A 144179-nucleotide genomic window follows, 5' to 3' on the forward strand; every position below is an offset into this window, starting at 1 on the left:
ACAAAGTAACAGGAAAGAGAGGTCAGAAAATAAATCTATACATTTATGGTCCACTGAACTTTGACAAAAGTGCCAAGAACACTCAGTGGAAACAGGATGAATGGTATTATGAAACTGGATATCCACATGCAAAAGAATGAAAGTAGACACTTTTCTCATTCCATATACAGAAATCAACTCAAAGTGGACTAAAGATTTAAATGTAAGAGTCAAGACTGTAAAACTCCTAGAAAACATCATAAGAGAAAAATATGAATTTTTGTATTTGACCCCAGAAAAACAGGCAACAAAAGTGAAAATAGACAAGCGAGATTGCATCAAACTAAAAACTTCTACACAACACTGGAAATAATCAACAGAGTAAAGTAAAATGTCTAAGGAACTCAACTCCATAGCAAAATAACAGCAATAATAATAACCCACTTTTTAAATGGGTAAAGGACCTGAATAGACATTTGCCAGTTTTCCAATTTTCCTCCAGTTATTGATTTCTGGTTTCAAATCATTATGGTTGGAAAAGATACAAGATATGATTTCAATCTTAAATTTGTTGACCTGTTTTGTGGTCTAACATATGATCTACTGCAAAATGTGCATATTTTAGAAGAGTGTATATTATACCGATATTGGACAGAATGTTCTGCCCAAGAAGCTCAGAGAATACCAAGCAGGACAAATGCCAAGCAAACAAACAAAAACATCCATAGAAACATATCATATTCAAACTAGTGAAGACAAAGCAAGAGAAAATCTTGAAGGCAGCCAGACCAAAAAAACAAAAACAGACCAAAAAAAAACCTACAGAACATAAAAATTCCAGCAGAATTCTCATCAGAAATCCTGCAAACAAGAAGAAAATGGAGTGACCTCTTTAAATTACTGAAAGAAAGAAACTGTCAATGCAGAATTCTATATAAAGTTTTAAAAAATATTTCAAAAGTGAAAAGAAACACTTCTTAGACAAATAAAAACTGAAGAACTTTATTGCCAACATACCTACACTACAAAAATATATTTCTTAAGTTTTTCAAGCAGAAGGAATATGATATGTCAAAATTTTCCACCTACAAAAAGAAGTGGAAGCATAGGAAATAGAATAAATGAGGGTAAAATACTTTATTACTTTTAATTGCTCTAAGTATAACTATAATGCAAAAGTATTAACAATGTATTAGATACTTATAGATTACGTAAAGTGAAATATATGACAACAATCGTACAAGGGAGAGAAGGAGGAACTGGAAATATATTCTTAAAATGTCTTCACATTACACATGAAGCAGTGAAATATTATTCAAAGGTGTACTTAGATTATTTCAAATGCATATTGTAAACCCAAGGTAGAACACTAAAACATTTTTACAAAGAGATATAAATAATAAATAAAAGAGATAAAATGGAAAAATAAAAATGCTCAATTAAAGTAGAGAAAGCAGATAAAGAGGGGAAAATGGATAAGAAATGCATAAAACAGGCTGTGACAACAGCATGGTGGCAGAGTGAGATGCTCTCTTTGTCTCCACCTTCCAATATACAGCCAGTAAAACATCCACAACTCAACAAAGGTGCCTCTGCCCACCAACACAACAGGATGATAAAGAGTTTCACACATCTGTATGTCTAAAGGTGGATGGACTAGAATACATAGAGGAGACAGAAATGAAGAAAGAGTAGAGGTGGTGCCTGAGATCCTGTCCCTCAGCCATGGCAGCCCAGAGCCCAGAGAACCCCATAGAAGCAGGGGAGGCAGAGCACATGACTCCAATACTCACATCCACAAGTAACTAGGCAGCAGTAGCAGCAGGCCCTGTAACCCCATCTCTTCAGACAGGGAGGTGACCACGATTCTGGCCCTCTGCCCTTCACAGGTGGCACCTGTGACTCCAACAACACCCAACATGGTTAGAGGCACCTGTGACCCTGGTTGCCCCCTGCAATGGTAGAGTCTGTGACTCAGGAGATACTGAAAGCAGTGGAACTGCCTGTCATCTCATGGCCTCAGGCAACGACACCAGCAACAGCGAGGCACCAATAACCCTGGAGGCATGAGCAGCAATAACAAGGATGCTTGGCAACACCTCTGACAGGGTAGAAAATGCCCACTATTAAATATAATCAGAGGCAGCGCAGGTTAAGAGAAACCAAAAACTTGTACTATATTGCCACCTACTGGAAAGTAAAAGAAAGGTCTTTAATTTCTAACCTGATAAATTATTAGAATCAAGTTTTAACATAAATAAATAAAAGCTTTACATAATGAAGAAACGTGTTTGATACTTCAAATGTCAGGCTAAGGAACAACTAACTCATCAGCACCATGAAGAACCACAGTAAGAGTTATAATAAAAAGAAAATGACAATTCTCCAGAAACAAAAGATAAAGTCGTGGAATACTGTGATCTAACTGATAGAGAATTTAAAATAGCTGTCATGAAGAGACTCAACAAGATATAAGAAAATTCAGAAAGGCAATTTGATGATCTCAGGAATAAAATTAATGAACAGACTTAATGTCCTACCAAAGAGATTGAAATGTTGAAATAGAAACACAGATATTCTGGAGCTGAGTAACACAATAATTGAGAGGAAGAATGCATTAGAAAGCATTGGAAATAGAGCATACCATAAAGAAGAGAGCATTAGTGAGCTCAAAGTTACAAATCTTGAAATGATAACAGGTAGAAGAGGAAAGAGAATTAAGACCGTTTTGAAAAATGAAATCCTATGAGAACTACCCTTTGAGGAAGGGTAACATTATGGTAATGAGTATCCCAGAATAAGAAGAGAAGAAGGGAGCAGAGAGTTTATTTAAAGAAATAATAGCTGAGAACTTCCCAAACCTGGGAAAGGAAATGAATATACAAGTCCAAGAAGATAAGAAAACACCTAATATTGTCTCAACACATAAATATATTCTTGAAGACACATTATATTAAAACTGTCAAAATCCACAACAAAGAAAGAATGTTAAAAGCAGCCAGAGAAAAAAGAGATGGGAACCTACAAAGGAACCCCTGTTGGGCTATCAGCAGATTTCTGACCAGAAATTTTACAGGCCAGGAGGGAGTGGAAGGACATTCTCAAAATACTGAAAGATAAAACGTGTCAGCCAAGAATACTCTATTCAGAAAAGGCATCATTGAGATATGAAGGAGAAATAAAGGCATTCCCAGAACAACAAAAGCTGAGAGAGTTCATCAACACTAGACCTGCCTTACAAGAAACGTTGAAAGGAGCTATTCTACCAGAGACAAAAAGGCAAAAGTACACAAAAGTTGTAGTAAGGTGATAAGTATACAGAGAGAGTCAGAAAATTGCAACTCTACATCAGAATAGGTTTTTAGACCAGGGAGATCAAGATGGTGGAGTAAGAGGACACGGAGCTCACATTCCACCATGAACACATCAAAAATATGTATACATGTGGAACAACACTCATGGAAAACTAACTGGAAACTGGCAGAAGGACTCCTGTGCAACCAAGGTTGTAAGAAAGATACACACGTAATCAGGTAGGAAGAGAAGAAGAGCGATTGGGTTGGGACCTGTGCCCCAGATAGGGGACTCAGAGGAAAAGGGATATCACAAGGGTGGACACTCTCCCTGGGGAGTGAGCAGATCAAGCCACAGTCTGGGCATCCCAGTCCTGGGGTCTTACACATAAGAGACAAGCCCCTTAGCTACTTGGAGAACCACTGAAATGGATAGAAGGGATGGAGAAGCCTACACTGAACTCATGAGGAATGCGAGAGTATTGGCTTGCCTCCAGGCAGGGCAGAGAGAGGTCTGACTCACTGGCTGCCACCTAGACATGCAGCCCAACCTGAACTGAGCAAACGCCCCAGCACTGCTCACCCCATGCCACAACTTGGCACTGGATCTAGGGCATCCAGAACCTGGGAAAGGTTTATCTACCAAATAAAGAATTCAAAACATTGGTAATAAAAATGCTAACTAAAATAGGGAAAATAATTGATCTAAACACAGATCAATTTTATAAGGAACTAGAAAATATAAAGAAGACTCAATCAAAAATAAATAATTCAATATCTGAGATTTTAAAAACACTCTAAAAGCAATAAATAGCAGACTAAATGACACAGAAGAATGCATAAGTGATCTGGAAGATAGAATAATGGAAATCACCCAATCCAAACAACAGACAGAAGGACAAATGGAAAAAAAGGAAAGTAACATAAAGATCTATGGGATAACATTAAACATGTCAACAGTCACATTATAGGGGTTACAGAGGGAGAAGAGAGAGAGAAGGGGATTGAAAATGTATTTGAAGAAATTATGGCAGAAAACATCCCAAACCTAAAGAAGTAAACAGATCTCCAGGTACAGGTAGCACAGAGGGTCCCAAGCAAGATGAATACAAACAGACCCACACACACCAAGACATATAATCAAAACAGCAAAAGTTGAAATTAAATAAATAAATAGAAAATTCTAAAGGCAGAAAGAGAAAAACAAAGAGTCATATACAAGGGAACCCCCATAATGCTATCAGTTGATTTCTCTGCACAAAGTTTGCAGGTCAGAAGAGAGTGGAATGATATATTCAAAGTGCTGAAAGGGGAAAATCAGCAATCAAGGATAATTTACCCAGCAAGATTATCACTTAGAATAGGAAAGAGAAAGAAACTCAGACAAGCAAAAACTAAAAGAATTCATCAGTACTAAATCTACCCTAAAATATATGTTGAAGGGTCTTGTCTAAATGAAAAAGAAGTGAGAAACTACAGCAAAGAGAAAATCCCAGTAGGAAAAGCAAATATATAGTAAGAAATGAAAATCACTTAAATAAGACAGCACACAGATTAAAAGACAAAAAAAAAATTGTAAAGGCAACTAAAACTATTGGGTTGGCCAAAAAGTTCATTTGGTTAGTGAATACATTGTTCAATAAAGTTCTTAGTGAAAATGAAAAATGTGTCTTTTATTTTTACTTAAAACTGAATGAACTTTTTGGCCAACTTAATACAATAAATAGTAAAATAATAAGCAGAAAGATATAAAGTATGACATCAAAAACAAAAATGTGGGGAAAGGGAGTAAAAAATGTAGACCTTTTGGAGTGTGTTTGAACTTAAATGACTATCAGTTTAAATCAAGTAGATATAACTAAAATAATAGCAAGGGACTTTAACACCCCACTTACATCAATAGACAGATCACACTGACAGAAAATCAAGAAAGCAATTGTGGTCTTAAATGACACAATAGATCAGTTGGACAAATAGCTATCTCCAAGAGATTATATCCAAAAACAGAAGAATACACATTCTTTTCAACTACACATGGAACTTTATCCAGGATAGATCCCATACTAGACCACAAAACAAGCCACACAAACTTAAGAGGATAAAAATTATGTCAGGCATTTTTTTCTGACCACAATGACGTGAAACAGGAAATCAACTACAGAAAGAAAAATGAGAAAAGAACAAACACATGAAGACTAAACAACATACTATTGAAAAATCAATGGGGCAATCATGAAATCAAAGAGGAATTCAGAAAATACCTAGAGACAAATGAAAATAGAAACACAACTTTCCAAAATCTATGGGATGCAGCAAAAACGTTTCTTAGAGGGATGTTCATAGTGATACAGGCCTACCTCAAGAAACAAGAAAAATCTCAAGTAAACAACCTAACTTACCACCTAAAAGAATCAGAAAAAGAAGAATAAACAATGCCCAAACTAGCAGAAGGAAGGAAATAATAAAGATTGGAGAGGAAATAAATAAAATAGAGATTTAAAAAAACAATAGAAAAGATCAAGGAAACCAAGAGCTGTTTATTGAAAAGATAAACACAATTGATAAACCTTTAGCCAGGCTCATGAAGAAGAAAAATGAGAGGATCCAAAATAAAAAAAGAAAGAGGAGAAATACCAACTGGTATCACAAAGATACAAAATAAACATAAGAGAATACTGTCTATGCATATACTATATATGCAAGAATAAAGTTATATGCAAACAAATTTGACAACCTAAAAGAAATGGACAAATTTCTAGAAACATACAGCCTGCTCAGACTGAATCAAGAGGAAACAATTTGGGGCTTCCCTGGTGGCACAGTGGTTGAGAGTCCACCTGCCGATGCAGGGGACACGGGTTCGTGCCCCGGTCCGGGAAGATACCACATGCTGCATAGCGGCTGGGCCTGTGAGCCATGGCCACTGAGCCTGCGTGTCCAGAGCCTGTCCAGGAGAGGCCACAACAGTGAGAGGCCCACATACCGCCAAAAAAAAAAAAAAAAAAAGAGGAAACAATTTCAATAAACTGATGACTAGAAGTGAAACTGAATTTTTAATGAAAACACACCCAGCAAACAAAATTCCAAAACTGGATGGCATCACATGAAATTCTACTGAACATATAAAGAATACCTATCCTTCTCAAACTATTCCAAAACGTGAAGAGTAGGGAAAACTCCCAAATTCATTCTATTAGGGCACCACTACCCTAATACCAAAGCCAGACAAAGACACTATAGAAAAAGAAAATTACAGGCCAGTATCTTTGATGAATATATATGGAAAAATCTTCAATAAAATATTAGCAAACTGAATCCAAAAATATATAAAAAGGATTATACACTATGATCAACTTGGATTTGTTCCAGTGTCACAGGATGGTGCAACATTCACAAATCAATCAATGTGATATACCACATTAACAAAAGAAAAGGTAAAAATCACTTTATTATCTCAATAGATGCAGAAAAATCTTGTGACAACATTCAACATCCATTCATGATAAAAACTCTCGTCAAAGTGGGTATAGAGGGAACATACCTCAACATAATAAAGGCCATGTATGACAAACCCACAGTGAACATCATACTCAATGGTGAAAAGCTGAAAGCCTATCTGCTCAATTCAGGAACAAGACAAGGATGCCCACTTTTGTCACTTCAATTTAACATAGTATTGAAAATGCAAGTCACAGAAATGAGACAAGTAAAAGAAATAAAAGGTATCCAAATTGTTAGGGAAGTGGTAAAACTGTCACTATTTGCAGATGACATGATACTTTATATAGAGAACACTAAAGTCTCCACCCAAAACTATTAGACCTGTTAAACGAATTCTGCAAGTTTGCTAAATTAATATACAGAAATCTGTTGGATTTCTATACACTAATAATGAAATATCAGAAAAGGAAGTAAAAACATAATCCCATTTAAAATCGCATCCAAAAAAATAGATAAAATACCTAGGAATAACCCAAGGAGGTGAAAGACCTATACCCTGAAAACCATAAAACACTGATGAATGAAATTGCAGATGACACAAAAAATTGAAAGATATCCTCTGCTCTTGTATTGAATTAATACTGTTAAAATGGTTATACTACCCAAAGCAATCTACATATATAATGCAATTACTATTAAAATACCCATGACATTTTTCACAGAACTAGAACAAATAATTCTAAAGTTCATATGGAACCACAAAAGACCCTGAATTGCCAAAGCATTCTCGAGAAAAAGGAACAAAGCTGCATGTAAAACCCTCTCAAGACTTTAGATTATACTACAAAGCTACAGTAATCAAAACAGCATGGTACTGGCACAAAAGTAGTCACATAGCCCTATGGAACAGAATAGAGAGCCCAGAAATAAATGCATGCACCTATGGTCAATTAATCTATAACAAAGGAGGTAAGAATATACAATGCAGAAAAGACAGTCCCTTCAACAAGTGATGCTGAGAAAGGGGGACAGCTACATGAAAAACAATGAGATTAGAAAATTCCCTCATACCATATAAAAACTCAAAATGGTTTAAAGACCTGAATATAAGAATGGAAACCATAAAACTCATAGAGGAGAACATAAGTAGAACACATGTTGACATATACCAATATTTTTTGGATAAGTTTCCTAAGGCAAAAGAAATAAAAGAGAAAATAAACAAATGGAACCTAATAACTTTAAAGCTTTTGCACAGTAAAGGGAATCATCGATAAAAACAAAAGACAACCTATGGAATGGAGAAAATATTATAAATGATGTGATCGATGAGAGGTTAATATCCAAGATACACAAACAACCCATACAACTCAATATCAAAAAAACAAAAAAAAAACAATCAACAAATGGGCAGAAGACCTCAACAGACATTTTTCCAAAGAAGACATACAGATGGCCAATGGGCACATGAAAAGATGCTCAACATCATTACTCATTAGAGAAATGCAAATTACAACCACAATGAAATATCACCTCACACATGTCAGAATGGCTGTCATCAAAAAGAACACAGATAACAAATATTAGTGAGGATGTAGAGAAAAGGGAACCCCCATACACTGCTGGTAAGAATGTAAATTGGTGGGCTTCCCTGGTGGCGCAGTGGTTGAGAGTCCGCCTGCCGATGCAGGGGACACGGGTTCGTGCCCCGGTCCGGGAAGATCCCACATGCCGCGGAGCGGCTGGGCCCGTGAGCCATGGCCGCTGAGCCTGCGAGTCCGGAGCCTGTGCTCCGCAATGGGAGAGGCCACAACAGTGAGAGGCCCGCGTACCGCAAAAAAAAAAAAAAAAAAAAAAAAAAAAAGAATGTAAATTGGTGCAGTCACTGTGGAAAACAGTACGGAGGTTTCTCAAAAGCCTAAAAATAGTACTGCCATATGACCCAGCAATTCCCCTCCTGGGTATATAAATCTAAAAAAACAAAAACACTAATTCAAACACATACATGTTCCCCAATATTCACAGCAGCATTATTTACAATAGCAAAGATATGGAAGCAACATTAATGTCCATCAACAGATGAACAGATAAAGAAGATGTGATATATATGTGTGTGTGTATATATATATATATATATATATATATATATATACACACACAATGGAATACTGCTCAGCCATAAAAAAAATGAAATTTTGCCATTTGCAACAACATGGATGGACTTGAAGGGTATTATGCTAAGTGAAATAAGTCAGACAGAGAAAGACAAATACTGTATGATATCACTTATATGTTTTAATCTAAAAAATAAAACAAACTAGTGAATATAATAAGAAAGAAACAGACTCACAGATATAAGGAACAATTAATGGTTACCAGTGGGGAAAGGGAAGGGGAGGGGACAAGATAAGAGTACTGGGTTAAGAGGTGCAAACTACTATGTATTAAATAAATAAGCTACAAGGATATTTTGTACAGCATAGGGAATACAGTACATTTTATAATAACTATAAATGAAGTATAACCTTTAAATATTGTGAATCACCATGCTGTACAGTGGAAATTTATATAATATTGTATATCAGGTATACCTTAATAAATTTTTTTAAAAAATGAAAACATAGGGAAGAATCTCTTCAACACTGGTGTTGTCAAGGATTTTTTAGATTTGATACCAAAAGAACAAACAACAAAAGAAAAAATCAACAAGTGTAAGTACATCAAACTTAAAAACTTTAGGACTCCCTTTCAATCCCACCATATACAGATTACCTTCTTTGGATGAAGACCAGACTATAGTGTGGTTGTTGGTGGTTCATTTCACTTGCCCCATGATCTCTTCCATTCCACATTATTGTACAGTACCGACTTTTCATCGCCTGTCACAATTTGTTTTAAAAATGGAATGTTTTCGTTACGTTTCAGTAGAGAATTGCATGTGGAAATATGGTCAAGAAGGGCTTTATCGTTTGACTTATGTGGAAACCAAACATCAAAGCAATGAACATAACCAAGGTGGTGCAAATGATTTTCAGTGCTTGATTTGGATATTTAGAGTATGTTGGCTATCTCCCCCGTGGTATAATGTTGATTGTTTTCAGTTAATGTCTCGATTTGATCACTATCAACTTCAACTGGTCTATCTGACCATCATCCAGCAAGAAATCTCCAGCACGAAACTTTGCAAACCACTTTTTAAAAAATTAATTAATTGGGGCTTCCCTGGTGGCGCAGTGGTTGAGAATCTGCCTGCCAATGCAGGGGACACGGGTTCGAGCCCTGGTCTGGGAAGATCCCACATGCCGCGGAGCAGCTAGGACCGTGAGCCACAACTACTGAGCCTGCGCGTCTGGAGCCTGTGCTCCGCAACAAGAGAGGCCGCAATAGTGAGAGGCCCGTGCACCGCGATGAAGAGTGGCCCCCACTTGCCACAACTAGAGAAAGCCCTCGCAAAGAAATCAAGACCCAACACAGCCAAAAATAAATAAATACATAAATATTGTTTTAAAAGATTAATTAATTAATTTTTGGCTACATTGGTTCTTCATTGCTGTGGGAAGGCTTTCTCTGTTGGTGTCAAGCGGGAGCTACTCTTCATTGCAGTGTGCAGGCTTCTCATTGCGGTGGCTTCTCTTGTTTCAGAGCATGGGCTCTAGGCATGCAAGCTTCAGTAGTTGTGGCACGCAGGCTCAGTAGTTGTGGCTCGTGGGCTCTAGCGCAGACTTAGTAGTTGTGGTGCATGGGCTTAGTTGCTCCACAGCATGTGGGATCCTCCTGGACCAGGGCTCGAACCCATGTTCCCTGCATTGGCAGGTGGATTCTTAACCACTGCACCACCAGGGAAGTCCCCACAAACCACTTTTGATGCATTTGACCAGTCACAGAACCTTCTCCATACACTGCACAAATCTTTTTTTGTGTTTCAGTTGCATTTTTACCTTTCTTGAAATAATAAAGCATAATATGCTGAAAAAAAACTTTAAAACTTTGCACCACATAAAAGAATCAACAAAATGAAAAATACGGAATAAGAAAAAAATATTTGCAAAGCATGTATTGAATAAGGGGTTAATATCCAAAATTTATAAAGAACTCATACAACTCAATCTAATTAAAAATGGGCAGAGGAACTACATAGAAATTCTTCTAAAGAATCCAACAGGTATGTCCAACAGGCCAAGAAGTACATGAAAAGGTATTCAACATTACTATTGATCAGGGAAATACAAATCAAAGCCACAATGAGATATCACCTCTCACCTGTAAGAATGGCAGTTATCAAGAAGGCAAGAGATAACAAGTGTTGGTGAGGATGTGGAGAAAAGGGAACCCTTGTACACTGTTGGTAGGATTGTAAACTGGTTCAGCCACTATGGAGAACAGTATGGAGGTTCTGAAAAAAAATTAAAACTAGTACTACCATATGATCCAGCAAGCCCACTTCTGGGTATATATTCAAAGGAAATGAAAACAAGTTATTGAAAAGATATATGCACTCCCAGGTTTTTTGTAGCATTATTCGAAATAGCAAAGACATGAAAACAACCTAAGTGTCCATCAGTGATTGAATGGATAAAGGTTTGGTGTACATATACAAATACTATTCAGCTTTGAGAAAAAAGGAAATTCTGCCTTTTGCAACAACATGGATGGACCTTGAATACATTTTCCTGAGATCAAACAGAGTAAAACAAATACTGTATGATATCTCTTATATGTGGAATCTTAAAAAAAAAAACTGAACTCAAAAGAATAGAGAGTGGAATAATGATTACCAGGGGCTGGGGAGTCAGAATTGGAGAGATGTTGTTTAAGTGTACATACTTGAAAGTAGTAAATAAGTAAATCTTGGAGATCTAATATACAGTACAGTGATAACAAAACTGTATTATAAACATTAAACTTACTAAGAGAGTACATCTTAATTGTTCCCACCCCCTAGAAGAAATGATAATTATGTGGCACAACAGAGGTGTTACCTGATGTTACAATGGCAATATTATTGCAATATAAATTTATGAAGTCAATATGTTGTACACCTTAAACTTACACGATGCTTTATGTCAATGATATTTCAATAAAAATGTTAATTAGAAAAATAAAAGAATGTGCAATATGATGCACACAGTATGATGCAAACAGTAACAATAAGAGAGTTGGAGTTTCTATATCAATACAAAAAATAAACTAAAATTTTTACTTGAAATATAAAGGGATATTATATAATTATTAAGGATCAATTTAAAATAGAGTATGTAAACATAGTTACACCTAACAGAGGAGCCCCATAGTACATGAAGCAAAACCTAACAAAAATGAATAAGAAGTGGAAAATTTAACAATAATATTTGGAGACTTCAGTGACCCACCTCTAAGTAATGAACAGCAAAATGAGACAGAAAATCAAGGAGGATATAGAAGACATGAACAGCACTATAATGTAGACCTAACTGACATTTTTAGAACAATCCAATCAGCAAGAGCATAATATACATGGAAATTTCTCAAAAATAAATGATATGATAAGCCATGAAACAAGTCTCAGTAAATTTAAAAGGATTGATATCACACAATTTGTGTTCTCAAACAACAGTGGAATTAAATTAGAAATCAACAACAACAAAAAAAAGAAATCAACAACAGACAAAAATTTTGGAAATCCTCAAATATATGGAATTGAAACAACACACTTCATAATAACAAATGGGTCAAATAAAAATCACCAGGGAAAGTAGAAAGTATTTTGAGCTGGATGCAAACAAAAACACAACACAGAAAAATTTCTCAGATACAACTAAAGCAGTCCCTAGAAGGAAATTTGTAGGAGTTAATATCTATAATGTACATGAAGGATCTCAAATCAATCACCTATGTTTCTGTCTTAATAAATTAGAATAAAAGAGCAAATTAAATCCAAAGAAATCAGAAGGAAATAATAAAAATTACTACACAAATCAATGGACTGGATAATAGAAAAAAGTAGTTTAAAATCAGTGAAATCAACAGTTGGTTCTGTGAAAAGATAAACAAAATTGAAAAACCTGTAGCTAGACTGACCAAGAAAAATGAGAGGGAACATATAAATTACTAAAGCCATAATGAATGAGGAGATATCACTACTAATCTTACAGAAATTAAAAGGATTACAATAGAATGCTCTGGAAAATTTTAGGCCAACAAAGTAGACAACTTATATGAAATGGATAAATTCCTAGAAAGACAAAACGTACTGAAACTGACTTAAGCAGAAATATAAAATCTGAATAGATCTGTAACAAAGAGATTGAATTAGTAATTAAAAACTACCAATGAAAAAAGCCTAGGCCTGGTGAATTCCTTCAAACATTTAAAGAAGAAAAATAAAAATTCTTCACAAATTCTCCCAGAAAATAGAGGAAAAGGGAAAAATCTCCAAATGATTCTAAGAGGCTATCATTACCATAATACCAAATCCAAACCGATATCACAAGGAAAGAAATAGAGACCAATATCCCTCATGAATATAAATGCAAAAACTTAAATATTAAGAAACTGAATCCACCTACATATATAAGTGATTATACACTAAGACCAAGGGGAATTATCCCAGGAATGAAAGGTTGGTTTAAGAACTGAAAATCGGGGAATTCCCTGTTGGTCCAGTGGTTAGGACTCTGCACTTCCACTGCAGGGAGCACGGGTTCAATCCCTGGTCAGGGAACTAAGATTCCACATGACACAAGACATGGCAAAAAAAAAAAAAAAAACTGAACTGAACTGAAAATCATATTATGTAATAAAACATATAAGAGAATAATGAACAAAAACTCCATGATCATTTCAATTGACATGGCATTTGACAAAAATCAAAGACCCATTCCTGATTTAAAAAAAGAAACAAAACTCAACAATCTAGGAATAGAAGGAAAATTGCTCAACCTAAATAAGGACATTTACAAAAGAATAAAACTACAGCTAACATCATACTTAATGGTGAAAGACTGAATCATTTTTTTCCCGAGATTGGGAACAAGTCAAGGAATTCTGCTCTCAACCCTTCTGTTCAATATTGTACTGTAAATTCAAGGCCATGTAATCAGGCAGGAAAGGGAGGGAGGGAGGGAGGGAGGAAGGAAGGGAGGGAGGAGAGAGAGAAGGAGGAGGAGGAGGAGGAGGAAGAGAAGAAGAAGGAGAGAAGAAAGAAAGGGAAGGAAAAGAAAAGGAACAGGTAAAACTATGCTTATTTACAGATTACATGAATTTATACGTAGAAATCCTAAGGTTTTCACACACACACAGATACACACACACACCTATTAGAACTAGTGAATGTGTTCAGTAAGGTCACAGGCTACACATCAATATACAAAAATAAATTGTATTACCATAAACTAATCAATTAACAATTCCATTCACAATAGTATCAAAAAGAACAAAATCATTTAGCAATAAATTTAACAAAAGAATTACAATTTTTTTACACTGAAAGCTACAAAACATTGAAGGAAATTAAGGATCTAAATAAATGAAGAGGTATGTTCATGGATCAAAAGAGTTAATATTGTTAAGTTGGCAATATTCCCAAATCCATATACAGATTCAATGTGATTCCTATCAAAATTCCAGCTGGTTTTTCTAGAAGAAATTGATGAGACGATCCTAAAATTTTCCTGGAAATGTGAATGACCCCGGGGCAGGGGCAAAATAGTATTGAAAAAGAGCAAATTTGGTGGACTTACATGCTCCAATTTTAAAACTTACTACAAAACTATAGTATTCAAGATGGTGTGGTACTGGCATAAAGACAGACATACAGATCAACTGAATAGAATTAAGGGTCCAGGAATAAACCCATACATTTATGGCTAATTCATTTTCAACAAAGGTATCAAGGTAATTCAACAGAAAAAAAGATAGTCTTCAGCAAATTGTTCTGGGACAATTCAATAGCCACATGCAAAAATATGAATTTAAACCCTTACTACATACCATACACAAAAATGAACTCAAAATGGATAACAGACATTTAAAAAAACCTTTAGAAGTAAACAAAAAGCAATTTTTGACATTATGTTAGACAAAAATTTCTTAGATATATCATCAAAGGCACAAGTGATAAAAGAAAAATTGATTAACTGTAGTTCATCCAGATTGAAAACTTTTTCAGTTCAAAAGACACCATTAACAACACGAAAAGGCAAGCCACAGACTGGGAGAAAATATGTGTACACCATATATCTGATAAATAACTTTTATCTGGAATATAGAAAAGGCACCTTATAACTCAATAATAAGTAAACAAACAACCAAATTCTTTTTTTTTTTTTTTTTGTGGTATGTGGGCCTCTCACTGCTGTGGCCTCTCCCGCCGCGGAGCACAGGCTCCGGACGCGCAGGCCCAGTGGCCATGGCTCACGGGCCCAGCCGCTCCGCGGCATGTGGGGTCCTCCCGGACCGGGGCACGAACCCGCGTCCCCTGCATCGGCAGGCGGACTCTCAACCACTGCGCCCCCAGGGAAGCCCAATAACCAAATTCTTAAAAGGGCAAAAGGCCATACACGAATGTTCATAGCAATTTTACTTATAACAGTTAAAATCTGGGGCAAAAACCAGATGTCTTTCAGTAGGTGAATAGCTAAACAAACTGTGGTACATCTGTACTGTGGAATATTATACAGCGATAAAAAGGAATGAACCATTGATACACCCAATAACCTAGATGATTCTTGGAAGCATACTGAGTGAAAAAGGCCAAACCCCAAAGGCTACATACTGTATGATAAAATTTACATAATATTCTTGAAATTATAACAATTATAGCTGGTAGAAAATTTAATGGTTTTGAGGAGGGGGTTGGTGGTAATGAAAGGATAACAAGAGGGATCCTTGTGGTGATGTAACTCTTCTCTATCTTGACTATGGTTGTTATTACCAACCTACATCTGTGATAAAACTGTATAGAAATAAATACACATACACAAATGAGTACATGTATGACTGGAAACCTAAGATGGGTGGATTGTATCAATGTCAGTTTCATGGTTGTGATAGTGTACTATAGTTATGGAAGATGTTATCATGAAGGGATACTGAGTAAAGGGCTAAATGGGACTTCTCTGTATTATTTTTTACAACTATATATGAATCTCCAATTATCTTAAAATAAAGCTTAATTTTTAAAATGGAGCAAAAGATTTGAATAGACATTTTATCAAAGAAGGTATACAAGCACATGGACAACAAGCACATGAAAAGATGCTCAACATCATTAGTCATTAGGGAAATGCAAAGTAAAACTACAATGTAATAGCACTTCATACCCACAAGAATAGCTATAATCAAAAAGATAGACAATAACAAATGCTGGAGAGGATGTGGAGAGAATGGACTCCTCATACATTGCTGGTGGGAATGTAAACTGATTGAGAAACTTTGGAAAACAGTTTGGCAGTTCTCTTAAATTCAACAGTCTTACCATATGTCTCAGAAATCCCACTAATACGTACCTAACCTAGAGAAATTAAAATATATGTTCACACAAGGACTTGTAAGTGAATTTTCATAGCAGCATTTTCATAATATCTAAAAAGTAGAAGCAACCCAAATGTCATCATTTGGTGAATGGATAAACAAAATGTGATATATCCTTACAATGGCATGCTATTCATCAATTAAAAGGAATGAAGTACTCATACAAGACACAACATGGCTGAACCTCAAAAACACTATGGTAAGCGAAAGAAGCTAGACACAAAAGCACACATGTTGTACAATCTAATTTATTTGAAAGGTCTGGAAAAGAAATCTTAGGGGCAGAAAGTAGATTAATTATTTCCTGGGGCTATGGGTAAAGAGTGGTGAATAACTGAAAATGGGACAGTGATTTCTTTTGAATGTGACAGAAATGTTCCAAAATTAGTTTGTGGTGATAGCTGCACAACACTGTAAATTCACTATAATCACTGAATCATATGTTTAAATAAATAGATATCTAAATAGAGAGAAAGCAAGCAAGGAAGGAAGGAAGGAAGGAAGAGAGGGAGGGAGAAAAGAAGGAAGGAGGGAGGGAGGGAGGGAGGAGGGAGGAAGGAAGCTGTCTTTTAAAACTTGCAATTCTTAGGAGCCCCAGAAGAAGAAGAGAAAAAGAAAGGGACTAAGAAAATATTTGAAGAGATTACATGTGAAAACATCCCTAATATGGGAAAGGAAATAGATAACCAAGTCCAGGAAGCACAGAGAGTCCCATACAGGATAAATCCAAGGAGAAACACACCAAGACACATATTAATCACACTGTCAAAAATTAAATACAAAGAAAACATATTAAAAGCAGCAAGGGAAAAACAACAAATAACACACAAGGGAATCCCCATAAGGTTAACAGCTGAACTTTCAGCAGAAACTCTGCAAGCCAGAAGGGACTGGCAGGACATACTTAAATTGATAAAGGAGGAAAACCTGCAAACAAATTGCGGTACCCAGCAAGGATCTCATTCAGATTTGATGGAGAAATTAAAAGCTTTACAGACAAGCAAAAGCTGAGAGAGTTCAGCACCACCAAACCAGTTTTACAACAAATGCTAAAGAATCTTCTCTAGGCAAGAAACACAAGAGAAGGAAAAGACCTACAATAACAAACTCAAAATAATTAGGAAAATGGGAATAGGAACATACATATCGATAATTACCTTAAATGTAAATGGATTGAATGCTCCCACAAAAAGACACAGACTGGCTGAATGGACAAAAAAACAGGACCCTTATATATGCTGTCTACAAGAAACCCACTTCAGACCTAGGGACACATACAGACTGAGAGTAAGGGGATGGAAAAAGATATTCCATGCAAATGGAAAACAAAAGAAAGCTGGAGTGGCAATTCCCATATCAGACAAAATAGACATTAAAATACAGACTATGAGAAGAGACAAAAAAGGACCCAAAATTGATAAACCATTAGCCAGACTCATCAAGAAAAGAAGGGATAAGACTCAAATCAGTGTAATTAGAAATGAAAAAGGAGAAGTAACAACTGACACTGCAGAAATAAAAAAGATCATGAGAGATTACTACAAGCAACACTATGCCAATAAAATGGACAACCTGGAAGAAATGGAGAAATTCTTAGAAATGCACAACCTGCCAAGACTGAATCAGGAAGAAATAGAAAATATGAACAGACCAATCACAAGCACTGAAATTGAAACTGTGATTAAAAATCCTCCAACAAACAAAAGCCCAGGACCAGATGGCTTCACAGGCGAATTCTATCAAACATTTAGAGAAGAGCTAACACCTATCCTTCTCAAACTCTTCCGAAATATAGCAGAGGGAGGAACACTCCCAAACTCATTCTAAGAGGCCACCATCACCCTGATACCAAAACCAGACAAGGATGTCACAAAGAAAGAAAACTACAGGCCAATATCACTGATGAACGTAGATGCAAAAATCCTCAACAAAATACTAGCAAACAGAATCCAACAGCACAATAAAAGGATCATATACCATGATCAAGTGGGGTCTATTCCAGGAATGCAAGGATTCTTCAATATACGCAAATCAATCAACGTGATACACCACATTAACAAATTGAAGGAGAAAAACCATATGATCATCTCAATAGATGCAGAGAAAGCCTTCGACAAAATTCAACACACATTTGTGTTAGAAACCCTGCAGAAAGTAGGCATAGAGGCAACTTTCCTCAACATAATAAAGGCCATATATGACAAACCCACAGCCAACATCACCCTCAGTGGTGAAAAACTGAAAGCATTTCCACTAAGATCAGGAACAAGAAAAGGTTGCCCACTCTCACCACTCTTATTCAACATAGTTTTAGAAGTTTTAGCCACAGCAAACAGAGAAGAAAAGGAAATAAAGGAATCCAAATCAGAAAAGAAGAAGTAAAGCTGTCACTGTTTGCAGATGACATGATACTCTACATAGAGAATACTAAAGATGCTACCAGAAAACTACTAGAGCTAATCAATGTATTTGCTAAAGTAGCAGGATACAAAAATTAATTCACAGAAATCTCTGGCATTCCTATACACTAATGATGAAAAATCTGAAAGTGAAATTAAGCAAACACTCCCATTTACCATTGCAACAAAAAGAATAAAATATCTAGGAATAAACCTACCTAAGGAGACAAAAGACCTGTATGCAGAAACTTATAAGACACTGATGAAAGAAATTAAAGATGATACAAATAGATGCAGAAATATACCATGTTCTTGGATTGGAAGAATCAACATTGTGAAAATGACTCTACTACCCAAAGCAATCTACAGATTCAACACAATCCCTATCAAACTACCACTAGCATTTTTCATAGAACTAAAACAAAAAATCTCACAATTTGTATGGAAACACAAAAGACCCCAAATAGCCAAAGGAATCTTGAGAATGAAAAATGGAGCTGGAGGAATCAGGCTTCCTGACTTCAGACTATACTACAAAGCTACAGTAATCAAGACAGTATGGTACTGGCACAAAAACAGAAAGATAGATCAATGGAACAGGATAGAAAGCCCAGAGATAAACCCACCCACATGAGGTCACCTTATCTTTGATAAAGGAGGCAGGAATGTAGAGTGGAGACAGGACAGCCTCTTTAATATGTGGTGCTGGGAAAGCTGGACAGGTACATGTAAAAGTATGAGATTAGAACACTCCCTAACACCATACACAAAAAATAAGCTCAAAATGGATTAAACACCTAAATATAAGGCCAGAAACTATCAAACTCTTATAGGAAAACATACGCAGAACACTATGACATAAATCACAGCAAGATCCTTTTTGACCCACCTCCAGAAATGGAAATAAAAACAAACAAATGGGTCCTAATGAAACTTCAAAGCTTTTGCACAGCAAAGGAAACCATAAACAAGACCAAAAGACAACCCTCAGAATGGGAGAAAATATTTGCAAATGAAGCAACTGACAAAGGATTAATTTCCAAAATTTACAAGCAGCTCATGCAGCTCAATAACAAATAAACAAACAACCCAATCCAAAAATGGGCAGAAGACCTAAATAGACATTTCTCCAAAGAAGATATACAGACTGCCAACAAATACATGAAAGAATGCTCAACATCATTAATCATTAGAGAAATGCAAATCAAAGCTACAATGATTTATCATCTCACACCATTCAGAATGGCCATCATCAAAAAATCTAGAAACAATAAATGCTGGAAAGGGTGTGGAGAAAAGGGAACCCTCTTGCACTGCTGGTGGGAATGTGAATTGGTACAGCCACTATGGAGGACAGTATGGAGGTTCCTTAAAAGACTACAATAGAACTACCATATGACCCAGCAATCCCACTACTGGGCATATACCCTGAGAAAACCATAATTCAAAAAGAGTCATTTACCAAAATGTTCATTGCAGCTCTATTTACAATAGCCAGGAGATGGAACCAACCTAAGTGTCCATCATCAGATGAATGGATAAAGAAGATATGGCACATATATACAATGGAATATTACTCAGCCAAAAAAGAAACGAAATTGAGTTATTTGTAGTGAGGTGGATGGACCTAGAGTCTGTCATACAGAGTGAAGTAAGTCAGGAAGAGAAAGACAAATACCATACGCTAACACATGTATATGGAATTTAAGAAAAAAAATATCATGAAAAACCTAGGGGTAAGACAGGAATAAAGACACAGATCTACTAGAGAATGGACTTGAGGATATGGGGAGGGGGAAGGGTAAGCTGCGACAAAGTGAGAGAGTGGCATGGACATATATACACCAACAAACGTAAAATAGATAGCTAGTGGGAAGCAGCCGCATAGCACAGGGAGATCCGCTCGGTGCTTTGTGACCACCTAGAGGGGTGGCATAGGGAGGGTTGGACGGAGGGAGACGCAAGAAGGAAGAGATATGGGAACATATGTATATGTATAACTGAGTCACTTTGTTATGAAGCAGAAACTAACACACCATTGTAAAGCTATTATACTCCAATAAAAAAGTTGCAATTCTTTTCGGCTGTTTTAAGTTGAAATTTCCCGCCTCAAATGGTTAAATCTGTGACCTTTTGCCTCATGGGAGAATTACCTCCATTCCCTGCTTAGCACATCAGACAGAAAGTTACATGGTGTGCTTTCTGTTTCATTCACTCCTAGCTTTACTATCCTTGATGGTTGCTAAAGTATCATTTAAAAATCATGTTGTCTCTTGCGTTGCTGACAAATTATGTTTTTCTCAGCTTTTCCAATTCCAAATTCTCCTATAGTTTAGCAAAACAAATTACCTTTGGAATCATATATACCTTTTTAGCCCACTGTATATGCAGGAGAACAGATAAGCAGATTTGACTATACTCGTGAGTTTCTCCAAGCATAGCACTTCTCTTAACTCTTTCATCCTTTTGACATCTAAGTGTCAGGGGCCTCTTTCCATTTTGATTATGGAATTTCACCCTCCCTCTCCTTCCCTCCCATCTCCTACAACCATCATTTCTTCACTTTTACCATAGTTCCAATATCTCATTTACACTTATCACAAGTCCACTCCTTATACTCTCCCTTCAAATATCCCTACCTAGGCTAATCCTGAGTGGTGAACTACCACTTAAGCAGTAATAGCACAATACTTCCCTCTAGAGATTGACTTAGTGGAACTTTACAGATAATATAAGATATTTGAAACATTTTTAGTATTGCCTATGGCTTTTTTGCTTTTTGAAAGAGAAGAACTGATGCAGAATATTGATTTGATCTTAAGTCTAAGGTATTTTGCTCTGATAAATGACATGACATTATTTATTAATGCCCAAGAAAAGACATACCAGAAGGCTATTATAAAATACTTTAAGGTTCTATCTTTAATTATAATTTCTGGCTAGTAGATAAAGTTCTCTCTGCTATAAAATACTAGATTTTGTTGCTCACTGATAGTGCTGCAACTTACTTTTAAAGTTCCTAAATAATCAAACTTTTGAGTACAACAAATTTTTTTCCATTTTAATAATGCAACCTCCTTGATAATGATGATGGTTTGATCAGTGCCTTTCACAGAACTAATTTCTTCCTCCCTCATACATCCTAGATGCTTTGTTTTTACTGCTATACTGTTAATAAAATGCTCACCCTAAATTCAAGTGTGGCTATATCTGTTTCCTGTCTCATCAACTAACTGGGATGCAGCTAGTGTAGCAGAAAGAGCAGTGAAGCTAACATTAGAATACCTGGATTACAGTATTTGTTTTATTACTTAGCAGCTGTGTGAATTTATTGTCTTAATGATCCCTGAATTATGGCATTGATTTTTGTGCTGCTGCCAAGTACGAAATAGTTTGAGACATGGATTGGAAACTCAAAATATGTGATCTCTGTAACATTTTAGTGGGTGTGGGGAAGATAGAATATTTGAAATGGAAAATCTTGGACAAAAGGTCACCAGAGACCTTAATAAATTACTTAAACTTCCCGAGACTGCTTTGCTATCTATAAAATAGATAATGATGATGCTTACCTCACAGGATTGTTTAAGGGTTAACTGAGATATTGTATGTGAAAGAGTCTAGCCCAGTGTCTGGAAAATGGATGATGTTAATTAATGTTTCCTAGGGTTGGAGTCCTCCCCCGCTCCCGAAAACTCCAAAATTCAAACACCTTTCAAGATGCCCAAAAGGCACCACTCTACGAAGCCCTTCCAAACAACTTCAGGCAGTATAGCCCTTTGGTTAAGAGTGCTGGGCTTCTGGAATTAGAAAAGACCCCCCAAGTTTAAAACCAGGTCTGCCATTTAGTAACTTCATGACCTTGGGCAAGTTATTTACCCTTTCTGCATCTAGGTTTCCCACCGGTAAAATGAGATCATCATGGTACATATCTCATAGGGTTGTGAAGTATTAAATGAGATACGCACATAGAGCACTTAGCACAGTCCCTGACACTTAGTAAGTCCTCCGTAAGTATCGCATAGTAGAAGTAGTAGAAAGTTTCCTCTTCAGTAAAATGTTAATAAAAATGCCTCCCAGGGTGTGGCAAAGTTCTGCTGTAAAAGTCTTTTAAACTGTAATGCAGAACAAACGTAAGGGATTGGTGTATACCTTAAGATATATGGGGCAAAGTTCTAACCTCACTTTTATAGACTATCCCTTCCCTGCACTGGAGGGAAGGGGGTAATAATACCCATTATTAATTAATAGGAAATAAAACCAGAAGATACGTCCGCGGGAAACAAGCAGCAGAAGCCCAAACAGCAGTATTAAGAGCAGCACCCGCATACCGTACCTCGACAATTCCCAGTAGTTCACCTCTAACGCCCCCCTTCCCTTGGAGCCGCGCAAGCGTACACTGATTTTGCTCCTCTCTCCCTCATGCCCCCGCCTCCAACACCCTCCGCCCCCCCCCGCCCCCCGGTCTACCCCACCACGCAGGCGCATCTCCTTAAATCCTGTCCCTACACCCCTCATCTTTCTCTGCATTTCGTTCCCCCTCCTCTTCCAGCACCTCAGCAGGTTCAAACTCTTCTGCGTGAGGGTGGCAGTGATCGAGAGGTCACGTGATGAGCATCCTGCTGCCCAACATGGCGGAGTTCGACACGATCTCGGAACTGGAGGAGGAGGAAGAAGAAGCGGCAACGTCGTCGTCGTCGCCGTCGTCGTCGTCGTCGGTATCGGGGCCTGACGATGACGAGGAAGATGAGGAGGAGGAGGAAGAAGAGGAGGAGGAGGAAGAAGAAGAGGAGCAGGTGGAGGATACGCCGCCCCCGCCTCGGGTAGTGAGCGAAGAGCATCTGCGGAGATATGCCCCCGACCCAGTATTGGTGCGGGGCGCCGGCCACATCACTGTGTAAGCGAGAGGGAGCCGTGGGGTTTGAAAAGGCTGAGATTTGGCGACAGAGGAATAAGGCAGTCGAGGGGCCTGTGGAGTGGGGGAGGGCTGACTGAGGCATATAGTTAGGAAAGGACACCTGGTCTAAATGGGGAAACTGAGGGAGACAAGTGTAAAGGAAGTGAGGAGAAAGCAAATGTGATGCACCAACACCGGGTAAAAAGTGAGTATATATAGGACAGGGAAGTTAGGGGGTTGGGAGCCAGAGGGATTGGAGTAGGGGTGAGTCTCCTTGCTTCTGTGTATGCTGGCGATGAACAGTCTTTAAACTGCAGGATGTACCAGCGGACTCTTTGCCGCCAAGATTGATGTCTGGTGGAACACGGTGACAGCTGTAACAAGTGACGAGACCTAGGCTTGGACTCTTCAAAACAGAAACATAATATATTTTGTGAATAACATTATAGAATATCCACCCATCCATGTATTCATCCATCCATTCTTCCTATCTAATCCCTTTGTAAATGAATTCAATAATCCTTTCTGTGTCTTGATCACTCCTCATTCTGACGTTTCTTAAATATCACACAATTAGAGGTTCAGGGCGAGAAGTAGCTATGAAACGTAGAAAGAGCAATGGATTGAGAGTGAGGGCTCTTGTATGTTAGTCCCAGCCCTGCTTCTTACTGGCCCTGTGACCTTGGTCAGGTTACTTCCCATTTCTGGGCCTTGATTTCTCCATTGGTAAAATGAGGGGTTTGGAGTAGATGGTTTTTAAAGCCTTTCAGCTCTGAAATAATTTAACATACCTGCAGGAGATTTTGTATTCCCAAATATTAAATATGCAAACATTAAATATATATGGAAATTAGTCCCCTAGGAGCTGAGAATGATTTTTTGAAAACTCATACAGAGTTTTTTTTAAAATTGACATCTTGGATCATATTTGAGAAAATAAAAAGGGGGAGGGACCTCATAGAGTAGTAGTTGTCAAAGCACAAGAAAAATTTAATGGTTCTCTGGTCTTTGAAGAGTGCTTTCTCGTTTTTATGTGCTTGGACAGTAAATACTTGGAAGTTTGAATAGTGTCATGTTCATCCTCTTAATTATGCTATCATTTACTGAGTTTTCAAAATAGGACTATTTTTTCCTATCAAGTCATGCTGCCTGTAATTTTGATAATGGCTCACCTACCCCTCTGGCTTTCAGTTGAGTTCATAGTATCTGAAATCATATATTATGCACCACCTCCCCCCGTCATGTTAGCTTTTAATTTTAACATGCTGAGTATTTTAATTGTAATATACTTTTGTGATCTTTGCATGAAAAGTATTAAGGAAGATTTCAAAATTGTGGAAGAGTGTGGGGAGATTTTTAGACCTGCCTTTTGGTTAGGCAATTTTAACACAATTTTTCTTGGTCCAAGAATTTTGCAGATAGCCTACAATGTTCAGATGCCAGCTTACTGCGCTGTTTTATTTCCATTCCTTTCATCACTAGGGAAACAATTTATTACTCAAATTAATTATGATTCTGGTACCAAAGGTTACTTTCATGCAGATTATTTCATATGATCAAACAGAAAAAGGCTTTTTATTCCAGTCTATAATTTTATATTCCAGCATTCCTCCCCTTCATTTTTTTCCTAAAATTCAGAAAACAAGGAACAGGCAAGAAAACAGAGTTTAAGTTCCCTGAAACTTATTTGTGGTTCCATTCTACTCCTCACACAACCATGGTGAAGTACTTAACAACCTATTTTCAATTAAAAGCAAAGCACTGACACTTGCCATGCCCAGGCCCTTATGATAGGTGTAATGACCTTCTCAGCTTAAAAATTCTGGAATAAGGAGTGTGAAATAATGGTGCTCATAGTAACTGCTGGTATTAATTGAAGCCAAAACCTGAAAAGCAGCAAACCAGTACTTGAATTGCTAACCAGTGTACATAGTTTGGAAAATTACTTAGTTGTATTGTACACATTCTCTGACCTAGAAAGCATGTTTGATGTTAAATGAGAAACTGGTCTTTCTATGATAGGAAAACCTTCCTTACAACAGGTAAAGTAAGATCCTTAGGAAATAGTTAATCTAATTCTGAGACGTCTAAAATATCAGCCTCTTTAATTTTTTCCTGGCATGGGAGTGTTAGTTGCCCTATCTGAATGAAATATTTCTTATTCTCTCCCATTCTTATTTTTTTCATTCTTCGTGCAGTCATCTGTTCTTTAGAGGATGTTGTTTCTTTACAAAGTTTAAAATTTGAGAACCATCACCTCAAACTCAGTATATCTTAAACCCAATTTATTTTCCCTCCCCAGATTGTGCATTCCAGTTTCCCCATTTCTGACCCTGATACTGCCATTCCAATCTTCCAGGGTAATATTTCAAGTCCTTGAGTCATTTTTAACTCTTCCTTCTCCTTGAATTGCCCTTTGCCAGTCTGTCCCAGAATTATGTCATCATGACATAATTCTTCCTTTAAAAGGTCTATTAGATCATTCATTTTCTCCATTTCTACTGGCACCTCTCTAGTTTGGGTTGCCATCATCTCCTGCTTGAATTGCGGCCACAGTCTGCCACCTCTCCCCACCCCAATCCATCTGCATGCTTGTGCCAAACTAATTTTCGTAAAACACGGTTTAATCATGTCACTTTCCTGCTGAAACACCTGTACTGTATCTTAATTAGGTTTGAATTCCTGTGCTCTCTTCCTCCACCCTCAGAGATCATGGAGTCCCTCTGCTTGTTCAAAACTCACCCCTCCATTTGTGCTTTCCATACCCTTCTCTTCCAGCCTCCTCCCAGGCAGCACCTCTCTCTATATTACCTCACTCAGCCTCTCTGTTGGCTCAGCCTGTAAACATATTCAGTCTCTCTAATTCTTTAAAAATAAAAGCCTTCCTAGACCTACATTCCCCATTAGCTATTGTCTAATCTCTCTTCCTTCTTTCTCCAAATTTCTTAAGAGTAGCTACGTTCACCATATCTATTTCCTCTTCACCCTTCTGTAATCTGGATTCTGCCACCATGACCACAGACAAACTGGTATCATTAAGATCACCATGACCCTCCTGTTGCTAAATTAGTGGGCATCTTCAATTTCCTATCTTTCTGGTCCTCTCTGCTGCATATAATGACTCCCTCTTTCTCAGAGGCTTTTACTCCAGGGGTCATAAACACACTGGCCTTCAGAGGTGAGACAGGTCACAGAAAATAGTGCAGCATGAGTAATGATGGGGCCTTAGTTGAACTGGAAGGTATATGTTTTGCCTAAAGGTATTCAAATTCTGATTTTAAAAAAACCATTTTGCCAGCTAAACAAATCTAGGAATTCCTTGGCCATTTCACTCTTCCTGGTTCTCCTTATATTTTTCTGGTTATTCCTTAACTGCCTCGTTCATGGGTTTCTTTTCCTTTCTTGCTCCTTAAATACTAGTGATCTCCAGGGTTTTGTTCTCAGCCCACTATTCTCATTCCCTGCTCTATCAAGATGGTCTCATCTTGACTCTCATGGTTTCAATTCTCTGATGTCTCCCAAATATGTATCAGTATCTCTATACCAGACTCTGCTCTGACTCTTATCTGGACTTCCTCACGTAATGGCTCACTGACATCTTAAATTCAACGTACTCAAAACAAAACTCATCCTCCCCCTCTCACATCCCCTCACACCCCCATCCCAACCCCTCAAAAAATTCCTCCTATTTCTGAGTTCTCCAACTCAGTTAAATGGACCTCCTCCTATCCCATTATTTATCAGTGGTTCCTCTTTCCCACTCAGTCTTCTCACAGCTAAGCAATCAGTGGGTATTAGTAATGTATGACCTAAAAATTTCTTCTTTTCCTCCCTACCACCACTTCCCTGATTCATGCCCCTTTCACCACCCTACTAGTCATATTGTCTTCATCCTTGTCACCTCCAAATCTATCCCTCGGCCTGCTGCTCAATGGAGACACCACTTTCCTGTTTAAGACTTCTGTGGTTTCCCCTTCATCCACAGGATAGAGTCTAAGCCCTATAACATGGAATATAGAACTGGACCCTGCCTATCTATCAGCCTAATCTTTTGACATTTCCCTTTACTGCTTGTATTTTCTTATTCACAGCATGCTGTTTATCTCTTTGCCTCTGCTCAAGCTGGGGCCTTCATCTAGAATCCCAGTACCTACCACCTTTACCTCATAAGTCACCACCTCCTGCAAGTCTTCTCTGCCCTGAATAAATTGGAAGCAGAAATGGTAGGACAATCACTGGTTCCCTCTGAATTCTCAGTGCCTAACACAGTGCCTGCCCTGAAGTAGACACTCAGTAAAAGTGAGTTGAATAAATACTGGTTCACTTTAGTAAAAATATGCCCACCATAGTGTGTGCTGTATTATAGGCCCTCAACAAATGCTAGTTAGTTGAATCATCCTTTGGAGAGTATTTGTGTTTCTGAGCATAGATACAATACTACCAGATTTGGGGTGGGGGTTATGGCATGTCCTTACCTCTGAAAGGTTTGTTGAGCAAGACTTTATGTGTCAGAATACCCCTGTGTACTTATATTATCTTTACACATTGGTTTTCTCGTTACTTATCAAGATATCATTTAATGTCTTATCAATCAATTATAATTTTTTGAGAAGTTGAATGACCTAAACAGAATAATTGTAATTCCAAATCTGAGATGATGATGATCATAAATGGATATTTGGGTATCTTCTTTCAAATTAAAAAATTTTTAAAGTGTCATTAGGGCAGATATATTTGATGTGTTACTCATTGCTGTATATATACCCAGCACAAAGAACAGTAACTGCCATCTTCTGTGTGTCAGTATGCCAGTATGATGGGCACTACCATTTAAATATTGTATAACACACCTAAAATATTTTATTAAAAGATACAAGAATGCCTTTAATATATATATAAATGGCTAAATTGACTCCCACAGATTTGAGGTTTTAGAAACAGAAATAATGAAATGTCTCTTGTAAGTATTGTTTCAGAAATACTATACATTTGAGTGATGTAGCTTAGTGTCTATCATTTTTCATCTTGATATTTTTAGGATGAATATTTGGATCTTACATCTCATGAGATTTTTTTTCTTATTTATAGGTATTACCACACTCTTTATATTACTTAAAATAAATAGATATTTACCCTTGATAATACAGCTGTATAGAAGTTAGTAGAGATAAGAGGTTACCAATTCTCAGAAATATATAAAATTCTCATTAAAATTAATCTAAAAGAGCTGAAGTGATTATATACAGAATTGAAAAAAGATGGCCAAATTTGCCAAACAGTGCATTTCTGCAGAAAGTTAGAGAGCACTACAAATATTGATACTTCTCTAATCAGTGAATGGAATGCCTTTTCTGTAAACAGCTGTCTTTGAGGAATTACAGTGAAGCATTGTTAATTTGTGTTTGTATAAAGTAAGTATTTTATAAGATTTTAGGCTTTGAGAATACTGAAGCTATGGTAACTTGTCATTTTACAGGGCAGCAAGACATGATTATTTCCATATGGAAGATAAAAAATTAACTAATTTTTGGGCTTCCCTGGTGGCGCAGTGGTTGGGAGTCCGCCTGCCGATGCAGGGGACACGGGTTCGTGCCCCGGTCCGGGAAGATCCCACATGCCGCGGGGCGGCTGGTCCCGTGAGCCATGGCCGCTGAGCCTGTGCGTCCAGAGCCTGTGCTCTGCAATGGGAGAGGCCACAACAGTGAGAGGCCCGCATACAGAAAACAAACAAACAAAAAAAAAAAACAAAACAAAACAAAAAAAATTAACTAATTTTTAAAAATCTCTTTTAATTGAAGGGCATAGACTTTCCTTTTTCTTGTTATAGTAAATAGAGATCAGTGCACGTTCTTCAGAATCAGTGTTACTATAGTTTTCTAGTGAAATGGTTTTTGTTGGCAGAATTTTACTACACTTTGATGTGTTTTCTTAAACAACCTGAACACATAAACTTAAGTTTGAGCAAGGTTTTCAAAGGCTGATGTATAGTCATTTTCAAAAGAATTAAAAACAGTAAGGGGTATAGGGAGGGAGAAAAGAGGGAAGAGCAACTAGAGGACCCATCCTTCTTTACCTCAGTTTCCTTTACTCCAAAGAATTGTCCAAGAAATTAAAATTTGGGGCATTGGAGACACTTAACAAATAAAATACAATCATTAAGAACCACCAGCTGGGTCAGCTTCAAACACATAATAGGCTCTATATTTAATGAATCCGATAAAATGACAGTGTGAGCAGTTCCTAAGTGCCTTTGTCTAATGCTGAAGAACCCCACATGTTGACTCATGTCTGTCACTGATCAGTAATGGGTAGATGAGCTTGTCTAACCTCTGTGGACTCACAGTTCTTAACTTAATAGTTTACTTATGAAACAAAGCTGAGGTGTTCATTTAGCAGGAGCCATTTCAACATTTTCCTAGTAGCTACTAAGTAAAATGTTGTGCCTAAGATTATTTAAGTACTCATTTTAGGTGCTGAATATCTAATGGAGAAGTTAAAGAAAGAAATCCCTGGTAGGCAAGAACAGAATTGCTACTACCTTTTAGCCCAAATTATGAGAATATATTGGGCCTAGTTTGCCTATCTTTATACCTTTTGAAGTAGATAAATGTAGGCCATAATGGAGTGTTTTAAGAAGTAAAATGACACTTTCCTTAGCATTTCTTTTTTTTTTTGATTTTTGTCCACCCTGCATAGTTTGTGGGCTCTTCATTCCCCGACCAGGGATTGAACTTGGGCCCTTGGCAGTGAGAGCACAGAGTGCTAACCACTAGACTGCCAGGGTATTCCCTCCTTACCATTTCTAATATACTTTTTATATTTTAGAAAATACAATCCATTTTTATATTAGAGAAGAAAATTTGTAATGTGAATTTAGCAAGCGTTTTTTGAGAACCTGAGCACTGGGCTAAGCACTATGAAGAATACAGAAAAAAGAAAGTACAGGTCTTGGTTTACAAAGCTAGCAGGAAGATCTCCTTTAAGGAATTGGTGTGGAGCAGCGAAGAATAAAAGAAAATATTTTATTAAATTTTGAATTGTGTAGTACAGATTAAAGTTGGCTATGAGTGTTCAGAGAAAGGGAAATCCATGAAGGCTTGCAGCAGGGGTTGACTTGAGTTTTGAGGACTGCATTGGATTGAAACTAGGGAGTGGAAGCAAGAGAAACCACATGAGCAAAGACGAGCCAACACAGCAGTGGCAATGGAAAGGAAGGAAATGATATGAGAATCATTTCAGAGGAACAAATAATAGGACTTGGGACCACCTGGATATAAGCAAGGTGCAAAAAATAGGAGAGGGAAGGTCCAAAAAATACCAGGGTCTAGGTTAAAGAGAGTCAATGTGCCATTGATAGAGATGAGGAATTTGAAAGGGGGGAGCCAGTTTCCAATAAAAGGTAACTTTTAATTTTAGACATGTTCACTTGAGGTGTATTATTTTGTAGCAAGATATCCAAATGGAAATTGTTATTTTTGTTGTTTTTTTAAATTTATTTTATTGAAGTATAGTTATTTACAATGTTGTGTTAATTTCTGCTGTACAGCAAAGTGATTCATTTATATATATGTATACATTCTTTTCCATATTCTTTTCCATTATGGTTTATCACAGGATATTGAATATAATTCCCTGTGCTATACAGTAGGACCTTGTTGTTAATCCATTCTATATATGCTAGTTTACATCTGCTAACCCCGAACTCCCACTCCATCCCTCCCTCACCCACCCTCCCCCTTGGCAGCCACAAGTCTGTTCTCTATGTCTGTGAGTCTGTTTCTGTTTCATAGATAAATTCATTTGTGTCATATTTTAGATTCCACATATAAGTGATATCATATGGCATTTCTCTTTCTCTTTCTGACTTACTTCACTTTGTATAATAATCTCTAGGGCCATCCATGTTGCTACAAATGGCATTATTTCCAAATGGAAATTTTTAGTATGCAATTAGAGATGAGGGACTAGAGCATGTTGGGAAATATAGAACTAGAGATATAGATTTGGCATAGAAGTGATTGTCAAGGCTATTAAAAATAGATGAACTGTTGTAATTCCTTTAGAAAGAGGAGCAGATGACTAACAGCTAAACTTTGGGAAAAGACAAGAGTGTTAGGAGAGAGTGAATGAATCGGAGAATGTTAGGAAGGAGTGGTGAACAGCATCACAGGCTGCAAAGTCGGGGGGAAAGTTCTGAGAAGAGGACATTGAATTTGGCACTAAATAAGATGAACTTGTCTTTCTAAATAAATTTACCAAATAAGGGATTATTTTCAGTATAGTAACAGCATCAAAAGAGAAATTTCAGAAGGTTAGGGACTTCCCTGGTGGTCCAGTGGTTAAGAGTCCATGCTCCCAACACAGGGGCACGGGTTCGATCCCTGGTGGGGGAACTAAGATCCCACATGCCACACGGCACAGCCAAAAAAAAAAAAAAAGCCAGCATGTTCATTCAAAAGGTTAAGAAAGGAAGGGATAATATTAAGGAAATGGAAACAGTGGCAACGAAAGTTCATTTGTCTGGTGATAAATGCAAAGAGAATAGCAAAGCTAAATTTTTTTTAAATAATAGATATATTCCATGCATTTTGAGGAATACATCTGTCTATATCCTCTATGTATTTGATATGTAGTAAAAGAATGGCAACTGGGAAAAGCTATAATGGCAGCAGTCTCTAATGGAGGTAGGAACATATTATTAACATTGTATCTAAAAGGCAAAAGGGGAATTCCTTGGTGGTCCAGTGGTTAGGACTCAGTGCTTCCACTGAAGGGGACACAGGTTTGATCCCTGGTCAGGGAACTAAAACCCCACATGCTGCACTGCACAGCCAAAAATAAATAAATAAATAAATTGGATTTTTTTTTTTTTTTTTTTTGCGGTACACGGGCTTCTCACTGTTGTGGCTTCTCCCGTTGCGGAGCACAGGCTCTAGACGCGCAGGCTCAGCGACCATGGCTCACGGGCCCAGCCGCTTTGCGGCATGTGGGATCTTCCCGGACCAGGGCACGAACCCGTGTCCCCTGCATCAGCAGGCGGACTCCCAACCACTGTGCCACCAGGGAAGCCCTAATTTTAAAAAATAAAAGACAAGCTGTACGAATGGAAATAGAGCTCTGCTTTCAAATGTATCATGTCTACTTTCTATAAATGAAACCTGTATATATTTCTTTGTTACGCAATAAGAATTAACTGTGGAATAATGAATTCAATTACATCTTCTTGACTAGTGATAAGGTCACTATTTACCTAAATATGATTTGAATTAAATATGTTTCTTGCTCTATTAAATATTTGTCATGTTACTGATTGCTTAGCTAGTACATAATTACAAATATATATTTAACACTAGAGTATCAGTTTCTCAAACAGCACATGAAAGTTGCCATAAAAATTCATGTACAAGAGTACCATTTTATTTTTAAGTTAGGTTATACTCTATGAATAGTTTTAAGGGGAATGTTATGAGAATGTTATTATAAAAATGTTATGCTCTCATTATGTGTTGTACTGACACCTAGAGAATGAAGTTTTTTAATGAAGTTAAGTTCTTTTTATAATTGCTAATTAATTTGCTCAACTCTTAAAATATAGAATTTGTTGTTTTAAAATACATTTTAAACATGCAAGGTAAAATATATTTATGTACAGATATGTACCTTGCTGCTAGCTGCTAAATGTAGTCTTGCACAAAAAGAGCACAAGGATTGGCTTGTGTCCTTGAAGAGGAGCTGTTAGCATAAATGATACAAGGAGACTGTGATTCTCACAGAGAGTTTTAATAGGACGTTGGATTCTTAAGATGTCTTTAAAGTGACCCTAAGACCAAAGTGCAATAAATCAGTAGAATCAAACAGGACATACAGTAGCTTATTATTCAACAAACTTTTATTAAGCACCTACTAGATTCCATTGTGCTACTAAGCATAGTGGAAGATAGCAAAGGAAATAAGCCATAGTTTCTGTTCTCAAGGAGCTTAATATAGGACAGAAAGAATTTAGGGATTAGCATTTGAATTTTGGTTGCCTCCTCTTACTATGTGACTTTGGGCAAGTCATTTGATTACTTTTTGAAAAAATTTTTTCTGAGTGTCAGCTTCCTTCTCTGTAAAACAGAGATAACAATACCTCTCTTGAAGGCTTGTGAATTTTAGAGGTAATGTATTTACCTAACACAGTGTCTAACCCATGGTAAGTAGATAGTTACTGGTAACTGTTACTATTATTGTCTACCTCAAAAGGAGTTCTTATTAAATGTTAGTGTTTTTTGCTTACACTAACATAAAATTGTAGTCACTCTGATATATCATCTAACATGCAGGAAGTGACCTTTGTTATTCCTACCGAAATCAATCACCAAGTAGGTGAAGGAAGGCTTATAAAAAATCATTTTGACTTAGTACAGATTTCAGTGAGTGTACTTGAAAAAAGTCAGAGCTTTTGAGGCTGGGATCTGTTTTCTCAAAATTGGTTGAACATATACATAAAAGCCATTCATAAGGATCAACCTTTGAGTATCTGAATAGTAACTGATCATAAGTTGTCAAGCTCTATAGTTCCAAAGGTTACATTAGTTTTTATTAGGAATTTTCATATATCCACAGAAGTAGAAAGAATAATATAATCCACTCCCATATATAACCCATCAGCCAGTTCCAACAGTTATCAATTAAAATGGGTTTTAACAGAGATGTTTCAATCAAAAGTTGTGATATTTCCAGCTGTATGTCAGTGTTTCTCTATTATTTTTTAATCTCATATCATGGTTCTAGTTAGAATCCTACTTTAACATTGGCTCCTTAAGTTTCTTTTACTATTAATTTGGATTAATAGTCAAAGGTGTATTTTCTATAAATATCAAATTATTTTTAGGACGTGCTTTTAGGTCCCAACATCAAAAGAAAAATGCATGGCTTTGTAACTTTTTTTAAGGCAAAGAGTTAAATATGCTGGGTAGAATATATTTTGTTCTGTCTTTGTTTTTAAGGTTTGGCTTGAGCAACAAGTTTGATACTGAATTTCCCTCAGTTCTAACAGGGAAGGTAAGTGAGAGTTTGCATTGAACTTTTCAATTCTAAAAGCATTGTTTTATGGCTGATTTAGTGTTATGACAAGTGCTTTGACTCACTGTAATGAAGTCTGATAATAAGAGGTCAGGGTAATTGGAGCCTATGTCATTAGTGACTGAAAGCTGTCTCCATGACTACTAGCATATGACCAGTTATTTTGTTCATGTCCATTAATGCCAGCCATTACTTGCTTATCTGTTCAGTTTTTCCAGTTTTGCCTTTTTTCTCAGCACTGGTAGCTATAATTGTTTTCATTTAGGTCAGTAATTTCCAATGATTTTAGAGTTAACGAAGTTATCAGTGTTCAAATTTGTATCACTCTATGAATTTTAGTGTCCTGTGATGTGATTTGTTATACATCAAAAAATCAAATTTTTGGTTGGACATTTTTCTGTCATTTAGATAGCTTGAGCTTCTACAATTGTATTCACTGCAATAAATTGTTATTACCTTTTTGTTTCCTGGTTCCTCTACACCCAGTAGTATCTTCTAGCATCGAGGCTCAATATTCAAAGACTTCCTAGGATTCAAAACTGTTTGGAAAATCCTCTTACAACAGTAATGCTAACTTCTAAACCCAAAGGAAAAAGCTCTGACTAAGGCAAAAAGAATATATAAAACTCCTAGCGTATTGTGAGGTACTTATTAGCTTCACAATGTAAGTTTGTGGTTGTTATTGATAATTTTTCATCAGTATATCCCAGTTTCACCCTGATTGTTTTTCCACTTTACTCACCAGCTTTCAATTTTAATTGCTTTTGCTACTTTAACCTTCTTCATCTGAGTAATTGTTTGTTCTCGGTCCCATCGATAATTTGTTCTCTTTGACTGTTGACCTTTTCTGTCTCTCCTGATATATAATGTCAAATCATTCCATATAGTACTAAACAAGTGGTGATAGTCCCTAGGTAAGTGAACATTAGAAAATATGTGGCCATTTATCTTTTTAGGATACAAAGAGCCCTTTGGTTTGAGATTTTGGCCTCACTCTCTAGTATGTTCTACCTTCCTATCCTGATCATTTAGAATTATTCACCAATTTAAGCAGCAGTTCAGACTTAGATTTGTGTATATGAATTAATCATAAATGTTTTTTCCAAGGGAAAAAATAGCTATGGGAAAAAATCTCTTGAATAGTAATTTGTCTGTGGAAAGATGGCAAATTCAATATTAAAGAGAATGTGAATTAAAGCATCTCCAGTGGAAAACTTGTTCTTTATGTTTCCCTTGATGCTGCTGCATGTGTTGTCTGGGCAGTTACATCCAGCTTTATTATTGGTTTAGTTTTAAAAAGTTTGAATTACAAATACAAGTAACTCTAGAAAATGAATAATCAAAAAATATGTCAGAGAATAGAGTTCCCAGGTGTAAGAATTATCCATCTTTGAAATTGGCCACTTTTATGTGCACGAGGAATCTTCAGAATATTTCTTCACACCTCTTCATTTCTTTCCAAGCCTTCTAAAACTAGAAATTCCACCAGCACAAAAGATAGTCATTTTTTAAACTAGGGAAGTAGGAATATTAAGCTGCCTTTGGTATGCATTCACACAACCTAAATGATCTGGATATGAACTGTTCTTAAAGATATCCATTCTTTTCAGGTGACCGTTTTCGTAACACATAATGATTGGATATTTATTCTAGTGTGCATTATTTAAATGCACAAAATTTCTCATAAATTGAATGAGGCATAAATTATACAGTGATGTTTTTCCTAGTTTAGTGTTTGGTGATGAAAAAAACTAAAAGGAATTCTGAAAATCTGATTTTTTTTCAAAGTCACATGATAACTTTATTTATTTTCTCTTTAATGAGATGATTTTTCTCCGTTAGGCACTATTTCATTTGTATAGGTTATTTTGGATTATCAAAATGCATCTCTGATAACTGTGGGGTCTTGAGAGGCAAAAAAGAATTTGCGTGTTTCAGAAAAAATCTAAAAGAAAAAAAAGGTTTGAATTCCAGACTTAGCAGCAGTGTAAGTATATTTCAAAATGAATAAATGCAGTAGGTAAAATAGAAAAATAAATCTGCACTTTACAAAACCAGTATTCCAGCATGAGTGGAATTCTATATAGCATTTATGCCTAAACTAAGCAAAATTGTGGAGTGAATTCTGAAAACCTCAAAAGCCATTTTGTTAAGTTCTGTGGCTCAGTATTAATTTTGTGCTTCTTATGTATTAATGCTTTTAATATAAATAAAAAGATAATCTTTTATATTAAGTTAAGGAAAGATTGTTTCCTCCTTTCACTGAAGATAAGTCCTCCTGTCGTGATAGGACATATCAAACAGGTGTCTACATACAGATTCTGGTGACCAGAAAATGAAGAACCACAAAACTTCAGAAAAGAAATAAAAGCTTCCGGCCCTCAGCTTGGAACAATTAAATGGTGTTACAGGGAGATTAGTGTGCAGTGTTGGGAACCATAAACCATAAAATCCACCTTTACTATTGCGATCCAGTATGACAAGTGATTGATTGGGTTGTGTTCCCCATGATTGAAGGAGGCAAATCAGTCCTGCTGGGTTTTGCTTAGATTTTCTTCTGTTTGCAAAGTCTCTTGCATCCTGTTATAAAATATTATGACCCTTTCCCCCACCTTTATGATGTGGCTTTCTTTTATCTTTCTAAGAAAGTCAAAAGGAATTAAATGTTTCTTTACAACCTGCCATTCAGCTACAAAGTAAAGGGCTTCCATCTAACCTTCATTACTAGAAATACTCAATTATATGGAAGTAAATGAGTAAAATGTTATTAACTCTGATTCCACACAGTTAACTAAACATTTCTTTCACATTGTTTAAAATCGGGAGTTAACCAATTCTCATTTCCTATGCCTTTATCTCTGTTTTATGACTTTTACTGTTATTCAAATACAGATTTTTTTTTCAAAGACAATTCTGGCTTCCTTTTAAAGTCAAAATGAAGATTTCAGTTTATTCTTTGAAATTCTAGTAAAAGTTTTCTTTTCAATATGTTTCTGTTATGACTTCAAAAAATTTGAATTCTCACTTTTAGTAACTTGAATGTTTTAGTTTTTAATTTGTCCATAGTAAGAGAGTACAAACTGTGAATATTATATGTTAAAAGTGGAAAGTATTGGTGGAGAAGAAGGAAAATTGCCACATTTTAGAAATGCTTTTGTTAATTCATTTCCAGAAGCATGTAATGAAAGATAAATCTTATAACAAATTTTATATACCTTGGCATATAATTTACTTCATTCACAGTGTTTTAAACAAAAATCAAATTTTACATTTTGGATTGATTCATTTCTGACTTTAGCCTCATTCTTTACTTTTTCTCGTCTGTGCTTACATGCTTTTAAATAAAAGTTTTAAATAAAAATTTTACTTTTTAAACATAAATTTAAATTCTACTTACAAGCACTTAAATTTGTAAATGGACAGATTTAATAATTTTATGAGTTTATATCAAAATTTGCCATATTTAAAAAATGTATTAGTGTTTCTGGATACACAGTTTAAAGAAAATTGATAATAATGTTATATTACAGATTACAGCTAAATATATAAATATATTTTCCTTATTTTAACTTCCATTTGCTTGCTCAGTGGTTCACTAGGAAAAAAGAAGTTGAATATCACTCTTTGAGAGGTAAATTTTAAGATAGCAACTTAGTACCTTGATTTTACAAAGAACTTCTTTTCTCTTAAGAATTGAAAAGCATTAAATTTGCATTCAAAATGTAGCAGTTTATCCTTTTGTTTATAATAGACTGTGTAGCAAAGCTGTGGAGTATTAAGTTACCTGATAAAAACCTTCAGGTGATACTCGATGCAAAAAAGAGCTTTGCTTTTCTTTCTCCAAATCTAGTCAGATACGATTCACTGACTTCCTTTCTCAAAGCATTCTAGTTAGGAGGTCCTTTCTAAGGTATAATTTCCATTCCCTGTGAGGTATGTAATAGAAAAATTATTTATTTCATTTTATAGATGGGAGACTAAAACTCACAAAAATTAAATGAACTTACCTAGGATTTTTTATAACTAATAAGAGACTAGAATCTAGATCTTGACTTGTTGTCTTAATGTGCTTAGCCTGTTGGTGTTTTCTATTTTCAATTATAAGCCATGGTTCTCTGAATTTACTTTCATATTTACTCCAGATATTTAGTCATTTATTTGGAATTCTTTTCACTCAGTGATTGTCTTTAGGTCATATTGGAGAATGAAATCAGTTTAGTTTCCTCCTGTAAATACAGTTTTGAGCCTTACAATTTCACAACTTGTTAACATATTAGGAAGAAAATCTAATTTATAGGTTAAGCGATTAACATTATTGGGTGGCATGAACAATTCTAATAAAGCTAGTATAATTATTTAATGTTTAAATCATGATGGTACTGAATTCTGTGGTCATGTGTCTTTCTAACATCTGCTAATAGGTATGTATTGTAGTATTGATTCTAAGACATGTTTATTAAAAGACAAAAATGTAATAAATTGATTCCTGTAATACAGTTTTTACTTGGAAGAGTTATAAAGCTCTGTATTTTTGATACCAAACGTGCTAGTGAGGTTTTTATTTTACAGCAGCTTATTCTTCCTAGTAATTTCATAATTTTTGCTTGCACAACCAGATGGCAGAATTTTTTTCCCATAGATTTTACAGTGTGACGGCTTTCTAAATGAAAGGGAATCATTTTTGTGATCCAGAAATGTGATTTCACTGAAAGCAAACTATTTTTAGTATACCTTTGAATTGTATAACCTTCAAGCAGAGTTTTTTGTATAAATCTAATTATGCCTGTCATGCTCTTGCCTTTGAACTGACTTTGTCATTGTTTACAGAGAGGCACAAGCAGCCACTTCCAGGAATGGAGGTAGTAATTAAAAATATTAAATTTGTATATTTAAGGATCTCTGAACTTCTAAAATTTATAGCAGCTATGAGTCCATTTTATGCTAATATTAAGACTGTTTTTTGAATGTGATCACTCCTCACTGTCTTTTGTTAGTGTAGCTTTTCCCTACAAACAATGGCAAGTGTTAAAATTGTTATCTTGCAAATTTGCCAGGGAGAAAAGTTTTGAGAGCTGCCTTTTTAAAGATAATCCAGCAATATTGCCGAGGTCTAAATTTAATTCTATTTACTCTGGTAGTATTTAGGTTTTATTGTTGTATTATGCTTCTAGTCTTACTCAACCTTTGGTCTGAGTGACTGTAGACTATAAATAATATTGCTTTAATAATGAGAATATTTGTAAGAAAACTGCTTAACAGGTATCCTTTACCACCAATGTTACTGTTCTCATTTTATTGTTGATAATTTCAAAAGACTGTTTTCGAACATGAGAATAAGTTCTGTAAACATGAAATTATATTGTTTTGCTTTCTAATGTCATCCAGGAGTATGTAATACATATTTTTTGGTATTTTATTTTATTTTTTTAACATCTTTATTGGAGTATAATTGCTTTACAATGGTGTGTTAGTTTCTGCTTTATAACAAAGTGAATCAGTTATACATATACATATGTTCCCATATCTCTTCCCTCTTGCGTCTCCCTCCCTCCCACCCTCCCTATCCCACCCCTCCAGGCGGTCACAAAGCACCGAGGGAAAGATAGGGAGGAAATATATTTAGACATGTAATTCCTTAAAGTACTTGTAATAAGACAAACATTTTCTTTAGATTTAGAGACAAATAGTAGAAAGCTGCCCACAGACTGTTAAAGATTGCACCCTTGTTGTAGGTGGCCCCAGAAGAATTTAAGACCAGCATTGGCCGTGTGAATGCATGTTTGAAAAAGGCTCTCCCAGTCAATGTGAAATGGCTGCTGTGTGGTTGTCTCTGCTGCTGTTGCACACTGGGTTGCAGCCTGTGGCCCGTTATTTGTCTCAACAAAAGAGTGAGTAACCATTTTATTGTGTAATAATAATGAGCTAACGTTTATTGAACACTTGCTGTGTGCCAAGTACTTTACAGAATTTATTAAATTGTCATAACAATGCTGTCCTCATTCTAGATATAAAGAAACTCGGGGTCAGAGAGATTAAGTCATTTGTCCAACCTTTATCAATGCTTTATCACTTAATATGGGTTCAATCATTATTTTAAATAAGTGCAAAGTAAGTGGAGTACTTAAGTAAATATAAATGTGACTGGGCTACTTATTCTGTTTACAAAACCTGAAGCTATGATTTAAAGTATTTCCAAGCCACAGGTATATGGGAGAGTTTCTTCTGATCTGAAGAAAGGCAGAAGTGAGAGTAATCTACAAAGTTGGTAGGGGAAATGCTTGTTAGTTTTGAACATGTTGAAATAACATTCTGACATGACATTACCAGTTATGTCATGGATTTAAGACTACTACATTTATCTCGTCTTCTTTAAAATTTTATTTTGATCTTTAGAATGATTTTTCCTCCTGTGGGAAGATATTTTTAAACTTTTTAATTGAAGCCAATGAGGAAAATTAATTCATTTTACCTACAGTTATTTTCCCTGTACCACACTGATGATTTCATTTAAACTTCTAAATAATAATTAGCCTACTGAACCATATTCAACATCACAGCACCTTGTGGGGGTATAATTAGTGATGCAGTTGTTTCATAAACCAAAAAGATTCCCAACAAGTACTCATTACATTTTCCTCTCCATCTTTCTCTTGCCCTCCTTAATGTCTACTTCAAAAAAACAAATAATAAAATACTGTCACCCCTATAACTTTTTGAATGGAAAATTAGACATTTTATTAATTCTCTTGGTCACTACCAGTAGATCAGTGCTTTATTTTAAATAGAGCTTAGTTTATTGTTTGTCAAAGCATGAGCAATGTTCTCAAATGGCTTTGTGTAAGTTAAAAAAAATGACAGCATAAATTTCTTTCTTTAATTATCATATCTTTTAAAAGTTACAAATCAATAACTCCTACCCATCCTCATTATTTTTAAAGCCTCAATGTGAATTAATTATGGGATTTTTTCATCACACAAATATAGGCAATTTCAATTACTTAAGAAGAGTTTTTGGTTTTAATATTATCCAGGATCTTTTTTTCTGATGACCTGTTTACGTATTTGCCTCTTTATTAATACCTCCGCCACAAGGCCTGAAATAGAAACAATTTATTCAGTCATGTATTTTACTATGATTACTACTGATATGAAATTAATACTGATGCTGTGATTTCTTCCCATCTCCCACTACTTTGGTTAGGAATTCATATTGAAATTGAGGCATCAGTGTATTCTTAGATCACTAATCTGTCAGTTTTAAAAAGTTTATTTAGTACAGATATGCAAACAGTTGTCCTGTGGGCTAAATCCAGCCCACTCTGTTTTTTAAACATTTAAATCAGTTGCCAGCATTTAAAAATTAGAATATTTAAAGTAAAATTTGAAACAGCCAGCATCTCTTGTAAAATCTAAAGCTCTGACAGTATTGGACCCAACATGCCTATCACCTATAAAATCCAGATAATATTAGTTACTTTTATGGTGATTGTGATGATGAAGAGATTTAAGGCCCGTCACTGCTTTTTTTTGTCCACATGGAGAAATAAAAAATAAAATACAACAATTTTAAAATGGCTCTGGCCATTTCTAATGGGGTATCTAGCTTCATAGAAGTCACATCTGTGTCTATCCACAAAATAAAATGGAAATAATATGATTAATCTGCCCTGTGTCACAAGGTTGCTGTATAAATGAATGATGGTAAAATGTTTCCAAGAAAAGAACCTCTTTGTAAACAGTCTGCCTTGTGAACTTTTTTTTGGCCAGTATACGTCATGGACATTTTTTTCCAGCAATTTAGTTGAAAGAAAAGAAATACAGACCAGAATGCCCTGAGCTGCTCCTAGTCTCTCTTGGCTCTGGTAGGATTCTAAGCTTACATGACATATGAAATGAAGGTCTTTGTTTACCCATTCTTACATTTACCACTGTGTTATTACAGTCAATTTTCAGGCCTAATCCTGCCACCATCCTTAAATTTGATATTACTTTTAACATTTACCTTTTTTGCTATAATATTTGCTAAACTGAGAGGGATGTTCAGAGGGAAGGGACTGTTATCTCAGTCTTACAACATGAACATAATGTTGTTTTCCTTATGATTTCTAATTTCATTCCATTGTTATTGGAGAAGATACTTTGTATGGTTTTAATCTTTTTTTATTTATTGAGGCTTGTTTAGTGGCATAGCATATGGCCTATCCTGGAGAATACTCCATGTATACTTGAGAAGAAATTTGTATCATATTGTTGTGGGGTGGAGGGTTCTGTATATGTCTGTTAGATCTAGTTGGTTGACAGTGTTGTTCAAGTCCTGCCTTTCTTTACTGCTCTGCAAAGTTGTTCTATCCATTATTGAAAGTGGAGTATTGAAGTCCTATTATTGTAGAAATATCTATTTCTCCCTTCAGATGTGTCAGTTTCTGCTTCATGTATTTTGCAGGTCTGCTGCTAGTTGTGTATATATTTATCATTGTCATTTCTTCTTGAAAGATTTATATTTTCATCAATATATATTGTTAGGGAATTAATGTTTGTGTTCCCTCAAAAGTCATATGTTGCAGCCCTCCCCTCTAATATGATGGTATTTGGGGGTGGTTGGTATTTTGGCCTTTGGGAGGTACTTAGGTTTAGATGAAGTCATGAGGGTGGGGTCCTCATGGTGGAATTAGTGCCCTTATAAGAAAAAAATAGAGAGCTTGCTCTCTATCTCTCTACCATGTGAGCAACAAGGAAGTTGTCTATAAGGAACTTATAGACAACTATAAGTCGTTCTTCTATGAGGAAAAGGACTTCCACCAGAACTCAACAAACCATGCTGACACACTGATCTAAGACTTCGATACTCCAGAACTGTTGTTTAAGCCACCTAGAATATGGTCTTTTGTCATAGTAGCCTGAGCATATTAAGACATATAGTGTCCATCTTTTTCTCTTGTAACATTTTTTCTTACTTAAAATCTATTTTGTCTGATATCATCTATCCCAGCTCTTTTTCTGGTTACTATTTACATGGAAAATCTTTTTCTGTCCTCTCACTTTCAACCTACTTGTCTTTGAATCTAAACTGAGTCTCATGTAGACTCAGTTTATTTTTTTGTGTTTGTTTTTTTGTTTTTGTGTTACCATGTTATGTTAAGATATTTTTTCTTTTTTTATTGGGATGTAGTTGTTTTACAACGTTGTGTTAGTTTCTACTGTATAGCAAAGTGAAGTAGATAGAGTTCTCTGTGCTATACAGCAGGTTCTCATTAGTTATCTATTTTATACATATTAGTGTAAATATGTCAATCCCAATCTCCCAATTCATCCCATCCCCCCTTCCCTATCTTGATGTCCATACGTTTGTTCTCTACATCTGTGTCTGTATTTCTGCCTTGCAAACTGGTTCATCTGTACTATTTTTCTAGATTCCACATATATGTGTTAGCATACGGTATTCATTTTTCTCTTTCTGACTTACTTCACTCTGTATGACACTCTCTAAGTCCATCCACATCTCTACAAGTGACCCAATTTCATTCCTTTATATGGCTGAGTAATATTCCATTGTATACATGTACCACATCTTCTTTACCCATTCCTCTGTTGATGGACATTTAGGTTGCTTCCATGACCTGGCTATTGTAAATAGTGCTGCAGTGAGCATTGCAGTGCATGTGTCTTTTTGAATTATGGTTTTCTCTGGGTATATGCCCAGTAGTGGGATTGCTGGGTCATATGGTAATTCTATGTTTAGTTTTTTAAGGATCTCCCTACTGTTCTCCATAGTGGCTGTATCAATTTACATTCCAGTCAAGAGTGTGAAAGGGTTCCCTTTTCTTCACACCCTCTCCAGCACTTATTGTTTGTAGATTTTCTGATGATGCCCATTCTGACTGGTGTGAGGTGATACCTCATTGTAGTTTTGATTTGCATTTCTCTAATAATTAGTGATGTTGAGCATCTTTTCATATTCCTCTTGGCCATCTGTATGTCTTCTTTGGAGAAACGTCTATTTAGGTCTTCTGCCCATTTTTTGATTGGGTTGTTTGATATTGAACTGCATGAGCTGTTTGTATATTTTGGAGATTAATCCTTTGTCCATAGATTGGTTTGCAACTATTTTCTCCCATTCTGAGGGTTGTCTTTTCATATTGTTCATGGTTTCCTTTGCTGTGCAAAAGCTTTTAAGTTTCATTAGGTCCCATTTGTTTATTTCTGTTTTTATTTCCATTACTGTAGGAGGTGGGTCAGAAAAGGTCTTGCTGTGATTTATGTCAAAGAGTGTTCTTCCTATGTTTTCCTCTAAAGAGTTTTATAGTGTCCGGGTCTTACATTTAGGTCTTTAAATGGATCGTGTTTTTAAATCCATTCTGCAAATCTCTCCCTTTTAATTGAGAGTTTAATCTATTTGCCTTTAAAGTGATTGATGATAATATATTAGTTTGCCAGGGCTGCCTTAATTAAGTACTACAGACTAGGTGGTTTAGCCAACAGAAATGTATTTTCTCACATTTCTAGAGGCTGTAAGTCTGAGGTCAAGGTGTTGGGAAAGTTGATGTATTTTTTCTGAGGCTTCTCCCATTGGCTTGTAGATGGCCGTTTTTCTCCCTGGGTCTTCACCTGGCCTTCCCTCTATATATGTCTGTGTCCTAATCTCTTCTTACTAAGACACTAGTCATACTGGATTAGGGCATACTCTGATCATCTCATTTTAGCTTAATTACCACTTTAAAAACCATATCTCCAAATAAGGTCACATTCTCAGGTACTGGTGGTTGTGACACTTGAATATATGAATTTTAGGAGAACATAATTCAGTCTGTAACAGATAAGGGAGGACTTTTGCCATTTTGTCTTTTGGCATTTCTGATAATGGAGCTGGAAAACAACTCCATTACTTCCCTATTTTATATTTAATTGATTTTTGTAGTGCACCACGTGCCTTTTCATTTCTTTTGTATATATTTTTAGCTATTTTCTTAGTTGTTACCCTTGGGATTATAATTAATATCTTAAACTTGTAACACACTAGTTTGAATTAATAATACCACTTTAACTTCAGTAATATACAGATTCTGCTCCTGTGCATCTACATGCCTCCCCATATATGTTTTATCACAAATTACATCTTATATATTGTGTGTCCATTAACATAGATTTATAATTATCATTTTATACATTTGTCTTTTAGATCATAAAGGAAGAAAATAGAAGTTCCAAAACAAAAAGAGAACAATTTTGGCTTTTATATTTATTTATGCAGTTACTTTTACTAGTGTTCTTTACTTTATCATGTTGCTTGAGTTATTGTACAGTGTTCTTTCATTTCAGCCTGAAGGACTCTTTTCAGCATTTCTTACAGGCAATTCTAATAGCAGTGAACTCCCTCAGTGCTTACCTGGGAATGTCTTAATTTCTCCTTTTTTTGAAAGGATAGTTTTGCCAAGTATAGAAATCTTGGATGACAGGTATTTTTTTTCTTTTTAGCACTTTAAATATGTCATCCCACTGCTTCTGAACCTTATGGTTGCTGATATGAAATTAGCTGTTAATCCTATTGAGTATCTCTTTGTACATAACAAGTTGCTTCTCTGTTGCGGCTTTCAAGAGTTTTCTTCTTGTTTTTGGCTTTCAAAGGTTTGAATATAGCTTCTCTCAGTATGGGTCTCTTTCAGTTTATCCTACTTGGAGTTCATTGAGCTTCTCAGTTTATCTTTTCCTGTGTGTGGACTCAAAATAATACCTGACGTACCTTGGTTTCAGCCTGAAGAACTTCCCATAATATTTCTTATATGGTAGGTCTGCAGGGGATGGATCCTCTCAGTTTTTATCTAAGAGTATCTTCATTTCATCTTTACTTTTTATTTATAATATTTTAATTAATAGCCTATTTTTTGAACAATTTTAGGTTTACAGAAAAAAATTGAGAAAAAAAAGAGTTCCCATATATCTCCCTCAGTCAACCCCCAATTTTCCCTATTATCAACATCTTGCTCTATCGAAGTACAATTGTTAAAACAGATGAGCCAATATTGACACATTATTATTAACTGAAGTCCTTAGTTTACATTAGAGTTCACTCTTTATGTTGTACATTCTATGGATTTTGGCAAATGTATAATGACATGTATCCATCATGTATACCAATCTATCATCATATATACCAATATACTTTGTATCCTGCAACCTTTCTATAATTGCTTGTTAATTCAAGGAGTTCTTTTGATTTTTCAGGATTTTCTACATAGACAATCATGTCATCTATGAAGTAAGATAATTTTGTTTCTTTTTTCTTGGTATATACACCTCTTATTTTCTTTTTCTTGTCTTATTGCATTATCTAGGACTTTCAGAATGATGTTGAAAAGTAATGGTGAGAGGGAATATCCTTGTCTTGTTCCTGATCTTATCTTGTTCCTGATCTTAGTGGGAAACTGAGTTTCTCACCATCAAGTATGATGTTAACTGTAGGGATTTTGTAAGATATTCTTTATCAACTTGAAGAAGTTCCCCCATCCTAGTTTGCTGAGAGTTTTTATCATGAATGAGTGTTGGATTTTGTCAGATGTTTTTTCTGCATCTATTAATATGATTATGTGATTTTTTTTTTAGCCTGTTGATGTGATGGCTTACATATTAATTGATGTTTGAATGATGAACCAGATTTGCATACCTGAGATAAACCCTACTTATTGTAGTATATACATTGTTGTATTTCTTTGCTAATGTTTTATACAGGTTTTTGCATCTATGTTCACGAAAAATATTGATCTGCAGTTTTCTTTTCATATAATACCTATGTCTGATTCTGGTATTAGGGTAATACTGGCCTCATAGAATGAATTAGGAAATACTCCCTCTGCTTCTGTTTTCTGGAGTAGATTGTAGAGAACTGGTATAATGTCTTCCTTAAATGTTTGAACCCATCTGGTCATGGTACTTTCTACTTGGGGAGGTTATTAATTATTGACTCAATTTCTTTAATAGATATAGGCCTATCCAGATTGTCTATTTCTCCTTGTGTGGGTTTTAGTAGACTGTGTCTTTCACATAATCAGTCCTTTTCATCTAGCTTATCAAATTCATGGGCATAGAGTTGTTAATAATATTCCTGTATTATCCTTTTAATGTCCATAGCATCAGTAGTGATAACCCCTATTTCATTTCTGAAACTTTGTAACATTTTTGTCTCCTCTCTTTTTTTCTTAATTAACCTGACTAGAGGTATATTAATTTTACTGAACTTTTCAAAGAACCAGTTATTTTGTTGATTTCCTCTATTGAAGTCCCATTATCAGTTTCATTGACTTCTCTAATTTTTATTATTTCTTTTCTTCTTACTTTAGATTTAATTTGCTCACTTTTTACCTAAAGTGCAAGCATATATGATTGATTTAAGGTATTTCTTCTTTCCTACTATATGCATTCAATGCTACTGCTTTAACTGTATCCCACAAATTTTGATAAGTTTTGCTTTCATTTACATTTAGTTCAAAATATTTTTAAATTTCTCTTGAGATTTCTTCTTGAGTCATGTGTTATAGAAGTATGCTGTTTAATCTCCAAGTGTTTTGGGGATTTTCCAGCTATCTTTCTGTTGTTGATTTCTGGTTTAATTCCATTGTGGTCTGAGAGCATACACTGTATGATTTCTGTTCTTTGAAATTTGTTAAGATGTGTTTTATGACCCAGAATGTGGTCTGTCTTGGTATATGTTCCACATCAACTTGAGGATAATCTGTCATTTGCTGTTGTAAGATGAAGTCGTCTGTAGATGTCAGTTATATCCAGTAGATCACTGGTGCTGTTGAGTTCACCAGTGTCTTTACCAACTTTCTGCCTACTTGATCTATTTCTGATAGAGGGCTGTTGAGGTTGCCAACTATATAGTCAACTCCTCTATTTCTCCTTGAAGTTCTGTCAGTTTTTGCCTCACATAGTTTGATGCTCTTTTGTTAGGCATATACACATTAAGAATTGTTATGTCTTGGAAAATTGACCCTTTATCATTATGTAATACCTCTCTTTATGTCTGATAATTTTCCTTACTCTGAAGTCTGCTTTGTCTAAAATTACTAAAGTGGGGCTTCCCTGGTGGTGCAGTGGTTGAGAGTCCACCTGCCGATGCAGGGGACACGGGTTCGTGCCCCGGTCTGGGAAGATCCCACATGCCGCAGAGTGGCTGGGCCCATGAGCCATGGCTGCTGAGCCTGCACTTCTGGAGCCTGTGCTCTGCAATGGGAGAGGCCACAACAGTGAGAGGCCCGCGTACTGCAAAAAAATAAATAAATAAATAAAATTACTAAAGTGACTCTGGCTTTCCTTTGATTATTGTTACTATGGTATATCTTTCTCCATTCTTTTACTTTTAGTCTGTGTATGTCTTTATATTTAAAGTAGGTTACTTGTAGACAGCATGTAGTTGTCTTATTTTTTGATCCATTCTGACAATCTGTTTTTTAACTGATGTATTTATACCTTTGATGTTTAAAGTAATTATTGATATAATTTTATTAATATTTACCATGTTGGTTACTGTTTTATATTCATTACTCTTGTTCTTTATTCCTATTTTTATCTTACAGTCTTTTTCTGTCTTCTCTGGTTTTAATTAAGTATTTTTATATGACACCATTTTTTATATTCCCTTAGTATATCAATAATCCTACTTTTTAATATTTTTAGTAGTTGCCCACTAAAGAGAGTTTGCACTATATATACATACACAACTAATCCAGGTCCACTTTCTTTTTTTTTTTTTTTAACATCTTTATTGGGGTATAATTGCTTTACAATAGTGTGCTAGTTTCTGCTTTATAACAAAGTGAATCAGTTATACATATACATATGTTCCCATATGTCTTCCCTCTTGCCTCTCCCTCCCTCCCACTCTCCCTATCCCACCCCTCCAGGCTGTCACAAAGCACCAAGCTAATATCCCTGTGCCATGCGGCTGCTTCCCACTAGCTATCTACCTTACTACGTTTGTTAGTGTGTATATGTCCATGACTCTCTATCGCCCTGTCAAAGCTCACCCTTCCCCCTCCCCATATCCTCAAGTCCATTCTCCAGTAGGTCTGAGTCTTTATTCCTGTCTTACCCCTAGGTTCTTCATGAAATTTTTTTTCTTAAATTCCATATATATGTGTTAGCATACGGTATTTGTCTCTTTATTTCTGACTTACTTCACTCTGTATGACAGACTCTAGGTCTATCCATCTCATTACAAATAGCTCAATTTCGTTTCTTTTTAAGGCTGAGTAATATTCCATTGTATATATGTACCACATCTTTTTTATCCATTCATCCAATGATGGACACTTAGGTTGTTTCCATCTCCTGGATATTGTAAATAGAGCTGCAGTGAATATTTTGGTACATGACTCTTTTTGAATTTTGGTTTTCTCAGGGTATATGCCCAGTACTGGGATTGCAGGGTCATATGGTAATTCTATTTGTAGTTTTTTAAGGAACCTCCATACTGTTCTCCATAGTGGCTGAACCAATTCACATTCCCACCAGCAGTGCAAGAGTGTTCCCTTTTCTCCACACCCTCTCCAGCATTTATTGTTTCTAGATTTTTTGATGATGGCCATTCTGACTGGTGTGAGATGATATCTCATTGTAGTTTTGAGTTGCATTTCTCTAATGATAAATGATGTTGAGCATTCTTTCATGTGTTTGTTGGCATTCTGTATATCTTCTTTGGAGAAATGTCTATTTAGGTCTTCTGCCCATTTTTGGATTGGGTTGTTTTTTTGTTATGGAGCTGCATGAGCTACTTGTAAATCTTGGAGATTAATCCTTTGTCAGTTGCTTCATTTGCAAATATTTTCTCCCATTCTGAGGGTTGTCTTTTGGTCTTGTTTATGGTTTCCTTTGCTGTGCAAAAGCTTTGAAGTTTCATTAGGTCCAATTTGTTTATTTTTATTTCTATTACTCTAGGAGGTGGGTCAGAAAGGACCTTGCTGTGATTTATGTCATAAAGTGTTCTGCCTATGTTTTCCTATAAGAGTTTGATAGTTTCTGGCCTTACATTTAGGTCTTTAATCCATTTTGAGCTTATTTTTGTGTATGGTGTTAGGGAGTGATCTAATCTCATACTTTTACATGTACCTGTCCAGTTTTCCCAGCACCATTTATTGAAGAGGTTATCCTTTCTCCACTGTACATTCCTGCCACCTTTATCAAAGATAAGGTGTCCATATGTGCGTGGGTTTATCTCTGGGCTTTCTATCCTGTTCCATTGATCTATCTTTCTGTTTTTGTGCCAGTACCATACTGTCTTGATTACTGTAGCTTTGTAGTATAGTCTGAAGTCAGGGAGCCTGATTCCTCCAGCTCCTTTTCTCGTTCTCAAGATTGCTTTGGCTGTTCGGGGTCTTTTGTGTTTCCATACAAATTGCGAAATTTTTTGTTCTATTTCTGTGAAAAATGCCACTGGTAGTTTGATAGGGATTGCATTGAATCTGTAGATTGCTTTGGGTAGTAGAGTCATTTTCACAATGTTGATTCTTCCCATCCAAGAACATGGTATATCTTTCCATCTATTTGTATCATCTTTAATTTCTTTCATCGGTGTCTTATAATTTTCTGCATACAGGTCTTTTTCTCCTTAGGTAGGTTTATTCCTAGATATTTTATTCTTTTTGTTGCAGTGGTAAATGGGAGTGTTTTCTTGATTTCACTTTCAGATTTTTCATCATTAGTATATAGTAATGCCAGAGATTTCTGTGCATTAATTTTGTATCCTGCTACTTTACCAAATTCATTGATTAGCTCTAGTAGTTTTCTGGTAGCATCTTTAGGATTCTCTATGTATAGTATCATGTCATCTGCAAACAGTGACAGCTTTACTTCTTCTTTTCCGATTTGGATTCCTTTTATTTCCTTTTCTTCTCTGATTGCTGTGGCTAAAACTTCCAAAACTATGTTGAATAAGAGTGGTGAGAGTGGGCAACCTTGTCTTGTTCCTGATCTTAGTGGAAATGCTTTCAGTTTTTCACCATTGAGGATGATGTTGGCTGTGGGCTTGTCATATATGGCCTTTATTATGTTGAGGAAAGTTCCCTCTATGCCTACTTTCTGCAAGGTTTTTATCATAAATGGGTGTTGAATTTTGTCGAAAGCTTTCTCTGCATCTATTGAGATAATCATATGGTTTTTCACCTTCAATTTGTTAATATGGTTTATCACATTGATAGATTTGCGTATATTGAAGAATCCTTGCATTCCTGGAATAAACCCCACTTGATCATGGTGTATGATCCTTTTATTGTGCTGTTGGATTCTGTTTGCTAGTATTTTGTTGAGGATTTTTACATCTATGTTCATCAGTAATATTGGACTGTAGTTTTCTTTCTTTGTGACATCCTTGTCTGGTTTTGGCATCAAGGTGATGGTGGCCTCGTAGAAGGAATTTGGGAGTGTTCCTCCCTCTGCTATATTTTGGAAGAGTTTGAGAAGGACAGGTGTTATCTCTCCTGTAAACGTTTGATAGAATTCACCTGTGAAGCCATCTGGTCCTGGGCTTTTGTTTGTTGGAAGATTTTTAATCACAGTTTAAATTTCAGTGCTTGTGATTGGTCTGTTCATATTTTCTATTTCTTCCTGATTTAGTCTTGGCAGATTGTGCATTTCTAAGAATTTCTCCATTTCTTCCAGATTGTCCATTTTATTGGCATAGAGTTGCTTGTAGTAATCTCTCGTGATTTTTTTTATTTCTGCAGTGTCAGTTGTTACTTCTCCTTTTTCATTTCTAATTCTATTGATCTGAGTCTTCTCCCTTTTTCTCTTGATGAGTCTGGCTAGTGGTTTATCTATTTTGTTTGTCTTCTCAAAGAACCAGCTTTTAGTTTTATTGATCTTTGCTATCGTTTCCTTCATTTCTTTTTCATTTATTTCTGATCTGATTTTTATGATTTCTTTCCTTCTGCTTGCTTTGGGGTTTTTTTGTTCTTCTTTCTCTAATTGCTTGAGGTGCAAGGTTAGGTTGTTTATTCGAGATGTTTCCTGCTTCTTAAGGTGGGCTTGTATTGCTATAAACTTCCCCCTTAGAACTGCTTTTGCTGCATCCCATAGGTTCTGGGTCATTGTGTCTCCACTGTCATTTGTTTCTAGGTATTTTTTGATTTCCTCTTTGATTTCTTCAGTGATCACTTCGTTATTAAATAGTGTATTGTTTAGCCTCCATGTGTTTGTATTTTTTACAGATCTTTTCCTGTAATTGATATCTAGGCTCATGGCGTTGTGGTCAGAAAAGATACTTGATACAATTTCAATTTTCTTAAATTTACAAAGGCTTGATTTGTGACCCAAGATATGATCTATCCTGGAGAATGTTCCATGAGCACTTGAGAATAATGTGTATTCTGTTGCTTTTGGATGAAGTGTCCTATAAATATCAATTAAGTCCATCTTGTTTAATGTATCATTTAAAGCTTGTGTTTCCTTATTTATTTTCATTTTGGATGAAAATGGGTGAAAGTGGGGTGTTAAAGTCCCCTACTATGAATCTGTTACTGTCGATCTCCCCTTTAATGGCTGTTAGTATTTGCCTTATGTATTGAGGTGCTCCTATGTTGCGTGCATAAATATTTACAATTGTTATATCTTCCTCTTGGATCGATCCCTTGATCATTATGTAGTGTCCTTCTTTGTCTCTTTTAATAGTCCTTATTTTAAAGTCTATTTTGTCTGATATGAGAATTGCTACTCCAGCTTTCTTTTGGTTTCCATTTACATGGAATATCTTTTTCCATCCCCTTACCTTCAGTCTGTATGTGTCTCTAGGTCTGAAGTGGGTTTCTTGTAGACAGCATATATAAGGGTCTTGTTTTTGTATCCATTTAGCCAATCTGTGTCTTTTGGTGGGAGCATTTAATCCATTTACATTTAAGGTAATTATCGATATGTATGTTCCTATTCCCATTTTCTAAATTGTTTTGGGTTCGTTATTATAGGTCTTTTCCTTCTCTTGTGTTTCTTGTCTAGAGAAGTTCCTTTAGCATTTGTTGTAAAGCTGGTTTGGTGGTGCTGAACTCTCTCAGCTTTTGCTTGTCTGTAAAGGTTTTAATATCTCCATCAAATCTGAATGAGATCCTTGCTGGGTACCGCAATTTGGTTGCAGGTTTTTCTCCTTCATCACTTTCAGTATGTCCTGCCACTCCCTTCTGGCTTGTAGGGTTTCTGCTGAGAGATCAGCTGTTAACCTTATGGGGATTCCCTTGTGTGTTATTTGTTGTTTTTCCCTTGCTGCTTTTAATATGTTTTCTCTGTGTTTAATTTTTGACAGTTTGATTAATATGTGTCTTGGCGTATTTCTCCTTGTATTTATCCTGTATGGGACTCTCTGTGCTTCCTGGACTTGATTAACTATTTCCTTTCCCATATTAGGGAAGTTTTCAACTATAATCTCTTCAAATATTTTCTCAGTCCCTTTCTTTTTCTCTTCTTTTTCTGGAACCCCTATAATTCGAATGTTGGTGCGTTTAATGTTGTCCCAGAAGTCTCTGAGACTGTCCTCAGTTCTTTTCATTCTGTTTTCTTTATTCTGCTCTGCAGTAATTATTTCCACTACTTTATCTTCCAGGTCACCTATCCATTCTTCTGCCTCAGTTATTCTGCTATTGATCCCTTCTAGAGTATTTTTAATTTCATTTATTGCATTGTTCATCATTGCTTGTTTCATCTTTATTTCTTCTAGGTCCTTGTTAACTGTTTCTTGAATTTTGTCCATTCTATTTCCAAGATTTCAGATCATCCTTACTATCATTATTCTGAATTGTTTTTCAGGTAGACTGCCTATTTCCTCTTCATGTTTTAGGTCTGGTGCATTTTTATATTGCTCCTTCATCTGCTGCATGTTTTTCTGTCTTCTCATTTTGCTTATCTTACTGTGTTTGGGGTCTCCTTTTTGCAGGCTGCAGGTTTGTAGTTCCCATTGTTTTTGATGTCTGTCTCCAGTGGCTAAGGTTGTTTCAGTGGGTTGTGTAGGCTTCCTGGTGGAGGGGACTAGTGCCTGTGTTCTGGTGGATGAGGCTGGATCTTGTCTCTCTAGTGGGCAGGTTCACGTCTGGTGGTGTGTTTTGGGGTGTCTGTGGCCTTATTATGATTTTAGGCAGCCTCTCTGCTAATGGGTGGGGTTGTGTTCCTGTTTTGCTAGTTGTTTGGCATAGGTTGTCCAGCACTGTGGCTTGCTGGTCGTTGAATGAAGCTGGGTGCTGGTGTTAAGATGGAGGTCTCTGGGAGATTTCCGCCGTTTAATATTATGTGGAACTGGGAGGTCTCTTGTTGACCAGTGACCTGTAGTTGGCTCTCCTACCTCAGAGGCAGAGCCCTGACTCCTGGCTGGAGCACCAAGAGCCTTTCATCCACACGGCTTAGAATAAAAGGGAGAAAAAGTAGAGAGAATTAGTAGAAGTATGAGGAAAGAAAGAAGGAGGAAAGGAAGGAAGGAAGAACGAAGCAAAGAAGGAAAGAAAGGAGGGAGGGAGGGAGGGAGGGAGGAAGGAAGGAGGGAGAGAAGGAAAAAAGAAAGAAAGAAGATACAGTAAAAATAAAATAAAGTATAATATAGTTATTGAATTAAAAAATATTTAGAAAAAAAAAAGGGACAGATTCAACCTTAGGACCAATGTTGGAAGCAAAGCTATACAGATAAAGTCTTACACAGAAGCATACACATACACCCTCACAAAAACTGGTAAAGGGGGGAAAATCATAAATCTTGCTCTCAGAGACCACCTCCTCAATTTGGGGTGATTCGTTGTCTAAAGGAGGGAAGGAAGGAAGGAAAGAAAGAAAGAACAAAGGTAAAGTATAATAAAGTTATTACAATTAAAATTAATTATTAAGAAAAAAAGTTTTTTAAAAAAAACCATGGACGGAAAAAACCCTAGGACAAATGGTGGAAGCAAGATTATACAGACAAGATCTCACACAGAAGCATACACGTACACATTCACAAAAAGAGGAAAAGGGAAAAAAATCATAGATCTCGCTCCTAAAGTCCACCTCTTTAATTTGGGATCCTTCCTTGTCTATTCAGGTATTCCACAGATGCAGGGTACATCAAGTTGATTGTGGAGCTTTAATCCGCTGTTTCTGAGGCTGCTGGGAGAGATTTCCCTTTCTCTTCTTTGTTCTCACAGCTCAGAGGAGCTCAGGTTTGGATTTGGCCCTGCCTCTGCGTGTAGGTCGCTGGAGGGCGTCTGTTTTTTTGCTCAGACAGGACGGGGTTAAAGGAGCCACTGATTCGGGGGCTCCGGATCACTCAGGCCGGGGATGGGGTGGGGAGGGGCACTGCGTGCGGGGCGGGCTTGCAGCGGCAGAGGCCAGCGTGACGTTGCACCAGCCTGAGGCGCACCGTGCGTTCTCCCGGGGAAGTTGTCCCTGGATCCCGGGAACCTGGCAGTGGCGGGCTGCACAGGCTCCGTGGAAGAGGGGTGTGGAGAGTGACCTGTGCTCGCACACAGGCCCCTTGGTGGCGGCAGCAGCAGCCTTAGCGTCTCCTGCCTGTCTCTGGGGTTCGTGCTTTTAGCCGCGGCTCGCACCCGTCTCTGGGGTTCGCGGTTTTAGCCGCGGCTCGTGCCCGTCTCCGGAGTTCCTTTAAGCAGCGCTCTTAAACCCCTCCCCTCGCGCACCAGGAAACAAAGAGGGAAGAAAAAGTCTCTTGCCTCTTCGGCAGGTCCAGACTTTTCCCCGGACTCCCTCCCAGCTAGCCATGGTGCACTAACCCCTTCAGGCTATGTTCAAGCCGCCAACCCCAGTCCTCTCCCTGCGCTCAGTCCGAAACCGAAACCCGAGCCTCAGCTCGCAGACACGCCCGCCCCGGCGGGTGAGCAGACAAGCCTCTCGGGCTGGTGAGTGCCGGTCAGCATCTATCCTCTGTGCGGGAATCTCCCTGCTTTGCCCTCCGCACCCGTTGCTGTGCACTCCTCCGCGGTCCCGAAGCTCCCCCCTCCGCCTCCCGCAGTCTCCGCCCGCGAAGGGGCTTCCTAGTGTGTGGAAACTTTTCCTCCTTCACAACTCCCTCCCACTCGTTCTGGTGCCGTCCTTATTCTTTTGTCTCTGTTTTTTCTTTTTTTCTTTTGCCCTACCCAGGTACGTGAGGAGTTTCTTGCCTTTTGGGAGGTCTGAGATCTTCTGCCAGCCTTCAGTAGGTGTTCTGTAGGAGTTGTTACACGTGTAGATGTATTTCTGGTGTATCCGTGGGGAGGAAGGCGATCTCCGCGTCTTACTCTTCCGCCATCTTCAAGCCCCCCCCAGGTCCACTTTCAAATAACACAATACCACTTCCCAGGTAGAATAATGACATTATTACAGAATATTTATAATTCCTACCCCCATCCCTTCCTTATAACATTGTTGCCATTCATATTACTTATCCATAAACCGTAATCATGGAATACATTACTTTTATTAACAAACTGTTACCTGTTAGATCAGTTGAGAATAGAAGAAATAAAAGATTTTATTTTGCCTTCATTTATTCCTTCTCAAACACTCTTCCTTTATATAGATCCAGGTTTCTTATCTGTAGCATTATACTTCTTTCTAAAGAACTTATTTTAACATTTCTTGCAAGGTGGGTCTACTGGTGACAAATTCCCTCAATTTTTCATCTAAGAAAGTCTTTATTTCTCCTTCATTTTTGAAGGACAATTTTGCTGGGTACGGATGGAATTGCGGGTTGGTAGTCCTTTTCTTTTAACATTTTAAATATTTCATTCCATTCTTTTCTTGGCTTGCATAGTTTCTAAGGAGATGTCTGATACAACTCTTATCCTTGCTCCTTTATATGTAAGGTATTTTTCCCCTCTGGCTTCTTTCAAGATTTTTCCTTGATCTTCTACAGTTTGAATATGAGATGACTAAGTGTAGATTTGTGGGTATTTATCCAGTATTGTATTCTCTGAGCTTTTTCAGTCTATGAGTTTGATGCCTTTCATTAATTTGGGGGGATTCTGTTGTCATTATTGCTTTAAATATTTCCTCGGCTCCTTTCTCTCTTTACCTTCTGATATTTCTATTATGGGTCTATTGCCCCTTTTGTAATTGTCCCATAGTTCTTGGATATTCTGTTCTTTTTTCTTTTTTTCTTTTAGTTTTGGAAGTTTCTACTGATATTTCTTCAATCTTCATTGATGGTTTCCTCAGCCATGTCCAGTCATTGATGAGCCCATCAAAGGCATTCTTCATTTCTGTTATGATATTTTGGCTTTCTACCATTTCCTTTTGATATTTTTCTTACAGTTTCCATTTCTCTGCTAACATTATCCATCTATTCTTTCATGTTGTCCACTTTTTTCATAAGAGCAAGTAGTATATTTATCATAGTTTATTTATATTCCCAGTCTGATCATTTCTACATCTCTGCCATTTCTGAGTCTGGTCCTGATGCTTGCTCTGCCTTTTCAAACTTTTTTTGTCTTTTAGTATGACTTCTAATTTTTGTTTGAAAACTACACATGATGCACTAGTGAAAGGAACTGAGGTAAATAGGCCTTTAAAGTGAGATTTTATTTTCATTTGGCTGTGTTTACTGTTTGCTGTAGCTGTTGGAAATTGAAGGCTAAACGTTCCTTGGCGTCCTTGATTTTGTCTGGCCTATTTTCCTTGAATTTCCCTATAGACTTCTTAGATATCACCTGAGGTGCACAGTTCTTTCAGTTGTATTCCTCATATTATAATACAGAAGCCTTATTGATGTAGTGGCAAGGTGCTGGGGGACTAGAAGTGTTCTATAGTATTGTGATTAGGCTTAAGGTTTTTATTTAGCCTGTGTTCCTGGGCTGTGCTCTACACAAGTGCTTCTCAATTTTGTTTTGTTTTGTTTTCCACTTTACATGGGACAGGAAAGCTAGAGGGTTCTAGAATTGTGTATTTCCCTTCTCCAAGATTGGTTGGCCTCTGGTAATACCCCAGTAGGTTAGGCTCTGGTACAATAGTTTCTCTTGAGAGAAGGCTTTGTTAAGAAGAACAGAATGTTCTGGGCATATTTAAATGTGACTCTTCTTCCCTTTCTCCTGCCAGAAAATGAGGGGATTTTTCTGAAATCACTGTGAGAACCTGATAGGGCTTCTGGTAATAAAAGTCATAAAAGTGTGGGAGTCTCTGCCAAGACTGGGCCCCTTTGGAATTTTGAACTCTCAAACTTGTCCCACTGAGCTTCCAACAGTTCATCAGTTTAAGTTCAGGTATTGCTATCCTAGTCCTAGTTCCCACAAAGTTTTCCTCTCCTGCATTTCTACTCTGGTAAATTGTACACAAGGTTTCCAGTTTCTCTAGATCCTCACCAACATTCATTATTTTCCATTTTATTCATAATAGCCACCCTAATGAGTGTGAAGTGATATCTCATTGTGGTTTTGATTTGTATTTCTGTAATGACTAGTGGTGTTGAGCATTTTTACATTTGCTTATTGGCCCTTTGTATATTAGGTTAGGGTATTTGTATATTACTTTGCCCATTTTGTAACTAGCTTGTTTATTTATTGTTGAGTTGTGGGTGTTTTATATATATTCTCGTTATTAATTCCTTATCAGATATGTGATTTGCAAATATTTTCTGCCATCCTCTAGATTTTCTTCACACTCTATTGACAGTGTCATTTGATGCATAAAAGATGTTAATTTTGATGAAGTTCAGTTAAACTATTCTCCCCTTTTTGCCTGGGCTTTCATTGTCATATGTAAGAAATAACTGCAAAATCCAGTGTCATGAAGACTGTCTCCTATGTTTTCTTCTAAGACTTTTATGGTCATCGCTCCTATGTTTAGTTCTTTGATCCATTTTGAGTTAATTTTTGCATATGGCATAAATTTAGGATCCAACTTAATTCTTTTGCATATGGATATCCAGTTTTCCTTGCAATATTTATTGAAAAGTCCTTTTTCCCCATTGAATGGTTGGTACTCTTGTCAAAAATCTGTCATGGAGGACTTCCGTGGTGGTGCAGTGGTTGGTAGTCCGCCTGCCAATGCAGGCGACCCGGGTTCGAGCCCTGGTCTGGGAGGATTCCACATGCCATGGAGCAACTAAGCCTGTGTGCCACAACTACTGAGCCTGTGCTCTAGAGCCCGTGAGCCACAACTACTGAGACCACGTGCTGCAACTACTGAAGCCTGTGTGCCTAGGGCCTGTGCTCTGCAACAAGAGAAGCCACAGCAATGAGAAGCCCACACACCGCAACAAAGAGTAGCCCCTGCTCTCCACAACTAGAGAAAGCCTGCGTGCAGCAACGAAGACCCAACCCAGCCCAAAATAAATAAAGTAAATTTTTTTAAAAAAAGAATATTTTATTTAAAAAAATCTGTTGTGGATATTCGAGGGTTTATTTCTGGGCTCTCTGTTCTATTCCATTGGTCTATATGTCTTTATGCAAGTACCATATTCTTTTTGGTTATTGTTGCTTTTTAGTAAGTTTTGAAATCAGGAAATGTGAGTCCTTCATATTTGTTTCTCATTTTCAAGATTTTTTTGGCTAATAGGAGTCTCTTGGGATTCCATATGAATTTTAAGATGGATTTTTCTATTTCTATAGAAAAAGTCACTGGGATTCTGATAAGGATTGCATTGAATCTGTGATCATTTTGGATGATATTGTCATCTTAACAATATTAAGTCTTCCAGTCCATGAACATAGGATTCTTTGCATTTATTTAGGTCTTTAATTTCTTGTAGCATCATTTTGTAACTTTATGTGTACAAGTCTTTTGCCTTCTTGCTTAAATTTATTAAGTATTTTATTCTTTTTGAAACTATTGGAAATGTAATTGTTTTCTTAATTTCTCTTTTGAATTGTTTGCTGTTCTTGTATAGAAATGCAACTGAATTTTGCATGTTGATTTCATATCCTGAAATATTCCTGAATTTGTTCATCAACTCTAACAGGATTTTTTGTGGATTCTTTAAGGTTTTCTGCACATAAGATATTGTCACCTGCAAAGAGAGATAATTCTTCCTTTTTATTTGGATACCTTTTATTTCTTTTCTTGCTTAATTGCTCTGTCTAGAATTTCCAGTAATATGTTGAATAGAAGTGGCAAGCATGGGCATCATTGCCTTCCTTCTGTCTTAGAGGAAAAGCTTACAGTCTTTCACCATTTAGTATGATGTTAGTTGTGGATACTTTTTTAACCTAAAACCAGGGAGAGTGGGGTCTGCTAATATTCCCCATCGGTCAAATCAACCAAGAATATATCTGCCCTAGGAAGCTGGAAAGGTAAGAACTGCCACTCAGTTGTCAAACCAACTATAACAGCTCTCCCACGATATAGATGTGTGCCAGAAAGGGGGGCTGCACTCTTCACCAACTGTGCTGCCTATTTTGCAGAAGTTGTAGGTAGGGAAATGGGTGCTGCCCTGCTGCCACCACCCACTTGATATAGGCATTCTATAACACAGAGCTGTGGAAAATGGGATCTGCCTATTTTCACCATCTGCCAAAACTACCCAGAAGAGCCGTTCCACTCTAAGTATCTGGAAGATATGGGAACTGCCTGACACTCAGCTCCCAAGCTTGCTTAAACAGTTCTTCCACAAGGCAGAGCTGTGGATATGAGTATAGTGCCTAGCTCTAATACCAAGGCTTCCCACTGTTCTTACTTATTTTCAATAGATTTTGTTGAATGAATACTTCTCAGTCTGTTGTAAACCCTTTGATCAATCTCTAGAACATTTGAATGATTGTACTTACTAATACTGACAAATTTAATAGTTGTCTCTCCAGGGAAGAGACTTTCATAAGGTCCTCACATTGGCATTCTGGATGGGTTCTTACTATCTTGATGGTATCTTTGACACACAAAACTTTTAATTTGATTAAGTCAAACTTATCTCTTAAAATTTTCTTTCTTGTGCCTTTTATATCATATCTAAGAGGGCTTTGCCTAACTCAAGATTATAGAGGTGTACTCCTGTGCTTTCTTCTAGTTGTTTTAAAGTTTAATTTCTTATGATTCAGTCTTTGATCCGTTTTGAGTTAGTTTTTGTGTATGGTGTGAGATAGGGGTCCAAATTTATCATTTTTCTTTTGGATATCCAATTTTCCCATCACCATATGTTGTAAATGCTATTACATGAGTCTTATAACTCATGAATACATATGGGATATTTTCCATTTATTTACCTCTTCTTTAATTTATTTTAGCAATGACCAGGGATTAAGCCCGGACCCCCGGCAGTGGAAGCACAGAGTCCTAACCACTGGACCACCAAGGAATTCCCTTTAGCAGTGTTTCTTAGTTTTCAGTTTACACATCTCATACTTCTCTTGTTAAAGTTATTCCTAAATATTTTATTCTTAAATCTGTGTGAATAGGAATAAATTAGGAGGATGGGATTAACATATAAAAAGAAAAAATCTATTGTGAATGGAATTGATCTTTTACTTTCATTTTCAGATTGTTCCTTGCTTATACATAGAAATAAAATTTATTTTTATATGTTGAACCTTGTATTACTTTTCTATCTAGCATAACAAATTTCCACAAACTTAATGGCTTAAAACAACACCCTTTTATTTCACAGTCAGAAGTCTCAGTACAGTGTGGCTGGCTCAATTGTGTTCTCTTATTAGGATCTCACAAGGCCAAAATCAAGGTGCTGGCAGGGCTGCATTCCTTTCTGGAGATTCTGGGAAATAATTTACTGCCAAGCTCATTCAGGTTTTGGCAGAAATCATTTCTTCCTTAGACTTTCTATGTGACCTTTCCACCTTAAAGCCAACAATGGTGGTTTGAGTACTTCTTGTGTTTCAAACCCCTCTGACTATTCTTCCATCAGCCAGAAAAAATTCTCTGCTTTTAAGGGCTTATGAGATTACACTGGGTCTGCCAAAATAATCTAAAATAATCTCCCTATTTTAAAGCCAAATGACTAGTAACTTTAATTATATCAGCAATGTCCCTTTTGCAATGTAATGTAACATTCACAGGTGTAATTCCAGGAGGTGAAGATCATGGAGGCCAGAATTCTACCTACCACAATCTTGTTTCTTGCAAATTTGCTGAACTTATTTATTAGTTCTAGTAGTGCTTTAGAGTTTTCTCTATATAAGATCATGTTGTCTGCAAATGGAGATGGTTTCACTTTTCCTTTTCCAATTTGGATGCCTTTTATTTATTATTTTGTCTAATTGCCCTGGCTATAACATCTAGGACAATGTTGAATAAAAGTAGTGGGAGAAGACATCCTTGTCTTGTTCCTAATCTTAGGAAGAAAATATTTAGTCTCTCTCCATTTAGTGTGATGTTAGCTGGAGGTTTTTCATAGGTGCCCTTTATTAGGTTGTGGAAGTTCCCTTTTATTCCTAGTTTTTTTTTAGGATATTTATCATGAATGAGTACTGTATTTTGTCCATTGCCTTTTCTAAATTTATGAAGATGATCATGTGGGTTTTGTTCTTTATTCTATTAATATAATGTATTACATCATTTTGTTTTTGTGTTCCTAGGATAAATTCCACTTGGTCATGATATAATGATTGCTAGTGTTTTGTTGAGAATTTTGCATTTATATTCATAGTATTATTTCTTCTTTAACTGTTTGGTAGAATTCATCATTGAAGCCATCCGGGCCTGGGGTTTTCTTTGTGTAAAGATTTATAACTACTCATCCAATTTACTTATTTGTTACCCATCTGATTTTGTTTAGAGAGATTGTATCAAGTACAGTGGCCCAGTAGTATACTTTAACTGGCATTGTTGCTGATCTGGCCCACTGTAGATGAGCTGAATACAATTGTCATTGTTAACTTACATGGTTGAACAGTTAGAATAGTTTCTTATGTTGGTGCTTTGGAAATCATGTCAGATATAGTCTGTTTGTAAATCATTTAATTTTAACGAGTAGTTTTAAAATTTAACAATGCCTACTAGCCTTTTTTATCAGAAACCTTATAAACCCTTTCTTAAAAATCAAAAATGCCTAACAATCCTTAATTTTAATGTTTTTGAAGATTTTGCAAACTTTTCTTATTCCTTGCAAAATATATGCACTCCAGATGGAGAAACTTGTCCTCTGTCCTCCTGTTTACTACAGTGCTGCTTCTGTTGTTTATATTTTTTCCTCTAAATACATGTTTTCCTACTGGCTGTTTTTATATTTCTTTTCAGTGGAAATTCTGATATATGTTGGCTTGTTTTATTCAACCTGTAGACGTTGACTGACTGCTATTTGCCAGGTGTTGTGCTAAGAGCTCTGATAGGAAAATTTTCTATGAGTAATCAGATTAGCTTGGCATATTACATGTATATTAAAAAAGTAACCCTGTGAAAATGTATATGAAAATCTAGATTTAGGTTCATAAATGGACTACTAGGAGTACTGGTAATGTTTGTTTTGTTTTTTGGGTTTTTTTGTGGTACGCGGGCCTCTCACCATCGCGGCCTCTCCCGTTGCAGAGCCCAGGCTCCGGACACACAGGCTCAGCAGCCATGGCTCACAGGCCTAGCCGCTCTGCGGCATGTGGGATCCTCCCAGACCAGGGTACAAACCCATGTCCCCTGATCGGCAGGCGGACTCTCAACCACTGTGCCACCAGGGAAGCCCCTGGTAATGTTTTTATAATAGCCCAGTGAATGGACTCACAACACAGAGTAATTTGTACATATTTCATTTTGAAAAGAAAAAGAGGAGAGAATAATGGGATCTTACAAGTAAGCAGAAGAATATAGATACACATAGTTTACAAAGCTCTTCAATTCATCTTGTAACAAAGTCTTGATTCTTTCTCTTAGACCAGAAGATCAATTCAGAAGTTGTTAGAGTGGGAAAATAACAGATTATATCACAAGGTAAGAAAGTTTAAGCAAGTAAGTGTCCCATTCATACTTCCATTAATAAATTGAAAAAATGGGAATTTTTCAGGCCACAAATGCATGGATTAGAGAACTAATACTCAATTTTTAATATATACCCTTTACAAAGTATTTTTAAATGCAATGTTTTGTATCTTATTCCTGGATTATTGTTCGGCGATTTATTCAAATGTGTAGGTAATAATTAGTGTAAATTGCTATCAAAATTCTTAACAAACTTTACTTTCTTAGCTTGCTTTGCACTGGAAGTTGACTAAAAGGAAATGTGAAACTAGCAATATGATGGAGTATGTAAGTATGCAGTTACCTTTAATTACATTTTTTGGATTCCATCCTGAATGTTACATTGTGATTTATCATTTGTCAAATCTTTCTACCTTTTTTCTCCTCAGCTTGAACTTTTGTCATTTGGAACATAGAGGTTTCCTTTCACCTTTTTTAGATTTGTAGCCAACATAAAATATCTTGAAAGCTGACAATTATTTAGATCTTAGAAAAATCTTAGCTAGTATGCTCAGATGAAAACACTGCATAACCTTAATCTTCTTTTTAACATACATGCAAACCATCGCATATGGTGATGGGCACAGCTGCTGCTGAACAAAATATTTCTAAATGTAATCTTGTCAAAACTTACATAAAATAGGAATTGACTTCTGAATTCTGGATTCCTTTCCCTGGCTTTTTTTCTTAGCTGATATTTAACTTTCAGTGAAGAAACTATAGATCCTAATTTTTTTTTTTTAATAAAAGCTATGCAATCTTAGTCATAAAGCATAAATCCACATATAACCAAAGTGACAAATTCAGCATCATTAACATTCAAAAGAATATGAAATTCATCCAAGCTTTAAATACATGTAGTATTTACATGTACAAGCTTTTATATACATATAGTATATATTTAATAATAAACATTCCATTTCTATTTCATAAATAAGGATTATTATGTATCTTTCTCTACTTTGAATAGTTTTGGGGAAAATGTGCAAATGACCACAAATCTAAAATTCTCTATAGGTAAAATCTTATATAAACTATTGTAAGTTTATATAAATTTATAAACATCTTAAGTTTTTATTATTATATTTCCAAACCTGTTTTAAATTAAAATGTTTTAATCCACTTGAACACTTTATTATTTTTTACAAAAAACTTCTAAAAGATAGTAATACTCAACCGATATTAGCTGCTTTAATTGAAAAAATAGAGGGACGTAATATATATAAAGGTATTTCTTCTAATCCATGTAACAAAATTTTAATCCCTTCGACTTTGCTAAAAAAGAAAGGGGGGGATTGAGGGAAGATGGGAAAGACATTAAAATGTAATAGGGTTTGCTTTTCTGCACCTAAACAGTTACTGTAAATCAGGTGATAAAGCTATTAGCTACAGTAATTATGTTTTCCAGTTTAATTGCCAGTCTAATGATAATTTGTGGTAAGTTCCTTTTATAACTGTTTTCTATATTTCACTTGCTTTATAGTACAGGATCAAAATATAGGCCTGTGAAAAATGATTATAGACTCTCTGGGTTATATATAATTTATAGTAAATGAAAATTATTTTGTCAATATATTCTTGTTTATTTTTATTTTACAGGTAATACTAATAGAATTCTTACCAAAATATCCCATATTCCGACCTGACTGAGGGATTTTATTCAGTCACTTCTGTATTACCTGTCATTTCCTACCCTTAGTGCCTTGTAGATGATTTTGGAATGAAGATGGTCTCCTTTGCTGTGTTCAACTTATTCTTTATAATGGTAGAATATTCTCCTCACACTTTCATTTGTGTTGGTTTAAGAAGAAATTTTGCACATCTTTTTTGTTGTTAAATGAGGCTTGTGTTTTGCACTGTCAATTTTTAAATAAATACACACACACACATACATATATGTGTATATATATATATATATATATATATATATATATATAGCCACTAAAAATAAACATCAGTGCTGGTGTTTAAAAAACAAAAACATGTTCTGAGCATGCTGCCTTATAATTTTCATACTCACTGTTTCTAAATATGCATCATTTTTCTAGGCTACTTAATGCTCTGTAATCCCTTACTGGACATACATAAATAAGCTTTTGGTAGCTTCTAGAAATGGTTTTACTCTTACCTGCTTTTAAAGGACATGTAATTAATAGCACTGGTTTTGTCCTGCACTTTGCTAAATTATCACTTATGTTAGTGGATAAAATATTTAAACTCCTTAAGACTTGTAAATATTGTCTCTTTGCGTAATGTAAAATGTGATATGCCATGGTTTACAGAATGTAATGTAACTCTTAATGTATTGCCAACGATTCTGCGTAGATTTTAATATGAATGAAGTTTGCAAGCATCCTTTTGAATGTAGAGACTGTTAACATGCTGTTTTATGGCAAAGCCATAATAAGTATGTTAAAAATTTCAGGTGTGGGCAGGGTTGCCCTTTGTAATGAGTGGATTAAAATTGAAATCATTGTCTGAGATCTGCATTGCACCTGAAACCAAGAACCTTATTTTTTCCATTTAATTCAGTAAATCCCATTTTGTCCTCTACTCCCACCCCCAAAAGAATTCATTTGACATCTGACACATTTCATAGCCTCAAGTCTCCTCATTTATTTCCCTTTATGTATCCTTTCCTTCATTTGGAAATACACACAATTATGACCTTTAAGGAATGTTTCAAGATTTCAGACATCTTAGGAGGTGTCTAGACCCGCCCCCCATGAAAGCCACTGCTAACCCCTTTCTGGAGTTATGATAATCTACTTTGAGAAAGAGAGAGAGCTAATCGAAAAGCTGTACCTAAAGTGGCTGATTCATAATTGATTAAATACTCTTAATCCTCTTTTTGAGGATCCTTTGTAAACATTTGGATATTATTAATGAGGAAAGATAAGTATTTAGACAAAAGTATTTTAGTTTATAAATTAGCCATACATTGCCTTTTCATTGGTACGTGCATATTTCTCTATTTCTCTTCACGTTATTGTGAGAGTACCACCCTCTAATTCTTCTAGATTTGAATTTTTAACATAATGAAAGCTTTACATTGCATTAATTCAACTTCAAATTTGTGCCTGTATATAGGCATTATTTGTAATTCTTAGTGCTAAAAATAAAGTATCTGGGACTGAATATTTTATTTATCATATTAGTCTTAATTGCTTTTAGTTAACTTTTTAAGGCAAACATTCATCCCAGTAAAGAGAACAATCATTTCTTCATACAAGGTCAAGCCTTTTAAAGCCACTTTTAAAATTTGTGCCTAATTTGAAATCCACAGTCCTAGACCAGTAAAAGAAGAGGGGGAAAAAAAGATACTATTTGATATGTGACTGTAATTTTTTGCGCAAACACTTTTCCACCTCCCTCTGTAGGACCCCATTATTACCCCCATACCCAGAATCTCTAACTTTTAATATATTGTGTGTGCCTGCAAAAATCATTTGTCTGCTGCAAAACTGAAGGTATATTTTTATAGACAAAGTGGAAACCTCTGAAAATGCATACCAAATGTCTTGTTTTCTAGATAAGGTCAGGGAAAAATTGTATCTATGGTTTATGTTCCAGCTAGTATCATCAGGTTTATGCTTCAAACTGTGACAGTTTAATACCAAAATTGATTTCTAGCATAGTACAGAATTTCTAATTATCACTGATAGAATAATTACTTTTAAGTGTCAACCCTTATAATCTCATTTTTTCCTGTAAACTTAGAATTTGGCCATATGATGGTCATAGTAACTTTTTCTGCCATGTATAAATCACACTTGTTTTGCTCAAAGAATAGCAGGAAGTAGTGAATTGTTTCCATAAAACAAATAATGAGACAGAAATAGAGTACATCTGGAGGTGACAGAGTATATAATTCAAGTTACAGTAGTATTTATCATAAAAAGCATTTACCAGCATGTGTAAACTTAATTTTAGAACCTCCTGTAGGGTACTTCCCTGGCGGTCCAGTGGTTAAGAGTTCGCCTTTCAATACAGGGGGTGTGGGTTCGATCCCTGGTTGCAGAGCTAAGATCCCACATGCCTCGCAGCCAAAAAACTAAAACATAAAACAGAAGCAATATTGTAACAAATTCAATAAAGATTTTAAAAAATAGTCCACATCAAAAAAAATCTTTAAAAAAAATAAAACCTACTCTAATAGCTCTTAAATTTATTATCTTACTGTTCATTATGCTGGTCAACTCATATTCTTGAACTACTCAGAAAATACGCAATTTCCTTTTTTTCTTTCTTATATGACTGCTTTTTCAAACTCTTTTCCTTTGGAGGGGACTGATTAGCAGTTGAGTATTTTGGAGTCCTTTAAGGGATTTGTTTTCGTTTCAGTGGTATTGGCAGCAGTGAATGCTAAAATGACAGAGTACACTGTGGACATTAACTTCTCCCCCATTGACCTTTTTTTCTTACATCCTCAGGATACAACATGTCAAGTTAATAAAGTATTTTTGTGACAGTTGTTTTTAGATTGAAGAAACTAATTTTGAATTTCTTTGTTGCATAATATTTCTTTATGAAACCTGCGTAGATGTTTCCAGAGAAAATAACATGTACCTTACAAAGCTTTGAGGTTACAAGTTAAAACTGTTCCTTCTCTGACTTTCCATTATGCATCTCCACCTCCGTAAATTGTGTATAAAATGAAATAAGCTTTAACATTTTTCAGCTACTTTTTGTTCCCTTCTACCTGCTATGTTAATTTAGGAAAGAGACCATTGTAGTTAAATGTTAGAAGTAGATGGAGAAGTGCCTTGTCTTCTTTGAATAAAGATAACATTTTATGCTGAAGGAAGCAGAATGAATGAATTGGTAAATCCTTATATTTAAAGCCATCCTTTTCAGCTAAGTGTTAAGAATATTTTGATAGTACATTATATTTCTTCTATTTATTATTTAAAGCTTGTTTCCTTGGTTTCCTCCAATCATGAGATATATTAGTGAGAAAATATTACAGAACAGGACTGTCAGTCACTTACATAACTAGTATAATTCTAATGCTAGTAAACATGTAATTTAACATGGTTCTGGAAAAACAATGGTCTTTGAAGCTCTACCAAAACCTGCTTAAGTATTTAACACACATGCAATTCATATTATTATGACCTGTAAACACTAATGTCTGATCAGCTAATCAAACTGTGTTACTGTTTAGCACTCTACCATCTTAATGAATTTTTTTCTTGTTTTTTCATAATTTGAGTGAAATTCCATGACATTTGTAAGCCTTCAAACAAATAGGGATTTTTTTTAATGTAAGAGAGCTTTAAAAAAATCATTAGAATTTTATTTTGTTTACATATAAATTGCCACTTAAAAAATCAAACCCCACTTCTTAAACATAAAGCCTCCAAATAGTATTTTATTAGAATTGACTATATTGACCTGAGGGGATATAGAAATTGTATACACCCATTTAATTGGAGCAATTTCACATAGTGGAAATACTTTCTGCTAATTTGATAAGATGCTCAAATTCATTGAAATTAGGTCCTCTTATACCTATAAAATTCTGCTTTAATCCATTTTGCAACAATTGTCAAATTGTTTGGGTTACTTTAAATGGTGAACTATTGGAAAATTTTCCACAAAAAAATGAATAGATTTTATTAATAATACCTGTTGATGTAATATGTGGACTGAATATAAGGAGATACATATATATGTATGTATATGTATACATCTCCATATCTTGCCCCCAGTTTCTCTTTCCTGATTCTGAGCCAGCCTTTTCATGTTTATGATGGCAGCCTGAGAATATGTTCCATTTTTTGTGGACTTTGTCAGATTCATACTATATGAGGAAATGATTTAATGGGCTCCAGGCAAGTCACTTACATTACATGTCAGTCTCTTCATCTGTAAAATCATGGGATTGAACCTAGAGCTGGACAGAAAATTAGAGGTCACCTGACATTCTGTGATTCTAGGAATCCTTAGGGAATGTTTACAGGATCTCAGAATGATTTTTCACAAATCTACTACCCTTGGTGGAAATTCTCAGTGCCCTGCACACAGTAAACTTTTGATTTGCCAACTGGCTCCTAGCTGATGTGTGTTCATATCACACAGACTCAACCTGATGCCTGCTAGACCTCAGCCCCTCCATAGTGATATGAATGATTGCAGTTTCCCTAGGAACTGAGGAATGAGGTCTATGGGCTTTACCTACATGGAATCTGACTATATGCAGTTGGTACCTGGGCAAGAATTATGGCTGTGAGAACAATGGAGATATGATAGGACCCACTTTGACATTAATGTGAAAAAGAGTTTCATATCCTATCCAATATCTGCTTCAGTGTCTTATTTAGTTCCATATCCTCAAAAACATCTGTTGGAACAAATTGGTAATATTAGCTGGAAAGGAAAGTGGTATAGAAGTCAAACCCAAGTCACTTCTGGTTTAATTCGTAGCTCTGCTGCTTAATTCCTCTGTACCTCATGTCCTCATTGTGGAAGTGGGGACAATAATCTGGACCTACCTCACAGGGGAATTGAGGATTTTTTCATATATTAATGTGCTTTTGAAATTGACTGAAGGATATATTGTACATCATAATTTGGTAATTTCTAAATAGAGTCCTTTAAGTCTATGTTGTTATGTTTTCTTTCTCAGTCACACCTTACAGAATGAGTATTGCAGTTAATCTATTCTTTTTGTAATTTTTGTTATTAATCCCTTATATGTTAACATGGGTAACTGTGTTATATTAATACTTGATTTAGAGAGGAAAAGCATGTGGATATAAACCAATGGTTCTCAACTTGGGGCAGATGAAAATAGCAGTGGGGTCTTTCTTGAACCTTTTTCAGTATTTCAAAAAGTTATACTAGAAACCATACATTTACCCAAAATATTCCTACTGCACAAGCCAACTAAGACATTGAATTACACACATTTGCTTATATTTCTTTGATTCTAACACTGGTTATCATACACTGATCAGAAACTGTGAATGGTGGTTATGCTTTTGATTAATTTTTTAAATGAGAAAGCCTATTGTTACATGCAATTTAATAAATAAAATACTTGAAAATATGGGGAAGGAATAATAAAGGGATCCTTATGGTAAAAATGTTGGGAGCCACTTTTATAAAGGAACAAAGATTATTTGACCTCTACAGGTTGCTTACCTAGTCCCTAAATAATGAAATGCTAGAGTGTGTGTGTGTGTTTTGGCTAGATTGGGCTATATAACTTCAGGTTAGAATTTGTCTTCATTTTTTTCTGTTTCAGGATGATATAACTGAGCTAATTTATCTGGGTGTGTATGTGTAAATCATACATACACACACATATAGGATCGCAGATGTGGAAAGTGTTATAATGTCATGTTCTAGCATTGGAGTAAATATCAATATCTGAGTCTCAAAGTAGTTCTGTTTATAAAGTCAACATGATGAGTCAAGGCAATAATTTCTCAAATGTTCTTTTTATTCCTGCTTATTTTGTTTGCTTTGATCTTTGCTTAAGTTTTTAATTTTTCATTTTTATAGTAAGCAAATAGTGTAAAATTGATTTAATACCTGGACTTTGAAACAAGTTACAAATGTTTGAAATTATATAATCTACAAGCTAGTTTGCCATCCTTGGACTAGCCACGTACAAATATGAGTCTCAGCTACAAAAAAGGAAATCCTGGTAGCTAGAAGGTGGGCATTGATAGAAATATTTGTTTGAAAAGCCTAGGATTTCTACTTTTTGGCAGAGGATTCCTGTTGGGACAGTTTTACCAGAAAAGGATAAAAATGAATATGTCCATTTAAGCTGAGAACGTTCATGCATCTTGTATTGTTATATAGCCTGTGGAATGAATCATTTTTCTCCCTTGAGTTCGGGAGTGACTCCCCTGGAAGAACTCAACCTATATACAGCTGTGCCAAAATGAAGGATACCTGCCTCTCTGAAACTTTCACTGCTGCTTCTGTCGTTGTTCACTTGTCAGATATTAAATTTTATTATCTCAGGATGCAAAATTACAATAAAGTGCAAATCTGTATTAATGAATTGTGTGTTCTTTGGTGCATCTTCCTTTCTTCCTTCCATTTCCTGCTTTCATCATTATAAAGTAATTAAGGATTCCTTTTAAAATGTTTGTTTTGCATATTGCCCCTTCCCACATTTGCTAGTGTTATGTCTAACCCTGTAAGTAATTCATGCTATCTGTTGGCTTTGGGGGCCTTGGTTGTGCCCAGCGTTTGGCATTTGGCTAAGTAGGAATTTGTTTCTAAACAACTTTGCATTCACCCTGCATGCCTAATTGTGAACTGTAAAAATAAAAGTACAGGGCTTCCCTGGTGGCGCAGTGGTTGAGAGTCCGCCTGCCGATGCAGGGAACACGGGTTCGTGACCCGGTCCGGGAAGATCCCACATGCCACGGAGCGGCTAGGCCCGTGGGCCATGGCCACTGAGCCTGCGCGTCCGGAGCCTGTGCTCCGCAACGGGAGAGGCCACAACACTGACAGGCCCGTGTACCGCCAAAAAAAAAAAATAATAAAAGTACAAGTGGAGTTCCACCTTACCAAGCATAATGTTTTAGTGCAAGAAATGTTGAAATGTGAAGCTACTCAGGGCAAAAGTTTTGACTCTTGTTAGCAGACTATATAAGACACTCAAGTGTTAACATTCTACTTGAGTTATTATTACTCAAGGTGATTAACATGCAATAATATTAGATTTTTTAAAAACATGCAAATTTAGCAAAACAGCAAATGTAACATAATAAGAAAAACTGTATGATGTTTCCCAGTATCTCTGGTAATTGTACTGAATATTTCAAAAAGACTATAAATTTTAAAATGTTAAAGCAGAGATGACACACTTAAACCTACAGAGAGGTTTCATGTTTTGTTTTAAAATTCTTTTTTGAAGCTTTACTATGTGGATGGATAAAAATCTATACTTTTCATTGATAACTTCTTGGATGTGGAGTAGGATATGCTATGTAGGAAATACTTTTACATTGCATTTAATGTTATTGAGGGCAGAAGCCACATGCCTTTAAATCTGTCATTAAATAACATTTACCACTTTATGGGATGCTTCACTTACCTAAATGTAAGAAATTCTCTGGGAGATAGAGAATTCTTCAGTTGTAATTACCATAAATCTGAGTTGTAATCCCTGTTCTATCACCTGAGTGACCTCTAGCAAAAATCAGGACACTCAGTGAGCCTGATTTTATCCATCATCTCCAAGGTAAGAGGTTGGGTTAGATCAAGGTTGCAAACTAAGCTATAACCAGTCCTCAGATACACGTGTCTTTTTGACCTGCAGAATTTTTTTTCACACATTTTGAATTAGTTGCCAGCATTTAAGAGACTTCACATAGAAATCCAGATTTCTGGCTTCCCTTGAGAAATTCCACATGTGAACAATCAGCAAGAGCTGAATAGCAACCTGCCCCTTTTTGATGGAGCATTCATTTTCTTTTTTTGTGGGGGGGTTGCCGGGGGAAATGATTGATAAACTTGACCACGTAGAGTTGAAGCAAAATTGATCTTTACACATGCCACAAACAAAGACAATGCCAACAAATGGGTATGGAGAACATTTGTGCAAATACATGTGTATTAAGAATATTGACATCAGCATTACTCATTATAATAACAGAACATTTGGAAAATATAGCCATTAAGAGGTACCAGGTAAGTAAATTTCTGTACATTCACACAATGCAATGCTATCAATTTGTGTTTTGGTTTATTTTTTTCTTTTTTTTAGATTAAAGTGTAGTTGATTTACAATGTGGTATTAGTTTCTGGTGTAAGCAAAGTGAGTCAGTTATATATATATATATTCTTTTTATTTTATTATATATATATTCTTTTTCTGATTCTTTTCCATTATAGGTTATTACAAGATATTGAATATAGTTCCCTGTGCTATACAGTAGGACCTTGGTGTTTTTCTATTTTATATATATTGTGTGTGTATCTGTTAATCCCAAGCTCCTAATTTATCCCTTTCCCGTTTTCCCCTTCGGTAACCATAAGTTTGTTTTCTATGTCTGTGAGTCTTTCTGTTTTATAAGTAAGTTCATTTATATCTTTTTTTTAGATTCCACATATAAGTGATATATTTGTCTGACTTCATTTAGTGTGATAATCTCTAGGTCCATCCATGTTGCTGCAAATGGCATTATTTCATTCATTTTATGGCTAATATTCCACTGTATATATATATATATATATATATATATATATATATATATATACCACATCTTTATCCATTCATCTGTCGATGGACACTTAAATTTCTTCCGTGTCTTGTCTATTGTAAATAGTGCTGCAATGAACACTGGAGTGCATGTTTCTTTTCGAATTAGAGTTTTTTCTGGATATATCCCCAGATGTGGGATTGATGGATCATATGGTAAGTCTATTTTTAGTTTTTTAAGGAACCTCCATACTGTTTTCCATAGTGGCTGCACCAATTTACATTCCTGCCAACAGTGTAGGAGGGTTCCCTTTTCTCCACACCCTCTCCAGCATCTGTTCTTTTTTTTTTTTTTTTTTTTTTTTTGCGGTATGTGGGCCTCTCACTGTTGTGGCCTCTCCCATTGCGGAGCACAGGCTCCAGACGCGCAGGCTCAGCAGCCACGGCTAACGGGCCCAGCCACTCTGCGGCAAGTGAGATATTCCCGGACCGGGGCACGAACCCGTGTCCCCTGCATCAGCAGGCAGACTCTCAACCACTGCACCACCAGGGAAGCCCAGCATCTATTCTTTTTGATGATGGCCATTCTGACTTGTGTGAAGTTGGAGCATTTATTTTCTGTTTTTCCAATATCATTACTATTCCCTCTTGTCTCCCTGAAACTCAGGTTGTTTTATTTGTCTTATGGTATAGTTAGAAAGGAAGCAATATATTTCCTGAACCCATATCTCTTTCAAAATTATGGGAAAAATACAGACTATGATAGCTACGTGATTATTTTTTAATATTTGGTGGGATGGGGGATGGAGAGAGTGCCTTTTTTGTGGAAAGGAAGTGTTTCCTTACAAATGACCTATGCGGTTGAAAACTGTTGCCTGCCATATCAGTAAACAGAGGATGTTGCAGTCATCAAACCAGCAACCACTGCAACCACCCCCAACTGTGCACCCTGAGGGGATTCAAGATGGAGAAAAGCAGGATACTGCTTATCAAAAGAATGATTTCAATGAGCCAAGCATCTACCCATATAGAAAAAAAGCTAAATTCATTAACTTGAGATGTCCAGCTTTCTTTAATTAACTGTAATTTTTTGATGTTCTGACTACCTGGTTTTTATTGCAAAATTCCTATATATCCTGGCTCCTCCCTTATCTCTTCAGATCAGTCCCTCAGAGCTCTCTAAGAGGCTGTCTTCTGGGTTTAAGACCTCAGTTTTGTCCACCAAATAAAACATAATTCTCAACTTTTAGGTTGTGCATTTTTTTCCATTGACACCTACTGCATTCATTGATGTTACCTGGTGCTAATGGACACTTGATTTAATGATTCCATAAACTAGACAATCTGTAAAGCCTCATTTAATTCTGACATTCTGAGTGTCCATGAGGTGATTTTGTAACATTGGTATATTTCAAATTATTTGCCTTTTAAGGTCTGTATATGATGATGAGTTGCTGGTATTAATAAAACTGGTCACACTTCCAAGTACAATAGTGACATCAAAGACCCCATCTAGTGAAACAGCCACAAGCAGGGAGGACCAACATGTTATTCTAGAACTGACCTTTACTTCATAACTTTCAACAAAATTTGGTCATCCATCCAAAGCAGCACCTGCCTTGTTATCTCACAAGAGTAATATTGCCCAAGGTGATAACACCATGTTAAGAACTCTAGGTAGGAATCTATAAAACCTGTCCTAGGTATTGTTATTTAGATAGGACTCCTGATTGTTTTTTTCTCACACTATGTTGAACCAAAATGATATTAATTTTTTTTGAAAAAGACATTTCAAACATAATTTAGACTCAATATGTTTAGATAATGCAACCAGAACTGTCAGTTTATGATTTAATAAGGATCTGTATTAGGGTCTGATGGATGGAAAGTACGGCCATTAAGATAACCTTTTCTTTATTATAAAAATACTTGCGGGAGCGCTGGGAGAGGACTGGGGTTGGCGGCATGAACACAGACTGCAGGGCGTTAGTGCACCGCGGCTAGCCAGGAGGGAGTCCAGGGAAAAGTCTGGACCTGCCGAAGAGGCAAGAGACTTTTTCTTCCCTCTTTATTTCCTGGTGTGCGCGGAGAGGGGATTAAGAATGCTGCTTAAAGGAGCTCCAGAGACGGGGGCGAGCCGCGGCTAAAATGCGGACCCCAGAGACAGACATGAGACGCGAAGGCTGCTGCTGCTGCCACCCAGAAGCCTGTGTGCGAGCACAGGTCAATATCCACACCCCCCTTCCGGGGAGCCTGTGCAGCCCGACACGGCCAGGGTCACTGGATCCAGGGTCAACTCCTCCGGGAGAACACACGGCGCGCCTCAGGCTGGTGCAAGGTAACGCCGGCCTCTGCCGCCGCAGGCCCGACCCGCACTCCGTGACCCTCCCTACCCGCGGCCTGAGTGAGCCAGAGCCTCCGAATCAGCGGCTCCTTTAACCCCGTCCTGTCTGAGCAAAGAACAGACGCCCTCCAGTGACCTACACGCACAGGTGGGGCCAAATCCAAAGCTGAGCCCCTGGGAGCTGTGAGAACAAAGAAAAGAAAGGAAAATCTCTCCCAGCAGCCTCAGAAGCAGCGGATTAAAGCTCCACAATCAACTTGATGTACCCTGCATCTGTGCAATACATGAATGGACAATGAATCATCCCAAATTAAGGAGCCGTGTGGATGAAAGGCTCTTGGTGCTGCAGCCAGAGGTTAGTGCTGTGCCTCTGAGGTGGGAGAGCCAACTTCAGGACAATGGTCCACAAGAGGCCTCCCAGCTGCACATAATATCAAATGGCGAAAATCTCCCAGAGATCTCAATCTCAACGCCAGCACCCAGCTTCGCTCAACAACCAGCAAGCTACAGTGCTGGACAACCTATGCCAAACAACTAGCAAGACAGGAACACAACCCCACCCATTAGCAGAGAGCCTGCCCAAAAATCATAATAAGTCTACAGACACCCCAAAACACACCACCAGACATGGACTTGCCCGCCAGAAAGACAAGATCTAGCCTCATACAGCAGAACACAGGCACTAGTCTCCTCCACCAGGAAGCCTAGAGAACCCACTAAACCAACCTTAGCCACTGGGGACAGACACTAAAACAACAGGAACGACGAACCTTCAGCCTTCAAAAAGGAGACGCCAAACACAGTAAGATAAGCAAAATGAAAAGACAGAAAAACACACAGCAGATGAAGGAGCAAGATGAAAACCCACCAGACCTAACAAATAAAAAAGAAATAGGCAGTCTACCTGAAAAAGAATTCAGAATAATGATACTAAAGATGATCCAAAATCTTGGAAATAGAATAGACAAAATGCAAGAAACATTTAACAAGGACCTAGAAGAACTAAAGATGAAACAAACAATGATGAACAACACAATAAATGAAATGAAAAATACTCTAGATGGGATCAATAGCAGAATAACTGAGGCAGAAAAACGGATACGTGACCTGGAAGATAAAATAGTGGAAATAACTACTGCAGAGCAGAATAAAGAAAAAAGAATGAAAAGAACTGAGGACAGTCTCATAGACCTCTGGGACAACATTAAACGCACCAACATTCGAATTATAGGGGTTCCAGAAAAAGAAGAGAAAAAGAAAGGGACTGAGAAAATATTTGAAGAGATTATAGTTGAAAACTTCCCTAATATGGGAAAGGAAATAGTTAATCAAGTCCAGGAAGCACAGAGAGTCCCATACAGGATAAATACAAGGAGAAATACGCCAAGACACATATTAATCAAACTGTCAAAAATTAAATACAAAGAAAGCATATTAAAAGCAGCAAGGGAAAAACAACAAATACCACACAAGGGAATGCCCATAAGGTTAACAGCTGATCTTTCAGCAGAAACTCTGCAAGCCAGAAGGGAGTGGCAGGACATATTGAAAGTGATGAAGGAGAAAAACCTGCAACCAAGATTACTCTACCCAGCAAAGATCTCATTCAGATTTGATGGAGAAATTAAAACCTTTACAGACAAGCAAAAGCTGAGAGAGTTCAGCACCACCAAACCAGCTCTACAAAAACTGCTAAAGGAACTTCTCTAGGCAAGAAACACAAAAGAAGGAAAAGACCTACAATAACGAGCCCAAAACAATTAACAAAATGGGAATGGGAACATACATATCGATAATTACCTTAAATGTAAATGGACTAAATGCTCCCACCAAAAGACACAGATTGGCTGAATGGATACAAAAACAAGACCCATATATATTACGTCTACAAGAGACCCACTTCAGACCTAGAGACACATACAGACTGAAAGTAAGGGGATGGAAAAAGATATTTCATGCAAATGGAATCCAAAAGAAAGCTGGATTAGCAATTCTCATATCAGACAAAATAGATTTTAAAATAAAGACTATTAGAAGAGACAAAGAAGGACACTACATAATGATCAAGGGATCGATCCAAGAAGAAGATTAACAATTGTAAATATTTATGCACCCAATATAGGAGCACCTCAATACATAAGGCAAATACTAACAGCCATAAAAGGGGAAATCAACAGTAACACAATCATAGTAGGGGACTTTAACACCCCACTTTCACCAATGGACAGATCATTCAAAATGAAAATAAACAAGGAAACACAAGCCCTAAATGATACGTTAAACAAGATGGAGTTAATTGATATTTATAGGACATTCCATCCAAAAACAACAGAATACACATTTTTCTCAAGTGCTCATGGAACATTCTCCAGGATAGATCATATTTTGGGTCACAAATCAAGCCTTCGTAAATTTAAGAAAACTGAAGTTGTATCAAATATCTTTTCCGACCACAACACTATGAGACTAGATATCAATTACAGGAAAAGATCTGTAAAAAATACAAACACATGGAGGCTAAACAATACACTACTTAATAACGAAGTGATCACTGAAGAAATCAAAGAGGAAATTTAAAAATACCTAGAAAGGGATGACAATGGAGATACAATGACCCAAAACCTATGGGATGCAGCAAAAGCAGTTCTAAGAGGGAAGTTTATAGCAATACAAGACCACCTTAAGAACCAGGAAACATCTCGAATAAACAACCTAACCTTGCACCTAAAGCAATTAGAGAAAGAAGAACAAAAAAACCCAAACGTTAGCAGAAGGAAAGAAATCATAAAAATAAGATCAGAAATAAATGAAAAAGAAATGAAGGAAACAATAGCAAAGATCAATAAAACTAAAAGCTGGTTCTTTGAGAAGATAAACAAAATAGATAAACCATTAGCCAGACTCATCAAGAAAAAAAGGCAGAAGACTCAAATCAATAGAATTAGAAATGAAAAAGGAGAAGTAACAACTGACACTGCAGAAATAAAAAAGATCATGAGAGATTACTACAAGCAACTCTATGTCAATAACATGGACAACCTGGAAGAAATGGAAAATTCTTAGAAATGCACAGCCTGCCAAGACTGAATCAGGAAGAAATAGAAAATATGAACAGACCAATCACAAGCACTGAAATTGAGACTGTGATTAAAAATCTTCCAACAAACAAAAGCCCAGGACCAGATGGCTTCACAGGCGAATTCTATCAAACATTTAGAGGAGAGTTATCACGTATCCTTCTCAAACTCTTCCAAAATATAGCAGAAGGAGGAACAATCCCCAACTCATTCTACGAGGTCACCATCACCCTGATACCAAAACCAGACAAGGATGTCACAAAGAAAGAAAACTACAGGCCAATATCACTGATGAACATAGATGCAAAAATCCTCAACAAAATACTAGCAAACAGAATCCAACAGCACATTAAACAGATCATACACCATGATCAAGTGGGGTTTATTCCAGGAATGCAAGGATTCCTCAATATACGCAAATCAATCAACGTGATACACTATATTAACAAATTGAAGGAGAAAAACCATATGATCATCTCAATAGATGCAGAGAAAGCTTTTGACAAAATTCAACACCCGTTTATGATAAAAACCCTGCAGAAAGTAGGCATAGAGGGAACTTTCCTCAACATAATAAAGGCCATATATGACAAACCCAGAGCCAACATCGTCCTCAATGGTGAAAAACTGAAAGCATTTCCACTAAGATCAGGAACAAGACAAGGTTGCCCACTCTCACCACTCTTATTCAACATAGTCTTGGAAGTTTTAGCCACAGCAATCAGAGAAGAAAAGGAAATAAAAGGAATCCAAATCGGAAAAGAAAAAGTAGAGATGTCACTCTTTGCAGATGACATGATACTATACATAGAGAATCCTAAAGATGCTACCAGAAAACTACTAGAGCTAATCAATGAATTTGGTAAAGTAGCAGGATACAAAATTAATGCACAGAAATCTCTGGCATTCCTATACACTAAGGATGAAAACTCTGAAAGTGAAATCAAGAAAACACTCCCAATTACCACTGCAGCAAAAAGAATAAAATATCTAAGAATAAACCTACCTAAGGAGAAAAAAGACGTGTATGCAGAAAATTATAAGACACTGATGAAAGAAATTAAAGATGATACAAATATATGGAGCGATATACCATGTTCTTGGATTGGAAGAATCAACATTGTGAAAATGACTCTACTACCCAAAGCAATCTACAGGTTCAATGCAATCCCTATCAAACTACCACTGACATTTTTCATAGAACTAGAACAAAAAATCTCACAATTTGAATGGAAACACAAAAGACCCCGAATAGCCAAAGCAATCTTGAGAATGAAAAACGGAACTGGAGGAATCAGGCTTCCTGACTTCAGACTATACTACAAAGGTACAGTAATCAAGACAGTATGATACTGGCACAAAAACAGAAAGATAGATCAATGGAACAGGATAGAAAGCCCAGAGATAAACCCACGCACATATGGTCACCTTATTTTTGATAAAGGAGACAGGAATGTACAGTGGAGAAAGAACAGCCTCTTCAATAAGTGGTGCTGGGAAAAGTGGACAGCTACATGTGAAAGTATGAGATTAGATCACTCCCTAACACCATACACAAAAATAAGCTAAAAATGGATTAAAGACCTATCAAACTCTTAGAGGAAACCATAGGCAGGACACTCTTTGACATAAATCACAGCAACGTCCTTTTTGACCCACCTCCTAGAGAAATGGAAATAAAAACAGAAATAAACAAATGGGACCTAATGAAACTTAAAAGCTTTTGCACAGCAAAGGAAACCATAAACAAGACCAAAAGACAACCCTCGGAATGGGAGAAAATATTTGAAAATGAAGCAACTGACAAAGGATTAATCTCCAAAATTTATAAGCAGCTCATGCAGCTTAATAACACAAAAGCAAACAACCCAATTCAAAAATGGGCAGAAGACCTAAATAGACATTTCTCCAAAGAAGATATACAGACTGCCAACAAGCACATGAAAGAATGCTCAACATCACTAATCATTAGAGAAATGCAAATCAAAACTACAACGAGAAATCATCTCACACCAGTCAGAATGGCCATCATCAAAAAATCTAGAAACAATAAACGCTGGAGAGGGTGTGGAGAAAAGGGAACACTCTTGCACTGCTGGTGGGAATGTGAATTGGTTCAGCCACTGTGGAAAACAGTATGGAGGTTCCTTAAAAAACTACATATAGAACTACCATATGACCCAGCAATCCCACTACTGGGCATATACCCTGAGAAAACCATAATTCAAAAAGAGTCATGTACCAAAATGTTCATTGCAGCTCTATTTACAATAGCCCAGAGATGGAAACAACCTAAGTGTCCATCATTGGTGAATGGATAAAGAAAATGTGGCACGTATATACAATGGAATATTACTCAGCCATAAAAAGAAACGAAATTGAGCTATTTGTAATGAGGTGGATAGACCTAGAGTCTGTCATACAGAGTGAAGTAAGTCAGAAAGAGAGAGACAAATACCATATGCTAACACATATATATGAAATTTAAGGGAAAAAATGTCATGAAAAACCTAGGGGTGAAACAGGAATAAAGATACAGTCTTACTAGAGAATGGGCTTGAGGCTATGGGGAGGGGGAAGGGTAAACTGTGACAAAGCGAGAGAGAGGCATGGACATATATACACTACCAAACGTAAGGTAGATATCTAGTGGGAAACAGCCGCATAGCACAGGGAGATCCGCTCGGTGCTTTGTGACCCCCTGGAGGGGTGGGATAAGGAGGGTGGGAGGGAGGGAGACGCAAGCGGGAAGAGATATGGGAACATATGTATATATATAACTGATTCATTTTGTTGTGAAGCTGAAACTAACATACCGTTGTAAAGCAATTATACTCCAATAAAGATGTTAAAATGGGGGAAAAAAAAAGGAGAGGCCTCAGAAAAAAAAAAAAAAACTTGCTTCCACTAGAAAATATATGAAATAGAAGTATGAAGAATAAAATTAAAATCTCCCATAATTTTACCATATGCTTCCATTTTAATATATTTAAATTGTATGACATTTTTATATGTGTGTATAGTGAATTTTTTACAGTTTTAATTATATTGTATGCTGCTTTTACACTTTCATATTTTCCCATGTCAGTACATAATCTTTGAAACTAACAGCAGAACAATGTTTGAATATGCCATAATTTAGTCATTTTGCTTTGGTATTTAGTCTGTTTTCAGTGTTTTGCTATTATAAATAATGACTTCATCAGCATCTTTATACATAAATCCTTACCCGAATCTGATCATTTCCTTTGGATATATTTTTACAAATTGATTATTGGGTGAAAGGGTTGAAGTCTTTATAGCTCTTGGTATATATTTTAAAATTGCTTTAGGAAAGGCATGAGAGATATGACACACAGAAACTGAGTATTTCTGTCTTCCTCTGGATAGATGGGGAGAATTAAGAGCAGGAATTAATATAGACACGCTACTTATTAATACACACACACTTAGAGGTGCTAATTGAGGTGGGATACTGGCGAAAATTGGAAGGATCAAACTGGCATCCCCAGCAGCTACAAATAGAACAGAGGATCCTTGCTCCTCCAATCGAGGGCACGTGGAACACCATCCTCAGCCCTGCAGAGCTGTCCCTAAAAGTCAGTGCTAGTGGCCTTATCCCTTGAAGGAAGTCACCAGCTCTCAAATTCTATGATTTACAGACCTCTGATAGCTCAATGAAAAGCATCAGCAAATACAATTTGTGACAGTCTAGAATTATCTCCCCTCCCTTCTTTCAGCAGTCAGATGGGAAAGCAAGCTGCCTAATTCCCTCTCAAACATCGACCACAGGCTTCGACCGCCATGTTTGCCTACTGCTTCCCTTAACACCTTTTTAAATTTGACTTTATAAAAGAGGCTTTAGTCACAAATTATTCGCCATATTCTGTGTTCCTATAGCATTTTCACTCCCTTGAAATTGCTGTCTCTTAACACTTTACCAATTGTAGGAAGGCTGTCATGATTCAGAGAAAGAAGCATTAGATTTATATTATATTTATTGTAGACCTGGCCTTATGCTTCCTGCCTGCCATTTCCATCTAGACAATCTTGGGAAAGTAGTTTAACTCTTTTAGCCTTGGTGTGACAGGAATAATTACACCTAAGATAATTGTTAGGACTAACAATTATGCGAAAGAGCTGGGAAGATACCAAATCACAATATTTTTGTTTCTAGTGAAGAGTAATTTCACAATCTATGCCTTCTGATCGGTACGTTAATCCAATTCTTTCATCAGGATTGTCTACACTACTTATATTAAACATGTTGACCATTCAAAACTCCACCAAGGTAGTGGGTCTTAGTTCTTTTTACTTAGGGGCTCTCCTCAGGTTCTTTTGCCATTCTTTGTACACCTGTCATGTGCATGGCCCCTGCCATGTCTACACAGCATGTGATCTCTACCTTCTGGGAGCTAACTTCTAAGGTGGCACACTTCGTTATTTCATTCTTTCATTTATTCAGTCGGTATTTAGTAAGCATTTAATATGTGCCAGGTTCAGCATTAAGCATTCTTCCTACACTGTTTTGTTTAAGCCTATGTTCTTAATCACCATGCTATTCTGACATCATGTACTGCTTATGAGTATACACATGTACACATTTCTATATTTTATATATATGCACAATAAAGTAGATTAAATAGCAAAAATATTATTCCTGAGATCAACTTTGCATTCTCCTTTTGTTGTGATTTTTTTTAATGTTTTAAGCAGTTTGGACTAGAACTGAGTCATTTGGTAAGAGGCAGAGGGCAGGAGTGAAGCCAATCAACAAGCAGAACTCTGAGATAGCTGGGAATCCAGTCTTTATTTCTCTCGTCTGGGAAATGCTTATGGTTTGGCGAGGGGTTTCACAGATGAAATGTGGGCAGGAATGCAGATGTTCAGAGTGGCATAGATGATGATCAGAATGATAGGCAGAAGGAGATCAAAGGAAACCTTGAAATGCTTTCAATGATTAGTGAATTTTCAATGAACTAAGATAGGATGTACACAATGGGGGCCAGACAGCAAGAGTGATGAATTACAAACAAGGGCTGTTAATCTTGGGTCTTGGAGAAATTTTCAGTGACCCATTTTCTTCTGGCTGAAGGGGAAAATTCAAATATATGAACCTTTCAACTAGATTCTCTTAACATCCATATTTGAAAGGAAACCTACCTACAGTCTGAGCCCCAATTTCCATGATATTTTTAATACCAGTAAAAGAGCTTAATGAGTAATAAATTATAACATTGTATTATAAAATCTTTAATTGTATTTGTCTTCCTGTTTGCTTTTATCTCTGTCTCAACTTTGGCTTTTATTCATCTCTGTCTCAACATTTTTTTCGCTCAAAGTGCTGGAAACAGTCAACAAATAAATCTGTGCTAGCAAAGGAGAATGGGAATTCTCCTGGTACCTCCCTTAGTTATCTATTTTATACATACTATCAATAGTGTATATATGTCAATCCCAATCCCCCGATTCCTCCCACCCCCCCTTTCCCCCTTGGTATCCATACATTTGTTCTCTACATCTTTGTCTCTATTTCTGCTTTGCAAATAAGGTCATCTGTACCATTTTTCTAGATTCCACATATATGCATTAATATACGACATTTGGTTTTCTCTTTCTGACTTACTTCACTCTGCATGACAGTCTCTAGGTCCATCCACATCTCTACAAATGATCCAATTCCGTTCCTTTTTATGGCTGAGTAATATTCCATTGTATATATATACCACATCTTTTTTATCCATCCTTCTGTTGATGGACATTTAGGTTGCTTCCATGTCCTGACTACTGTAAATAGTGCTGCAATAAACACTGGGGTGCATGTGTCTTGAATTATGGTTTTCTCTGGGTATATGGCCTGGAGTGGGATTGCTGGGTCATATGATAGTTCTATTTTTAGTTTTTTAAGGAAGTTCCATACTTGCTACACCAATTTACATTCCCACAATAGTGTACCAAGTTTCCCTTTTCTCCACACCTCTATGAGGTGTCCCAAAATCTGCTAAATAGTCTATCATTTTTCATTCCTCATATGCCTCCAGCCATAAAGAGAAAAGCTGGTAAGGTTGGCGAATGACATGTCTCTATCAACTGCAAAGATCCTTTTGCTTTACCTCTAATATTATAAGTTCTGACCCTGAATGTGAAAAAACTTGACATCACTACACATAGTATGATTTAAGAATGATTGCAGGGCGCATCATCCCTAAACATCCCTCTAGCTTACCTGCCACAGTGCCTAAAGTTTATACTATTAATCATTCTTCTAGGTTAGGGTAGTCTTGCCTGAAGGTCAATTATATAGCAAGGAATAGAGAGTGAGCTATTAACACACCTGCTGTCACCTGGGAAAGCAGCAGACAGAGCTCTGAAGAACTGAGCTCAGGGTAAAGATATATTAATAAATTATGGGGGGAAGCCCAGAATATAGGATAATCTCCCAGTGAGAGCCCCTGGGTACAGCAATGCCAAAGACTAGATTTTCCTTTTTCAAAATGGCAGTCAGATTCTTGCCATGCATATATTTGATAAATTTAAGAAATATATTTATAAGCAATATATAATTAAAAGAGCACTGGGTTGGGAGGCAGAAGACCTGAGTTCTATTAGTAGTCCAGAGTGGTCTGGGAGAGAACCCCTTTTTCCCTTCTATTTCCTGTAAGTCAAATGTGAAAATTAAATTAGACGATATCATAGATCCTAATGGGTGCTAAATGTTTGATTCCCATAGTGGGTCAGTTCAATTGCCTTGATGTCTAGTGTAGATATGGCATAAACTAATGCTTTCATTACTCCTTATTTACACTGTGGCTGGTAATGTTAAAACAACCAAGAACTCCTTGGCCTAGTAAGAACCCAAGCAGTTGGAACTGTCATACTTTGAAGAGAGACATGAAGAAAAAACCTAGGACCAGAGAAAGTCCATCAAAGTAATTTGAAGGGAAAGAAGTGGGAGTGATGACAGGGAGATGGCTGAATAAGATGTGGTATATATATATACAATGGATTATTACTCGTCATAAAAAAGAATGAAACCTTGCTATTTGCAATGACATGGATGGACCTAGAGGGTATTATACTAAGTGAAATAAGTCAGACAGAGGAAGACAAATACTGTATGATCTCACTTGTATGTGGACTTTAAACAAAACAAAAGAAAACATAACAAAACAGAAACAGAGCCATAGATACAGAGAACAAACAGGTAGTAGACAGAGGGGAGGAGCATGGGGAGAAGAAAGAAATAGGTAAGGGAAATTAAGAGGTACAAATTTCCAGTTGCAAAATAAATGATTCACAGCTATGAAATGTACAGTATGGGGAATATAGTCAATAACTATGTAATATCTTTGTATGGTGACATATCATAACTAGACTTATCATAGTGATCACTTTGAAATACCAAATCACTATGTTGTGTAACAGGAACTAACACAGTGTTGTAGGTCAATTGTACTTCAAAAACAAACTAATTCATAGAAAAAGAGATCAGCTTTGTGGTTACCAAAGGAGGGGGTGGAGGGAGGGGGAATTGGATAAAGGCATTCAAAATGTACAAACTTCCAGTTATAAGATAAATAAGTACAACAGATGTAATACACAACATGATAAATACAATTAACACTGCTGTGTGTTATATATGAAAGTTGTTAAGAGAGTAAATCCTAAGAGTTCTCATCATAAGAAAAATTTTTTAATTTATTTAACTTTGCATCTATATCAGATGATGGATATTTACTAAAGTTATTGTGTTAATCATTTCATGATATATATAAGTCAAATCATTATGCTGTACTCCTTATACAATGCTTTATGTCAATTATATCTCAATAAAACTGGAAGGAAAAAACATGTCCTTCACTTGTATACCTCCCTCAGCAACAGCAATTTGGCATCCATCTATGCACAAAAGTACCTTTGTGGGAGCTGTGGGATCCAGCACCCGATGCCTAAGAGCCCAGGAGGAATATTGCCCACCCATATGTCCGATAATAGACATACAGTACTTGGTCCCAGCTGTGAACCCTGAAATGCACCATGAACCAACTCCAGCCCCTCTAGGCCATTGTCTGAGAGCCCCTGGAGAACAAACACACTTAGATAATCACCCACAAATGAGAGAGCCTTTGTGGAAGTCCATTGGAGAAGTCCCAGCACACTTGTGGAGAAAAAAATCAGAGATTATATGCATTGGAGAGGGTGAGGAACACATTGACTTTACCAGTGTTCAATGCCAAGAGAGTCCTTGGCTCATGATTTCTCCTGCAGGGAAAAGTGAGAGTGTGTGAGTGCGTGACTTCTCCAGTTGTGCAGAACACTGCCAAAGAGATCCATTTCTCTCTCATTCCATCTAGAGTCCTGAGTTGTGAGCTGGACAACTAAGGGGCAGTGAGCAGCTGGGAGAACAGCAGCCAGTGTTTGGAAAGTATCAAAGGAACAAAATCCTAATAATGACATCATGGACTACACTGGGAGACCCTCAAATGAGCCCCTGAGACTTCTTCTGTGTAGATCTCCCCAGATAGCTGAAGGTCATCCCAGTGTTTTATATACCTCACCCACATCACCCTCCACCTCATGACTGACCCCCTCTGAGTGCTCCCAGTGGCAGCAAGAGTGAATTTTCGCAGATGGCTAGTGAACATGTACAGAAATCCGGTCCAAATCTGCAGGCTAGGGAGAGACCACAATCTGGGCATTTAGTACCACCCTTGGGAAAGCAAAAGGGAGGCTGCCAGAACTTGGACTGGTACATTGCAGGATTGAGAGAAAGCATACAAGCTTAAGAATTCTTCCACAAGAGGGAGCAAGAGGCACAAAGCAGCTGTATTCATAGAAGGTCTGAGAAAGCCTTAGAATCTCTAATAAGACGACAGAAGGTATTTCTCTCCTGAAGTCAGTTAGTAAAGACTGGAGGAGGTGGCTTCTACTTTAAATGCAAAGATAGCAATGCAAGACTTCAAGGAACACATAAAATCAAGGAAACATGACACCACTAAAGGATCACAATAGTTTTCCAGTAATCAACCCCAAAGACATAGAGTTAGTCAATTTACCTCATAAAGAATTCAAAATAGCTGTTTTAAGGAAACTCAATGAGCTACAAGAAAGCACAGACAATTCAACAAAATCAGGAAAATAACACACAAACAAAATAAGAAATATAACAAAGAGATAGAAATCATTTTAAAAAGAAAGAACCAAATAGAAATTCTGGAGCTGACAAATATGGTGAATAAAATGAAAAATGCAATAGAGAGCATCAACATCAGAACGGATCAAGAAGAAAAAGAAATCTGTGAAGTAGCAGACAGACTGTTCAAATAACCCAGCCAGAGAAGAAAAAAAAAAGGAATGAAAAAAAAAAGTAAAGAAAGCCTATGTAAACCATGCACTATAATGAAAATAAGCAATGAGAAAATTATTGAAATCCCAGAAGGAAAAGAGAAGGAAAAAGAACAGACAGCTTATTTAAAGAAATAATGGCTGAAAACATCCAAAATTTGGGGAGAAATTTGGACACCCAAGTTTGAGAAGCTAATAGGTCCCCAAACAAACACAACTCAAGAAGATCTTCTCCAAGACACTTTGCGATAAAACTGTCAAAAATCAAACAAAAGGGGCTTCCCTGGTGGCAAAGTGGTTGAGAGTCTGCCTTCCGATGCAGGGGACACGGGTTCATGCCCTGGTCCGGGAAGATCCCACATGCTGCGGAGCGGCTGGGTCCGTGAGCTATGGCCGCTGAGCCTGCGCATCCGGAGCCTGTGCTCTGCAACAGGAGAGGCCACAATGGGGAGAAGCCCGCATACCGCAACAAAAAAAAAAAAAAAAAAAAATCAAACACAAGGAGAATCTTAAAATCATCAAAGGAAAAGAAGCTTGTCACTTACACAGGAAACCCCATAAAGCTATCATCAGATTTCTCAAGCCAGGAGAAAATAAGATGCTATATTCAAAGTGCTAAAAGAAAAAAATGTCTAAAAAAAATTCTTTAACTGGCAAAGTTGTCCTTCAGAAATGAAGAAGAGATAAAGATATTTCCAGGTAAACAAAAGCTAAGGGAGTTCATGACAACTAGAACTTTTTTATAAGAAATGCTGAAAGGGGTTCTTCTAGCTCAAATTAAAGTATGCTAATTAGTAACATGAAAACATATAAAAAATATAAAATGCACTGGTAAATGTAAGTATATAGTCAAATTCAGAATATCTTAATACTGTAATATAGAAGTGTGTTAACCACTTAAATATTACTAATAAGATTAAGGGATGAAGTATTAAAAATAGCTATACCTATAATTATTTGTCAATAAATACACAATAGAAAAAGAGATAAATTGTGACATGAAAAACACAAAAGGAGGCAAAATTTTATTCTTTTTTATGGCCGAGTGGTATTCCATTCCATATATACCAATCTTCTTTATCCATTCATCTGTTGGTGTATGCTTAGGTTTCTTTCATCTCTTGCCAATTGTAAATAATGCAGCTGTGAACATTGAAGTGTATGTATCTTTTCAAATTAGTGTTTTTGTTTTTTTCAGATATGTACCCAGGAATGGAATTGCTGGGTCATATGGTAGTTCTATTTTAGTGTTTTGAGAAACCTCCATACTGTTTTCCATAATGGCTGCACCAATTTACATTCCCACAAACAGTGTACAACGGTTCCATTTTCTCCACATCCTCACCATTTGTTATTTGTGTTTTGATGATAGCCATTCTGATAGGTGTGAGGTGATATCTCACTGTGGTTTTGATCTACATTTCCCTGATGATTATAGATGTTGAGCATCCTTTCATGTGTCTGTTGGCCTTCTGCATGTCCTCTTTGGAAAAATGTCTATTTGGGTCTTCTGCTCATTTTTTAATAGGGTTTCATGTTTTTTATGATGTTGAGTTGTATGAACTCTTTATATATGTTGGATAGTAATCCTTTATCATTCATATCATTTACAAATATTTTCTCCCATTCAGTAGGTCATCTTCATTTTGTTTGTGGTTTCCTTTACTGTGCAGAAGCTTTTAACGTTAATTAGGTCCCATTTGTATATTTTTGCTTTTATTTCCTTTACTTTGGGAGACAGATCCAAAAAAAAAAATAATACTGCTGCGATTTATGTCAAAGAGCATTCTGCCTATGCTTTTCTCTAGGAGTTTTATAGTATCAGTCTTACATTTAGGTCTTTAATCCATTTTGACTCTATTTTTGTGTAGAGTGTTAGAGAATGTTCTAATTTCATTCTTTTACATCTAGCTGTCCATTTTTCCCAGCACCACTTATTGAAGAGACTGTCTTTTCTCCATTGTATATTCTTGCTTTCTTTGTTGTAGATTAATTGACCATAAGTGCATGGGTTTATTTCTGGGCTTTCTATTCTGTTCCAATGATCTATGTGTCTGTTTTTGTGCCTGTACCATACTGTTTTGATGGCTGTAGCTTTGTAGTATAGTCTGAAATCATGGAGCATGATTCCTTCTACTCTGTTCTTTTTTCTCAAGATAGTTTTGGCTATTTGGGGTCTTTTCTGTTTCCATACAAATTTAAATTTTTTTCATTCTAGGTGTGTGAAAAATACCATTGGTACTTTGATAGGGATTGCATTGAATCTATAGATTGCCTTGGGTAGTATGGTCATTTTAACAACATTAATCTTTCCAGTTCAAGAACACATTATATCTTTCCACTTGTTTGTGTCATATTCAATTTATTTCATCAGCCTCTTATAGTTTTCTGAGTTCAGGTATTTTACCTCCTTAGGTAGATTTATCCCTAAGTGTTTTATTCTTTTTGATGCAATGGTAAATGAGACTGTTTCTTTACTTTCTCTTTCTGATAGTTCATTGTTAGTGTATAGAAATGCAACAGTTTTTTGTATATTTTGTATCCTGCAACTTTACTGAATTTATTAATGAGCTCTACTAGTTTTCTGGTGGCATCTTTAGGATTTTCTATGCATAGTGTCATGTCACCTGCAAACAGTGAAAGTTTTGCTTCTTCCTTTCCAATTTGGATACCTTTACTTCATTTTCTTCTCTGATTTCTATGGATAGGACTTCCAATATTATATTGAATAAAAGTGGCAAGAGTGGGCATCCTTGTCTTGTTCTTGATCATAGAAGAAAAGCTTTAAGCTTTTCACCATTGAGTATGATGTTAGCTGTGGGTTTGTCATATTTGGCCTTTATTATGTTGAGTTATGTGTCTTCTGCACCCACTTTGTTTAGAGTTTTTATCATAAATGGATGTTGAATTTTGTCAAAAGTTTTTTCTGCATCTGTTGAAATGATCACATAGTTTTTATTCTTCAATATGTTAATGTGTTTTATCACATTGATTTACAGATATTGAAAAATCCTTGTGTCCCTGGGATAAATCCCACTTGGTCATGGTGTATGATCCTTGTAATGTATTGTTGGATTCAATTTGCTAATATTTTGTTGAGGATTTTTGCATCTATGTTCATCAGCAATATTGGCCTGTAATTTTCTTTTTTTGCAGCAGCATGGATGGACTTGGAGGGCATTATGCTAAGTGAAATGTCATACAGAGAAAGAAAAATATGGTGTAATATTTATATGTGGAATCTACAAACTACAACAAACTAGTGAATATAACAAAAACGAAGCAGACTCACAGATATAGAGAACAAACTAATTACCAGTGGAGGGGGAAGGGCAACATAGGGGTGAAGAATGGACAGGTATAAACTGTTAGGTGTAAGATAGGCTACAAAGATGTATTGTAGGGCTTCTGTGGTGGTGCAGTTGTTAAGAATCCGCCTGTCAATGCAGGGGACACAGGTTCGAGCCGTGGTCTGGGAAGATCCCACATACCATGAAGCAACTAAGCACTCAAACCAAAACTGCTGAGGTCACACGCCACAACTACTGAAGCCTGTGTGCCTAGAGCCTGTGCTCTGCAACAAGAGAAGCCACCACAGTGAGAAGCCCATGCAACACAATGAAGAGTAGCCCGTGTGCAGCACCGAAGACCCAACGCAGCCAAAAATTAATTAATTAATTAAAAAAAAAAGATGTACAACACGCGGAATATAACCAATATTTTGTAATAATTGTAAATGGAGTGTAACCTTTAAAAATTGTATTAAAAAATTTTAAACATAAAAGGAGGGAGAGAAAGGGTAGAATTTTTATGCAATTGAAGTTAAGTTGTTGTCAGCTTAAAATATACAGTTATATATATATAAAGTAAACCTCATAGTAACCACAAGCAAAACACTTGTGTAGATACACAAAAGATGAAGGGACTCAAAGCACACAACTACACAAAATCATCAATTCACAAAGGAATACAGCACAAGAGGAAGAAAGGAACAATAGAACTATAAAACAACCAGAAAACTATTAGTAAGATGAGATTAGTAAGTCCTTATCTATCAATAATTATTCTACATATAAATAGCTTATATCCTCCAATCCAAAGACATACAGTGGCTTAGTGGATAGAAACAATTTTAAACTACATGCTGCCTATAGGAGGTCCACTTTGCTTTAAGAACACTCATATGCTCAAGGTGAAGAGATGACAAAAAGATATTCCATACTATATATGCCTGCAGTAAGTGCAACAATTCTTTAATTCACAGTTATGGCTGGATAGTCAACAATCTTTACTGCATAGGTCTGTAGTGTAGTTGTTCATACTCTAAGTCGTCCAAGTACCATACTTAAAACTTTTGCCATATACTCAGAACTCCAATGTTACTTATAACTCATATAAGATTTTTAAGACAATTCACTGTCTTGTTTTAAATTTCATTTTGAATATTACTTTTAGAGTTTTACATTCAAAGCAAAATTAGGAGGAAAGAACAGAGATTTCCCATATACACTCTACTCCAACACATGCATAGTCTCCCTCATTATCAACATCACCCACAAAATGATACATTAGTTATCACTGATGAACCTATATTGACACATCATAATCATCCAAAGTCCATACTTTAAGATTCACTGTTGGTGTACATTCTGTGGGGTTATACATATTTATAATGACATGTATCAATCATTATAGTATCATACAGAATATTTTCACTGCCCTGAAAGACCTCTGTGCTCAGCCTATTTATCCCTTCCTCTCCCAACTCCAGCAACTGCTGATTTTTCTGCTGTCTCCATGGTTTTGCCTTTTCCAGAATGGCATAAACTTAGAATCATACAGTATGTGGGATTTTTCAGATTAACTTCTTTCACTTAGTAATGTACATTTAAGTTTCCTCCATGTCATTTCATGGCTTGATAGCTCATTTCTTTTTAGTACTGAATAACAATCCATCATCTGGATGTACCATGGTTTATTTATCAATTCAACTACTAAAGGATATCTTGGTTGTTTCCAACTTTTGGCTGTTATGAATAAAGCTGCTATAAATATCCACATGTGGATTTTTTAGTGGACATTACTTTTCAACTTATTTGAGTAAATACCAAGGAACGAAATTGCTAGATTACATTGGTAAGACTGCTTAGTTTTGTAAGAAATTGGCAAACTATCTTCCAACTGGCTATATGATTTTGCATTCCCACCAGCAATGAATGAGAGTTACTTTGGTTCCTTATGCCCACCAGCATTTTGTGTTGTCAGCATTCCATTCTAATAAGTGTATACTGGTATCTCGTTTTCTTAATTCATATTTCTCTGATGATATATGATGTGGAACATCCTTTCATATGCTTCCTTGCCATCTGTATATATTCTTGGGTGAGCTTGGGTGATTCTTGGGTCTTTTGCCAATTTTTACTGAGGGCTGTTCATTTTCTTATTATTGAGTTTCAAGAGTTCTTTGTATATTTTGGATAATAGTCCTTTATCAGATAATTCTTTTATAAATATTTTCTCTAAATCTGTGGCTTGATAGCCGAGGAAGCACTACGTGGAGACCAGACTGAGTGGATGCGGAGCCCTGGAGCTGGGGAACTAGAGGGCGAACCTTGAATGGGAAGCTAGATATTGCTCATAAGAAACCTGAGGAGGATACTAAAAAGACAGCTACAGTTTTCCTGATGCCTGCCACCACGTTTCTTGAGGGCCCAGCTGTTCGGGGTCTGTGGTTGAGTTCTTAAGCAGGATCAAGTTACAAACTGGCACACAACAATCCACAGGGGCTCTGATATGCCGTGTGGATGAAAGGCCCTTGGTGCTGCAGCCAAAAGTCAGTGCTGTGCCTCTGAAGTGGGAGAACCAACTTCAGGACACTGGTCCACAAGAGAACTTCCAGCTCCACAAAATATCAAAAGGCAAAAATCTCCCAGAGATCTCCATCTCAAAACCAGCACCGAGCTGCACTCAACGACCAGCAAGGTACACTGCTGGACACGAAACAACTAGCAAGACAGGAACACAACCCCACCCATTAGAAAAGAGGCTGCCTAAAATCATAATAAGTCCACAGACACCCCAAAACACAGCACCAGACGTGGACCTGCTCACCAGAAAGACAAGATCCAGCCTCATCCACAAGAACACAGGCACTAGTCCCCTCCACCAGGAAGCCTACACAACCCACTGAACCAACCTTAGTCACTGGGGACAGACATCAAAAACAACGGGAACTACGAATGTGCAGCTGGCATAAAGGAGACCCAAACACAGTAAGATAAGCAAAGTGAGAAGACAGAAAAACACACAGCAGATGAAGGAGCAAGATAAAAATGCACCAGACCTAACAAACGAAGAGGAAATAGGCAGTCTACCTGAAAAAGAATTCAGAGTAATGATAGTAAAGGTAATCCAAAATCCTGGAAATAGAATAGACAAAATGCAAGAAACATTTAACAAGGACCTAGAAAAACTAAAGATGAAACAAACAATGATGAACAACACAAAATATAAAATGAAAAACACTCTAGATGGGATCAATAGCAGAATAACTGAGGCAGAAGAACGGATACATGACCTGGAAGATAAAATAGTGGAAATAACTACAGCAGAGCAGAATAAAGAAAAAAGAATTAAAAGAACAGAGGACAGTTGCAGAGACCTCGTGGACAATAATAAATGCACCAACATTCGAATTATAGAGGTTCCAGAAGAAGAAGAGAAAAAGAAAAGGACTGAGAAAATATTTGAAGAGATTATAGTTGAAAATTTCCCTAATATGGGAAAGGAAATAGTTAATCAAGTCCAAGAAGCACAGAGTCCCATACAGGATAAATACAAGGAGAAATATGCCAAGACACATATTAATCAAACTGTCAAAAATTAAATACAAAGAAAACATATTAAAAGCAGCAAGGGATAAACAACAAAAAACACACAAGGGAATCTCCATAAGGTTAACAGCTGATCTCTCAGAAGAAACTCTGCAAGCCAGAAGGGAGTGGCAGGACATACTGAAAGTGATGAAAGAGAAAAACCTGCAACCAAGATTACTCTACCCAGCAAAGATCTCATTCAGATTTGATGGAGAAATTAAAAGCTTTACAGACAAGCAAAAGCTGAGAGAGTTCAGCACCACCAAACCAGTTTTATAACAAATGCTAAAGGAACTTCTCTAGGCAAGAACGACAAGAGAAGGAAAAGACCTACAATAAAGAACTCAAAGCAAAATGGGAATAGGAATATACGTATAGATAATTAACTTAAATGTAAATGGACTAAATGCTCCCAGCAAAAGACACAGATTGGCTGAATGGATACAAAAACAAGACCCATATATATTATGTCTACAAGAGACCCACTTCAGACCTAGAGAAACATACAGACTGAAAGTAAGGGGATGGGAAAAGATATTCCATGCAAATGGAAACCAAAACAAAGCTGCAGTAGCAATTCTCATATCAGACAAAATAGACTTTAAAATAAAGACTATTGGAAGAGACAAAGAAGGACACTACATAATGATCAAGGTATAAATCCAAGAAGAAGATATAACAATTGTAAATATTTATGCACCTAACATAGGAGCACCTCAATACATAGGGCAAATACTAACTGCCATAAAAGGGGAAATTGACAGTAACACATTCACAGTAGGAGACTTTAACACCCCACTTTCACCAAGAGATAGATCATCCAAAATGAAAATAAATAAGAAAACACAAGCTTTAAATGATACATTAAACAAGATAGACTTAATTGATATTTATAGTGCATTCCATCCAAAACCACAGAATAAATATTTTTCCCAGGTGCTCATGGAACATTCTCCAGGATAGATCATATCTTGGGTCACAAATCAAGCCTTGGTAAATTTAAGAAAATTGAAATTGTATCAAGTATCTTTTCCAAACACAACGCCATAAGACTAGATATCAATTACAGGAAAAATCTGTACAAAATACAAACACATGGAGGCTAAACAATACACTACTTAATAACAAAGTGATCACTGAAGAAATCAAAGAGGAAATAAAAAAATACCTAGGAACAAATGACAATGGAGATACAACGACCCACAACCTATGGGATGCAGCAAAAGCAGCTTTAAGAGGGAAGTTTATAGCAATACAAGCCCACCTTAAGAAACAGGAAGCGTCTCGAGTAAACAACCTAAACTTTCACCTAATGCAATTAGAGAAACAAGAACAAGAAAACCCTAAAGATAGCAGAAGGAAAGAAATCATAAAAATCAGATCAGAAATAAATGAAAAAGAAATGAAGGAAACAATAACAAAGATCAATAAAACTAAGAGCTGTTTCTTTGAGAAGATAAACAAAATAGATAAACCATTAGCCAGACTCATCGAGAAAAAAAGGCAGAAGACTCAAATCAATAGAATTAGAAATGAAAGAGGAGAAGTAACAAGTGACACTGCAGAAATACAAAAGATCATGAGAGATTACTACAAGCAACTCTATGCCAATATAATGGACAACCGGGAAGAAATGGACAAATTCTTAGAAATGCACAATGTGCCAAGACTGAATCAGGAAGAAATCGAAAATATGAACAGACCAATCACAAGCACTGAAATTGAAACTGTGATTAAAATTCTTCCAAAAAGCAAAAGCCCAGGACCAGATGACTTCACAGGCGAATTCTATCAAACATTTAGAGAAGAGCTGTCACCTATCCTTCTCAAACTCTTCCAAAATATAGCAGAGGGAGGAACACTCCCAAATTCATTCTAAGAGGCCACCATCACCTTGATACCAAAACCAGACAAGGATGTCACAAAGAAAGAAAACTACAGGCCAATATCACTGATGAACATAGATGTAAAAATCCTCAACAAAATACTAGCAAACAGAATCCAATAGCACATTAAAAGGATCATACACCATGATCAAGTGGGGTTTATTCCAGGAATGCAAGGATTCTTCAATATACGCAAATCAATCAATGGGATAAGCCATATTAAAAAACTGAAGGAGAAAAACCATATGATCATCTCAATAGATGCAGAGAAAGCTTTTGACAAAATTCAAAACCCATTTATAATAAAAACACTGCAGAAAGTAGGCATAGAGGGAACTTTCCTCAACATATAAAGGCCATATATGAAAAACCCACAGCCAACATCATCCTCAATGGTGAAGAACTGAATGCGTTTCCACTAAGATCAGGAACAAGACAAGGTTGTCCACTCTCACCACTCTTATTCAATATGGTTTTGGAAGTTTTAGCCACAGCAATCAGAGTAGAAAAGGAAATAAAAGGAATCCAAATCGGAAAAGAAGAAGTAAAGCTGTCACTGTTTGCAGATGACATGATACTATACATAGAGAATCCTAAAGATGCTACCAGAAAACTACTAGAGCTAATCAATGAATTTGGTAAAGTTGCAGGATACAAAATTAATACACAGAAATCTCTTGCATTCCTATACACTAATGATGAAATATCTGAAAGTGAAATCAAGAAAACACTCCCATTTACCATTGCAACAAAAAGAATAAAATATCTAGGAATAAACCTACCTAAGGAGACAAAAGACCTGTATGCAGAAAATTATAAGACACTGATGAAAGAAATTAAAGATGATACAAATAGATGGAGAGATATATCATGTTCTTGGATTGGAAGAATCAATATTGTGAAAATGACTCTACTACCCAAATCAATCTACAGATTCAATGCAATCTCTATCAAACAACCACTGGCATTTTTCACAGAATTAGAAACAAAAATTTCACAATTTGTATGGAAACACAAAAGACCCCGAATAGCCAAAGCAATCTTGAGAAAGAAACATGGAGCTGGAGGAATCAGGCTCCCTGACTTCAGACTATACTACAAAGCTACAGTAATCAAGACAGTATGGTACTGGCACAAAAACAGAAAGATAGATCAATGGAACAGGATAGAAAGCCCAGAGATAAACCCACGCACATATGGTCACCTTATCTTTGATAAAGGAGACAGGAATGTAGAGTGGAGACAGGACAGCCTCCTTAATAAGTGGTGCTGGGAAAACTCGACAGGTACATGTAAAAGTATGAGATTAGATCACTCCCTAACATCATATACAAAAATAAGCTCAAAATGCATTAAAGACCTAAATGTAAGGCCAGATGCTATCAAACTCTTAGAGGAAAACATAGGCAGAACACTCTATGGCATAAATAACAGCAAGATCCTTTTTGACCCACCTTCTAGAGAAATGGAAATAAAAACAAAAATGAACAAATGGGACCTAATGAAACTTCAAAGCTTTTGCACAGCAAAGGAAACCATAAACAAAACCAAAAGACAACCCTCAGAAAAGGAGAAAATATTTGCAAATGAAGCAACTGACAAAGAATTAATTTCCAAAATTTACAAGCAGCTCATGCAGCTCAATAACAAAAAATCAAACAACCCAATCCAAAAATGGGCAGAAGACCTGAATAGATATTTCTCCAAAGAAGATATACAGACTGCCAACAAACACATGAAAGAATGCTCAACATCATTAATCATTAGGGAAATGCAAATCAAAACTACAATGAGATATCATCTCACACTGGTCAGCATGGCAATCATCAAAAAATCTAGAAACAATAAATTCTGGAGAGGGTGTGGAGAAAAGGGCACCCTCCTGCACTGCTGGTGGCAATATGAATTGGTACAGCTACTATGGAGAACAGTATGGAGGTTCCTTTAAAAACTACAAATAGAACTATCATATGACCCAGCGATCCCACTACTGGGCATATACCCTGAGAAAACCATAATTCAAAAAGAGTCATGTACCAAAATGTTCATTGCAGCTCTATTTTCAATAGCCCAGAGATGGAAACAACCTAAGTGCCCATCATCGGATGAATGGATAAAGAAGATGTGGCACATATATACAATGGAATATTACTCAGCCATAAAAAGAAATGAATTGAGGTATTTGTAATGAGGTCTATGGACCTAGAGTCTGTCATACACAGTGAAGTAAGTCAGAAAGGGAAAGACAAATACCGTATGCTAACACATATATATGGAATGTAAGAAAAAAATGTCATGAAGAGCCTAGGGGTAAGACAGGAATAAAGACACAGACCTACTAGAGAATGGACTTGAGGATATGGGGAGGGGGAAGGGTAAGCTGTGACAAAGTGAGAGAGTGGCATGGACATATACACCCTACCAAACGTAAAATAGATAGCTAGTGGGAAGCAGCCGCATAGCACAGGGAGGTCAGCTCGGTGCTTTGTGACCGCCTGGAAGGGTGGGATAGGGAGGGTGGGAGGGAGGGAGACGCAAGAGGGAAGAGATATGGGAACATATGTATATGTTTAACTGATTCACTTTGTTATAAAGCAGAAACTAGCACACCATTGTAAAGCAATTATAGTCCAATAAAGATGTAAAAAAAAAAGTTCAAAACCAATACTGCATTAGGGAGATTTACACATGTAGGAAGGACATTAAGAAAAACAAGAGATTTTGTTTAAGGCTGTGACATTTATTGTAAACACCTTTGAATTCAGTGAGTGGAGTGTAGAATTTTGAAGTGGAGTGGAGTAGATTTGTGAAGTGGAGTGTAGATTTTGTATCCTTCATGTTTATTTCAAAAGCATGTGTTTTGATTGCTTGGTTTACAGTTGGAGTAAAAACACATAACATACAATGTACCATCTTAAACATTTTTTTTCAGTGTACCATTCCGTAATAAATATATCCACATTGTTGTTAAAAATAAAAAATAAAAAGAACCCTGGAACTGAAGATTAACTGTACTTAAAACAATCAAGGGGTGGAGTCAAGATGGTGGAGTAAGAGGATGTGGAGTTCATGTCTCCTCACAGGTACAACAGGGGAGCGTCAGCAGTTCTCATGGAGCACCTGCTGGGTGCTAGTTGTGGACCTCAGACACTTAAGTGGACAGGAGGGGTCCCTGTGCAACTGGGTGGGACATGGGAAGGAAGGAGGGTGTGAAGAGGGGTAAAATGGCACAGGACTGGTGTCCCTGGAAAGGGGCTAAGGGAGAGGAGTGGCTCCTGTACTCGGGGGGGGGTCACTCGCAGCAGTGGGGGGATTGGCGGTGACAGAGGGGAACTCTCTGGGGATTGGAAGGGAATGGGGCTACTGGTCTGTAGGGGGCAGGATGGAGAGGGGCCAGTGGTCCATGCCGCAGCCCTGCACATCCTAGGCTAGGTCGTGTGTCTCCTGGTGGGGAGGAAGGCCTGAGGCAGCATGGAGGAAGGGCTCCACAGCCAGGAAGGTTGGCGGAGGAGGCTGGGGCCACCAGGGAAGTGGAGTGCCATTGTTCAGTGATGTGCAAAGGGCGGAGCCACTATTGTGGTCCCCTTCCCTGCCCTCCAGCCTGGCCTCCTTGTGCAGTGGGAGAGGCATGCACCTGAGTAGGTTCACCTGCCCCTGAAGCCCCAGTGAAGCCTGCTAGGGTTCTGGGCCTGGGCCCTGCCCCCACCAAAACCTCCGAGAGCCACGCAGGTCTTGGATGCCCACCTGCCACCCCTGACAAAGCCTCTTCCAGCCACATGGGTCCTGGACCTCAGCCCCACCCCCACCGAGGCCTCCTCTAGCTGCACAGGTCCAAGTGGACATGAGAACTGCATCCCCCAAAGCCTCTGTAGGCTGCACAGATCCTAGTGTCCTGCATGCCACCACTGACAAAGTCTCCTCTGCCCACATGGGTCCAGGCAGGCCAAGCACCGCCCCCCTCCAAAGCCTCCTCCACCTATGCCAGCTGCTGTGGACACTCCTGTGGAAGCCTGTGCCCCAGCCAGCCTGCATGGGTATGTGTGCTTCAGGCCAGTTTCAGCAGCAGATGTTGGTGAAAGGAACATATGCAGAGGTGGGGATGACAAAGCAGGGCCAGAGACCTACCTACAGGTCTTGGAGGCCCTCCTGGGGAGGTGGAGGTTGGAAGTAGCTCACTTTGGGTTCAAGGACACTGATAGTGGATGCACCAAGGAATTGTTATTTTTTTTTATTTCTTCATTTTTGTTTATTTATGTTTTTTCAATTTTTTCTTTTTCTGTTGCTGTTGTTTTGTTCTGTTTTTGTTGTTTCAGTTTTATTTTTCTAATATATTTTTATTTTTCTAATTTTATTATTTTTTTTATTTGTTATTGTTCTGCTCTTTTGTTGTAGTTGTCGGATTTTTGGTTTTGTTTGTTTGTTTCTTTGCCACACCATGCAGCTTGTGGGGTCTTTGTTCCCAGGCCCAGGGTTGGGCCTGAGCCCATGTGGTGGGAGCACTGAGTCCAAGTTGCTGGACTAACAGAGAACGTCAGGTCCCAGGGAATATTAATTGTTGTGAGCTCTCCTGGGGTTCCTCATCTCAGCACCAAGGCCCAGCTGCACCCAACTGCCTGCAAATCCAGTGTTAGATTCCTCAGGCCAAACAACCAGCAACACAGGAACACAGCCCCACCCATCAATAAAAGGAGATGACAGAGAAATATGGTATAGACAAAGGAACAAGGTAAAACCCCACAAGACCAAATAAATGAAGAGGAAATAGGCAACCTACCTGAAAAAGAATTCACAGAAATGATACTAAAGATGATTCAAACTCTCAGAAATAGAATGGAGGCAGGGATTGTGAAAATACAAGAAACGTTTAACATGGAGGTAGAAGAAGTAAAGAACAAACAGTGATGAACAACACAATAATGGAATGAAAACTACACTAGAAGGAATCAATAACAGAATAACTGACGCAGAAGAAAGAATAAGTGAGCTGGAAGATAGAATGGTGGAAATAATTGCAGAGGAGCAGAATAAAGAAAAAAGAATGGAAAGAAATGAGAACAGTTTCAGAGAACTCTAGGACAACATCAAACACAACAATACTTGAATTATAGGGGTCCCAGAAAGAGAAAGAGAAAGAGTCTGAGAAAATATGTGAGTAAATTATAGTCAAAAACTTCCATAACATGGGAAAGGAAATAGTCATCCAAATCCAGGAAGTGCAGAGACTCCCATACAGGATAAACCCAAGGATAAACACACCAAGACACATATTAATCAAACTAACAAAAATAAAATTCAAAGAAAAGAATATTAAAAGCAGCAAGGGAAAAGCAACAAATAACATACAAGGGAATCCCCATAAGGTTATCATGTGGTTTTTCAGCAGAAACTCTGCAGGCCAGAAGAAAGTGGCAGAATATAGTTGAAGTGATGAAAAGGGAAAACCTACAACCAAGTTCACTCTACCCAGCAGAGATATGATTCAGATGGAATGGAGAAATCAAAAGATTTACAGACAAGCAAAAGCTAAGAGAATTCAGCACTACCAAACCAGCTTTACAACAAATGCTAAAGGAACTTTTCTAAGGGGGAAACACAAGAGAAGAAAAAGACCTACCAAAACAAACATGAAACAATTAAGAAAATGGTGATAGGAACATACATATCAATAATTACCTTAAATGTAAATGGATTAAATGCTCCAACCAAAAGACACAGACTGGCTGAATGGATACAAAAACAAGACCCACATATATGCTGTCTACAAGAGACCCACTTCAGACCTAGGGACACATATAGAATGAAAGTGAGGGGATGGAAAAATATATTCCATACAAATAGAAATCAAAAGAAAGCTGGAGTAGCAATACTCATATCAGACAAACTAGACTTTAAAATAAAGACTGTTACAAGAGACAAGGAAGGACACTACATAATGATCAAGGAAGCAATCGAAGAAGAAGACATAACAAATAACTATTTATGTACCCAACATAGGAGCACTTAAATACATAAGGCAAATGCTAACAGCAATAAAAGTGAAATCAACAGTAACACAATAATTATGGGGAAATTAAACACATCACTTACACAAATGGACAGATCATCCAGACAGAAAATTAATAAGGAAACACAAGCCTTAAATGACACATTAGACCAGAAAGACTTAATTGATATTAATAGGACATTCCATCCAAAAACAGCAGAATACACTTTGTTCTCAAGTGCACATGGAACAGACTCCAGGATAGATCACATCTTGGGTCACAAATCCAGCCTCAGTAAATTTAAGAAAATTGAAATTGTATCAAGCACCTTTTCCAACCACAATGCTATAAAATTAGAAATCAATTACAAGAAAAACAAAACTGTGAAAACAAACACATGAAGGCTAAACAATATGCTACTAAATAACCAAGAGATAACTAAAGAAATAAAGAGGAAATCAAAAAATACTTAGAAACAAATGACAATGAAAACTCAATGACCCAAAACCTATGGATGCAGCAAAAACAGTTCTAAGAGGGAAGTTCGTAACAATACAATCCTATCTCAAGAAACAAGAAAAATCTCAAGTACACAACTTAACTTTACACCTAAAGCAACTAGAGAAAGAAAAGCCAAAACAACCCAAAGTGAGTAGAAGGAAGGAAATCATAAATATCAGAGCAGAAATAAATGAAATAGAGCAGAAAAAAACAATACAAAAGATCAATGAAACTACAAGCTGGATCTTTCAGAAGATAAACAAAATTGATAAACCTTTAGCCAGACCAATCAAGAAAAAAAGGGAGAGGACTCAAATCACTAAAACTAAAAATGAAAAAGGAGAAGTTACAACTGACACCACAGAAATACAGAGGATCAAAAGAGATTACTACTAGCAACTATATGCCGAAAAAATTGACAACCTAGCAGAAATGGACAAATTGTTAGAAAGGTATAACCTTTCAAGACTGAACAAGGAAGAAATAGAAAATATGAATAGACCAATCACAAGTAATGAAATTGAAACTGTGCTTATATATCTTCCAACAAACAAAAGTCCAGGACCAGATGGCTTCACAGGCCAATTCTATCAAAGAAGAGCTAACACCCATCCTTCTCAAACTCTTCCAAAAACGTGCAGAGAAGGAACACCGCAAGCTCATTCTATGAGGCCACCATTACCCTGATACCAAAACCACAGATACCACAGAAAAAGAAAATTACAGGTCAATATCACTGATGAACATAGATGCAAAAATCCTCAACAAAATACTAGCAAACCTAATCCAACCACACATTAAAATTATAATATACCATGATCAAGTGGGATTTATCCCAGGGATGCAAGGATTCTTCAAAATATGCAAATCAATCAATGTAACACACCATATTAACAAACTGAAGAATAAAAAACATATGATCATCTCAATAGGTGCAGAAAAAGCTTTTGACAAAATTCAACACACATTTTTGATTACAACTCTCCAGAAAGTGAGAATAGAGGGAAACTACCTCAACATGATAAAGGCCATATCTGACAAACCCACAGCAAATATCATTCTCAATGGTGAAAAACTGAAAGCATTTCCTCTGAGATCAGGAACAAGACAAGGATGTCCACTCTCACCACTATTATTCAATATAGTTTTGGAAGTCCTAGCCAAGGCAATCAGAGAAGGAAAAGAAATAAAAGGAATCTATATTGGAAAAGAAGTAAAACTGTCACTGTTTGCAGATGACATGATACTACATACATAGAAAATCCTAAAGATGGTATCAGAAAACTACCGGTGCTAATCAACTAATTTGGTAAATTTGCAGGATACAAAATTAATGCACTCTTGCATTCCTATACACTAGCAATGAAAGATCAGAAAGAGAAATTAAGGAAACACTCCCCATTTACCACTTCAACGAAAAGAATAAAATACCGAGGAATAAACCTACCTAGGGAGACAAAAGACCTGTATGCAGAAAATTATAAGACACTGATGAAAGAAATTAAAGATGATACAAACAGATCGAGAGACATGCCATGTTCTTGGATTGGAAGAATCAATACTGTGAAAACAACTATACTACCCAAGGCAATCTACCAATTCAATGCAATCCCTATCAAATTACCAATAGCATTTTTCACAGAATTAGAACAAAAAATATTTACAATATGTATGTAAACAGAAAAGACCCTGAATAGCCAAAACAATCTTGAGAAGAAGAACAGAGTTGAAGGAATCAGGCTCCCTGACTTCAGAGTGTACTACAAAGCTACAGTAATCAAGACAGTATGGTACTGGCACAAAGACAGAAATATAGATCAGTAGAACAGGATAGGAAGCCCAGGTATAAACCCACGCACCTATGGTCACCTCATCTATGACAAAGGAGGCAAGAATATACAATGGAGAAAAGACAGTCTCTTCAATAAGTGGTGCTGGGGAAACTGGACAGTTACATGTAAAAGAATGAATTTAGAACACTTCCTAACATCATTCACAAAAATAAACTCAAAATAGACTAAAGACCTAAATGTAGGTCCAGACACTATAAAACTCTTAGAGGAAAACATAGGAAGAACAATCTTTGACATAAATCACAGCAAGATCTTTTTTGACCCACCTCCTAGAGTAAAGAAAATAAAAACATAAACAAATGGGACCTAATTAAACTTAAAAGCTTTTACACAGCAAAGGAAACCATAAACAACATGAAAAGACAACATTCAGAATAGGAGAAAATGTTTGCAAACAATGCAACTGACAAGGGATTAATCTCCAAAATATACAAACAGTTCATGCAGCTCAATATCAAAAAAAAAAAAACCCAATCAAAAAATGGGTGGAAGACCTAAATACACATTTCTCCAAAGAAGACATGTAGATGGCCAAGAGGCACATGAAATTTTGCTCAACATCACTAATTACTAGAGAAATGCAATTCAAAATTGCAGTGAGGTATCACCTCAAACCGGTCAGAATAGCCTTCACCAGAAAATCTACAGACAATAAATGCTGGAGAGGGTGTGGAGAAAAGGGAACCCTCTTACACTCTTAACTGGAATGTAAATTGATACAGCCACTATGGAGAACAGTATGGAGGTTCCTTATAAAACTAAAAATAGAACTACCATATGATCCAGGAATCCCACTCCTGGGCATATACCTGGAGAAAACCATAATTCCAATAGATGCATGCACCCCAATGTTCATTGCAGCACCATTTATAATAGCCAGGATATGAAAGCAACCTAAATGTCCATCAACAGAGGAATGGATAAAGAACATGTGGTACACATGTACAATGGAATATTACTCAACTATAAAAAGGAATGAAACTGTGCCATTTGTAGAGATGTGGATGGACCTAGAGACTGTCATACAGAGTGAAGTAAGTCAGAAAGAGAAAGCCAAATATCGTATATTAACACATGCATGTGGAATTTAGAAAAATGGTACAGATGAACCTATTTGCAAAGCAGAAATAGAGACACAGGCGTAGAGAACAAATGTATGGACACCAGTGGGGGTGGGGGGTGGGATGGACTGGGAGATTGGCATTGACATATGTACACTACTATGTATGAATTAAATGGCTGGTGACAGTCTACTGTATAGCACAGGGGAAAAAACAGAAGGTACAATCTGTTTGCCGGACCTATATTAAGTTAACCTTAAAAATGTATTCCTATATGCATTAGGTGCAGACATATACTGCTTAATTCCACTTATATGAGGTACCTAAAATAGTCACATTCATAGAGTCAGAAAGTACATTGCTAGATGCCAGGGCCTGGGAGGTGGGCATGGTGGAGAGGGGGAATGGGGAGATAGTGTTTAATGGGCACAGCATTTCAGTTTAGGAAGTTGAAAAATTCGGGAAATGGATAGTGGTGAGAGTTACACAACAATGTGAATGTACTTAGTGCCACTAAACTGTACAGTTAAATATGGTTAAAATAGTATCTTTTATATTATGTGACTTTTACCACAATAAAAAAAAAACATTAAAAAAAAATCAAGATGACGCTAATCAGACCACTGATGACCAATTTCAAGATGACTGTCAGAGCTGACTGTGCTGTTTCTGCATCCAGCCCCCTCCTTTAGCCTATAAAAGCTCTCACCCGCCCTCCCCACATACCCCCAGTTGCCAGCATCCAAAATAAAGCAAACTTTCCTTTCCATCAACTTTGCCTCTTAATTGGCTTTTGAGCAGCAAGCAGCCAGACCCTACTTCTGGTAACAATAAGACTCTTTTTTATGGCTGAGTAATATATCATTTTATATATATATATATATATATATATACCACATCTTCTGTATCCATATAGGTGAACACTTAGGTTTCTGCCATATCTTGGCTATTGTAAATAATACTGCAATGAAAAAAAAATAAAGATGCTATGATGATCCATGTAAAAAAAATAATAATACTGCAATGAAAATAAGGGTACCTATATTTTTTCAAATTAGCATTTTCATTTTCTTTGGATAAGTATCCAGAAGAGGAATATATGGATCATATGGTGGTTCTATTCTCATTTTTTTTGAGGAACCTCTGTACTGTTTTCCATAGGGGGTTCACCAATTTACATTCCCACCAACAGTGCATGAAAGTTCCTTTTTCACTGCATACTTGCCAACATTTTTTCTTTCTTGTCTTTGACAATAGCCATTCTGGCAAGTGTGAGGTAGTATCTCATTGTGGTTTTGATTTGCAGTATCCTGATGATTAGTGATGTTGAGCACCCTTCTTGTGCCTGTGGGCCATCTGTATGTCTTCTTTGGAGAAATGTCTATTTAGGTCTTATGTTCATTTTTTGATTGGTATGTTTTTTTTATATTGAGTTGTGTGAACTGTTTGCATATTTTGGATATTAACCCCTTGTTGGTTGCATTGTTTGCAAATGTTTTCTCCGTTTCTGTAGGTTGTCTTTTCGCTTTGTTTATGGTTTCCTTTGCTGTGCAGAAGCTTTTATTTTGATGTAGTCTCATTTGTTTATTTTTGCTTTTTTTGCCCTTGCCTGGGGAGACATATCCAAAAAATATTGATAAGACCAATGTTAGAGAGCTTACTGCCTATGTTTTCTTCTAGGAGTCTTCTGGTCTTACATTTAAATCTTTAGTTCATTTTCAGTTTATATTTTTACGTAGTGTAAGAAAGTCATTCAGTTTCATTCTTTTGTATGTAGCTGTCCAGTTTTCCCAACACCATATACTACAGAGGCTGTCTTTTTATCATTGTATATTCTTGCCTCCTTTGTTGTAGATTAATTGACCATATGCGTGTGGATTTATTTCTGGACTCTCTATTCTGTGCCATTGATCTCTGTGCCTGTCCTTGTGCCAGTACCATACTGTTTTGATTACTATGGTATTGTAGTATAGTTTCAAATCTGGGAGCATGATACCTCCAGTTTTGTTCTTCTTTCTGCTTTGGCTATTCCGGGTCTTTTGTGGTTCCATACAAATTTTAGGATTATTTGTTCTAGTTTTGTGAAAATGCCATTGGTATTTTAATAGGGATTGCATTGAATCTGTAGATTGCTTTGGGTGGTTATGGACATTTTAATGATATTGATTATTCCAAACTATGAACATAATATATCTTTCCATTTATTTGTGGCTTCTTCAACTTCTTTCATCAGTTTTTTATAGTTTTCAGAGTACAGGTCTTTCTCCTCCTCATTAAATTTATTCCTGTGTATTTTATTCTTTTTGATGCATTTGTTAATAGGATTGTTTTCTTCTTTTCTCTTTACAATAGTTCATTGTTAGTGTTTAGAAATGCAACAGATTTCTGTGATTAATTTTCTATTCTACAACTTTACTGAATTCATTTTTATGTTCTAATAGTATTTTGGTCTTAGGGGTTTTCTATATATAATATCATGTCATCTGCAAATAGTGACAGTTTTACTTCTTCCTCTCCAACTTGGATTCCTTTACTTCTTTTTCTTCTCTGACTGCTGTGGCTAGGACTTCCAATACTACGTTGAATAAAAGTGGCGAGAGTGGGCATCCTTATCTTGTTCTTGATCTTAGAGGAAAGGCTTTCAGCTTTTCACCATTGAGTATGATGTTAGCTGTGAGTTTGTCATATTTGGCCTTTATTATATTATGTCTTCTGTACCCACTTTATTTAGAGATTTTGTCATAAATGGATGTTCAATTTTTTTTTTTTTTGGTTGCACTGTGCGGCTTGTGAGATCTTACTTCCCAGACCAGGTATTGAACTCAGGGCCACAGAAGTGAAAGCACTGAGTCCTAATCACTGGACCTCCAGGGAAGTCCCAGATGTTCAATTTTGTCAAAAGCTTTTTCTGTACCTAGTAAGATGTCATATATTTTTTTTAATTTTATTAATGTGGTGTATCATGTTGATTGGTTTGTGGATTTTGAACCATCCTTGCATCTCTGGGAAAAATCCCACTTGATCATGGTATATGATCCTTTAATGTGTTATTGAATTTGGTTTGCTAATATTTTGTTGAGGATTGTTGCATCTATGTTCATCAGGGATACTGGCCTGTAATATTTTTTGTGTGTGGTGTCTTTGTCTAGTTTTGGTATCAGGATAATGTTAGCCTTATAAAGTGAGTTTGGAACTTGCCTTCCTCTTCAATTTTTTGGAATAATTTGAGAAGAATAGATATTAATTATTTCTTAAATGCTTGATAGAATTCACCTGTGAAGCCATTTGGACCTGGATTTTTGGGTTTTGGCAGTTTTAAAATTACTGATTTAGTTTTGTTACTAGTAATCAGTCTATTCTGGTTATCTATTTCTTCATGATTCATTCTTGGAATCATTGTATGTTTCTAGGAATTTATCATTTCTTTCTAGGTTGTATAATTTGTGTCATATAACTGTTTGTAATATTCTCTTATGATTCTTTGTATTTCTGTCATGCTGGTTGTAACTTCTGCTCTTTCAGTTGTGATTTTATTTATTTCTGCCCTCTCTCTCTCCCCTGGCTAAAGGTTTCTCAATTTTGTTAATCTTTTCAAAGAACCAACTCTTAGTTCTTTAATCCTTTCTATTGTTTTTACTTCCTAGTTCATTTATTTCAAATCTGATTTTTATTATTTCCCTCCTTCCACTAACTTTGGGTTTTGCTTGTTCTTCTTTTTCTAGTTCCTTTAAAAGTATATTTAGATTGTTTATTTAAGATTCTTCTTTCTTGAGGTAGGCCTGTATTACTATAAACTTACCTTTTAGAATTGCTTTTGCTGCATCCCATAGATTTTGGACAGTTGTATCTCAATTTTCTAAAGTTTTCTTTTCCACTTTGTTTCTTCATTCACCTACTGTTTGTACAGTAGCATGTTGTTTAGTCTACACTTATTTGTGTTTTTTCCTGTTTTTTCCTTGTAGTTGACGTCTAGTCTCATAGCATTGTGGTCAAGAAAGATGCTTGACATGCTTTCAATCTTCTTAAATTTATTGAGAATTCTTTTGTGGCCTAACATGTCATCTAACCTTTTAGTGTTATGTTCATATTCATTCATCTTTATTTTTCGTGTGTTCATTGTAGGTTTTGGTTTCTGGTTACCATGAAGTTCATATATACCATCCTGTAGATGTAGCCATCTATTTTAAGCTAACAGCCACTTAAATTTGAAGGCATTCTAACAGTACTGCATTTTTATTCCCCAACCCACATTTTATATTTTTGATGGCATATTTTACACCTTTTGATTTTGCCATGCCCTTAACTATTTTTAGTTATAGTTGATTGTACAACTTTTGTCTTTACCTTTATACTAGCTTTTTAAGTGGCTGATCAACTGCCTTTCCTATATATTTGCATTTTTCAGTGACATATTTTCTTTCATATATTTTATTTCTAGTAGTGCCCTTTTCTTTTACACTTAAAGTTGTCCCATACATTTTCGTAAAAGTCCAGTTTAGTGGTGATGAACTCCTCTAATTTTTGTACATCTGAGAAAATATTTATCTGTCCTTCAATTATGAATGACAACCTTCCTGAATAGATTATTCCAGGTTGTAAGATTTTTCTTCCCTTTCAGCATTTTAAGTATATCCTGTCACCTCTTTATGGCCTGTGAAGTTTCTGCTGAAAATTAAGCTAATAGACTTATTGGGTTTCCTTTATATGTGATTAGTTGTTTTCCTTTTGCTGCCTTTAAGATTATCTCTTTATCTTTAACTTCTGCCATTTTAATTGTGATATGACTTGGTGTGGATCTCTTTGGGTTCATCTTACTGGGACTCTCAGTGCTTCTTATACCTGTATGTCTGTTTCCTTCCCCAGATTAGGGAAGTTTTAAACCATTATTTATTTTTTTAATTTTTTTTTGAACATCTTTATTGGAGTATAATTGCTTTACAATGTGGTACTAGTCTCTGCTGTATAACAAAGTGAATCAGCTATATGCATACCTATATCCCCATATCCCCTCCCTCTTGAGTCTCCCTCCCATCCTCCCTATCCCACCCTTCTACGTGGTCACAAAGCACAGAGCTGATCTCCCTGAGATATGTGGCTGCTTTCCATTAGCTATCTATTTTACATTTGGCAGTTTATATATGTCGATGCCACTCTCTCACTTCTTCCCAATTTACCCTTCCCCCTCCACGTGTCCTCAAGTCCATTCTCTATGTCTGCATCTTTATTCCTGGCCTGCACCTAGGTTCATCAGAACCTATTTTTCCTTCTTAGATTTCATATATATGTGTTAGCATACAGTATTAGTTTTCTCTTTCTGACTTACTTCACTCTGTATGACACACTCTAGGTCCATCACCTCAATACAAATAACTCAGTTTTGTTACTTGTTATGGCTGAGTAATATTCCATTGTATATATGGGCCACATCTTCTTTATCCATTCATCTGTCCATGGACACTTAAGTTGCTTCCATGCCCTGGCTATTGTAAATAGTGCTGTAATGAACATTGTAGTACATAACTCTTATTGAATTATGGTTTTCTCAGGGTATATGTCCAGTAGTAGGATTGCTGGGTCATATGGTAGTTCTACTTGTAGTTTTTTAAGGAACCTCCATACTTTCTCCATAGAGGCTCTATCAATTTACATTTCCACCAACAGTGCAAGAGGGTTGCCTTTTCTCCATACCCTCTCCAGCATTTATTGTTTCTAGATTTTTTGATGATGGCCATTCTGACTGGGGTGAAGTGATACCTCATTGTAGTTTTGATTTGCATTTCTCTAATGATTAGTGATACTGAGCATCTTTTCATGCATTGGTTGGCAATCTGTATATCTTCTTTGGAGAAATGTCTATTTAAGCCTTCTTCTCATTTTTGATTGGTTTCTTTGTTGTTTTGATATTGAGCTGCATGAGCTGCTTGTATATTCTAAAGATTAATCCTTTGTCAGTTGCTTCATTTGCAAATATTTTCTCCCTTTCTGAGGGTTGTCTTTTCATGTTGTTTATGGTTTCCTTTGTTGTGCAAAAGCCTTTAAGTTTAATTAGGTCCCATTTGTCTATATTTGTTTTTATTTTCCTTTTGCTAGGAGGTGGGTCAAAAAGGATCTTGCTGTGATTTATGTCATAGAGTGGTCTGCCTATATTTTCCTCTGAGTTTTATAGTGTCTGGCCTTCATTTAAATCTTTAATCCATTTTGAGTTTATTGTTGTGTATGGTGTTAGCAAGTGTTCTAATTTCATTATTTTACATGTAACTGCCCAGTTTCCCAGCACCACTTATTGAGGAGGCTATTTTTTTCCATTGTATACTCTTGCCTCCTTTATCAAAGTTAAGATGACCATATGTGAGTGGGTTTATCTCTGGGCTTTCTATCCTGTTCCATTGATCTATATTTCTCTTTCTGTGCCAGTACCATGCTTTCCTGATTACTGTAGCTTTGTAGTATAGTCTGAAGTCAGGGAGCCTGATTCCTCCAGCTCCATGTTTCTTTCTCAAGATTGCTTTGGCTATACGGGGTCTTTTCTGTTTTCATATAAATTGTGCAATTTTTTGTTCTAGTTCTGAAAAAAATGCCATTGGTAGTTTGATAGGGATTGCACTGAATCTGTAGATTGCTTTGGGTAGTATAGTTATTGTCACAAGATTGATTCTTCAAATCCAAGAACATGGTATATCTCTCCATCTGTTTGTATCATCTTTAATTTCTTTCATCAGTGCCTTATAGTTTTCTGCATACAGGTCTTTTGTCTCCCTAGATAGGTTTATTCCTAGATATTTTATTCTTTTTGTTGCAGTGGTAAATGGGAGTGTTTCCTTAATTTCTCTTTCAGATTTTTCATCATTAGTGTATAGGAATGCAGGAGATTTCTGTGCATTCGTTTTACATCCTGAAACTTTACCAAATTCATTGATTAGCTCTAGTAGTTTTCTGGTTGTTAACCAAGAGATCACTGAAGAAATCAAAGAGGAAATCAAAAAATACCTAGAGACGAATTACAACAAAAACACAATGATCCAAAACGTATGGGATGCAGCAAAAGCAGTTCTAAGAGGGGAGTTTATAGCAATACAAGCCTACTTCAAGAAACAAGAAAAATCTCAAAAAAACAATATAACCTTACACCTAAAGGAACTAGAGAAAGAAGAACAAACAAAACCCAAACTTAGTAGAATGAATGAAATCACAAAGATCAGAGCAGAAATAAATGAAATAGAAACAAAGAAAACAATAACAAAGATCAATAAAACTAAAAGCTGGTTCTTTGAGAAGATAAAATTGATAAACCTTTAGCCAGACCCATCAAGAAAAAGAAGGAGATGACTCAAATCAGTAAAATTAGAATAGAGAAAGGAGAAGTTACAACAGACACCACAGAAATACAAAGCATCCTAAGAGACTACTACAAGCAACACTATGCCAGTAAAATGGGCAACCTGGAAGAAATAGACAAATACTTAGCAAAGCACAACCTCCCAAGACTGAACAAGGAAGAAATAGAAAATATGAACAGACCAATCACAAGTAATGAAATTGAAACAGTGATTAAAAATCTTCCAGCAAACAAAAGTGCAGGACCAGATGGCTTCACAGATGAATTCTACCAAATATTTAGAGAAGAGCTAACACCCATCCTTCTCAAACTCTTCCAAAAAATTACAGAGGAAGGAACACTCCCAAACTCATTCTATGAGGCCACCATCACCCTGATACCAAAACCAGATAAAGATACTACAATAAAAGAAAATTGCAGACCAATCACTGATGAATATAGATGCAAAAATCCTCAACAAAATACTAGCAAACAGAATCCAACAGCACATTAAAAGGATCTTACACCATAATCAAGTGAGATTTATCTCAGGGATACAAGGATTCTTCAATATACACAAATCAATCAATGTGATACACCATATTAAAAAATTGAAGAATAAAAACCATATGATCATCTCAGTAGATGCAGAAAAAGCTGTTGCCAAAATTCAACACCCATGTATGATAAAAACTCACCAGAGGTGTGCATAGAGGGAACCTACCTCAACGTAATAAAGGTGATATATGACAAACACACAGCCAACATCATTCTCAATGGTGAAAAACTGAAAGCATTTCTTCTAAGATCAGGAACAAGAAAAGTATGTCCACTCTCACCACCATTATTCAACATAGTTTTGGAAGTCCTAGCCATTGCAATCAGAGAAGAAAAAGAAATAAAAGGAATACAAATTGGAAAAGAAGTAAAACTGTCACTGTTTGCAGATAACATGATGCTATACATAGAGAATCTAGCTTTCTTTTGATTTCCATTTGCATGGAATATCTTTTTCCACCCCCTCACTTTCAGTCTGTATGTGTCCCTAGGTCTGAAGTGGGTGTCTTGTAGACAGCATATATACAGGTCTTGTTTTTGTATCCATTCAGCCAGTCTATGTCTTTTGGTTGGAGCATTTAATCCATTTACATTTAAGGTAATTGTCAATACGTATGCTCCTATTACCATTTTCTTAATTGTTTTGGGTTTGGTTTTGTAGGTCCTTTCCTTCTCTTGTGCTTCCTGCCTAGAGTAGTTACTTTAGCATTTATTGTAAAGCTGTTTTGTTGGTGCTGAATTCTCTTAACTTTTGCTTATTTGTAAAGGTTTTAATTTCTCCTTCAAATCTGAATGAGATCCTTGCTGGGTAGAGTAATCTTGGTTGTAGGCTTTTCTCTTTCATCACTTTAAATATGTCCTGCCACTCCCTTCTGGCTTGCAACATTTCTGCTGAAAAATCAGCTGTTAACCTTATGGTGATCCCCTTGTATGTTATTTGTTGCTTTTCCCTTGCTGTTTTTAACATTTTTCTTTGTATTTAATTTTTGATAGTTTGATTAATATGTGTCTCTGTGTTTCTCTTTGGGTTTATCTTGTATGGTACTCTCTGTGCTTCCTGGACCTGATTGACTATTTCCTTTCCCATGTTAGGGAACTTTTCAACTCTAATCTCTTCAGATATTTTCAGACCATTTCTTTTTCTCTTCTTCTTCTGGGACCCCTATAATACGAATGTTGGTGAGTTTAATGTTGTCCCATAGATCTCTGAGGCTGTCCTCAATGCTTTTCATTCTGTTTTCTTTATTCTGCTCCCTGGCAGTTATTTCCACCATTTTATCTTCCAGCTCAATTATCCATTCTTCTGCTTCAGTTTTTCTCCCATTGATTCCTTGTAGAGTATTTTTAATTTCAGTAATTGTGTTGTTCATCACTGTTTGTTTTCTCTTTAGTTCTTCTAGTTCCTTGTTAAATGTTTCTTGTATTTTCTCCATTCTGTTTCTGAGATTTTGGATCATCTTTACTATCATTACTCTGAATTCTTTTTCAGGTAGGTTGCCTATTTCATCTTCATGTATTTGTTCTTTAGGTTTTTACCTTGCTCCTTCATCTGTAACATATTTTTGTCATTTCATTTTTTTCTCCTTTTTTTTTTTTTTTTTTGATGGGTTGTTCTGTACTCCTGTCTTACTGGTTGTTTTACCTGAGCCTTCCAGCACCAGAGTTTGCAGGCAATTTGGTAGAGCCCAGTCTTTGTGCTGAGATGAGGACCCTTGGGAGGACTCATTCCGATTGATATTCCCTGGGGTCTGAGGCTCTCTGTTAGTCCAGCAGTTTGAACTCGGAGCTTCCATCACAAGAGCTTGGGCCCGACCTCTGGCCTAGGAACCAAGGTCCCACAAGCTTCGTGGTATGGTTAAAAAAAAGAAAAGGAAGAAAGGAAAAAGGAGCAGTACAATATCAAATAATAAAGTACAAAATAAAATTAGAAAGGTAGGGCTTCCCTGGTGGCACAGTGGTTGAGAGTCTGCCTGCTGATGCAGGGGACACAGGTTCGTGCCCCAGTCCAGGAAGATCCCACGTGCCACGGAGTGGCTAGGCCTGTGAGCCATGGCCGCTGGACCTGCGTGTCCAGAGCCTGTGCTCTGCAATGGGAGAGGCCACAACAGTGAGAGGCCCGCGTACCACACACAAAAAAATAAAACTATAACTGAACAACTGCAACAAGGTAAAATAAAACCACAACAGAAAACAGAAAGAAAAACAAAAACAAGTGTGGGTCAGGGAACAAGACAAAAGGAGAGAACAGTAACAAAGTATAAAGAATAAAATAAAATTAGAAAATTAAAAGATTTATTGGGAAAAATAAAAATATAAAAGAATCAACAACAATGAATCAACAAGGTAAAAGAGAACCCCAATCTAAAAGAGGAAAAAGGAAAAAAAAAAAAAAACAGCCTTGGCTATGGGGGTGGAGTTCAGGAGGGTTTGAACTTAGACAGGGGCAGTGTTTTGGGTGGGGCAGGGCCTAGGCAGGGTGATGTTCAAGCTTGGGGTGGGGCCTCTGCTTAGGACCCGCACAGAAGGGGAAAGGCAGCAGGTCCAGAAGAGGGCCTCTGGAGTGTGGAATTCTGGAGTTTGGAGGTAGGGCACTGAGTGAGGCTGTGTGGGTGAGGTTTAGGCCCAGCACATTGTTTCGGGTCTCCGAGTGTAGAGATAGGGCCCTGGCTGTGGGTGTGTGGGTGGGGTTTAGGCCCAGCTTATTGTAGGGGGTCTCCAAGTGTAGAGGTAGGGCCCTGGGTGGGGGTGTAGGGGCGGGGCTTGGGTTCTGTGCAGCAGGAAAGAGGCTTTGAGGGCAGAGATTTAGGCCCAGGAGCCCAACAGGCTCCCTGCTGCCTAAGTGGACAGGGAAAGCACTGGTTGCATTCCCTTCCCTTCCTTTGCACCCCTCCCACACCATCTCCCCCAGGGTCTCTCCCATCACTGCTGGACCCCCTAACCATGGGTGGGTCCCGCTGGGTGTAGGAACTCCTCCCCTCCCCCAGCCACCCCTCAGGGTGCCAGTTCCGGAGGTCTGGGCTTTACTTTTGCTCCCCTTCCCTCCCTCCCACTCCCTCAGGACCCACGTGACTGGAGGGGGCCTCAGTGGGCAGAGGATCTGGCCCGGGATATCAGCAGGTTCCTGGGGCCCCAAGTGGCAGAGGAAACCTGGCCATGCCCACTTTTGATCCTCTACCCTCCCAATGGTTCCTCAATTTCCCCCTTTAGGCATAGGATCCCTGCCCCTGTGATGCCAGTCACATCCTGCCTCCACTTCTCCTCCCCCTTCACTCCCCCCACCTCTTACCCAGTCACTGGGTGTTCCTCCCATCCTCTTAGGTGTCTGTAGTCCCCCACCAGTACTTGGTAGGTGCCTTAGTTGTGAGGAGACGCAAATTCCGCATCCTCCTAGTACACCATCTTGACACTGCCTCAGCCGTTATTTCTTCAAATAAGTCTTCTGTCCCTTCCTTTCTGTCTTCTCCTTCTAGGACCCCTATAATGTGAATGTTAGTATGCTTGATGTTATCCCAGAGGTCCCTTAAACTCTCCTCACTTTAAAAATTCTTTCTTTTTCTTTGCTTTTCTTTTTTTTTTTTTTTTTTCTGTTCTTATTGGGTGATTTCTACTATTGTATCTTCTTGATTGCTTATCCATTCTTCTGTATCATGTAATCTGCTGTTGATTGCCTCTAGAGTATATTTTATTTCAGTTACTAAATTCTTCAATTCTGGTTGGTTCTTTCCTATATTTTTTAAGTCTTTGTTGAAGTTCTGAGTTCCTCCACTCTTCTGAGTTCATTGAGTATCTCTATGATTGTTTCTTTGAACCCTTTTTTTTTTTTTTTTTTGCGGTACGCAGGCCTCTCACCGTTGCGGCCCCTCCCGCTGCGGAGCACAGGCTCCGGACGCAGGCCCAGCTGCTCCACGGCATGTGGGATCCTCCCAGACCGGGGCACGAACCCGTGTCCCCTGCATTGGCAGGCGGACTCTCAACCACTGCGCCACCAAGGAAGCCCTGAACCCTTTTTTTTTTAACATTTTTATTGGAGTATAATTGCTTTACAATGGTGTGTTAGTTTCTGCTTTATAACAAAGTGAATCAGTTATACATATACATATGTTCCCATATCTCTTCCCTCTTGCATCTCCCTCCCTCCCACCCTCCCTATCCCACCCCTCCAGGTGATCACAAAGCACTGAGCTGATTTCCCTGTGTTATGCGGCTGCTTCCCACGAGCTATCTATTTTACATTTGGTAGTGTATATATGTCCATGCCACTCTCTCACTTTGTCACAGCTTACCCTTCCCCCTCACCATATCCTCAAGTCCATTCTCTAGTAGGTCTGTGTCTTTATTTCCGTCTTACCTCTAGGTTCTTCATGACCATTTTTTTTTTCTTAGATTCCATGTATATGTGTTAGCATATGGTATTTGTTTTTCTCTTTCTGACTTTCTTCACTCTGTATGACAGACTCTAGGTCCATCCACCTCACTACAAATAACAATTCCATTTCTTTTTATGGCTGAGTAATATTCCATTGTATATATGTGCCACATCTTCTTTAGCCATTCATCTGATTATGGACACTTAGGTTGCTTCCATCTCTTTGCTATTGTAAATAGATAGACAACCTGCCAAGACTGAACCAGGAAGAAATAGAAAATATGAAGAGACCAATCACAAGCACTGAAATTGAGACTGTGATTAAAAATCTTCCAACAAACAAAAGCCCAGGACCAGATGGCTTCACAGGCGAATTCTATCAAACATTTAGAGAAGAGCTAACACTTATCCTTCTCAAACTCTTCCAAAATATAGCAGAGGGAGGAACACTCCCAAACTCATTCTACGAGGCCACTATCACCCTGATACCAAAACCAGACAAAGATGTCTTTGAACTCTTTATCAGGTAAGTTACTTATCTCCATTTCATTAGGGATTTTTTTCTAGGATTTCTTTTTTGTTCCTCCATTTAGAACATATTCCTATGATACTCCTCATTTTGTATGACTTTTGGTCTTTGCTTCTATGAATTAGGTGAAACAGCTACCTTTCTTGGTCTTGAAGGAGTGGCCTTGTGTGGGAGCATCCCTCATGTAGACTTCTTGCACCTGGAAACTTTGGCCAACTGTTAGAACTGGAATGGGCATGAGCCAGGAGAGGTCCCTGGGGAGTGCTGAACTGAGGCAGCCTTGGCAGGGTGGCTTGAGCTGAAGTGGGCCTGGGCTGGTGGTGGTCCCCAGAGACTGCCGTTCCTGAGACCACCTTGGTGGGAAGGCTGGAGATGGAGTGGGCCTGGGCCAGGGTAATTCCCTGGGGAGTGCCACATTGGGGCCACCTTGGCAGGACAGCTAGGGCTGGGGTGGGCCTTGGCTGGGGGCAGTCTCAGGAAATGTTGCACCAAGGCCTCCATGGCAGAACAGCTGGAGCTGGATCAGGCACAGGCTTGGGAGTGTCTGGGGGCATACTTCACCTGATGCTGCCTTGGTGGGATGGCTGGAGCTGGAGTGGGCATGGGCCTGGGGGAGTGCCTAGGGAACTCAAACAATGCCATTCACTGATACCTCCAACCCTGGAGAGGGTTCCAACTGTTCCCTGCCCATTCAGCCAAAGTTCTAGGGTTAGTGCATAGATTTCCTTCCCTTATAGTCTAGGTACCCTTTAAATTGCTGTTTTTTCACTGTGTCCCAAGGTGGGTGAGTCTGTGCCCAGGTCCCTCAGCAATATCCATCCCTACTACAGGTCTCTACATCAGGGGTGGGCCCTCGTGGATACTATATTCCCATCTCTCCTACCCATTTCTATGTGATCCTTCTCTATGCAGTAGCTGCTCAATCATTCAGTTGTTCTTCAGGAGGAATTGCTCTATATGTGAAGAAGCGACCTCAGGGTCTTCCTATGCTATCATCTTGGACCCCTCTTTCAGAAGTGTTGCACTTTTTTGTTAAATTGATTCCTAAATATTTTATTCTTTTTTATGCCATTGTAAATAGAATTTTCTATCAGATTTTATTACTAGTGTATAGAAATAAAATTGATTTTTATATGTTGACTCTTGTATCTTGTAACTTTGCTGAAATTGTTTATTACTTCTAATATGTTTTTATTGGATTCCATATGATATTCTAAATATAAGATCATGTCATCTACAAATACAGTTTTACCCCTTCTTTTCTAATCTGGATACCTTTAAATTCTTTTTCTTGCCTAATTGCCTTCCTAGAACCTACAGTAAAAAGTTGAATAAAAGTAGCAATGGTATATATCCTTGTTCCTAGTTGTAGCTAGAACACATTCAGTCTTTCAGCAGTGAATATGATGTAAGCTGTGGATTTTTCATTGACATCCTTTGTCAGGTCGAGGAAGTTCACCTCTCTATAGTTTGTTGAGTGTGTGTGTGTGTTTTAATCATGAAAGAATGCTAGATTTTATCAAATGCTTTTTCTGCATCAATTGAGATGATCATGTAGTTTTTTTCCCTTCATTCGATTAGTGTGTTATATTATCTTGATTGCTTTTTCATACAATAAACCAACATTACATTCCTGGAGTAAATCCCCATTGGTCATAGTTTATTATCTTTTTTAATGTTGTTGGATTCAGCTTGTTACTACTGTTTCACAAATGTTTACCTTTGTATTCATATGGAATATTCGTCTACAGTTTTCCTTTGCTTGAGATCCCTTTGTTTTGTTTTGGTATCAGGGTAACAATGGCCTCATAGAATGAGTTTGGAAGTGTTAGCTCTTTTATATTTTTGAAGAGTTTGTAAAGATTGATACTAGTTCCACTTTAAAGGTTTGGTGGAATTCGCCAGAGAAGTAATGGGCATGGGCTTTTCTTTGTGGATTGTTTTCAATTTCTAATTCAGTCTCTTTAGTTTTTATGGGTCTATTTCTACTTTCCCTTGAGTCAGTTTTGTCAGCAAAGACCAGACATTCTTTCTAGTAATTTTTCCACTTCATATAAGTTATTAACTTGTTGAAATACAGTTTATAATATTCCCTTATAATCATTTTATTTCTGTAATATTGGTAGTAACATTTTCCGTTTTATTACTGATTTTGTTATCTCCTTTAATTGCTGTCTAATTTTCTACATTAATTTTCCCTAAAATCTTTATTATTTTCTTTCTTCTGCTTGCTTTAGGCTATTTTGCTCTTCTTTCCAGTGTCTTAAATTGGAAGGTTAGGTTACTGGCTTGAAATCTTTCTTCTTTTATAATATAGGTATTTTCAGTTACAAATTTTTCTCTAATTATTGCTTTCATTGAATTCCTTTAGTTTTGTTACGTTGTGTATTCATTTTCACTCATCTCAAAGTATCTTCCAATTTCCTTTCTGATTTCTTCTTTGGTCCATTGGTTATTTGGGAATGTGTTGTTTAGAACCCACATAGTTGTGGATTTCCAAATTTTCTGTTGTTGATTTCTAATTTCATACCATTGTGGTTGAAGAACATACATTGTATGATTTCAGTTCCTTAAAAATCACTGAGATTTATTTTATGCCCTACTTTGTGATCTTGGAGAATGTTCCATGTGCACTTGAGAAGAAGGGTTTTTCTACCATTGTTGAGTAGAGTTCTGTTGTTCTGTAGATATCTGTTATGTCTAGTTGATTTACACTGTTGTTCAAGTCTTCTATTTCCTTGTTGATATTCTGCCTAATTGTTCTATCCATTTTTGAAAGTGTAGTATTGAAAACCCCAAATATTATCATTAAATTGTCCATTTTTTCCTTCATTTTTGTCACTGGTTTCTTCATGTATTTTGTAGCTCTCTTGTTAAGTGTATATAGGTTTATAATACCTTCCTGATGTATTGACCTGTTTATCATTATAGAATGTCCCTCTTTATCGTGGTAGCAGTTTTTTTGTTTGTTTTAAAGCCACTCCAGGTTTCTTATGGTTGCTGTTTGCATGATATGGCTTTTTCTGTCCTTTATCTTCAACCTATTTGCATCCTTGAATCTATTGTGTCTACTGTAGACAGTATATAGTAGGTTCTTGTTTTATTTTTATCAACCTGACAATCTCCTTTGATTGGATTGTTTAATCTACTTGCATTTAATGTTAAGTTTGATATAGCTGGATTCACTTCTGCCATTTTACTTTTTGTTTTCTATATGCCCCATGTCTTTTCTTGTTCCTCTTTCTGCTTTACTTCTTTACCTATTTTGTATTATGTAAATATTTTCTAGTGTAATATTTAAATTCCTTTAACATTTTATGCACTGTATTTTTGACTCATTTTCTCAGTGTTTGCTTTGGGGCTTATACATCTGAAATTATGGAAAGCTATTTTATATTTATATTAACTTAATTCCAGTGAGATACACAAATGATACTCTTATGCAACTCAGCTCTCTTTTCTCTTTTTGTGTCCTATTATTGTTATACATATTGCATCTGTGTATTTTATAAAAAACAACAATATTTTGTTATAACTTGTATCATATAATTTTATGTCTTTTAAAAAGCTGAGGATAGACTAAACTGTATATTGATACTTTCTTATATTAACTTTTTTATTTATCATTTCTTGTTCTCTTCATTTGTTCCTCTGGATTTGAGTTACAATCTGGTATCATTTAGCTACTCAAATGAAACTCTGTCCTTAATCACCTGCCTTACATTGTTATTGCCAAATATATTTCTATATAGAATCATCAATACAATTATATAACAATTATTTTATTCAGTTGCTGTTTAAATCAGTTAAGAGAAGAACGGAGTGGAAATATTTACACTCTCTTTTGGAATTGCTAACATAATTACTTTTACTGCACTCTTTTTTTTAATGTGAATTTGAATTGTGTCTGTGTTTATGTGTTTTGTTAGTTTCCTATTGCTGCTGTAACAAATTACCACAAATTTAGTGACTTAAAACAATGCAAATTTGTTCTCATATTTCTGGAGATCAGAATTCTAAAATCAAGGTTCAGGGGGCTCTGTTCCTTCTGGAATTCAGGAGAGAATCCTTTATTTTATCTTCTAAAGGCTGCTTGTATCCTTGATTCTTTACTTCTTCCTCATATTACTGCAGCTTCTTGCTTCCACTGTCACATTTCTTATTATGTTTGACTTTCTTGACTTCCTTTTACAAGGACTCTTGTGATTATATCTGGCTTACCCATATATTCCTGAATAATCTCCCCATCTCAAGATCATTAACTTAATCACACAAAGTATCTTACCATGTAAGGTAACATATTAACAGATTCTGGGAATTAGGACATGGACATATTTGGGGAGCCCATTATTCAGCCTATCACACTTGCTCTCTCAGCTTGAAGAATTTCCTTTATTATTTCTTATAAGGAGGGTCTGTTGTCAGTGAATTCTCTCAGTCTTTGTTTTCTAGGACTGTCTTTATTTCACCTTCACTTCTAAGAGATAGTTTTGAGAGATAAACATCACTGTTTGATGGGTTTTTTTCTTTCAGCACTTTGAGTATGTCATCCCACTGCCTCCTGGCCTCCATTGTTTCTGATTACTAGAGAGTTATGAATGTTACTGGGGTTACACATTGTACATGACAAGTTGTTTTTCTCTGGCTCTGTTCAAAATTTTCTCTTTGTTTTAGGATTTTGACATTTCTCTATGATGTGTCTGGATATATATTACTTTGTGTTTATCCTACTTAGGATGATGAATATAGAGTATCCTATATATTAATTTTTGATCTATCAGCTAAACAAAACCAAACTACTTTTCTGTTAATTGCAGGAATACTCAGTGCATTTGTTTATTTAAGTAAACTTTACATAACATAAATGTCACCATTTTTACCATTTTAAAGTCAACAAATCAGTGGTTTTTAGAACATTTACATTGTTGTAGAATTATCACCACAGTCTAATTTCAGAGCATTTTCATCACTGCCCCCCCAAAATACCTCATACTCATTAAGGAGTCACTACCTATTTCCCCTTCCCCCCAGTCTCTGACAACCATTAATCTACTTTGTCTTTATTAATTTGACCTATTCTGAACATTTCATATATAAATGAAATCATATATGGACTTTTGTGTCTGGCTTCTTTCACTCACCATAAAGTATATGAGGTTCATCTTTGTTGTACCATATATCAGTATTTCATTCCTTTTATGGGTGAATAATATTCCACTGTATGGATTTACATTTTGTTTATCCATTCATTAGTGGATGGACATATGGATTGTTTTCAACTTTTGCTAATGTGAATAGTGCTACTATGAACATATGTCTACAACTATTTCTTTGAACACCAGTTTTCAATTCTGGGTACATACAAAGGAGTGGAATTGCTGAGTCATATGACCATGCTATGTTTAACTTTTTGAGGGACAGCTAAAAGGTTTTCCAGAAGACCTACAGTATTTAACATACATACCAGCAATATATGAGTGTATCAGTTCTTCCATATCCTTGTCAACACTTGCTTTCTTCTGTTTTCTTTATTATAGCCATCCTACTGTGTGTGAAGTAGCATCTCATTGTGGTTTCGATTTGCATTTCCCTAATGACTAATGATGTGGAACATGTTTTCATGTGCTTATTTGCCATTTGTATATCTTCTTTAGAGAAATGTTTATTCAATTCCTTTGCTCACTTTTTAATTGGGTTGGTTGTCTTTTATTTTCTGAGTTGTGTTTATTATATATACCAAATACTAAACCCTTGTCAAATGTAGGGTTTGCAAATATTTCCACTCATTCTATAGGTCTTATTTTTTCTTGACAGCATCCTTTGATACAAAAACATTCTTTTTTCTTTTTTTACTGTTTATTTTTTATTTTTATATATTTTTAAAGATTACACTCCATTTACAATTATTACAAAATATTGACTATATTCCCTGTGTTGTACAATACATCATTGTAGCCTATCTTACCCCCAATAGTTTGTACCTCCCAATCCTCCACCCCTATATTGCCCCTCCCCCCCCCACTGGTGACCACTGGTTTGTTCTCTATATCTGTGAGTCTGCTTCTTTTTTTGTTGTATTCACTAGTTTGTTGTATTTTTTTAGGTTCTACATATAAGTGATATACAGTATTTGTCTGTCTCTAATTTATTTCACTTAACATAATGCCCTCCAAGTCTATCCATGTTGCTGCAAATGGGGAATCTTTCATCTTTTATGGCTGAGTAGTATTCCATTGCATATATATACCACATCTTCTTTATCCATTCATCTGTTGATGGACACTTGGGTTGCTTCTATATCTTGGCAATTATAAATTCTGCTGCTATGAATATTGGGGTGCATGTATCTTTTTGAATTAGTGTTTTTGTTTTTTTCAGATATATACCCAGGAGTGGGTATATCATTTGATATATGATATATCATATGGTAGATCTATTTTTAGTTTTTTGAGAAACTGTAGTGGCTGCACCAATTTACATTCCCAACCAACAGTGTACAAGGGTTCCCTTTTTTCCACATCCTCACCAACTTCTATTATTTGGATATACAAACATTCTTAATTTTGCTGAACTCCAATTTATCTGTTTTTCTTTTGTTGCTTGTCCTTTTGGTGTCAGATCTAAGAATCCACTGCCAAATCCAAGTTCATTAAGATTTACCTGGATATCTTCTTCTAAATTTTGTTATACTTTTAGCTCTTTTATTTAAGTCTTTGGTCCATTTTGAGTTAATTTTGAATAGGGTGTGAAGTAAGAGTCCAGTTCCATCATTTTCAAGGGTATATCCAGTTATCCCAACACCATTTGTTGATGGTTCGATGGTTTAATGGTCTTGGCACCCTGTCAAAACTCAATTGACCACAGATGCATGGGTTTGTTTCTGGATTCTCAATTCTATTCCATTGATCTACATGTCTATTCTTATGCCTATATCACCGCGATTTATTACTGAGCTTTGTAGTAAGTTTTAAAATCAAGAATTATGGGTACTTTAACTACATTCTATTTCAGCATTCTGTTGACTGTTTGGGGTCCCTGACAATTCCATATGAATTTTAGGATCAGCTTGTCCTTTTTTGTAAAAATGACAGTAGAGATTTTTATAAAGATTGCATTGAATCTGTAGATAACTTTGGGAAGTAGTACTATCTACAATGTTAACTCTTACAATCCATAATCATTGGATGTCCTTCCATTTATTTAGACCTTATTTAATTTCTTTCATGGTTATGTAGTATCCAATTTACAAGTCTTGCATCTCCTTGATTAAATTTATTCCTAAATATTGCATTCTTTTTCATGCTATTATTAACGGACGAATTTCCTCAATTCAGTTTTAGATTAATCATTTCTAGTGTATAGAAATACAACTGAGTTTTATATGTAGATCTTGTATCCTGCAACATTGCTGAATGTGTTTATAATCTGAAATAATTTTTGTGGATTTTTAAAACTTTTCTCTGTATAAGAATATGTCATCTGTTGTACCCCAATGTTCATTGAAGCACTATTTACAATAGACAAGATATGGAAGCAACCTAAATGTCCATTGACAGAGGAGTGAATAAAGAAGATGTGGTACATATACATAATGGAATATTACTCAGCCATAAAAAAGAATGAAATAATGTCATTTGCAGCAACATGGATGGACCTAGAAATTGTCATGCTGAGTGAAGTAAGTCAGACAGAGAAACACAAATATATGATATCGCTTATATGTGGAATTTAAAAAACGGTAAAAAAGAACTTATTTACAAAACGGAAATAGAGTCACAGATGTAGAAGACAAATTTATGGTTACCAGGGGGGTGGGGGGGAAGAGGGGGAGGGATACATTGGGAGATTGGGATCGACAAATACACACTACTATATGTAAAATAGATAACTAATCAGGACTTATTGTATAGCACAGGGAACTCTTCTCAGTACTCTGTAATGACCTATACTGGAAAAGAATCTAAAAAAGAGTGGATATACATGTGTGTATAACTGATTCACTTTGCTGTACACCAGAAACTAACACAACACATTAAATGAACTATACTACAATAAAAATTCAAAAAATTAAAATGCAAAAACAGAATATGTCAACTGTGAATAAAGATAGTTTTACATTCTCCTTTTCAAATCTGGATGTTTTTATTTCTTTTTTGGCTAATTTCTCTGGCTATATCTTATAGAACAATATTGAATAGAAGTGGTAAAAATGAACATCCTCATCTAATGGAATTAGGCTGTTAGTCTTTCACCATTGAGTGTGTTAGCTGTGGTAGATGTAGTTTATCAGGTTGTGTAAGTTCCCTTCTGTTAAATTATGTAGTCCCCAAATTCATATCTCATAACCCTAACCCCCCAGTACATCAGAATGGGACTATATTTGATGACAAGGCCTTTAAAGAGGTAGACAAGTTAAAATGAGACCATTAGAGTGGATCTTAATCCAATCTGACTGGTGTCCTTATAAGAAGAGGAAATTTGTACACACAGACACACCAGGGTTGTGCGTGCACACGACCATATGTAGATACAGTGAGAAGTTCAACCATCTACAAGCCAAGGAAAGGGCACATACCAAAAAAAAAAAAAAAAACCTGCCGACATTTTAAATTGGGACTTCTAGCCCCCAGAACTGTGAGAATATAAATTTCTGTTCTTTAAGCCACTCAGTCTGTGACATTTTGTTGTAACAGCCCTGGCAAACTAATATACCTTCTATTCTTTGTTTATTAAGTGACTGTTATCATGAAAGTGTGTTGAATATAGTGAAATGCTGTTTCTGCATCAATAGAGATGGGTTTTTCCCTTCATTCTATCTATGTGGTATATTACACATTGATTTTTGTATATTGAGCCACCTTGCATTCCTAGGATAAATTCTACTTGTTCATGGTGAATAATTCTTTCAACATACTGTTAGATTCCATTTACTGGAATTGCATTGAAGATTTTTGCATCTATATTCATAAAGGGTATTGGTCTATAGTTTTCTTGCGATACCATTGTTTAGCTTTGGTATCAGATAAATACTGGCTTCATAGAACAAGTTAGTGTTCCAATCCCTTCTGTTATTTGAAATTGAGAAGGATTGAGGTTAATTCTTTACTAAACAATTGATAAGCCAATATTGATTTGTGTTTTTTGATTTCTTACATTAGAGTTTTGTAGTTTTTCTCATAAGATTTTGTTAGATTTATACCTAAGTATTTCACTTTGTTGTTGCTAATGTAAATGACATTGTACTTATAGTTTAAAATTCCAGTTGTTCATAGCTGGTCTATAAGAAAGGAACTGACAGTTGTATATTAACCTTCTATCTGAAACCTTCCTGTGATGGCTTATTAGTTCCGGAAGATATTTTGTTGATTCTTTGACATTTTTCTACACAAAGAGTCGTATAATATTGGGGTAATTTTTTATTACCTTCTTCCAAACTGTATATGTTTATTTCCTTTTCTTCTCTTTCTAGCTAGGGATTCCAGTATGATTTTGAGTAGGAGTGGTGAAGGTAGAAATCCTCACAGGTCTAATATTTATTATTTCTTTTATTCTGCTTATATTGAATTTAATTTGTTCTTATTTTTCTAGTTTCCTGAAGTGGAAGATTAGATTATTTATTTTAGCTATTTCTTCTTTTCTAATGAAGAAATAGCTAAAATTAATTCTTCTTTTCTAATTCAATTTTCTCTCTAAACACTACTTTTTCTGCATCTTGGAAATTTCAATGAGTTGTATTTTCATTTTCATGTAATTTAAAACATACTTTTTTGTGGTAAAAACACTTAACATGAGATCTAACCTGTTAAATTTTTAAGTATGCAATACATTATTGTTAACAAGTGCAATCTAGAGATAGCAGGTCTCTAGAAATTATTTATCTTGCATAAATGGAGTTTTATATGTTTTGAAGAGCAATTCCGTTTCTTCCCCTTTGCCCCTGCATCTATCATTTTACTCACTCTTTCTGAGTTTGAATATTTTAGAGACCTCGTTTAAGTGGAATGATGCAGTATTTGTCCTTTTGTGACTGGTGTATTTTATTTAGAATATCCTCCAGTTTCATCCATGCTGTTGAATATGACAGGATTTTCTTCCATTGTAAGAAAGAATAACATGCTGTTGTATGTATATATTATATTTTCCTTATCCATTCATCTGTCAATAGGCATTTAGGTTGTTTCCATATCTTGGCTATTGCAAATAATGCTGCGATAAACATGGGAGTGAATATATCTCCTGCAGATCCTGATTTAAATTCTGTTGGATATATACCCAGAAGTGAGATTGCTGGGTCATATGGTAATTCTATTTTTAATTTTTCAAGAAAACCCCATACTGTTTTCTGTAGAAGTTGCACCATTTTACATTCCCACCAACCACATACAATGGTTCCACTTTCTACACGTCATGACAAACTTATCTTTTGCTTTTAAAAAACATAATAACCATTCTAAGGGATATGAAGTGGTAGCTCATTCTGATTTTGATCTAAAAACATATCATACTCATTCTAACAGATGTGAGGTGACATTTCATTGTGGTTTTGAACTTCCCTGATAATTAGAGATGCCAAGCACATTTTCATATACCTGTTTGACATTTGTATGTCTTCTTTGGACATGTTTCAATTGCTTTGCCCCTATTTTAATCAGGTTGTTTGTTTTTATGCTATTGAGTTGTAGGAGTTCCCTATATATTTTGGCTATTAACCCATTATCAGACATATGGTTTGCAAATATTTTCTCGTACCCTGTTCGTTTTTTCCTTGCACATTTTGAATATTGAGTGAATAATGTTGTTATGTGAATAATATTGTTATGAACATGGTTTTACAAATATCTTTTCGAGTCCCTGGTTTCAATTCTGGGTATATATCCAGAGGTGGAATTGCTGGATCATATTATACAACAATTTTTTTTTGAGGAACTGCCTTACTATTTCCCACAGTGGCTGCATAATTGTACATTCCCTTCATTAATGCACAAGTGTTCCTGTTGCTCCACATCCTTGTCAAAGCTTGTTATTTACTTTTGTTAAAAAAAAAGTCATCATGAGGGAGAGGACTGGGGTTGGCTACGTGAACACAGCCTGCAGGGGGTTAGTGCACCATGGGAAGCCCGGAGGGAGTCTGGGGAAAAGTCTGGACCTGCCGAAGAGGTAAGAGACTTTTTCTTCCCTCTTTGTTTCCTGGTGCGCGAGGAGAAGGGATTAAGAGCGCTGCTTAAAGGAGCTCCAGAGACGGGCGCGAACCACGGCAAACAGCGCGGACCCCAGAGACGGGCATGAGATGCTAAGGCTGCTGCTGCCGCCACCAAGAAGCCTGTGTGCGAGCACAGGTCAATATCCACACCTCTCTTCCGGGGACCCTGTGCAGCCCGCCACTGCCAGGGTCCCAGGATCCAGGGACAACTTCCCCGGGAGAACGCACGGCTCGCCTCAGGCTGGTGCAACGTCCCACCGGCCTCTGCTGCCGCAGGATCGCCCCGCATCCGCACCCTACCCTCCCCCCGGCCTGAGTGAGCCAGAGTCCCCGAAGCAGCTGCTCCTTTAACCCTGTCCGGTCTGAGCGAAGAACAGACGCCCTCCGGCGACCTACACGCAGAGGCAGGGCCAAATCCAAAGCTGAGTCCCAGGAGCTGTGCGAACAAGGAAGAGAAAGGGAACTCTCTCCCAGCAGCCTCAGAAGCAGCGGATTAAAGCTCCACAATCAACTACATGCACCCTGCATCTGTGGAATACATGAATAGACAACGAATCATCCCAAATTGAGGAGGTGGAATTTGAGAGCAAGATTTATTATTTTTTCCCCTTTTCCTCTTTGTGTGTATGTGTACGCTTCTGTGTGAGATTTTCTCCATTTAGCTTTGCTTTCACCATTTGTCCTAGGGTTCTATCCGTCCGGTTTTTTTTTGTTTTTTTTTTTCTTAATAATTATTTTTTATTTTAATAACTCTAGTTATTTTATCTTACTTTATTTTATTTTATCCTCTTTCTTTCTTCCTTCCTTCCTTCCTTCCTTCTTTCATACCTTTCATTCTTTCTTTCTTTCTTTCTTTTTCTTTCTTTCAAATTTTTCTCCCTTTTATTCTGAGCCATGTAGATGAAAGGCTCTTGGTGCTGCAGCCAGGAGTCAGGGCTGTGCCTCTGAGGTGGGAGAGCCAAATTCAGGACACTGGTCCACAAGAGACCTCCCAGCTCCACGTAATATCAAACGGTGAAAATCTCCCAGAGATCTCCAACTCAACACCCAGCTTCACTCAATGACCAGCAAGCTACACTGCTGGACAACCTATGCCAAACAACTAGCAAGACAGGAACACAACCCCATCCATTAGAAGAGAGGCTGCCTAAAATCATAATAAGTCCACAGACACCCCAAAACACATCACCAGACGTGGAACTACCCACCAGAAAGACAAAATCCAGACTCATCTACCAGAACACAGGCACTAGTCGCCTCCACCAGGAAGCCTACACAACCCACTGAACCAACTTTAGTCACTGGGAACAGACACCAAAAAAAATGGAAACTACGAACCTGCAGCCTTCAAAAAGGAGACCACAAACACAGTAAGATAAGCAAAATGAGAAGACAGAAAAACACACAGCAGATGAAGGGGAAAGATAAAAACACAACAAACCTAACAAATGAACAGGAAATAGGCAATCTACCTGAAAAAGAATTCAGAATAATGATAGTAAAGATGATCCAAAATCTTGGAAATAGAATAGACAAAATGCAAGAAACATTTAGCAAGGACCTAGAAGAACTAAAGATGAAACAAGCAATGATGAACAACACATTAAATGAAATGAAAAAGACTCTAGATGGGATCAATAGCAGAATAACTGAGGCAGAAGAACAGATAAGTGACCTGGAAGATAAAATAGTGGAAATAGCTACTGCAGAGCAGAATAAAGAAAAAAGAATGAAAAGAACTGAGGACAGTCTCAGAGACCTCTGGGACAACATTAAACGCACCAACATTCGAATTATAGGGGTTCCAGAAGAAGAAGAGAAAAAGAAAGGGACTGAGAAAATATTTGAAGAGATTATAGTTGAAAACTTACCTAATATGGGAAAAGAAATAGTTAATCAAGTCCAGGAAGCACAGAGAGTCCCATACAGGATAAATACAAGGAGAAACACGCCAAGACACATATTAATCACACTGTCAAAAATTAAATACAAAGAAACAAATTAAAAGCAGCAAGGTAAAAACAACAAATAACACGTAAGGGAATCCCCATAAGGTTAACAGCTGAACTTTCAGCAGAAACTCTGCAAGACAGAAGGCAGTGGCAGGACATATTTAAAGTGATGAAGGAGAAAAACCTATAACCAAGATTACTCAACCCAGCAAGGGTCTCATTCAGATTTGATGGAGAAATTAAAACCTTTACAGACAAAAGCTGAGAGAGTTCAGCACCACCAAACCAGCTTTACAACAAACGCTAAAGGAAATTCTCTAGGCAAGAAACACAAGAGGAGGAAAAGACGTGCAATAACAAGCACAAAACAATTAAGAAAATGGGAATAGGAACAGACATATCGATAATTACCTTAAATGTAAATGGATTAAATGCTCCCACCAAAAGACTGGCTGAATGGATACAAGAACAAGACCCATATATATGCTGTCTATAAGAGACACACTTCAGACCTAGAGACACATAGAGACTGAAAGTGAGGGGATGGAAAAAGATATTTCATGCAAAGGGAAACCAAAAGAAAGCTGGAGTAACAATTCTCATATCAGACAAAATAGACTTTAAAATAAAGACTATTACAAGAGACAAAGAAGGACACTACATAATGATCAAGGGATCGATCCAAGAAGAAGATATAACAATTGTAAGTACTTATGCACCCAACACAGGAGCACGTCAATACATAAGGCAAATACTAACAGCCATAAAAGGGGAAATCGACAGTAACACATTCATAGTAAGGGACTTTAACAACCCACTTTCACCAATGGACAGATCATCCAAAATGAAAATAAATAAGGAAACACAAGCTTTAAATGATGCATTAAACAAGATGGACTTAATATTTACAGGACATTACATCCAAAAACCACAGAATATATATTTTTCTGAAGTGCTCATGGAACATTCTCCACAATAGAACGTATCTTAGGTCACAAATCAAGCCTTAGTAAATTTAACAAAATTGAAATTGTATCAAGTATCTTTTCTGACCACAACGCTATGAGACTAGATATCAATTACAGGAGAGTATTTGTAAAAAATACAAACACATGGAGTCTAAACAATATACTACTTAATAACGAAGTGATCACTGAAGAAATCAAAGAGGAAATTAAAACAATACCTGGAAACAAATAACACTGGAGGAACGATGACCCAAAACCTATGGGATGCAACAAAAGCAGTTCTAAGAGGGAAGTTTATAGCAATACAATCCCACCTTAATAAACAGGAAACATCTTAAATAAACAACCTAACCTTGCACCTAAATCAATTAGAGAAAGAAGAACAAAAAAGGACCCCCAAAGATAGCAGAAGGAAAGAAATCATAAAAATTAGATCAGAAATAAATGAAAAAGAAATGAAGGAAATGATAGCAAAGATCAATAAAACTAAAAGCTGGTTCTTTGAGAAGATAAACAAAATTGATAAACCATTAGCCAGACTCATCAAGAAAAAAAGGCAGAAGACTCAAATCAACAGAATAAAAAAGAAAAAGAAGAAGTAACAAGTGACACTGCATAAATACACAAGATCATGAGAGATTACTACAAGGAGCTCTATGCCAATAAAATGGACAACCTGGAAGAAATGGAGAAATTCTTAGAAATGCACAGCCTGCCAAGACTGAACCAGGAAGAAAGAGGAAATATGAACAAACCAATCACAAGCACTGAAATTGAAACCGTGATTAAAAATCTTCCAACAAACAAAAGCTCAGGATCACATGGCTTCACAGGGGAATTCTATCAAACATTTAGAGAAGAGCTAACACCTATCCTTCTCAAACACTTCCAAAATATAGCAGAGGGAGGAACACTCCCAAACTCATTCTACGAGGGCACCATCACTCTGATACCAAAACCAGACAAGGATGTCACAAAGAAAGAAAACTACAGGCCAATATCATGGATGAACATAGATGCAAAAATCCTCAACAAAATACTAGCAAACAGAATCCAACAGCACATTGAAAGGATCATACACCACGATCAAGTGAGGTTTATTCCAGGAATGCAAGGATTCTTCAATATACACAAATCAATCAACGTGGTATGCCATATTAACAAATTGAAGGAGAAAAACCATATGATCATCTCAGTAGATGCAGAGAAAGCTTTCAACAAAATTCAACACACATTTATGGTAAAAACTCTGCAGAAAGTAGGCATAGAGGCAACTTTCCTCAACATAATAAAGGCCATATATGACAAGCCCACAGCCAACATCATCCTCAATGGTGAAAAATTGAAAGCATTTCCACTAAGATCAGGAACAAGACAAGGTTGCCCACTCTCACCACTCTTATTCAACATAGTTTTGGAAGTTTTAGCCACAGTAATCAGAGAAGAAAAGGAAATAAAAGGAATCCAAATCAGAAAAGAAGAAATAAAGCTGTCACTGCTTGCAGATAACATGATACTATACATAGAGAATCCTAAAGATGCTACCAGAAAACTACTAGAGCTAATCAATGAATTTGGTAAAGTAGCAGGATACAAAATTAATGCACAGAAATCTCTGGCATTCCTATATACTAATGATGAAAAATCTGAATATGAAATCAAGAAAACACTCCCATTTACCACTGCAACAAAAAGAATAAAATATCTAGGAATAAATCTACCTAAGGAGACAAAAGACCTGTAATCAAAAAATTATAAGACACTGATGAAAGTAATTAAAGATGATACAAGTAGATGGATAGATATACCATGTTCTTGGATTGGAAGAATCAATGTTGTGAAAATGACTCTAGTACCCAAAGCAATCTAGAGATTCAATGCAATCCCTGTCAAACTACCACTGGCATTTTTCACAGAACTAGAACAAAAAAATTCACAATTTGTCTGGAAACACAAAAGACTCTGAATAGCCAAAGCAATCTTGAGAACGAAAAACGGAACTGGAGGAATCAGGCTCCCCGACTTCAGAGTATACTACAAAGCTACAGTAATCAAGACAGTATGGTACTGGCACAAAAACAGAAAGATAGATCAATGGAACAGGATAGAAAGACCAGAGATAAACCCACACACATATGGTCACCTTATCTTTGATAAAGGAGGCAGGAATGTACAGTGGACACAGGACAGCCTCTTCAATAAGTGATGCTGAGAAAACTGGACAGGTATGTGTAAATGTATGAGATTAGGTCACTCCCTAGCACCATACACAAAAGTAAGCTCAAAATGGATTAAAGACCTAAATGTAAGGCCAGAAACTATCAAGCTCTTAGAGGAAAACATAGGCAGAGCACTCTATGCCATAAATCACAGCAAGATTCTTTTTGACCCACCTCCCAGAGAAATGGAAATAAAAACAAAAATAAACACATGGGACCTAATATAACTTCAAAGCTTTTGCACAGCAAAGAGAACCATAAACAAGACCAAAAGACAACCCTCAGAATGGGAGAAAATGTTTTCAAATGAAGCAACTGACAAAGGATTAATCTCCAAAATGTACAAGCAGCTCATGTAGCTCAATAACTAAAAAAAACCAACCCAATCCAAAAATGGGCAGAAGACCTAAATAGACATTTCTCCAAAGAAGAGATACAGACTGCCAACAAACACATGAAAGAATGCTCAACATCATTAATCATTAGAGAAATCAAATCAAAACTACAATGAGATATCATCTCACACCAGTCAGGATGGCCATCATTAAAAAACCTAGAAACAATAAATGCTGGAGAGGGTGTGGAGAAAAGGGAACACTCTTGCACTGCTGGTGGGAATGTTAATTGGTACAGTCAGTATGGAGAACAGTATGGAGGTTCCTTAAAAAGCTACAAATAGAACTACCATATGACCCAGCAATCCCACTACTGGGCGTATACCCTGAGAAAACCATAATTCAAAAAGAGTCATGTACGAAAATGTTCATTGCAGCTCTATTTACAATAGCCCAGAGATGGAAACAACCTAAGTGTCCATCATTGGATGAGTGGATAAAGAAGATATGGCACATATATACAATGGAATATTACTCAGCCATAAAAAGAAATGAAATTGAGCTATTTGTAATGAAGTGGATGGGCCTAGAGTCTGTCATACAGAGTGAAGTAAGTCAGAAAGAGAAAGACAAATACCATATGCTAACACATATATATGGAATTTAAGAGAAAAAAATGTCACGAAGAACCTAGGGGTAATACAGGAATAGAGACACAGACCACTAGAGAATGGACTTGAGGATATGGGGAGGGGGAAGGTTAAGCTGTGACAAAGTGAGAGAGTGGCATGGACATATATACACTACCAAATTAAAATAGATAGCTAGTGGGAAGCAGCTGCATAGGATAACGATATCAGCTCGGTGTTTTGTGACCACCTAGAGGGGTGGGATGGGAAGGGTGGGAGGGAGGGAGACGCAAGAGGGGAGAGATATGGGAACATATGTATATGTATAACTGATTCACTTTGTTATAAAGCAGAAAATAGCACACGACTGTAAAGCAATTATACTCCAATGAAGTTGTAAAAAAAAAAAACACGTCATCATAATGGAAGAGAAGTGGTATTTCATTGTGGTTTTATTACTTTTCCCTAATAATTAGTGATGTTGAGTATCTTTTCATTGGCTTAATGGACATTTGTATATCTTCCTAGGACAATTGTCTATTTAATCTCTTTCTTCTTTTTTGGGGGGGGGTGGGGGGGTGGGGGCGTACTCGGGCCTCTCACCGTTGTGGCCTGTCCCGTTGCAGAGCACAGGCTCCAGATGCGCAGGCTCAGCGGCTATGGCTCACGGGTCCAGCCACTCCGCGGCATGTGGGATCTTCTCAGACCAGGGCAGGAACCCGTGTCCCCTGCATCGGCAGGCGGACTGTCAACCACTGTGCCACCGGGGAAGCCCTCTTCAATTTTTAATTGGGTTTTTTCTGTTTGTTGTTGAGTTGTGGAAATTCTTTATATATTCTTAATATTAACCCCTACTAAGCTATTTGATCTGCATACATTTTTCTCCCACTTCACTGGTCGCCTCTTTACTCTGTTGTTAGTGTCCTTTAATGCACAAAAGCTTTTTCAAATTTTAATGTAGTGTAACTTATCCATTTTCCTTTTGTTGCCTATGCTTTTGATGTCATACCCAAGAAATCATTTTCAAATCCAGTATCATGACAATTTCCCCCTATATTTTCTTTTTTTAAAATTTTATTTATGTTTTTGGTTGCGTTGGGTCTTTGTTGCTGTGCATGGGCTTTTTTCTGGTTGTGGAGAGTGCGGCTACTCTTCATTGTGGTGCATGAGCTTCTCATTGCGGTGGCTTCTCTTGTTGCAGAGCACGGGCTGTAGACCCACAGGATTCAGTTTGTGGTGCAAGGGCTTATTTGCTCCACAGCATGTGGGATCTTCCTGGACCAGGGATCAAACCTGTGTCCCCTGCATTGGCAGGTAGATTCTTAACCACTACACCACCAGGGAAGTCCCCTCCCCCTATATTTTCTCCTGAAAATTTCATAATTTTAGCTCTTACATTTAGGTCTTTGATCCATCTTAAGTTAATTTTCATATGTGGTGTGAGGATCCAATTTTATCCTTTTGCATGTGGATACCCAGCTTTCCCAACACCATTTGTTGGGAAAATGTCCTTCCTCCATTGAATGAACTTGACACCTTTTTGAAAAATCATTTGGTCATATATGCAATGCTTTATTTCTGGACTCCCAATTCTATTCCATTGGTTTGTATATCTGTCTTTATGTCATTATCACACTTTTTAAAAAAAAACAACTTTATTGGAGTATAATTGATTTACAATGTTGTATTAGTTTCTGCTGTATAACAAAGTGAATCAGCTATATGCGTACATATATCCCCATATCCCTCCCTCTTGCGTCTCCCTCCCCCCCTCCCTATCCCACCCCTCTAGGTGGTCTCAAAGCAGTGAGCTGTTCTCCCCTTGAGATGTAGCTGCTTCTCACTAGCTATCTATTTTACATTTGGTAGTGTATATATGTCAATGCTACTCTCTCACTTAGTCCCAGCTTACCTTTCCTACTCCCTGGGTCCTCAAGTCCATTCAAGCCTCTTAGGGAAAGGAAGGCATTTAAAAGCAACTATGTATACACTTCCCAATTTCAAAACTTACCACACTCTTTTGATTAGTGTAGTTTTATAGTAAACTTTGAAATTGGGAAGTCTATACATAGTTGCTTTTAAATGCCTTCCTTTCCCTAAGAAGCTTACCCCCGTTTCTATTGTGCCTTAGCTGTTCTGTATTCCTCAATCAATAATCTCTTTCATGGGCATTCTGGTGAGGAGCAGAGCGGTGGCGGGCGCAGCTAGTCGGTGAGGTGTGGAGCAGGGATGCAGCTCATTTTCCCACACACACACCCTTCCCCCTCAGGTGCAAGCCCCTCCCCTCTGCCTGCCTGGGCCACCAGACCAAACTATCCCTTATGGCGTGAGCAGGGGGTGGCTCCTGGCGCCCACCAGCAGAACCCCCACCATGGGCAACCAGAGGTCCAAGGCTCCCTGGGGCGACGTGACCACCTAGGAAGCAGCAAGCACTTCCCCCGCTAAGGTCAATGGACGGGAGAACGGCCACGTGAAAAACAATGGAGACTTATCCCCCAGAGGTGGAGGAGGGTCGCTCCCCTGCCGTGAACAGAACAGAGGAAGCCGGGGCCAATGGCAATGCCATCTAGCCGGCACCCCCTAGCCAGGACTCTGAGGTCAAGGGGGAGCTTCCCCCCGCCCCCCCACCCCCCGCCAAGGAGACCCCCAAGAAGAAGAAGAAATTCTCTTTCAAGAAGCCTTCCAAATTGAGTGGCCTGTCCTTCAAGATAAATCGCAAGGAGGGGGCTGGGGGTGATCCATCTGCCTCCTCACCCACAGAGGAAGGGCAGGAGCAGGGGGCGGTCGGTGCCTGCAGCGAGGAAGGCACTGCCCAGGGAGGGAAGGCTGCCGCCACCCCTGAGAGCCAGGAGCCCCAGGCCAAAGGGGCAGAGGCTAGTGCTTCCTCCAAGGGAGGAGGAGACACAGAAGAGGCAGGGCCCCAGGCGCAGAGCCATCCACTCCCTTCGGGCCAGAGAGTGGCCCTACACCAGCCAGCGAGCAGAATGAGTATCTGGGTGGGGGCAGGTGGGTGATCTCTAAGCTGCAAAAACTGTGCTGTCCTTGTGAGGTCACTGCCTGGACCTGGTGCCCTGGCTGCCTTCCTGCGCCCAGAAAGGAAGGGGCTGTTGCCCCACTAACCACGTTCCCTCTCCTCCTCTCCCTATGTGGATTCTCCCATCATCCATCTGGTCTTCCTCTTAAGGCCAGTTGAAGATGGTCCCTTGCAGTTTCCCAAGTTAGGTTAGTGATGGGAAATGCTCCTGCCCCTGGCCGTACCCATTCCCTATCCCCACCCATGCATAAGGCAGTTGCTGGTTTTCTTCCCCAATTCTTTTCCAAGTAGGCTTTGTTTACTCCCCAAATCCCAGAGCCACATGTGGGGGTGCCTACACTCCCAAACCCTGAGTGTCCAGCCTTCCTCTGTTGAGTTTTTAGTCTCTTGTGCTGTGCCTAGTGGCACCTAGGCTGGAGAGGACACTGCCCCTGTCTAGGTTTTTATAAATGTATTACTCAAGTTCAGACCTCCAGCTTGTGAATCAACTGTATCTCTTTTTTACTTGGTAATCAAGTATTAAGCTTTGGGGTTGGGGGGAGTTCTGTAATGTGAAACAACTTCTTATTGTCTTTTTTCCCCTCCCATTGTTGTAAATAATTTTTAATGGCCAAACCTCAGATTTGTACTTTTTTTTCTAACTGCTAAAACCATTCTCTTCCAGCTGGTTTTACTGTAATATTTGGGAAAGGAATAAATGGTCCTTTAAAAAAAACCTCTTTCATAATAGCTGATACTATGGTGGTAATCATTTTGCATTTATAAATGTATCAAATCAACACGTTGTACACCTTAAACTTACACAATGTTATGTGTCAATTATATCTCAATAAAGCTGGGAAAAAATCCCCACAAAATAATGTTTTGCATGCAGGCATCTGGTGGATTTTCATTAGCCATGCTCTCAGCTTCCCAAGGCTACCCTTAGCCTGAGATCCAAGCTATTTTCGGTCCTTTGAACTCTGAGTTAAGCATTGTAGATATCATTCCCTTACACAGTGCACAGACAGTTTAGAACAGAGCAAATTCAGTCGAACTTTCTCTACTTCACTAAAATTAACAAGGGATAAGACTACTGCTTCTCCCATCTGTGCTATGCTGTGCAAGGCAGGGATGGAGCAAGGACAAGTAAAGATTCCACAAAATTCCCTGCCATTTTAAATGTGGCTTTTGTTGTTAAAATTTTTTATACAATTTTTAAAGGTTGCTTTCCATTTACAGTTATTGCAAAATATTGGTGGTATTCCCTGTGTTATACAATACATCATTGTAACCTATCTTAAACCCAATAATTTGTACTTCCCACTCCCCAAACCCTATATTGCCCCTCCCCCTCCCCTCTGATAACCACGGTTTGTTCTCTATATCTGTGAGTATGCTTCTTTTTTTGTTATATTCACAAGTTTGTTTTATTTTTTAGATTCTACATATAAGTGATATCATACAGTATTTGTATTTCTCTGTCCGACTTATTTCATTTAGAATAATGCCCTCCAAGTCCATCCATGTTGCTGCAACTGGCAAAATTTCATTCTTTTTTATGACTGAGTAGTATTCCACTGTGTGTGTGTGTGTGTGTGTGTGTGTGTGTGTGTGTGTGTGTGTGTATACACCACATCTTCTTTTTCCATTCATCTGTTGATGGACATTTAGGTTGCTTCCATATCTTGGCAATTGTAAATAATGTTGCTATGAATATTGAGATGCATGTATCTTTTCCAATCAGTGTTTTTGTTTTTTTCAAATATACACCCAGGAGTGGAATTGCTGGGTCATGTGGTAAATCTATTTTTAGATTTTTTGAGAAACCTCCATACTATTTCGATAGTAGCTGCACAAATTTAAATTCCCACAAACAGTGTATGAGGGTTCTCTTTTCTCCACATCCTCACCAACATTCTTTATTGGGTTTTTTTTGGGTTTTTTTTGTTTTTTGCTGTACACGGGCCTCTCACTGTTGTGGCCTCTCCCCTTGCGGAGCACAGGCTCCAGACGCCCAGGCTCAGAGGCCATGGCTCACGGGCCCAGCCGCTCCATGGCATATGGTATCTTCCCAGACTGGGGCACGAACCTGTGTCCCCTGCATCGGCAGGCAGACTCTCAACCACTGCGCCACCAGGGAAGCCCTAGTGTGTTCTTTTTGATGATAGCCATTCGGACAGGTGCAAGGTGATATCTCACTGTGGGTTTTTTTTTTTGTTGTTGTTGTTGTTTTTATTATTTATTTTTGGCTGTGTTGGGTCTCCATTTCTGTGTGAGGGCTTTCTCTAGTTGTGGCAAACAGGGGCCACTCCTCATTGCGATGCATGGGCCTCTCACTATCACGGCCTCCCTTGTCGTGGAGCACAGGCTCCAGACGTGCAGGCTCAGTAGTTGTGACTCACGGGCCTAGTTGCTCCGTGGCATGTGGGATCTTCCCAGACCAGGGTTCAAACCTGTGTCCCCTGCATAGGCAGGCAGATTCTCAACCACTGCGCCACCAGGGAAGCCCCTGTTTTTGTTTTTTTTAATGTTGAATTGTATCAGCTCTTTATATATGTTGGATATTAACCCCTTATCAGTCATATCATTTGCAAATGTTTTCTCCCATTCAGTAGGTTTTTTCATTTTGTTGATGGTTTCCTTTGCTGTGCAAAAGCAATGGTATGCTTTAATGAATAAGATTTTAATTTTGTTGAAGTCCAATTCAACATTGTTTTCTTTTATGATTAGTGCTTTTTGAGTCCTGTGAAGTCCTTGTTCCTCTAAGACTGTGGACACATTCTCCTATATTTTCTACCAAGAGCCTTATATTTTTAACTTTTATGTTTAGATAATAACCCATCTCAAATTAATTTGTGTATGTGATTTAATGTGGGGATCAAAGTAATTCTTTTTCTACTTGGATACAGACTGTCCCAGCACCATTTGATGAAAAGACTTTCTTTTTCCCATTGAATTACTTTTGTGCCATTGACAAAATTGTTTGACTGTATAAGTGTATCTATTCTTGAACTCACCATTCTGTTTCATTGAATTCAACTGATGTTTATTTGCTCATGAGTATCAAAGTGATTGATTATTTTAACTACTAGCTTTAGAGTTAGTTTTAAAGTCAGGTAAAGTGCTCTACATTTGTTTTAAAGTCAGGTGAAGTGCTCTACATTTGAAGGTGGTTATGAATATTCTAGGTCTTTTTCATGTCCACATAAATTTTCAAATCACCTTGATCATTTGTACAAAAGAACCTGTTGGACTTTTGATTGGGATTGCATTTAATCTGCAGCTTGCTTTAGGGAAAACTAACAATAGTGAATCTTCCAATTCAAGAACTAGTGTACCTTTTATTGATTTAAACTTTCTTAATTTCTTTCAACAATATGATATAATCTTAGGATATTTTATACATTTATTAGTAAATTTGTCTCTAAGTATTTTATTTTTACAGATATTATTGTAAAATACCATTTACAAAAAAAATACCATTTACAATATTTCATATTACTAAGTACAATTTTAATTTCATATTAATTTAATTTCATATAATATTAATTTCATATTATTAAGTACAATGCAATTTTTTTTGGTTCTTTTTTGC

At 37.0% G+C, this 144179-nt stretch overlaps 1 protein-coding gene and 1 pseudogene across 3 annotated transcripts; both read left to right on the top strand.

Moving 5' to 3' along the window:
• Positions 1-23086: 23086 nt before the first annotated feature.
• CHIC1 (cysteine rich hydrophobic domain 1) lies at positions 23087-66282 on the top strand. 3 transcript variants are annotated; one of them, XM_065901119.1, is made up of 7 exons: positions 23233-23309; positions 23454-23519; positions 34508-34562; positions 40316-40471; positions 64314-64370; positions 64626-64685; positions 65997-66047. In XM_065901119.1, exons 1-7 carry the CDS (start codon positions 23233-23235, stop codon positions 66045-66047), a joined length of 522 nt encoding a protein of 173 aa, XP_065757191.1. The 3 variants fall into 3 exon arrangements, with proteins under 3 accessions (XP_065757188.1, XP_065757191.1, XP_065757189.1); XM_065901116.1 differs by having other exon boundaries at positions 23087-23519; positions 65997-66282; XM_065901117.1 differs by lacking the exon at positions 64626-64685 and having other exon boundaries at positions 23233-23519.
• A 73657-nt stretch (positions 66283-139939) lies between these two features.
• Positions 139940-140761, top strand: LOC136142147 (MARCKS-related protein-like; annotated as a pseudogene).
• The last annotated feature ends 3418 nt before the right edge of the window (positions 140762-144179 follow it).

The sequence above is a fragment of the Phocoena phocoena genome, chromosome X, assembly GCF_963924675.1.
Source record: "Phocoena phocoena chromosome X, mPhoPho1.1, whole genome shotgun sequence".
Lineage (NCBI taxonomy): Eukaryota > Metazoa > Chordata > Mammalia > Artiodactyla > Phocoenidae > Phocoena > Phocoena phocoena.

What these genes read in the sequence shown, in the direction of transcription:
- CHIC1 (XM_065901116.1), top strand. Translation starts at nt 23,233, where the DNA reads ATGAGCATCCTGCTGCCCAACATGGCGGAGTTCGACACGATCTCGGAA. An exon ending in GGCGCCGGCCACATCACTGT is followed by an intron (nt 23,520 to 34,507) that starts GTAAGCGAGAGG and finishes TTTGTTTTTAAG; the next exon opens with GTTTGGCTTGAGCAACAAGT. An exon ending in CCTCAGTTCTAACAGGGAAG is followed by an intron (nt 34,563 to 40,315) that starts GTAAGTGAGAGT and finishes CCCTTGTTGTAG; the next exon opens with GTGGCCCCAGAAGAATTTAA.